General features: G+C 49.1%; 10 protein-coding genes and 2 long non-coding RNA genes across 18 annotated transcripts in view; 1 reads left to right on the top strand and 11 right to left on the bottom strand.

Annotated features, from left to right (window-relative positions):
• Positions 1 to 3802, bottom strand: part of ANKRD35 (ankyrin repeat domain 35) — a 21019-nt gene extending 17217 nt beyond the window's left edge. The window contains exon 1 of one of the 2 annotated variants that reach the window (XM_008153187.3): positions 3474 to 3802. In XM_008153187.3, the coding sequence (XP_008151409.3) occupies positions 3474 to 3512 (39 nt within the window). In that variant the 5' untranslated portion in view covers positions 3513 to 3802. The remainder of the gene's footprint in view (positions 1 to 3473) is intronic. The other variant, XM_054712029.1, reaches the window with a different exon arrangement.
• A 4595-nt stretch (positions 3803 to 8397) lies between these two features.
• ITGA10 (integrin subunit alpha 10) lies at positions 8398 to 25502 on the bottom strand. Of its 3 annotated transcripts, XM_054711777.1 has the most exons (30): positions 25451 to 25502; positions 23713 to 23824; positions 23370 to 23479; positions 23067 to 23158; positions 22747 to 22861; positions 21132 to 21259; positions 20545 to 20693; positions 19550 to 19700; positions 19110 to 19275; positions 18956 to 19029; positions 18567 to 18714; positions 18233 to 18381; positions 17878 to 18021; positions 17559 to 17762; positions 16183 to 16313; positions 15272 to 15438; positions 15044 to 15186; positions 14127 to 14240; positions 13842 to 13927; positions 13549 to 13687; positions 13073 to 13165; positions 12842 to 12918; positions 12598 to 12687; positions 12095 to 12179; positions 11826 to 11939; positions 11486 to 11566; positions 11236 to 11349; positions 9147 to 9242; positions 8738 to 8851; positions 8398 to 8463 (listed from the first exon to the last, which is right to left on the bottom strand). In XM_054711777.1, the coding sequence occupies exons 1-30, from the start codon at positions 25500 to 25502 to the stop codon at positions 8398 to 8400; spliced, it is 3504 nt and encodes a 1167-aa protein (XP_054567752.1). The 3 variants fall into 3 exon arrangements, with proteins under 3 accessions (XP_054567752.1, XP_054567754.1, XP_054567753.1); XM_054711779.1 differs by lacking the exons at positions 22747 to 22861; positions 23067 to 23158; positions 23370 to 23479; positions 23713 to 23824; XM_054711778.1 differs by lacking the exons at positions 22747 to 22861; positions 23067 to 23158; positions 23370 to 23479; positions 25451 to 25502 and having other exon boundaries at positions 23713 to 23800.
• An 821-nt stretch (positions 25503 to 26323) lies between these two features.
• PEX11B (peroxisomal biogenesis factor 11 beta) lies at positions 26324 to 35331 on the bottom strand. 2 transcript variants are annotated; one of them, XM_028127868.2, is made up of 5 exons: positions 35073 to 35331; positions 34193 to 34308; positions 33297 to 33498; positions 27291 to 27731; positions 26324 to 26698 (listed from the first exon to the last, which is right to left on the bottom strand). In XM_028127868.2, exons 1-4 carry the CDS (start codon positions 35126 to 35128, stop codon positions 27326 to 27328), a joined length of 780 nt encoding a protein of 259 aa, XP_027983669.2. In that variant the 5' UTR covers positions 35129 to 35331; the 3' UTR covers positions 26324 to 26698; positions 27291 to 27325. The 2 variants fall into 2 exon arrangements, with proteins under 2 accessions (XP_027983669.2, XP_054567854.1); XM_054711879.1 differs by lacking the exon at positions 35073 to 35331 and adding an exon at positions 34900 to 34986.
• Positions 35332 to 41303: 5972 nt separating this feature from the next.
• Positions 41304 to 43126, bottom strand: RBM8A (RNA binding motif protein 8A). Of its 2 annotated transcripts, none has more exons than XM_008153138.3 (6): positions 42767 to 43126; positions 42441 to 42500; positions 42279 to 42356; positions 41982 to 42118; positions 41591 to 41727; positions 41304 to 41436 (listed from the first exon to the last, which is right to left on the bottom strand). In XM_008153138.3, exons 1-6 carry the CDS (start codon positions 42831 to 42833, stop codon positions 41391 to 41393), a joined length of 525 nt encoding a protein of 174 aa, XP_008151360.1. In that variant the 5' UTR covers positions 42834 to 43126; the 3' UTR covers positions 41304 to 41390. The 2 variants fall into 2 exon arrangements, with proteins under 2 accessions (XP_008151360.1, XP_027983672.1); XM_028127871.2 differs by having other exon boundaries at positions 42279 to 42353; positions 42767 to 43125.
• An 8987-nt stretch (positions 43127 to 52113) lies between these two features.
• LIX1L (limb and CNS expressed 1 like) lies at positions 52114 to 75426 on the bottom strand. The gene is made up of 6 exons (XM_028127867.2): positions 75061 to 75426; positions 62950 to 63113; positions 59325 to 59465; positions 54402 to 54497; positions 52823 to 52900; positions 52114 to 52491 (listed from the first exon to the last, which is right to left on the bottom strand). The coding sequence occupies exons 1-6, from the start codon at positions 75350 to 75352 to the stop codon at positions 52249 to 52251; spliced, it is 1014 nt and encodes a 337-aa protein (XP_027983668.2). The 5' UTR covers positions 75353 to 75426; the 3' UTR covers positions 52114 to 52248.
• A 2321-nt stretch (positions 75427 to 77747) lies between these two features.
• ANKRD34A (ankyrin repeat domain 34A) lies at positions 77748 to 79235 on the bottom strand. The gene has a single exon (XM_028127874.2). It carries the CDS (start codon positions 79232 to 79234, stop codon positions 77765 to 77767), a length of 1470 nt encoding a protein of 489 aa, XP_027983675.1. The 5' UTR covers position 79235; the 3' UTR covers positions 77748 to 77764.
• Positions 79236 to 80048: 813 nt separating this feature from the next.
• On the bottom strand, positions 80049 to 80850 carry LOC129147864 (uncharacterized). The gene is made up of 3 exons (XR_008555083.1): positions 80780 to 80850; positions 80432 to 80506; positions 80049 to 80109 (listed from the first exon to the last, which is right to left on the bottom strand). It is a non-coding gene; the product is annotated as an uncharacterized LOC129147864 (long non-coding RNA).
• Positions 80851 to 82736: 1886 nt separating this feature from the next.
• POLR3GL (RNA polymerase III subunit GL) lies at positions 82737 to 94331 on the top strand. 2 transcript variants are annotated; one of them, XM_008153140.3, is made up of 8 exons: positions 82737 to 82910; positions 90432 to 90593; positions 90925 to 91054; positions 91856 to 91924; positions 92278 to 92334; positions 93003 to 93076; positions 93429 to 93536; positions 93832 to 94331. In XM_008153140.3, exons 2-8 carry the CDS (start codon positions 90474 to 90476, stop codon positions 93916 to 93918), a joined length of 645 nt encoding a protein of 214 aa, XP_008151362.2. In that variant the 5' UTR covers positions 82737 to 82910; positions 90432 to 90473; the 3' UTR covers positions 93919 to 94331. The 2 variants fall into 2 exon arrangements, with proteins under 2 accessions (XP_008151362.2, XP_054567556.1); XM_054711581.1 differs by lacking the exons at positions 82737 to 82910; positions 90432 to 90593 and adding an exon at positions 90623 to 90736.
• Positions 94332 to 97126: 2795 nt separating this feature from the next.
• On the bottom strand, positions 97127 to 98021 carry LOC103296585 (nucleoside diphosphate kinase, mitochondrial-like). The gene is made up of 2 exons (XM_028127877.2): positions 98012 to 98021; positions 97127 to 97719 (listed from the first exon to the last, which is right to left on the bottom strand). Exons 1-2 carry the CDS (start codon positions 98019 to 98021, stop codon positions 97127 to 97129), a joined length of 603 nt encoding a protein of 200 aa, XP_027983678.2.
• Positions 98022 to 110587: 12566 nt separating this feature from the next.
• TXNIP (thioredoxin interacting protein) lies at positions 110588 to 114801 on the bottom strand. Its single transcript, XM_008153142.3, has 8 exons — positions 114300 to 114801; positions 113760 to 113832; positions 113509 to 113656; positions 112972 to 113074; positions 112597 to 112853; positions 112335 to 112491; positions 112076 to 112227; positions 110588 to 111946 (listed from the first exon to the last, which is right to left on the bottom strand). The coding sequence occupies exons 1-8, from the start codon at positions 114547 to 114549 to the stop codon at positions 111911 to 111913; spliced, it is 1176 nt and encodes a 391-aa protein (XP_008151364.2). The 5' UTR covers positions 114550 to 114801; the 3' UTR covers positions 110588 to 111910.
• Positions 114802 to 115816: 1015 nt separating this feature from the next.
• On the bottom strand, positions 115817 to 124487 carry LOC129148034 (uncharacterized). The gene is made up of 3 exons (XR_008555223.1): positions 124338 to 124487; positions 116708 to 116779; positions 115817 to 115950 (listed from the first exon to the last, which is right to left on the bottom strand). It is a non-coding gene; the product is annotated as an uncharacterized LOC129148034 (long non-coding RNA).
• Positions 124488 to 133142: 8655 nt separating this feature from the next.
• Positions 133143 to 136860, bottom strand: HJV (hemojuvelin BMP co-receptor). Its single transcript, XM_054711969.1, has 3 exons — positions 136764 to 136860; positions 135825 to 136393; positions 133143 to 134376 (listed from the first exon to the last, which is right to left on the bottom strand). Exons 1-3 carry the CDS (start codon positions 136858 to 136860, stop codon positions 133753 to 133755), a joined length of 1290 nt encoding a protein of 429 aa, XP_054567944.1. The 3' UTR covers positions 133143 to 133752.
• Between the last annotated feature and the right edge of the window lie 751 nt (positions 136861 to 137611).

The following is a 137611-nucleotide window of genomic DNA, read 5'->3' as shown; positions in this document are numbered from 1 at the left end:
CCCCGCTGAGCACAGGCGGATGGAAGTGGAAAGGCCGTTGTGAAGGAACCAGGAGCTGACTCTCCATTTTTAAAATGCAACTGACATTTCTCTAAACTGACTCAGTCCCAGCTGTTTAAAGCTATTTTCTGGCCTACTTCCTGCAAAGGCAGAGGAAGCTAATATGTAAGACACTCTCCTCAAAGCCTTCCTCTACTTGACTAAAATAAGATTATAAAAGCTGAGTTTTGTCTGTTTGCTGAATTTCCTATATTCTGGATAACTTAGATTAGTTTTGTTTTTGTTTTTGTCCAAAATGTATTTTATTGAATTTTTACAGAGAGAAAGGGAGAGGGATAGAGAGTTAGAAACATCAATGAGAAAGAAACATCGGATCAACTGCCTCCTGCACACCCCCTACTGGGGATGTGCCTGAAACCAAGGTACATGCCCTTGACCTGGGACCCTTCAGTCCATGGGCCGACGCTCTATCCACTGAGCTAAACCGGTTAGGCAACTTAGATTAGTTTTAAAATGATCAGGCCACCGAAACCGGTTTTGCTCAGTGGATAGAGCGTCAGCCTGCGGACTGAAAGGTCCCAGGTTCGACTCCGGTCAAGGGCATGTACCTTGGTTGCGGGCACATCCCCAGTGTGGGGTGTGCAGGAGGCAGCTGATTGATGTTTCTGACTCTCTATCCCTCTCCCTTCCTCTCTGTAAAAAATCAATAAAATATATTTTTAAAAAAAAAATAAAAATAAAATGATCAGGCCCCAGCCAGTGTGGCTCAGTTGCTTGAGCGTCATCCCATGCACCCAGAGGAAGCTGGGGGTTCTAGTCCCGGTTTGAGGCTCCATTCCCAGTAGGGGGCGTGCACGAAGGCAGCTGATGATGCTCTCACATCGATGTTTCTCTCTTTCCTTGTCCTTCCCTCTCTCCCTCCCTCTTTAAAAAAAATCAATAAGCCCTAGCTGTTTTGGCTCAGTGGACAGAGTGTCAGCCTGCAGACTGAAGGGTTCCAGGTTCAATTCCGGTCAAGGGCACATGCTTGGGTTGCAGGTTCAATCCCCAGTAGGGGGCGTGCAGGAGGCAGCCGATCAATGATTCTGTCTCATCATTAATGTTTCTCTCTCCCTTCTCCTTTCCTCTCTGAAATCAATAAAAATTTATATTTTAAAAATCAATAAAAACATCTTAAAGAAAAAAAAGATGATCAGTGATTTTTCAGTCCTTATCTCTATTTGAGAGTGAAGGGCTCTGGCCCTGGACCCAGAGGCGGGGTGCGGATGGGTGGCCAATCCGGAGTGACTGGGAAGCCAGGCTTAGGAGTGGCCAGGAGGGTTGTCACACTGTTTTATTCTCTGACGAGCAGGTCCAGAGTGGTTAGCGACTCAGGGAGTGGAGGAATTTCTCTTAAGAGGTATGAGGAAGTTTTATGAGGAAACAATTTGCCACTGAAACTGGCCTATTAGCGAGCTTTCAGGGATCCCATCCCGCCTGAGGTAAGTGTTCTCCCAGTTAGACAGTTCTAAATCCACCTAACTGACTTCCTATAACCTTGTTACACTAAGAAGAGGTTAGCCCTAACTGGTTTGGCTCAGTGGCTAGAGCGGTTTGGCTCAGTGGATAGAGCGTCGGCCTGCGGACTCAAGGGTCCCAGGTTCGATTCCGGTCAAGGGCATGTACCTTGGTTGCGGGCACATCCCCAGTAGGAGGTGTGCAGGAGGCAGCTGATCGATGTTTCTCTCCCATCGATGTTTCTAACTCTCTATCCCTCTCCCTACCTCTCTGTAAAAAATCAATAAAATTATATATTTTAGAATGGGTAGAAACCCTTCATGGCCTAAACTTTGTAGAGCTGAATGAAGGACAGAGGAATACTTCCAAATGCCAACGTGCAGCCCGTTGCTCACCCAGCATCTTGGAAAGGAGGCACTGACCGAGGACTGGAAAATCAGGTAGAATGAAATCGTGTCCCCGTTCCCAAGGCACAAGCAGACTCCACAGACCTGAGAGGGAGGGGCACCGTGGTGGACTTTCAGGGAAGAGTCCATGTGAGTAAGAAAACCATTACGAGTTAGCACAGTCTGGGTAGCCTCCGTTTCCGGCACCCACAATAGTCACTCAGTGAATGCCTTGTGGTTGGTTGGTCTATGTGGAGAAGCGAATGTAAGTGGGACAAGGACAGGCCTCAACAGAGTCCCTGCTGTTGCCTCAGAGCTCGCTTCCAGTGCCGAGCGCACTCAACGTTTCTCACGTTTGCTCATGAGTGACATCACTAAGTCAGGCTGGGCTAAGCCCTATTACTACAGGTACTTGGCATCCTCAATGCATAATTCCAATCTCCACAGACAATGTGGTCCCCAGTTGGGGGGTCTCTCTGTAAGAGATCTTCAGAGAAGAAAGGATACACTTCCTAAGCCACCCCCTTCTGTAAGCTTCTTCCTTGTGTTTTGTTCTGGGAGTGACTTCTGCTGGGAACTCTGAGTGAATCCACTCTCTTCTCACCGCCACCTTTCCCCGACTCAGTCAGAGGAAGCAGTATAAGCCCTAAACCACTGGGTGAAGGTGTAGAGTGAAGGAAGATTCCGGGGAGAAGCCGGCGGACGGCCCTGGCTGGCCCAAGAACCAGTCTGATGACCAGGCACTGCAGTGACCTGGTCAGGGTGAATTCTGCAGGCAGCTTCCCCGGATCTGTGTGGAGAGGCCAGGCACAGTGCCTTCTCTGGCAGAGCCTGCTGGGCCGGCCAGACTGTAAGATTAACCCACAGAGAGCAGGGGGTCAGGCAAAGGGGGGGACAGTGGGGTTGAACAACCATCGGGCAGAGAGGGGCAGAAGCTGAAGGGGAGAACAGGAGAAGGCAGCTGGTGGGGAGCACCAATTAGAAAGAGGCGTGGAGTGATGTCTGAGAGCCAGCGGTAATGGTGAGAGGATGGGAGTGGAAGAGGCCTGGGTGCAAGGATGGAGACGACCCTATGAAGAAGGGCTAGGGAAGGCACGGGGCTGGGAGTACTTGCTGGGCTGAGAGAAAACAGCAAGAATAGGACCATAGGGGAGGGGAGGGCTGTGAGGACAGCACAGGACTGGATTGGGGGACAGAGTGGAACTTAGGCTGAGCTGGGGCTGTGGACAGGACAGAAGCTGGAGGACGGTTCAGAACTGAGAGACGGAGCCAAAGTAGAGGACAGGCCTTCCGAAGGGGACAAGGGCTGCAGGGAACACACTAGAAGCTGGGATTGTAGGTGACAGGAGGACAAGAAAGGGCCAAGGGAAAGAACCTTGGGGAGGTCAGAGGTTAGCAGAGGCTGGGGGACAGGGTCTTGAGGGAGGCAGGAATGGCGGGCTGCATTCTGCATTTCGGGAAGGAAGACCTGGAAAGACCGGTAAAGGGAAAAGGCAAATGGTGCCCCGGGGTGGGACACAGGACTCCTGTCACCACAGGGCTCTGTCACCACAGCCCCGTTCCCATACTCCCAGACATTTTGGCACCTACCGCCACCTTTGAGCTGGAGCAGGAGAAGAAGCGCTTCATGGCCAGTGCCAGGGCCAGGGCCAGGGCCACGGGGGGACGGGGACGCGCGGAGAAAGGGGCCACAGGATCCCGAACCCACCGAACTCAGTCGCGGCTGTGCCAGGGCAAGCTGTCAAAAGCGGAGCCGTCCCGCCCCCAGGCCGCCCCGCTCAATCAGAGACCAGACCCGCGGGCTGCGCTTAAAGCTCCGCCCCTGGCCCTGCCCCTCCGCCGCAGCGGAGGCAAAAAGCCTGCAGTCTTGGGCGGCGACCTGGGCTTGGTCTCAACCCCCGCCCTCCAAACCGAACCCGTCCTCCAAACCGAACCCGCCCCAGCTCCGACCGGTTAACCGTACGCAGAACCGCGCGGGCTGGGCTAAAACTCCTCCCCGGCCCCGCCCCCCGCAGTTCCAGGAGGAAGCTCCGCCCCAAGCCCCGCCCCCGCTGCAACCGCCAGCCCTAGCCCCGCCCAAAGCCCCGCCCCGCCCCGCTGCAACCGCCAGCCCTAGCCCCGCCCCAAGCCCCGCCCCCGCCGCAACCGCCAGCCCAAGCCCCGCCCCCCCGCCGCCAAGCCCCCCCGCCCCGCCCCGCCGCAACCGCCAGCCCTAGCCCCGCCCCAAGCCCCGCCCCGCCGCAACCGCCAGCCCTAGCCCTGCCCCAAGCCCCGCCCCGCCGCAACCGCCACGCCCTAGCACCGCCCCGCCCAGCTCCCCGAGCGCCGCAGGAGACGGGCATCCCCGCCTCTGCCTGCGCTCTGCTCTACCAGTGTCGCATTAACCTCTACGGACGCTTTCGTTCCATCCAGAAACCTCCTGCCAACTTAGCTACCTCTGCCTCCTCCCCATTCCCCGGCCAAAACCAGGCGCGAGGAGGAGCCGAAGGAACAGTTTGGAAATGGGGGGAGACTGTGGTGTGGATGGTGCATGACTCGCCGCAACCTGGGGAACAAAACTTGAGGAAAAGGGGGACGGGTTTAACCTCCTAAAAAGCACCTGTAAGTTAGAAAAGGGCAGAGGGAGAAGAGAGAATTTTTGTTTTAAGCATAGGCCACCCTCCTTCGCATTCTTTAGGGGGGGAAAATGTGCTTTTTAAATTCAAACTCAGCAATTCTGGCTCGAACAGTCAGTCCCAGCCAACTGGTGTACCCTGCGGCCGGAGCTAGCCCACCCAAACCCTAACAGAACCTAAAGGTCACAGCGCGACGTCTTCACGTGGCTTAGAAGGCTCCTAGGAGCTGCACCCTGCTTCTCCAGCCTCACCTCCCACTACGTGCACAGCGGTGAGCCGGGTGTTCTAATCACTGCAGGTTCCTTCCCGACTGGTCACTACTCCTCCCTGGATGCCTCCTCTCACACTTGGTGGTCACTCAAGCTAATTTTTTTTTCCTGTAAAGCTTTCCCTTATAACCCTGCCACCACCACCCCCTAAACACACACACACACGGTGCCAAACTGTGTGAGATGCAATTCTAATTCTGCTATGTCATGTAGCAACCACCTCTGAGTATTTGTATTTGTTTACATATCTGTTTTCCCTATCAGACTGGGTTCTTTGATGGTAGCAGTTGTATTTTGCATTATTCTCATTGCCTGGCGCACATTAGGTGCTTCATGTCTGATGAGAGAATGAAAGAATGAAGAAATAAAGGCACAACAATGAGAAAAGAAGGAACACACATGTCTGAAGAGAGCCTGTTGTTTCTACAGTTCTCAAACTTTCTCTGCTCCAAAGGAAGAGGTAACAGACTGATTGAAGAACTAGAGGCCCAGTGCACCAAATTGTGCAAAGGTAGGGTCTTTAGCAGCTGCCAGCTGGGGCCTCCCTTCCTTGGCTACTGGCTGCTGCCGGGGCTTTCCTTCATTCCACGCTGCCCCCCTGGTGGTCAGCACACGTCATAGCAAGCGATCGAATGCCCAGTTGGTCGAACTCCTGAGGGGACACTTTGCATATTAGGCTTTTATATATATGGAAGATAGGTTAGAGTTAGAGAAAGTCCCATTCTGAGAAAAAAAAAAAAAAGAAAAAAAGAAGTCCCATTCTGGAACTGAGAGACAGAGAGGGATCCCTAGATGGATAAGAATACCAAAAATGCTCTTTTAATCATATGGAAAAAGAATCAGATGAGCTCGGCCTGTGTGGCTCAGTGGTTGAGCATCGACCCATGTACCAAGAGGTCACTGGTTTGATTCCCCATCAGGGCACATTCCTCGGTTTTGGGCTTGATCCCCAGTAGGGGTTGTGCAGGAGGCAGCCAAGAGATGATGTTTCTTTCACTTTCACAGATGCTTTTATCTCTCTATTCCTCTTCCTCTAAGAATTCAATAAAAACATATCTTTTTAAAAAAGAATTAGATGAACCAGTCCTCAAGGAAATCCATCTCCCTTTGGGGGTTGGCTGAGATAAAAAGGGGAAATCTGTCATAACCATGGCCTCCGTCCCAGCCCCATAAACAGCATGTTCCATACAGGCTGATTAAGCTATTGCCTATATGAAGTACGTTGATGGCCACCGGGGACTCCTAATGCCACAAAATAACTCACCAGCTTGCCACAGAACAGTTGTCCCTGCCTCGTAGGCCAGACGCCACCATTCTCAGGTCAGGTAACAGAGGCAGGGACAGTCTCTAGGCCATTGCTGAGGTGCAAATGTCCCTTGAGGGTAAGACAAGAACTTTGGGTGCCTGAGGAAATAAAATAGATGTGATTTCTACCATTACAACCTAAGTTCATTACCTACTTATCACCTTCGTGGGCATGAGGGCTTATTTCAAAGGGGATGAGGCGCAGGGTAAGAGTTCGTAGGAGGAGACAATAGCATACAGAAGAAACAGACCTTCAGGTCTGTGAAGGAAGGGAGTCAGGAGCATGGCCTGGTGCTTCACTATACCCCTCCTTCTATCTTCACAACACACGGTAGGGTAGGTTGCTTAATAACAAAATATTTTATAACAATAGTGACCATTTATGAAGACTTACCATATGCTCACTTACATTATCTCATTTAGGCCTCACAACCCTAGTAAGTTTAAAGATAAGAAAGCCAAGACTTAGAGAAGTCAAATCTGTTCAAGGTCAAACAAGTTATAAGTCATAGAGTTTAGATTTAAAGCCCAGTCTGTTTTCATTCTTAACCGCTGTAGCACACAGATTATTGTTGTTATGTGAGCCTCGGGGTGGGTATGACTTGCCCCAGGCCACTAGCTAATAAATGGCAGACCTGGGGCTTCAATCTAGGCCTATGTGCGTCCCAAACCCACACATTTTACTCAGGAGGTTAGAGCACATTGCAGGGGGAGAGGCACAGAAAACACTTCAAATGCTTCATAACTTTGCCTTTGAGGGGCTCAGTCGTTTAAGGTCTCACCTCAGGGGAACCAAGGATAACCTCTATATCCTAGGGGACTCAAAAAGAACGGAAGTCACTTGACACGGAACTTTATTTGTTCTGGCCATCTGCTATGCTGTCCGCCATGCTGGACAACAGAGACAATGCCCTCTGCAAACAGCTCGAGACATGCCAAAGTCAATACTGTGGGCCTCCAGGACAGCCCTGAAGGACAGGTTCAGTGTCTGCTAGTCAGATGGCCGATCGCAGCTCTAAAGGGGTGCTGCACCCCGGAGACCAATAACTGACTTTGGCATCCGAAGTCTTGATTACAAAGAAATATAAGTTACCCAGTTGTTGATGAGAATCAAATTCTCTTAACCGGCCATGACCAAAAAATGGGATGGGGTGGGAGGGGTGGGGGTCCAGAGATGGAAATGAACTTGAGAATTTCTAGTCAACATCAGGCAGGGGCTGGCAACGTGCTTCCACCAGAGAATCCCTGCAAAGGAGGAGTTGCCCCAGAAACATGTTCCTAGGAGCTGTTTGTGCTAAACAACCGGTGCTGAGCAAGGAAGGGCTTGCTCCTCAGAGGCCTCGTGCCACTCACTTTGGCTTCCTCCTCAATGCAGACCCCACTCATTCAGACTCCACGGGGCTGCTGCTCCCCAGAGCTGGGAAGGCGGAAGGGTTTCCCACCGTCAGGCAGCAATCCTTGCCCTTCTCTGCAGTTTATAGAGGGCTCAAAAGTTTGTGAGGCCTGAGCGAGGAGAAAAATGCTGCCTGGGGTATCCAGGCTGCTCTGCTATTCCACCTCTAGCCACCTGGGGGCCCCTGGCTCCAGAGATTCGGGGACCTGGCTTTGCTCCCAGGGAATGGTGGGAGCTGGGAAAGCCATACCCAGCAGGCCAGGAGCAGCTCCGTTTCCCCAGCACCTGAGGGCGGGCCAGTCACCGCCACGTCTCAGGTTTCAGGGGGATGGCAGTTGCCTGTCTAAAGGCTTCTCTGTTCCTTGGAATTGTACAGAATGTCTCTTGTGGCTTCTCCTCCTCCCTCTTTTTTCCTGTTGACTCTCCCCAGTTGGCTTTCTGAATCACCAGGCTCCAGAGGGAAGCAGCAGATGTTGACTTTACTTCGTTCAAGCCAACGTCAGCTCCCTCCCGTGGAGCGGGGAGCAAGCAGGAAGATGAGAGGCAGGGGACAGCGGAAGACAACCTCACCCTTCCCAAACTGTGCAGGAGGCCCGAGAGGGAATCTGAAAGGGGGCAGGGACCTAGGCAAAAAATTCCTGACTCCTGAGGCTAGAGAAAAAGGCCCCCGTGTTGGCCGTGGAACCATGAGCATGAGGAGGAAAGCAGACAGTGGGAGTGCTCCTAGTCTGGGTGCCAGCCCTTCTGGTCTGAGGTAAGACCTCATCTCTTGCCAGCAGCTTCCTCATGACTCCAAAGTCAAGTCAGGGTTCAGGTGAGGGGAGGCCGTCCAGGGGCGCGTTCTTGTCCCCTCGGAGCCCCAGCCTCCGTTCGGTTGCACGTCTTTTGGAGAAGCTCCCAGGGAGGGCTTTCTAGGACTCTATATTCTACAGTCATTGCTCCAGTTTCTCTTCTCTTTTTTCTTCCTCGGGGGTCTTCTTACGGGCAAAGAAGCCAAGCTGTCCAGGAAGAGATGAGCGTTATTGTCGAATGGCCTGCCAGCAGCCCTCAGACTGATCTGAAGTTTTCACTTTGGTTCTGCTCCCAAACATGAGGTTCACATTTATTTTATCTGGCTTAGTTTAATCCAACCGATGTTTGCGGAGTTCAGGGAAGGAGGCTGGGCAGGATACCCACCGCCTGCCCGGCACAAACCCGGCTTTCCCTGCTCCCGTCAAGGACCCCTCAACGCGTGGGCACCATGCCCATGCTTCCAGCCAAAGCCGTGCTTACCTTCCAAAGGCAGAAGACAAGGAAAGCCAGCAGCAGCAGCCCTCCCAGGACGCTGCCAATGAGGACCCACAGGGAGATGAGCACAGGGCGAGTCTGGATCACCTCCAGGAGGCTCTGTGTGTGTGGGGGGGAGAGAGGTCTTTTACCTGCACCCTCTCACCCAGCTAGCCTCACCCCACATTCAAGCAAAGCCAGCCTCCAAATAGAAGACTAAAAGGAATGGAACTGAGGCAGGAGAGGGGGCAGTGGGACCCTAGCATCCTGGCCTGTCACTTCTGACTCCTCGATTGCTGCCTGGTGAAGACACTTCTGAAAAAGGCCCACACGTGTCCTCTCCCCACCCCCACCCTCAAACGGGAGGCATCCAACCAATGTTTCCACAGCCCTCACACTCGGCCTCCAGCCCCACCTCACTCCGGCGGGAAGCTTCGGGCAGCTGTAGCACACTGCCCTCCTCAGCTCCCAGCTCGAAGGTGCTGACCACTGTCAGAGACTTGAACTTGGCCTGCGGAACAAGTAGATGGGGAGACATTTAAAGTGAGCCATCATCAGGGAGTGTGGCAATTGGAACTCCAGGGACAAAGATGAGGCTGGAAGACACAACTCTCAGGACTCTGAAGACCAGAAGTAAAGGTTGGAGACCAATGGGGAAAGAGAAAAAGGGTTATAGATGGAGACATGAGAGAAATCTAAATTATGAAAGTTCTCTAAAGCTAGAGTCCTTCGTTATGCTGTCTGCTCTACCTGAAACACGTTCAACTTCCCTTTCTTTGGCTAAGTGCTACCCCTCTTTTAGGTTGAAGTTTAGACATCATCTCCTCTGGGATTTCAGAAAGTATTTCCTTCTAAACCCCACCACCCCTGATAAGGTTATAATATTCTGTTTCCTTTTCTGTCTTTCACCACTGAATTATAAGATCCTTGAGGACAAGGGCTTTGTCTTATTAATTATGTGTCCCTATCCCTGCCAGTGTGGCTAAGTTGGTTGAGCGTTGTCCTGTGCACTGAAAGGTTGCTGGTGCGATTCCTGGTCAGGGCACATGCCCAGGTTGTTGTGGGTTCAATACTCAGGTGGGGTGCATATGGGAGGCATCCAGTCAATGTTTCTCTCTCTCTCTTTCTCACACTTCCTCTCCCTCTCCCTTCCTCTCTCTCTAAAATCAATAAAAACATATTTTTAAAAAAATATTTAATTATGTGTTCCTAGTGTCTAGTACCTAGCATAGTGCCAAATACCTAGTGGTTTCATAATAAATCTTTGTTAACAGAATGGCTGAATGCCCTGGCCAGGCAGCTCAGTTGGTTAGAGTGTCATCCTGCTATGCCAAGGTTGTAGGTTTCATCCCCAGGCAGGGCACATACAAGAATCAACCAATGAATGCATAAATAAGTGAAACAACAAATAGATGCTTCTCTCTCTCCCTCTCTAAAATCAATTTAAAAATTTAAAAAGAATAATGAATTAATAAGAGGATACCAAAGCCCAGATGGTGTGGCTCAGTAGTTGAGCACTGACCATGTACCAAGAAGTCACCAATCGGTTCCCAGTCAGGGTACATGACCCAGTTGTGGGCTCGATACCCAGTAGGGGGCGTGCAGAAGACAGCTGATCAATGTTGATGTTTCTCACCGATGTTTCTATCTCTCTCTCCCTCTCCCTTCCTCTTTCTCTAAAATCAATAAATATTATTTTTAAAATAGAGGATACCAAAGAGAGATAAAGAGAGGACCAGACTTAGAGAGAAATGGTCTGTCAGAGTTAACTTCCCTTAAGACATATGCCTACATCCCAGGAGTGTTGTGTTATTCAAAGCAGATGGCATATGGGGAGGCACAGTAAATAACCCTAGTACTGAATAGCTGTTATAATTAAGATGTCATTTCCTTGCTCAGGAATTCACACTGACTCCTAACTGCCAATCATATTAAGTTCCATTTTATCTCCCTAGCTTTAGAGAACTTTCATAATTTAGATTTCTCTCAACTATATAATCTTACTTCTGAGTACTTTATAATACATATCCTGCATGTAAGTCTACTATTTGTTCATTTATTTAACAGAAATGTATTAGGTCACTACAATGATGTAAACATGGTGCTAAACATTGGGGCTATTCCCCTCAGAGTCTCCTAGTACAGGACCTTTTATATAGTAGGCACTTGATGGATTATTAATTTGACTGGATTTTAGGTATCCTATCAATGTTGGTTGATTATTAGTGTAGTACTAAGGGATGATAAATGGAGGATAATAACTAGCTTTTAATGAGTCCACCTCATTATTCAATTATTCTTTACAACAAGCCCTTAAGTAGGTGTTATCACCCCCACTTTAGAGATGAGAGGAAAGAAGCTTAGCGAGAGGAAATAACTCGCTCAACATCCAACAGCCAGTAAGAGGCAAAGTGGGACACGAACACAGGTCTGTTTCCTTCCAAAGCCTGTGCTCAGGTTCCAGGGTGGCACAGAGGGCAGAGCAGTGGGAAGTAAAGGCTTACCCTCCGGAAGAACTCATTGTGAACCAGTCTCAGCAGTCCGACAGAGGCCTCGGCCCCCTTAGCCAGCCGCCCAAGGCGACACCGCACGACCTGACACCGGGTGTTGCTCCCATTCTATCACGAGAGAGAGACAGATCAGGCCCGGTGGGAAGACCTCCCACTTCCCGCTCCAGGCTCTGCCCCCAACCCTAAGGCTCCAGACCCCACTGTTCCCACTCTGGACCCACTGCTCCATCCTGGTGACGCATACCAGCCTGCCGGTGTGCCGAAGCTCCTCCGGGTGCGCGTGGGGCCCTGGGGGCTCAGTCAGATTCTGCACCGCGCAGCTCGCCTGGGGAAAGAGGGACCTTGAGGGATGCTCTTGATGGTGAGAGGCCGGCCACGTCAAGCTGAGCAGCAACTGCCCACACTCTTAGAGTGGGGCAATCCCTTCCTTCCTTCTCAAAGAAGCCACATCCGGAAGGGAAGGTCCCCCAGGGGTAGGAGCCCTGAGGGCAGCGACCCAGCAGATAAGGGGCTGGTGAGTCCACCAGATCCAGGCGGAGGGCTCCACATCGCCCCCCCCCCCCCCCCCCCGAGCCCAGACTCACATTGTGAGTGATGACTTGAGACAGTGACAGGAAGTAATTGCCCCCATGGGCCACGGCTGGAAGGAAAGCGGAGATGACGAGGCCACTGACCACATAGCAGCCAAGGTTCTGAACCTGAGAGGAGAATTGAAAACGGGAAGAGGCAGGAGACAGAAGATCCTTCGTCATCTGCTCCCCTTTATCCTTGATCCCGTTGACATCTAAGAGAGGCTTTTCCCCGGGACGCCTCCCCCTTCCCCTGCTCATTCCAAGGCCCTCCAGCTTCTCACCCTAAGAGTGGTTTTAAATTCAGGGCCAGGACCCACTGGGAGAGTCCCGTATGGATGAACCTCATAGCGGTGCATAGTGGACTCACTGCGTGGACACCAGGTCAGGAAGGACATGGCCATAGCCATGACACAGACACAGGCACATGGTCAATACACATATGGAGTCAGGGAAGGCCGAGCCAGCACATAAATAAAGAGGTGGGGGTACACAGAGAAGATAGACATGAGACACGGCAGACTAACCATGTTTATGGCCACATCCCATATCCCCCCACCCTCGCTCCAATCCCCAGGCCCAGCAAAGCCCCATACCCAGGAAGAAAGTAAGATGCTTAAAAGAGAAGATTTTGCATGAGTGGGAATGGGGGGCGAAACGATGGAGCAGCCCCCAGGGTTTGGGCTTTGGGGAACACTGAAGCACGTGAAGGGAGAGGTGGAAACATAACGACTCTGAGTCTGAGGTCAGAACGGGGTGGGGGGTCCCAGAGGGGACCAAGCCGTACCTAGAGAAGAGAAGGTGAGGTTCATACTGGATGTAGGCTGAGGTCTGGGCTGTGTTATCGTGAAGGGTCCCATTTCTCTCCAGGCTATTGCTGTAGGGCAAGGGGAGAGGCTGGCATCCTGTCTCAGATACCCGCTCAGGAGGAGAGAGGTCAAGGCTATTTATCCCCCTCTTCCAACACACATTCCACCCCAACCACCCAGACCCACTAGGAGGGGGCGGGAGGAGGTTCCCTGTGCTCTCACCTGGTGGCACTCAGCCTCACAAGGACCTGGCTCAGGAGGGAGGAGCAGCTAAACTCAAACTCGAGCAGAAAGGTCACCTGGAGGCAGGAGACATGGGTCACGGTAGATTCCTAGTCACGGGGCAACTACAGAGGAGCAGGCGCCCTGTGCCTCCTTCTCCAAGCCCCCAGGCCCCACCCAGTCCAGCCCCTGCTCTCTCAGCGCCCCTTTCTCATCCTGAGCCCCTCTTACCTTGGCTCCAGTCTGAAAGACGGGATGTCCCACACTGCAGAGCCGGGCGTGAGGGGAAGGCGTGGCACACTCCACCTTCACCGACCTGTCCCTCTGAGAGCAGAGACGCGGGGGTGGAGCAGAGCCGGGGTTGCGACTGCTCTCCTGCCCGCAGCCCCTAAACCAGGCGTCCTCAAACTCCCCTAAACCAGGCGTCCTCAAACTACGGCCCGTGGGCCACATGCGGGTGTTTTTGCCGTTTTGTTTTTTTACTTCAAAATAAGATATGTGCAGTGTGCATAGGAATTTGTTCATAGTTTTTTTTAAACTATAGTCCGGCCCTCCAACGGTCTGAGGGACAGTGAACTGGCCCCCTGTTTAAGAAGTTTGAGGACCTCTGCCTGAGCCTTTCTCTAGAGTCCCTCGCAGCTGAGGACAATACCCACTCTTCTCCCTCCTTCTTCTCCGCCTCCTCCCCAAACCCCTCCCCCAGGCACCTGAGGAGTGAAACTGGCCAGGTGGAGGTTTCTAGAGAAGCTGAGGCTCAGACTGGTGTTGTAGGCATTCTCCTTCCTGTTCTCCAGGGTGGCTGTCACCAGCACTTTCCGCCGACCTTGAACCACGAATGGGTCCTTCCTAGGAGAGATGTATAAGGCAGACTCAGGAGTTGAAGGAATGCCAAAAGCCTCACTTCAGTTTTGCTGGGCAAAGAACCACCCTCCAGTTCCCTTCTAGGCCCTTCCAGCCTGGCTCAGGTCACCCTGGTTTGGCCAGTTCCTGTCCATCCCACCTGGAGCCTCTGATGTCCATATTCGCTCGGAGCACCAGGTCTGTGACACATTCATTGTCTTGGCCACAGTCCTTTGAGAAGGGCACCTAGAGGAGAGGGGGGGGCCCAGGGCTGAGAAAAGGCAAGGAGAATGGAATGGCATTGGGAGGAAGGTGAAGAGAGAAGAGCGGGTGCCCAGGTCAGATGCACTGTGATCTCATGCCCCCCCTCCTCCTTCTTTCTCTTGAATTCACGGAGAAGGGCAGTGTTGGGGCCCAGGACAGGGCAGGGCGTGGAACTGCTGACCAGCTTCCGTATAGAGGTGAGTGAGCCTTCATCCAGCACAGGGCCTGGCTTTGTGGTGTTGTCCAAAGCAAAGGTCACCGTCAAGGCCACCGGCCGGAGGTAGTCTGATGTATCCTGAGGGAAACCAGAGGCAAGGTCAGGGGGAGCCAGGGTTAGGGGACAACCCAGGCCCTGCAGGATGTAGTCATTCCAGTGATCATTTACTGAGCACTGTCTGTGTTGGAAGGTTTTCGCAATTCTATCACATTTACTTCTTTCTTTAAAAAATTATTTCCTGATGGATTTGAGAGATAGAGGGAGAGAGGAAAAACATCAATTTGTTGTTCCACTCATTCATGCATTCATTGGTTGATTCCTGTATGTGCTCTGATCGGGGAACAAACCCGCAACCTTGGCACATGGGAGGATGCTCTAACCCAGTGGTTGGCAAACCGCGGCTCGCGAGCCTCATGCGGCTCTTTGGCCCCTTGAGTGTTCTAACGCCACTTCTTCAAAATAGACACCCCCAGGCCGAAAACCGACTTCTGTGCATGGGCCACGAAGTTTCAATCGCACTTTACGTGCACGCCTGCACGTGGTATTTTGTGGAAGAGCCACACTCAAGGGGCCAAAGAGCCACATGTGGCTCGCGAGTCGCGGTTTGCCGACCACTGCTCTAACCAACTGAGCTGCCCGGCCAGGGCCACATTTGCTTCTAATACAACTCCTGTGATGCAGTTATTATCATCATCTCCACCCACCCCCCGCTTTGCAGGCAAGGAAACCCGCTTTCCAGATTGCACAGATGGTAAACGGCAGTTAGAATTCAAACCCAGATCAGCCCAACTCCAAAGTCTGAATTGCTGGAATTCCTCCTCTGATCCAGCCTTCCCCTCACTCCCAGGCCCTGAGGCAGAGCAGTTCCTACCCCTCCTCACCAGCACGTGGAAGTGCAGCTGCTCACAAGTGACATTCCCCACAGTGAGCCGGAGCCGCCGAGGGGCCAGCCTCTGGCCAGCGCCGTCAAAAGCTGCCCGGGCTCCCGCCGTCCACTCATCCAGTGATGCTGTGAACTGCAAGTCTGCATGGGGCAGGCGAGAGTGAGGGTCAAGAGGGTCCAGGGGCCGAGGCAGGCACGGGGTCGAGAGGTGCCGGGATGCACTCACAGAGCCGGCGATCCCAGCGGCCAGGCGTGCGGGAGGTCACTCGGAAGCAAAGGACCGCAGAGAGGCAGGCTGCCTCCTGGCCTCGCCTCACGCAGTCTCTCTGGACCACACTGATGGCCGGCGGGCTCACAACCAAGGAAGGGGCCAGGCGGACAATGGGCCGGGAGCTAGGCACAGGGTGGGAAAGAAATTCTAGTCGGAGGAAAGACCTTGAGAAAATCCACTCCCAGAGTTTGCTTCCTGAGGTCAAAGGAAAGAATGAGGGGCTAGGTGTACAGGCCACCCTCCCCTAAACCTTCCAACAGAAGTAAAATAATAGCTAACATTAAAAAAATATATATATATGTATTCATATATATATTAAAATATATATCTTTTTATTGATTTCAGAGAGGAAGGGGAGAGAGAGAGAGAGAGAGAGAGAGAGAGAGAGAGAGAGAGAGAAACATCAATGATGAGAGAAAATCATTGACTGGCTGCCTCCTGCATGCCCCACACTGGGGATCGAACCTACAACTCGGGGATATACCCTGACCAGGAATCGAACTGTGACCTCCTGGTTCATAGGTCGAACCCACAACTCGGGGATATACCCTGACCAGGAATCGAACTGTGATCTTCTGGTTCATAGGTCAATGCTCAACCACTGGGCCATGCTGGCCGGGTGATAGCAGCTAACATTTAAGAAGTACTTGCTCTGTGCTAGGCACTGTGTTAAGATCTTTACATGGATTACCTCCTTTAATCCTCACAATAAGCCTATTAGGTAGGATTGTTCCCATTTTAAAAACTAGGAAATGGAGGCCCAGAGTAAGTTGACTAAGAAATCTAAATCTAAGCCTGTGACTCCAAATCCCTTGCTTTGAACAGCCATGCTGAGCTGTCCACTTACCTGAAATGGGACCACTCACCTGAGCAGAATGGCCGCCCCTTGGGCACCCACAGCCACATCCACCAGGTCATCTCCATCCAGATCTAACCGGCCATCTACACTTCGGCCAAAGTAGCTGAGGGCCTGTGGCATGGAGATAGCAGCAATCCGCTGAGGGGAAGAGGGGGTGTTTGAGCAGGGACTCCCACACCTGGTTTCCAGGCCTCCCACCTGGCTCCTAATTCTCTCATCAGAACAAGAGAAACTTGCCTGTGTTCAGGATTCCCTCGTATAGCAACCTGTATGCCCCTCCACCTCACCATTTTTACCACAGTAGTCCCCCCTTATCCACGGTTTCACTTTCTGCTGTTAATATTTAATAAAAAATTCCAGAAATAAATGATTCCTAAGTTTTAAACTGTGTGTCATTCTGGGACAGACTCTTAAGCTGCCCCACTCTGTCCCGCCTGGGGTGTGAGTCATCCCTTTGTCCAATGCAGCCACACTGACTATGCTACCCACTGTGAGTCACTTAGTAGCTGTCTTAGCTATTGGATCAACTTGAAGGAATCACACTGCTTTGTTCAAGTAACCCTTATTTTATTTAATAATGTCACATTCATATGAGTTTTATTATAGCATACTATAGGCCCGGTGGATGAAATTCGTGCATTGGTGGTGGTGGGGGGGGTCCCCTCAGCCCAGCCTGCACCCTCTCCAATCCGGGACCCCTTGGGCGATGTCCGACTGCCGGTTTAGGCCCAATCCCTGGGATTGGGCCTAAACGGGCAGTCGGACATCCCTCTCACAATCCTGGACTGCTGGCTCCTAATCACTCACCTGCCTGCCTGCCTGGTCGCCCCTAACTGCCCCCTCTGCTGGCCTGGTCACCCCTTACTGCCCACCCCTGCTGGCCTGGTCGCCCCACGCAGCCTGCTGTTCAGTCATTTGGTCGTCCCTCACTAACCCCCCTGCCAGCCTGGTTGCCCACACAGCCTGCTTCTTCAGTCGTTTGGTTGTCCCTCACCAACCCCCCTGCCGGCCTGGTTGTAGGCAGCCATCTTGTAAGGGTGTGACAGTCAATTTGCATATTACCTCTTTATTATAAAGGATTGTTATAATTGTTCTGTTTCTGTTAATCTCTCACTGTGGGCAATTCATAAATTACATGTAACTATAGGTATGTATGTATAGGAACAGGCCTATAACAGTATATGTACAGTCTGGTACTAGCTGCAGTTTCGGGCATCCTCTGGAGGTCTCAGAGCATATCCCTGTGGGGGAGGGGGGCTCCTGTACTAATGGAAAAGCATTTGTTCAGTTTGGGTCCCAAGCCCAGGGGAGCACTGATAAGCAGAGACCACGTCCCCATTCCCCTTGCTCCCACATGCCCCTGCTTTACTTGGCACTCCTGACCTGGGCAGGGCGGGGCCTGACTCCACTCCGAGTCCCGTGGTAGAGGTACAGCGCTCCATGGTGCCCATCCTCCAGCGGTGCCCCCACCGCCACGTCGGCAAAGCCGTCATGGTTCAGGTCAGGAAGGGCAGCCATGGCAAACCCAAGCCGAGCATCCTGGGGAGGTTCCGGATGAAGTGTTCCCTGGAGTGTGAGCAAGGACTGCTGGTGGAGGCGAGGAGAAGAGAGGTGTCGATCTGATCGTCCCAACCTCTCAGCCAGCCCTCAAATACATGTGCCTTCCCTTCTCCCTCCTTCATCACCGGCAAGCAAGTCTCACCTGACCCACCAGGTACACATACACACGTCCTGTCTCCTTGTTCTGGGGTCCCAGAAACATGGGGGCAGCCACAAGTAAGACATCAGTTGTTCCATCGCCATCTGTATCCAATGGGCAGAGCTCACTGCCAAAGTATGAGCCAATCTGGGGAGTGGGGGGGAGTGAGGGGAGTGGTGAACCCACAGAAAAAGGAAGGTGATTGTGAACAAGTGGGAGCCCCCCCCCCCCCCAACCTGTCGCTCTGGTCCTCACGGCCCTGGCAGACTCTGCCAAGCAGAACTCAGCACAGACTTCTCAGGCCCCTCTCCCGCCCGTCACTGTCTCCCTACAGGCTGATTCCCCGTGGATGCCCTACCTGCTCCCCCTGGAGGCTCTGGGCGACCCTCACAGCCCCATCTTTCTTAAGCTGGAAGGCGATGACCTTTCCTCGATGTCTAAACCGAGGAGCCCCTGAGAGAAACAGGCGTTGTCCACCGCGCAAAAGCATGGAGGAAACAGAGTAACCTGGAAGTGGGCACAGAATCGGGGGCGGAAGGAAAAGAAGATGGGGTGAGAATGGGCGGGATCCCTAAGGCCTAGGAGGGTCCCAAGGGGAGGAGCAGAGGTCAGTGCAGAGGCAGTGCCTCCTCCCCCACACGGGACGCGTCCCCCCCCCCCCTCCCAGGCCTCTGCAAACCCCTGCTGCTCACCCAGGTAGGCCGCATGGTTCTGCAGTGCAGGGGGGAACTCATCTTCCAGGGCCGTCCGTGGGGGGGAAAGGTGGTGACCTTCTTTAAGCCATAATAACACGGAGCCCCCCCAGTCATAGGCCCCCACCATCCCAAAGAGAATCCCATCCTGTGGGGCAGAACAGACAGGGTCACCGCGAAGGAAGGCAGTGGGGAGTCAGAGCAAAGCTCTCCGGGAGGGCGGGGCCCCTGAACACAGGCCAGGGTCAGTGTGAAAGCCGGAGCCGTCAGAACGGACGCCGGTTAAAGGGGGAACATAGAAGAACCCTGGGGTTGAAGGGTGGGAGTCAGAGGCTGGAAGGAGTCAGAGGTCGAGAGGGGTCATGCATGGAGGGGTCAGGCTGGCCAACCTTCAGCCGATGAGCAGAGAAACCGATCTGAGACATTTCCAGACCAAAGGAGCTTTCGTTTTCTCCATGGGACCCTTGGGCATGAGACAATATTGAGGCACCCGTACTCCAGAACCCCCTCCCCCCACTTCACTTCTTCAAGGGGAATCCTTACCCTCAAGGCCAAAAATCCGGTCTCCCAGCGCGTCCACAATGTCCGTCAGCGCGGCTTCATCGGTGACATTGAAAAAGAATCTCTCGTCTGGGTCGCTGGCGATAGCTCTGATTTCCCGCACGAAAGAGCTGGGGTCTCGCTGCCGCCGGAGGTAGTGGCCGAGGACCTGGGGTCAGAGCGCAGAGTGGGTCTGTGGGCTGTGTGGATTGGGATATCAGAGCTGGTATGGAGCACAGCCGACCAAAGTGAAGGGAGGGGAAGCTGGCTGGGGTCTGGGAAGTGGTTTTTCTCAAGTCCCAGTCCTGATGTCACCATCCCCACCCCACCCCGTCCTTCCAGGCCCAGAGCGGAGTCTCACAGCAATGCCATAGCGGGTCACTCGTCCTGATGTCACCATCCCCACCCCACCCCGTCCTTCCAGGCCCAGAGCGGAGTCTCACGGCAATGCCGTAGCGGGTCACTCGTCCAGCCTCACAGGCCTTCAGTGCTGCGGGAAGCTCCTCTCCGTCATGTGATTCTCCATCGGTGACAACCACCAGCAGCCTGGCAGCCTCTGGGCGGCCCCCACGGGACTGACTGAATCCTTCTGTGCTGAGAAGAGAGAGAAAAGAGGTGTGATCAGACACACACACACACACACACACACACACACACACAACAGCGTCACCAGTTCACTGAGGTCCAGCATCTTGCCTTTTAGACCATCTCCCCCACAGTGTCTAGCATGCAGACTGACACACAGTAAGAGCTCAAATGCTTGAATATCATAGAACATATAGATTAGCATATCATCAATGCAAGTCAATATAAAATTCCTTTATTTGTTTTCAAATGGATTTGAGAGAGAGGGAAAGAGAGAAAGATTTTTGCTGTTCTATGTATTTCTGCATATATTATTGGTTGATTCTTGTATGTGCCCTGACTGGAGATCGAACCCACAACCTTGGTGTATTGGGTTGATGCTCTAACCAACTGAGCTACCCGGCCAGAACAGTAAGTATAAAATTCATTCATTCCTACATTAATTTAGCAAAGAGTGCATCTGGGAGGACAGGTATTAAGGGAATGTAGAATAAAGAAGAATGGTCAGGTCAGGCTAGTCTTCCCAGAAGGAGTTTGAATCGTGTTTGGAAAGTGAGTGATAGAGAACCTGAGGGTCAAGATCAAAGTGGGAGGGACAGGATGGAGAGAGAGAGTTCTGTGTGCAGAGATCAACAAAGCAGAAACAGGGAGCGATACAGACAGATATTTTGTAGAAATGTGACGAGAGGGAGTGCACTGACAGTCAACTTCGTTTTCCCCCACCCACCATTAGTGTTCACATAAAGATAAGCATGCAAGGCATCCTGGGATGTACACACTGCACTCCAAACCTCCCCTAACCCGTCTAGGCCCTCCTCACTCTGCTCCCACACTCCCCTTCCCAGTGCCTCACCAGGCCACCATTATTGCTTGGGCAGTCTTTGTTTCTCGTCCCTCCCGCCGACTCAGGTTCCTTGCTGCTCTCACCACTTCTTCCTTGGTTCGGAAATCTCCCAGGGACCACTCGTGTACAGGGCTCTCACCATACTGTACCAGCCCCACCTGAGAATAAAGGGCACAGTCAAGTGAATGTGTGTAGCCCAACTGTTGTGGCTCAGTGGTTGAGTGTCCACCTATGAATCAGGAGGTCATGGTTTGATTCCTGGTCAGGGCTCTTGCCCGGGTTGTGGGCTCCATCCCCAGTGTGTGTGTGTGGGGGGTACCTCCATCCATCAGTGACAAATATCTGTGCAGGAGACAGTCAATTAATGATTCTATTTCATCATTGATGTTTCTACCTCTCTTTTCCTCTCCCTTCCTCTCTGAAATCAATAAAATATATATTTTTTATTTGAAATGTGTGTATGAAAGTAGGGAGGGAGAAGGAAGTGTGTAAGGGAGGGAAGGTGAGCGCCTGGATACTCCTGAAGACACTATCTACATTTATCACCTCTCTCCCTGTCTCTCCCCTCCAAGCCCATCCTTATTGACCTCTCTTACCTGTATCTGCTCTGGGTCAATGAACAGTCTTCCCACCAGTCTTCGTAGGAAAGTCTGAACTTCAGACCAGGGGTAGATGCTGTTGGAGCCATCCAAGACGATGACAACATCCATGTATGTGGGGCAGCCTAGGAGGAGGGGTGTGGTGATAGAGAGCAGAGGGATATTGGGCATGAGGGCAACAAGGGAAGAGGTCATAGGGCACATTCAATTTAAACATTTATTAGGCACTTCTGTCATGCAAGGAAGGTAGTATGTCAGGCCCTGGGTAAATGTAGAAATGAGTAAAAGGAGAGATGGGCATACATGCAATATGCTAAAAAAAAAAAAAAAAAAAGGCTGGCCAGTGTGGCTCAGTGGATGAACATTGACTCATGAACCAAGAGGTCATGGTTCAGTTTGATTTCTAGTCAGGGCACATGCCCCGGTTGTGGGCTCGATCCCCACGTGCATGCAGGAGGTGGCCATGATGATTTTCTTTCATCATCTATCTCTCCCTCTCCCTTCCTCTCTCTGAAATCAATCTCTCTATATAAAACCCTAATATGCAAATAGATTGAACGGTGAAACAACTGAACAACCGAAAAACCGGTCGCTATGGCGTGCGCTGACCACCAGGGGGCGCGTGCGGAACATGGTGGGCGTTGGCCATGGCAGGATGGTGGAGCAGGTGAGCGGGGGCACCAGACCAAGGCAGGGTGCTGGTCGTTGTCATCGGGGCAAGCCTCTGGTGGTTACTGAAAATTCTTTGCTCCCATGCACCACAGTCCCGCCCACTGCTTGCACCTGCTGCTGGTGCCAGGCGCCACTCCGATCACCCTTGAGGGCTTCTCCACCTCCCCCTGCTCCTGAGGGGTGATCAGGGCAGCAGCTGCCGCACACACCCGCTGATGGCACCGGCCCCACTCGCACCCGCTGCAGGTCTCAATCGCTCCATGCTGTCAGCAGGTGCGAGCGGGGCCAGTGCTGTCAGTGCGTGGGAGAGCAGCGGCGGAGCAGGGCTGCTGGCAGACAAGGGGCTGGGGCTGCAGTGGGAGGGGCCGGGCAGGGGCATGGAGGATGGGCCGAGACCCGCTCCTGTGCCCACCACAGCCTCAGGACCCACAGTTCCTTTCAAGGTGCACGAATTTGTGCACTGGGCCCCTAGTATAAACATATTACCAAAAAAAGAAAAAATAATTGAATGCCAGGTAGGAACATAGCACTGATGGTGGGGAATCAAAGGAGGCAGCCGCTGAGCCGATACTGAAGACTGAAGATGTTTGAGGAGAGGAGAATACAAGAAAAGGCATTTGGGTGGAGAACTCTTTAAACAAAAGGAGATGGAGGTATAAAAATAGATGACACATTGGAGAACGGTGAGGTAAATGCTGTCGCCAAGGGTGTGGAGGGATACAGTGAGAGTTGAGTTTTTGAAGTTGTTTTGATCAGTTCATGGAGTCTTAGTGCCCTGGTTGCGTCTGAATTCTAACCTGTTAGGAAGCATGGAACTTGTGCAGACACATTAGGTAGCAGTGAGGACAGCCATGCAGGCCCATCAGATCCTGACGCCCCACCCTTTTCCCACCCTTCGCCCCGTGCTGAGGACTGAACCTCAGCCCTCTTTCTGGCTTACGCTGTGCAGTGGGTGCCAGGCTTGCCCGGGGCCGGAATGAAGCATCTACATGGGCACATATTCCAGAACTGAAGACAGAGGAACCGCAAGCACGAGACCAGAGAGGGGCACAGGCCTGGGGGTAGGTGGGAGACACAGTTACTCCCAGGTTGGGAGGCACCCTCAGAACATGCGCCTAGGAGGAGGCACTGAGATTTCCCTCCTTACTTTCTAGGGTTTTTAACTCCTTGACCCTCTGCACAGACCAGCTTCCCTCACCATACTGCTCTTTCTCCGCCACAAACCTTCAGAGACCCAGCCACACCCTTTCCTTAGCTCACCATGAACCCCCCATCACCATCTGTCTCCAGTAGAGACATCCCCAAGTGCATGTTCACAGCAGGACGAGATGAATTTCCCAGTGGGTAGTCACCTGGTGGGAGGGGGGTGGAAGAGAATGAGATCATGGGGTCACAGATGGGTTGCTTGAATTCAGGGTGATTTTGGAAGAGTTTGAGAAGAGATCAGGGTCAAGTCGGGGACAGGGAGTATGTGGGATATGGGGGTGAAGATGAGGTAGAAGGGGTCAAAGTTACTAGCGTATGAAGGTTAGGGGTTAGGAGTAGAAGAGTGAGGCATCTTACCCAAGTGGCCCTTGGCACATGAGGCATTGTGGGAGCTCCCTACGGGGCAGCGGTAAATGTCTCCCCTTCGGTCACCTGAAGGCCCATCCCAGGGGGCACCCACCAGCATCCTGGGGGAGGGCATGAATATAAGCACAGTGTGACCATGACCTTTGAGATAGGCCATACAAAAAAAAAAAAAAAAAAAGAGGGGGAGAGATAGTCCAGAGGGTAAGTGAATGGGCTGGCAAATCTAGAGCCAGCCACTTCCACAGACCCGGTTCCTTTAGATTCCCATCTGCCTCGCCCCCTTTACGGCTCCATCACAGCCCCCCGTCTCATGCCCCGCTGGCTTCCTCCTCACCATCGCTGTCCACCCCCAACATGTTGTAAGACTCTGTATCCAAATTCAGCCTCAGGTGGCCCTGGGAATAGACGTGGGTGATGCACATCCAGGTTGAAGGGGGAGCAGAGACCTGGGGGGCCGGGATCATAAGGTTAGCAGGCAGCAGGCAGAGAGGCTAGGGAATGCCCAGAGAGAGGCTGTGAAGGACATGTTTTGCTATACATCTATTTCTCTGCTTATCTATAATAAGAAAAGCGTAATATGCTAATTAGACAGGACGACCTTCGGATGAAGCCGGGGCTGCAAGGGAAGCCCCGGTCCTGGGTGCCAGAGGGAAGCCGATGCTGGTGCCAGCAGCCGGGGGAAGGAAGACCTACTCTTGCACGAATTTTGTGCATCGGCCTCTGGTTACTCATAAGCTGCCTGGCCTCTGTCAATGTCATGGACTCAGAGCTCCAGGCAAGGATGATCTCCTTCCTGTATCTGTGTCCAGCTGCCTAACCTGTGGCCCTCTGCCATGCTAGTGCACAGCTGTATTTCCATCCAACCCCTGAAATCTAATTTACAGACAAGCCTGGGTCAAGTTCTTCTTTTCCACATCATTCCTCCTACACATCCTCCTCCCCAAGCTGAGGGTTAAAAGAGGGAGAGAGACGGTCTGTAGCCCCAGAACAACCATGCCTTTCAAATCCTCCCCAAAACCAGGACCATGGGGGGAACAGGAGACGAAGGAACACTGAATGCCTGGGTCTCTCCTATTTCCCTCTTGACTCCCAGTGTCATTGTTACACGCTCACTCTCATTCTCCAGCGTCTAGGTCTCTGGGTGATCCCAGCCCTGAAAACCTCAGTGGCAATTAACTGGGTGGGGCCCCTCGCCTGCCCACACACATGGTTTGCCATTCATCCTAGCAAGGGTCCCTTCGCCCTAAAGTTTCCCACAACCACCAGCTTCCTTTCTAAATGTACCCACCCTCCTCACTGCCCTCCGCATTTCCTCCTTAGCTGTCGACCCACTCTAAAGATGCCACCCCCCACCTCCCATCCTGTTCTGGCTGATTCTTCCCTCCCACCCCTTTAAAATCAGAGCTGGTATTTTAGGAAACGAAGATTACAGGGCACTGGTAAGGAAACATTCCAGCTTCTGGTCTCTCCCAAGGTTCTTGCTCCTTCCTTTCAAGCCACCCTCTCTTAGACCACCCCACTCCCGCCAATGGCGATAGCTCTGCCTCAAACCGTGCTCATTTTCAAAAAGGTGTTTTGTATGTGAACCTTTCTGCACCCAGGAAAATGCCAGGGCTGTATGACTAGGAACTGTAGCTCATCGGTTAGATAAACCCAGAGTTCTGACTACACGGTTAGTCAGCTATGCCTCAGGTTCCAGAGACCACCAAGGGTCTGGAGGGGAAGGGAGGGGGGAATAGGAATCAGAGTGGCCACGTGGAAGGTCCCATCCTGTTTCTTTGTGGTCCCCTAACTTCTCCAGAGCTTAGGACACAGGTTTTAGATAACTGGATCACAAATCTTACACAGGCTCTGACAATCTCAATACTTAAGTGGTCATACGCTGTGGGCATAAGAATACAAACGTGCAAACACACACACGCGCACACACAGACAGACAGACACACTAGCAATGGAGACTCAGCATTAATCTTTCACCCTGACTCCCAAATAATTTTAACCCTGGAATCCCAGCGCCCAACAATCCACTATCCTCATTTCCCATCAGAAACCAAGAAGTTAACCTCCCTCACCTGTCAGGACCATCAGGGACAAGAACAGGTGAGGGGTGAGAGGCAGCTCCATGCCTGGCTGTTCTGGCCGCGGGAGAAGTCCTCTGTGCCTCTGTCCCTCTCCCTTTCTGTTTTCGTTAGTTTCCCTCCCATCCTGCCCCCTCCCACTGCCAGCTAAAAATAAAGTTGGAAGGAATGGGAGGAGTGATGGTGGGGACCTGTGGGGAGCCCCAGACAGAGGACAGGACTGAGGGATCTTAGTCTAGTTCTCTGCCTTGGTGCTGCCCCCTGGAGGCGTCATCTCAAAATCCAAAGGGAACACAACTCTGGACTCTTTCTGCTGTTTCCTTCTCCCTTTTCCTGTCCTTTGTTGTTTCCAGACAAGAATGCTTTCTTTGGGTTTGGAATAAAGAGTGGGAGATAGACACTTTTTACTTCCTAACTGTATTCATCTCAACCTGAGATCTAAACAATAAAGAGCTGATAACTGGTTTCATTTACCTAACCACCCAGGGGAGTCCCAACATGTGAGGTACAAGCCCACAGACCAAGCCAATCCACTTAGTTTTGTTTGGACTCAGCCTCTGCTGCCTGTGGCACTACAGTTTTTGGAGGGACTATAAACTGAACTGGGATGGCATGTGCCTTGTGGAACTTGTATAATTACTTTAACATTAGATTCTCATCTTCCCAAGTAGGCTACAAACATCTGACGCTGGGACTGAGGAGTTAAGCTTTTTGTATCACTACCACCTAGTAGGATGCCCTGTAGAGCTTAGGTGTCAATAAAAGTCTGTGAGTCATGATGCAGTGGCTAATGCCATGAAAAATCCAAACCTTAGTGACAGAAATAGGGGCTTTAGATGATAAAAACACACAGGACCAGACCACACATCAATGAGCAAACTGATCTTTATTGGCTGGCCTAGAAGGCTTGCTCTCCACTGGGAGCAGGGGCCTATCTATTTACACAGAATCATTGTACAATATTTACAGCAAGATGTTAGGCATGGCATCATTCTGGGTAGGCAATGGGCTAAGAACAGGCTACAGATGAAGCCCTGAAGTCGAAGTGTAAGCCGAAATCTGCAGATGTGAGTAGAGGGAAGGGTAAGGGCCAAGTCATGAGCGAGGGTGGTGAGGTAGCTAGGAGGGAGGAAGAGGAAGCAGCGAACCACTTCCGGGGCATGAAGGAAGAGTCCCCTGGGACTAAGTCTTTAAAATTATAATCTGGAATCTGAAGGGGGTAAAATCTGCCACAAGCCACCTCTGTGAGGAAAAAGAAGGCAATTAGAATCTTACAGAACACACCTTCTCCCCTATCAAAAAGGCATTTTGCTGCTGATTAAATTCCTAGGACAGGTGACTGAGAAGGGGAAAAAAACAAACCCAGAGACAGAATCTAAGACTTAAGAGACAAAATCAAAAGAGTCAAGAGAGACACAGACAATGCAATGAAGGAGGAAAAGAACAAAAGCTCCAGCAGATCTGAACATCAGAATCATCCTAACTACACAAGTCACCTTTCCTCACTTCATCTTCCCCAAAGCTCCTCCCTCTGGCCCGGGGATGGGGAACCATTTTTCTGGCAAGGGCCATTTGGACATTTATAACATCTTTCATGGGTCATACAAAATTATCAACTTAAAAGTTAGCCTGATATATTGGGCCAAACATTTAATTAACTCACCCCCAATGCCTTGGCAGGGCAGACCGAATGATTTTGTGCGCCTTATACGGCCCCTGGGCCAGACATACCCCACCCCTGGTGTACCCCTAAATCTCTGGATTTTAACTTTAACCAAGGAGTAGAATTGGGATGGGGCTGGGACATTGGGGACAATCTAAAATTCCATCTTACCAATTCAGGTCCCCTCCTTATCCTGTGCCAGTGTATCAGGGCTTGAGTCGTAGCCAAGGGCAGATGAGGGTGAGAATAGACAGGATGGAGGACACGAGGCCACAAAGCCCCACAATGCCGGGGCCACAGCGCCAGAGGCCTAGTTTGTCCAGTGGAATGAAGAGGTCACAGGCATTCCTGACTACGTCCAGCAGAAGCGGGGGATTACCCCGAAGGACCCGAGCCAGGAGCAGGACGCGGAGCTGAAGCTTCAGGGCTATTTGGGGTAGGCCTCCTCCTGGAGTCCCTGGATCCCCAGGTCCCCCAGTTTCAATTCCTCCTGGGGCTCCTCCTCCAGAACCCTTCTGTCGCCGGCTACAAACTGAAGACTCTTGTTCCATCAGTAGGCGAATCTCATAAGCATCACGACTCAAATTCATGATGAGAGAAAACAGATAGTACCTGAGATACACAGGACGGAAGGGTCAGTAAGGGCACGGGTACCCACTTAGCATATCCAACAGAACACTCAAACAGTTTTTTCCCGCCAAAATGCAAAGGATCACACATTAGAACCCAGAAGTGGATGTGTACTAGTGCCCACTATTAGAAATGTCCTCCCACCTTTCTGTAAGTAATATGTTTACAATTCCCTTAAGATCCTGGGCTAACGTTCATGAGCATCATTAAATCTTCCAAGATCAACCTCAAATTTCATTTTTCCACTTGGCAACACATACACACATTCAACTTGAACTACAGTAATACAATTTTTTTTATTTTTATTTTATAAATATGTTTTTTATTTCAGAGAAAGGAAGGGAGAGGGAAGAAGAATAGAAACATCAATGATGACAGAGAATCACTGATTGGCTGCCTCCTGCATGTCCCCTACTGGGGATCGAGCCCACAACCGGTCATGTGCCCTGACCAGGAATCAAACCGTGACCTCCTGGTTCATAGATCAATGGTCAACCACTGAGCCACACCGGCCGGGCACAAATTTGTTTTAAAAGAATAAGCTTCAGCCCGATGCCAGGGCCGGTGGGAAGGAAGCCCAGGCTTCGTTTTCCCTGTTGAAAATCAGCCTGCGGCCTGAAGGGTCCCAGGTTCGATTCCGGTCAAAGGCATGTACCTTGGTTGCGGGCACATCCCCAGTAGGGAGTGTGCAGGAGGCAGCTGATCGATGATTCTCTCTCATCGATGTTTCTAACTCTCTATCCCTCTCCCGTCCTCTCTGTAAAAAATCAATAAAATATATATTTAAAAAAAAAAAAAAAGAATAAGCTTCAGTTGTTTCAGAGTCAAATTATAAATAATTTAAATCCAATCCTTTTATTTAACAAAACAAACAAAAAAGAAGTGTGCTGACCAGCTGGTTAAAGTGTCAGCCTGAATGAGGGAGGAACCAAGATGGCGGCATAGTTAAACAACTAATCTGCTGCCTCACACAACAATTTCAAAAATACAACTAAAAGACAAAAACGTCTACCACCCAGAACCACGGGAAAGCTGGCTGAGTGGAAGATTTACAACTAAGAAGAGAAAGAAGCACAATCGCTGAAAAGCTGAGGTACGGAGGCACGCAAATCGGGCTGGCGGCAGGCGGCTGGGTGCGCGGCTTTTCTTCAACCCGCAGGGAGACAAGCTCCCAATCACTCTGAAATCCAGTTTCTGGGGACACTCGGGGGACCCAGACACCTACGGGGAGAAGCTGGACTCTCGGCCATCGGGTCGGAAAGTGAGAGTGACTTTTGCAGTGGTGCGCCCAGCAATCATTGTTTACTGCGCTGGAGCGCGGGGCGCAGGGACTTGGAAACGTGGAAAGGCGGCAGCCATCGCCGTTGGCCACGCCCCAGCCTAGTGACGCCCTGAGACCCCGCCCCGCCCTGAGACCCCGCCCTGAGGCCCCGCCCCGCACATTCTACAAACCCGCCCAGGCTCCACACAGCGGCTTTTGCATATAAATGGCCTGTTCTGGAGCAGCTTAACCAACTGCAGCTCCAGTCAGACTGCTCCAAAACCGCCCAAGCAAAGGAGGAGAAAACTAGCCCTTGCTGTAGCTCCTGCTGGGGGACACACAGTACACAAGGGTACACCAAGAGTGTCCACCTCAAGTAACTGGGAGGCTGACCCGTTGAACCAATAGGACACCTAGTACACAAAACTACCCTACCAACTTAGGGAAGCAGAGAATATGAGAAGGCAAGGAAACAGATCACAAACCAAAGAAATGGAGGAGAACAAGCGACTGGACATAGAGTTCAAAACCACGGTTATAAGGTTTTTCAAGAATTTCATGGAAAAGGCCGATAAATTCAATGAGGACCAACTAGAAATTAAACATACACTGACTGAGATAAAAAATATTATACAGAGACCCAAAAGCAGACTAGAGGATTGCAAGAATCAACTCAAAGATTTGGAATACAAAGAGGCCAAGGACACTCATCCAGAGAAGCATGAAGAGAAGAGAATTCAGAAAGCTGAAGATAGTGTAAGAAGCCTCTGGGACAACTTCAAGCGAACCAACATCAGAATTATGGGGGTACCAGAAGAAGAGAGAGAGCAAGACGCTGAAAACCTATTTGAAGAAATAATGAACGAAAACTTCCCCCACCTGATGAAAGAAATAGACTTACAAGTCCAGGAAGCACACAGAACCCCAAACAAAAGGAATCCAAAGAGGACCACACCAAGGCACATCATAATTAAAATGCCAAGAGCAAAAGACAAAGAGAGAATCTTACAAGCAGCAAGAGAAAAACAGTTAGTTACCTACAAGGGAGCTCCCATACGATTATCAGCTAATTTCTCAACAGAAACCATGCAGGCCAGACGGGAGTGGCAAGAAATATTCAAAGTGATGAATAGCAGGAACCTACAACCAAGACTACTCTACCCAGCAAAGTTATCATTCAGAATTGAAGGGCAGATAAAGAGCTTCACAGATAAGAAAAAGCTAAAGGAGTTCATCACCACCAAACCAGCATTATATGAAATGCTGAAAGGTATTCTTTAAAAAGAGGAAAAAGAAGAAGAAAGATAAAAATTATGAACAACAAATACATATCTATCAACAAGTGAATCTAAAAGTCAAGTGAATTAAAAATCTGAGGAACAGAATAAACTGGTGAACTTAATAGAATCAGGCATAGAATGGGAGTGGATTGATAATTCTCAGGGGGAAAGGGGTGTCTGTGTGGGGAGTATGGGAAGAGACTGGACAAAAATCATACACCTATGGATAAGGACAGTGGGGGGGGGGGAGGTAAGGAAAGAGGGGGGGGTAGGAACTGGGTGGTGGGGAGATATGTGGGGAAAAAGGAGAAACAATTGTAATCTGAACAATAAAGATTCATTAAAAAAATAAATAAATAAAGTGTCAGCCTGTGTGCCGCCTCCTGCACACCCCCCACTGGGGATGTGCCCATAACCAAGGTACATGCCTTTGACCGGAATCGAACCTGGGACCCTTCAGTCTGCAGGCCGACGTTCTATCCACTGAGCCAAACCGGTTAGGGCTTCATTTAATCTTTATGTGTGTCTCCTCCCATTACAATGTGAGCGCCATAGGAGCAGGGGCCTTGTTTGTCTTTACCACTGGGTCCCTATACCTAGACCAGTGACTGCTTATAGTAAGAGCTTGATAAATATTTGTTGAATGAAATGAATAAACATGGCATATAAACTGTTCTAGATAAGTGCTTTTCCATACTACTTCAATCATGCCTCTGTCCACAGCCCTCATACATCACATGCCATGTAGAAAAACAACACAGAAATGGAGATAGAAAGATGCTACCTAATATAATCTAAAAGAACAGAGAATCATAGCATAACAAGAAACAAATACAGATGATATGTGTACAGATAATTTTATTCTCAAATCGTATTTCTCTGCACCTTCATTACTTGCCAGCTCTTTAGTTCAAGGCATATCTCTTGGCCATATCACGGCCTCTCTTCCTCTTTTGCCCTACTGCAATCCATTCTCCACACTGCAGCAAGAGCAATCTTCTTTAAACACAATTTAAATCATGTCATATCCCTAGTTAGAACCCACTGTACTCAGGATTTTTATTTTTTTATTTTTAAAAATTGATTTTAGAGAGAGGAAGGGAGGGCAGAGAGAGAGAGAGAGAGAGAGAGAGAGAGACAGAGAGACAGAGAGACAGAGAGACAGAGAGACAGAGACATTGATCACTGACTCTGCCACACACCCTGACCAGGGATCAAACCCACAACCTGGGTATGTGCCCTGACCAGGAATCGAACCCGCCATCTTCTGGTGTACAGGACAGGATGACACTCCAACCAACTGTGCCACACCAGCCAGGGCTAGGATAAAAATTTTCTAAAAACTAAGCAAAAAATCTCATTATTGTCTTTCATGAGTGATCTGACCCATCTACCCCTCCAGTTTGAAAGTATGCCTTTTACTCAATGCTATCCATTCTGCTGGCTTTCTTTCTATTTTTTTAATTCCCCAAAGTCTTTCTTGGTTCAAAGCCTTAGAAAATGCTATTTTCTGTTTGAAAAGGTGTTCTCTGCTACTGTTTGCTTTGTCTACTCAAACTTCAAGTCTTACCTAAAATATTATTTTTCTCAAAGAGTTCTTTCCTGATCTTATTTATTTATTTATTTATATTGATTTCAGAGAGGGAGGGAGGGTGAGAGATAGAAACAGCAATGATGAGAAAGAATCATTGAGCCGAAACCGGTTTGGCTCAATGGATAGAGCGTCGGCCTGCGGACTCAAGGGTCCCAGGTTCGATTCCGGTCAAGGGCATGTACCTTGGTTGCGGGCACATCCCCAGTGGGGGGTGTGCAAGAGGCAGCTGGTCGATGTTTCTCTCTCATCGATGTTTCTAACTCTCTATCCCTCTCTCTTCCTCTCTGTAAAAAATCAATAAAATATATTTAAAAAAAAAAAAAGAAAGAATCATTGATCAGCTGCCTCCTACACACTCCCCACTGGGGATCAAGCCCACAACCCTGGCAATGTGCCCTCGACCAGAATCAAACCCAGGACCCTTCAGTCCTCAGGCTGATGATACTCTATCCCCTGAGTCAAACCAGCGAGGGCTCTTTCCTGATCTTTCAATCTTAGTGTTATTTATTTCACAACATCCTGTACTTTTCCTCATATACCTGGTTTGGTGTTTACTTATTCTATATAATAATCCTATATAATAAAAGGGTAATATGAAAATTGTCCCCTTGACCAGGAGTTGGACTGGCGTTAGACCAGGGGGCGGGGCCAGTCCGCCCACTGCCCTCGGCCCCTCCCCTCAGCTGGCCCAGGCCTCCGGACCCCACCTGTGCATGAATTTGTGCACCAGACCTCTAGTTTTAACATATGATTATCCCACTAGACCAGAAGCTTCATGAGAACAGGAATCATATCTGTTGGGCTCTCTGCTTTATTCCCTGGACCACAGTAAGCACTTACTAAATATTTATAGAATGACTGATGAGCAGGTAGTGAGGAGAGTAACCTATGGCAGCGATTTTCAACTGGTGTGCCACAAGAATTTTTAAAACATGCAATACCTGACTATTTAGCCAGGGGCACTGACCTCTTTTCCCTTGGTTTGTCAAGTAAAAAAAAAAAAAAAATGACAATAGCCAACACAATAGCAATCCGGTGTGAATGAATCAAAATTAAACCTACTTTTTTGTCACGTTGGCAAAAAATGTGTTTTTGGTGTGCCGTAGAATTTTAGTAATTAGTTTATGAGATGAACAAGGTTGAAAATCGCTGACCTATGGTATAGATAGAAGCAGAATTAAAGTAACATAACGTCTTTCCCAATCTGAGTCATTCATTATGGAAGAGCATTGTCTTCCACCTCCTCCATTCCTTGTCCTCTGACAGTTTAAGATGTAAGTGGAGATTAGAAGCAGGCGAGTGATTAAGACGTGCACATTCTGGGAAGGCCCTGAGAGGTCTTTCTCTCATGAAAGGCAAGCTGTGTGGTATGAGGAATACAGACGGTCTTGTAGAGTAAAAGGCTGTCAAACCTGAATGAACGCTGGGCCCACTTCTCCTGATCCACACGGGGGGCTAGTCCAGACTTTCCAGCCCACAGGACATTGTCACAGGCGAAGTACAAGGCTCGATTGAGGTGACTAACAGTGATGCAGAATCTCAGGACAACATCTGACAGGTGCACAGCGCGTTTGGCTGACTCGAGGGCATCTGCTGAGTTGCCCAGGCGGAGAACTTGTGGGGATCCGCAGGAAAAAGCAGAGATTTGGAAGTAGCGAGGCGGAGAGCAAAACAGAGAAAGAGAAAAAGCAAGAGGGTGAAAGTTGAGCAAGTGATAGAAACAAAAACAAATAATTTATTTTTTATTTTTATTTATTTTTTATAAATTTCTTTATTAAGGTGTTACAAATAATTTTTATTTTTTATTTATTTTTAAAAATATATTTTATTGATTATTTTATAGAGAGAAAGGGAGAGGGATAGAGAGTTAGAAACATCGATGAGAGAGAAACATCGATCAGCTGCCTCCTGCACACCCCTTACTGGGGATGTGCCTGTAACCAAGGTACATGCCCTTGACCGGAATCGAACCCGGGACCCTTCAGTCCACAGGCCGACGCTCTATCCAGTGAGCCAAACCAGTTAGGGCCAAATAATATTTAAAAAGAGCAGAAACAGTTCATTCTTTTTTACTTCAAATTTTAAATAATTTGTGTCCCGGTTTAGTGTTCTCAAACTTGCCCGTTTCTCCAGTCCTTCATTACTCACGCTCCTGTTGTCTTACCTCAATTGGGGGGCGTGTAGGGGGTGAATGCAAAGCCGAATGAGGGAGCAGAACTGGCAGAGAAGGTAAAAACAGGAAGCGGGGACGGAGAGAGAATAGCGGGGGTGGAGGGAGTGTTGGGGTATAAAGCCTACAGTTACTTACGCTTTCTTCCTAGGCTCAGGTGACCCTCCAGCTGTCGAATCTGTTTCTGCAGCTCAGGACTGGCCCCACGTTTCTGCAGCGCGTGGCCAAGAAGGGAGCAGGCGTACTGGGCGGCCCTGCGGGAGACAGGCAAGCAAAGGCGGGACCTCCCGCACCTCCCCGCCGAAGTGTCCTTCAAAGGCAAGGACGGGCTCCCTTTCCCAGGTTGCGGCCACTCCCTTTCCTGCTCTTCAGGTCCCTAACTCAGTGCTTCTCCTTCAGGCCAGGCCAGGGGAAAGCCCGGGGGTAAGAGGAGCCCGGGGGGGGGGGGGGGGGTAACTACTCAGAGCTGAGACATCAGACTTGCCGGGCTGAGCGCTGGAGGACAGCGGCGCGGGGCCCTGGCCAGCACCAGCGGGCGGTCCGTGAGGGGTGAGGCTGGGGACCCTGGGGGCCCTGGGGGCACACTATTCCTCATAGGGGCGAACTAGGAGCTCCCCAGGCCCTGGAGCGGAACTGAGCGGAAGGCAGGACGGAGGCGGAGTTCGCGGTGACAGCAGGGAAGGGGACAGGGACACTTGGAACCGGTCCTCGGCTCGGGGCAGAGTCCGGTCGCTCGCCACCGCGCTCCGGGGCCAGCGCGCCCGCTGCCCCGCCGCCCAGCGAGGGCCGTGCGGGTCTCCCGCGGACGCGGCAGCCCTGAGCGCCTCCCGCTGGCCCTCTCGTGCCTCAGTTTCACCATCTTTCCCGGGGGCAGAAACGAATCAGCGCACGGCCGGCTCCCGCAGCGCCTCACGCCCGCGCGGCCCCCGAAGCCCGAGTTGACCCTTCCTGACCCCCGTAGCTGAACTGACTTCGCCGCACGAGGGTCTGCGGGTCCCGCCCCGCCCCCCGCCCGCACCTGCACAGCCGATCCCGGGCCTGGCTCTGGGCGCTGAAGCGGACCCAGGCGTCCATGGCGGCGCCGCTCCCGGCCCCGCGCGCCCCGCCCCGCCTCCCGGTCGCTCAACGGGGCCTCGCGAGGGACAAACGTCGTCAGAAAAGAAAGCGGTGGAGCCCGCCCCGGAGGCGGCCTTTCCGAGAAGTGCTCGCCTCCGGGTCTCCGTAAGCGCGACTCGATTCGAGTGCCGCCACTTCCGAGGGTCAGTTTCCCCGCTCGCACATTCCGCTTTAAATATTCGGGCGGGGGCGGGGCCTGCGGGGCGGGGCGGGGCCTGCGGGGAGGGGAGGGGTGGGGCCTGCGGGGCGGGGCGGGCGAGAGGCGCGGCGGCGGTCCGGGGCGGCCGCTGGATTAGGGTGGGAACACCCGACGGGCACACGCGCTCTGGCCCATGCAGGGCTCCAGGGACTAAGTCTCCGGAAGCAGAAGCCAGCGCCAGACCCCCGTTCCCTACAGGATCCAGACAGGTGCCTCCAGCACAGCAGTCGCCGAAGTTAACCCCTTCAAACCACACCTCACCTCCGCCCCTTTCCCTTCCAAGTCACCATGTCTGCAGGCAAGGCACCCCTTGGGGGTCGGCGGAGGGGAGACCTGGGCCGGATTAGGAGTGAGATGAAGGCTCAGAGCTGCCCGTCTCGGCGGCAGCCAAGGTCCGAGTGGGAGTGACCACTGTGCCGTTTCTTTCTTCCGCTGGAGGGAACCTGGCGCTGCTGCGGTGCCACAGCCGCCACCCAGTCAGCTCCGCCCGTCAGGTCCGGCGCCTCTTTGCCCACTGAGCAGCCCTAGATTTACTGGCCGCTTTTGTGGTTATGCCCCTAGATGCCACCTGGACTATCCCTGCTCAATGGCTGGCCAGGGACATCGCATATCGGACACTCATTCCCGAAACTAATGGCCATGTAGGCTACAGCTTTCTTGCCTGTGGTCATTGAGTTCGACCGCCACCCGCTAGACTGGACAAGAATTTGGGTCCGTAACATGAGCCTTCAGCGTCATGTCATGTGGTTGGTGGTGGTCAGCCATCAATCCTCAGGGGGCAGTGTCTGATATTCTTTCCCATGCTAAGATCAATGCATGCTAATTGGTATCTCTGTTCTTAAAAGCAGTACTTTTATCTGCGCCTCTTCCTTCAGCTTTGTTTTACTACACTGTTTCCCCATTTGTATCATCCCAGTCCTACCTTGCTTCAGGAGATTGCTGCAGAAACTCTAGGGCAGGGAGGAAACATATGGAAGGGTCTATTAGGAAGAGAAGCCAGGGGTTTTGGCTAAACCTTTGTGGACCATGTTTTCTCATATGTGGAATCTAATCAACAAAATAAACTGATGAACAAAGTGGATCCAGAGACATGGAAGCATGGAACAGAGTGCAGAATCACAGAGGAAAGGCAGGGGAGGGTGGGAGGTAATCAACCAAAGACCTTGTATGCAAATATGCACAGCCCCTGGACACAGACAGTGGGGGGTGGTGAGGGCCTGGGGCAGGGGTGAATGGGGGGGGGGGGCGGCGCATATGTAATACTTTCAACAATAAAGATTTTTTTAAACTATAGTCCGGCCCTCCAACGGTCTGAGGGAGAGTGAACTGGCCCCCTGTTTAAAAAGTTTGAGGACCCCTGGTGTAGAGTCAAATGTTATGGTAAAGATAAGCATAAAGCCCTAGCTGGTTTGGCCCAGTGGATAGAGCATAAGCCTGCAGACTGAAGGGTCCCAGATTCAATTCCCATCAAGGGCACATGCCTGGGTTTGTGGGCTCCATCCCCAATGGGGGGCATGCAGGAGGCAGCCAATCAAGGATTCTCTCTCATTATTGATGTTTCTCTCTCTCTCCCTCTTTTTCTCTCTGAAATCAATAAAAGTATACTTTAAACACACAAAAAACTGGAAAGATCTCTCTCCCCATTTTTTTTTTGGGGGGGAAGCAACCAAAATATTTTTTAAAAATATATTTTATTGATTTTTTTACAGAGAGGAAGAGAGAGGGATAGAGTTAGAAACATCAATGATAGAGAAACATCAATCAGCTGCCTCCTGCACACCCCCTACTGGGGATATGCCTGCAACCAAGGTACATGCCCTTGACCGAAATCGAACCTGGGACCTTTCAGTCCGCAGGCCGACGCTCTATCCACTGAGCCAAACCGGTTTCGGAAGCAACCAAAATTTTTGGTGGCCTTGAGAAAAAAAAAAAGAAACTGGAAAAGAAAGCATCTGAACTTGAGTACCAGGTAATCTAATCTCAATAGGAAAATGAACTAGAATCTAGGGAAAAAGTTAAACATGAAGCAATTTTGTTCACAACAAAAACAAAACCCACTACCACAGGGGATGGAGGGAAGATAGGTAGAGCATCTCTGAGACTAGGATTAGGATTACATCTAGAAGGGGGCTAACATTTTAATCTCTTGGATGACAATGCATTAGAATCAAAGATTTCATCCTTAAACCCTCAAATATTAAAAATATAACTACCAAAAAAGAAAAAAAATTATAATCAAAATCTAGTCTGACTATACACTGGCCAGATTATTATTATGATCTCTGAACGCATAATAATCTGTATATGTATGAGGCCCAGTGCATGAATTCGTGCATGGGTGGGGTCCGGCCAGCCTGGCCAAGGGGAGGGTACATGGGTGGTTGGCCAGCCTGCCTGCTGGTCGAACTCCTGGTTGAGGGGACAATTTGCATATTAGCCTTTTATTATATAGGATGTACACTGAATGGCCAGATTATGCGTTCAGAGATCATAATAATCTGGCCACTCAGTGTAGTTCATATATACATATATATATATGCATATATGTATACATATATAAAATCTTCCAATAGTATGTTGTAAATAGGACCTTCTTAAACCCAAGATTTAAAAAGAACTTGTTGCCTCCGTGTAAAAGGAATTACAGTTGGGTTTGTTCATATGAAGTAAATTTTAGGTGTGGACTTGGGGGTTAGAAGCCTGTTTTTGTTGCATTGCTTGCTTGTTTTATTTTGCTTTTTTCCTGAGTCTAGGTTCTACCACTACTAGCTATATGACTTTGGCTAAATCATTTGAAACCCATGGGCCACAAGATGAATTTCATTATTTCTTACAGCCTGACCCGATTAATAGTTTCAATCTCCATTTGTTTCAATGGCAAACTGGTGGTAACATGATACATGTGCAAAAAGTGAGATATTTTTTGTTCCAAAATAGTCTCCTCTTGTGTAATTCTGCACAACATATTCTGCATGTTGTTAAAATATCAGTGTTAAAAATATGTTTAAAACAAATTTTTTATTATTGATTTGAGAAGAGAGGAAACATCGATTTTGTTGTTCCACTTATTTGTGCATTCATTGGTTGACTCCTGCAGGTGCCCTGACTGGTGATTGAACCTGCAACCCTGGTGTGCATATTGGGATGACACTCTAACCAACTGAGCTACCCAGCCAGGGGGAAAAAAACAACATTTTTTTTTTAAAAAAAAGGTGGTGTTAGTGTGATGGAGTATGGGGTAGTTAGAAATTAGTCTGTAACCGAAAGTTTCCAGTAGTTAAAAGAAAGGTTTTAGGTAAACTGCATATAAAGTAACGAGAGGAGGCAGAAGTAAGGCTATGGATCAAATGTAAGTCCAGGAGCCTGACCTTTTTTCCAACCCCTTCTCACAATGTCAAGTATTTCTAGGCATAGTGCAAAGAAAACACACCCCAAAACTCCAAATCCCCAGAATGTATGGACGCAAGATAGGGGAAGAGGAAAGACCAATGTCCAACTAGCTCATGTAACTCCAAGCAGTTCATGCCATTGTATGTCTATGGCTGATACTATCTACCTTTCCTAAAAGCCCCTCCACCTGCAAAATCACTTTTCCAAATGTCTTATATTTAGGAATCTGACACCTACAAAGCTTGCCTTTTACCAAACTAATAGTGACTCAAATCTACCTTACCTGAACCAAGGTACTAACTTACCTGAAAGCTCAAACCTGAAAAATACTCTACTGATTCAAACAAAAAACTCAGCAATTTACCAAAAAGGGGGAGGGGCGGCCAAGAGCATTTGGAAAATGTTAAGTTTTATTATTTAACATTGTTTCACTATTATAGTTACTGTACAAAAGTCTATTACTAAAGGTCACCTCAGAGTGGTTGCACAATGGCCTGAAATTTTAGCAACACCCATTTTATACAAGATTTTTCCCCCACAGAATTAATCAGACACATCAGGAAAATCATTTCAGCTAAAAATATTGGTGAGGCGATAGAGATATCCTTTTATAAAGTGCAATGTTTAGCATAGTAATTTAAAAAAAAAGAAAAAAGACAGGATTCTTTCCGTTGCAGGATTTAACAAACTTAATGGTTAGCTCCATAGCCTAAGGGGACATAGGGATTTTCAAGATACATTTCTAAACCTTTTAAATATTGGCACCGTGGATGAAACATCAATTCAGCACTGTAGTGTTTTGCATAGATTCAAGTGTGACAATGGTGGGTAGGTTGGGGGGAGGTGGAAGGGGATCAGTGATAATGGTCCTCAACCCCACTCCAGCTGTTGCTATTCCATACCATCCGCCAAGCTGGCCCAGGCCCCTTCACTCAGTGTGTTACCAAAGGCAGCTTCAAGGCTCAATGGCAAGGGAGTACCTATAACCTCTTCCTCTGCTGCCCCGTCTATGCCCCTGACTGCCATGACCATCTGCTATCGCCGCATTGTCTTCAGTGTCTAGTTCCCCAATAAGGAAGGTGAGACTTCGATCCCCAGGCTCTCATCCATACCCTCAAACAACTGCCTCTGGCCTCATTTATCTGGTAGCTATTTACCAAACCAAAAGTGAGATTCTAACTGTATTTCTAGTACCTGATGCTGCACATAATTTTCTTGAATGCCTCCAATTCTAACCAACCTCTAGCCATCATCTGAACTTGAGTTAGGTGGAGAAGGATTAAGGAGAAACGTGATCAGTATTCTCCTTTACTCTTGGGACACCATGAAGTCTTAAAGTAAACTTAGTAGCTTCATACAGCACAGCACCTCAAGCAAACCTTGCCCGCTGGCGTGGCTCAGTGGTTGAGCGTTACCTATGAACCAGGTCACAGTTTGATTCCCGGTCAGGGCACATGCCCGGGTGGAGGGCTCAATTCCCAGTAAGGGGGATGTGCAGGAGGCAGCCAATCAATGATGTTTCTATCTCTCCCCCACTACCTTTCTCTCTGAAATCAATAAAATTAAGAAAAAAAACCCACATCAAAACTGTTTGCCAGCATGTCTGTCATAATCCCTGGGGGAAAAGGAGCATAGTCCCAAGTTTCGAAGGAGAAGAGGGTGTGCAGCATTCTCTTCCTTGCAGTGGGGAGCTCCATCTCACTGCCCACCCATCAGTTCACCCCATACTCAGGTCCGCAGCTGAATGGTTCAGAATTTCAGTATATTTTCTAAATCCCAAACCTACCAGTGACTTTGCCCTCCGCCGCTCCTTGGACAACCACCCCGTGTTTGTCTCTGGACCTGCGACTAGCCCTGCTTATGTAGCTGACCTCTGTCCTCGGCCGGACACCTTACTACTCGCTGGGTCTCCGGTACTGGTTCTCTCTCACAGTGCTAACTGGAGTTCCTCCCAGCCTCCTCCTCTTCTCTTTGGCCTCATCAATGCTCCTCTGGATCACCTCCAAGGGGCCTTCACCTTGGCTGCCAAAGTGGGCACCAAGAACTCTGCATAGACTCCTTTAGGGAAAGAGAATCTGGGAGAATGCTCCATTGGAGATTCAGCCCTTAAACAGCTGGAGGTACAAACACATGTGGCAGTAAGGGCAGGAGGAACAAAAAGAAAACATTCCTATAACATCCATTTGCTCAGGACAGAGTATATAGGAACAGAATAATTATTCGTTAATATCCTGAAAACATCTCACTTCTACCCCTGCTCTCTTAGCTTCCAAGAAAAATAAATACCTTAAGCAGTGTTTCTACTTTGACTCTTTGAGACTTGAGACTATGTCTAATGTAGAAACTCACTGAATTCAGTTACTGGGAAAAGTACCTTCACAGTGTCCCACACTGCCTACTGTAAATAGCACTTCAGAGCTTGCAAGGTTAGAGCAAGAAAATAATTTTAAATGTAGAAAACAAAAATGGGACATTTATTTATAATTCACCCCTCCCCCCCAAAAAAAACCCCCACAAACGTCCAAAACACTAAGCAACAGGGTAAAGGATTAAATATAAACAGCGAGTTCCACCCCGGCCCCGTGGTCACATGGAATCTCTGGAGCGAACACCTGGCCAGCAGAGGACCTGTCAGCGACGCCTCCGGTCTGGACTCCTGCTGCGCCGGCGGCCACCTCTAGGAAAAAGGAAAGGAAGGGGGGGGGAGGGGTGTCCATCAGAGGGACCTAGCAATGTCCTTTCTCTGTTTTGCTCATATTCCCTTCACCAAGGTAGTGTCTCACATCAATCTGTGATGTGAGCATTAAAAAATAGTACCCACTCCACCTTACCTCCTCTTGCCCTTGGGTGGACCCCGAACAAAACACCAGTCCACACTGATCGGCTGTCCCATCAAATCCTGGCCATTGAGTCCCTCCATCGCAGCCTGGGCCTCCTTGTATGTTTCATACTCAACTAGAGTATACCCCTAGGGCAAGCGGAAGACGGCTATCAAAACCCTGTTCCACCAAGCCATGTTCTATTAACTTTAAACAATGTACATCACATATCCCTACTGTACACACAACAGGTCTGTCAGTTCCTGTCTCTGCTGTGTCTAACAAAACCAATTTCCAATGTCATTTAATTTCAACTTTGCTCTTGGCTGACCAGGGCGACCAGGGGAGATCTGCCCTGCTGTCTAAGGGTGATGGGGGAGAGGCAAGGAGTAGAACTCAGTACCTTCAGGTAGCCTGTGCGCCGGTCCAGGTTGAGGTGGATGTTTTTTATTTCCCCATACTCTGCAAATTTGTCATGGATGTCTTCTTCCGTGGCTTCCTCATGGACCCCAGTGACAAAGAGAATCCAGCCTTCGACAGCTGTTGGGGAAGGGAGGGAGGTGAGCACACAGAGAAAAGCTCAAGAGGGTCCCAGCAGCAGGGTGAGCGCGACTCCAGACCCCGCACCCCTTTCCGACGGGTTTCACTTCACTGCCTCCCACTCCCCGCAGACACACGCCCACCGGCTCCGGCTACTCACAGCGCTGCGGTCCGGGCTCGTCGCCGTCCTGCTCCACGCTGTCATAATCCTCCCGCATCCGCGCTCGAGACCCCTCTTCTAGGAAACACGCACGCGATCACCGGAAAAGCCCCCTTTCCCACGGTTCCCCAGGACAACGGACCCCATTTTCTTCACACTCACCGGAGCCAAAGCCGCGGCCCTTCCGTTTCTTCGCCTTTTCTTTCAGTTTGTGGATGCTCTCTGTAACCCCATAAGTGGAAGAATAAGTGCCAAAGGTAACATGCAGAACAACAGTCTCTTTCCCCAGACATTCCGAGAGCGGACCCCACCACCTCCAGTCCCTTCTAGCCCCGCCCCCAAGCCGCCGCCGGGGGCGGAGTCTGCAGGCCGCGGAACCCCGTTCCCCCGCTCCCCACCTCCCCGCCGGGAGGAAGGGGCACTGTTGCCCTATCACGTCCCTCTCTCGCACCTTCCCCGCTTCCCGCAGCCGCCTCCACTGTCCTCACCGTCCCCATCCTCATCCATGGCGAAATCCTCGCCGCCGGCCTCATGAAGATCCAGCACGTCCGCCATCTTGCCTCCCTGTAACCCGCGTCCGAGCCGCTCCGGATCTAAGCAGCCCCGGGAAACTGTCGCGGAGGGGAAAGGTCACCTGTCCCGTTGACCAATCAAAAGCTTACTCTAAGTCCTGCCCTCGACGCGGTGAAAATGCGCACGTGGAGGCGGGCCCCGTCCGGGAAGAGCCGGACGTACCCCGGTAGCCATCTTGAGCAGGTCGGAAGCCGGAAGTGCTCTGTAGTCCTGAGCGGGCCGTGAGCTGAAAGCCGCCCCTGGGCGGGGCACGCGCCGACAGCGAACCAATGGCTTCCTCTGTCCTCGGCAACCTGGAGAAATACTGCTGGCAGGAAAGCCCAGCATAATTTCTTTAGTGGAGGGCTGCCTTCTGTCTCTCACTCACACTAGGAAGTGGAAGTTGAAGAAAGTTTCTTTCTTTCAAAACTTCCAGGCCTTTACCCTGTTCCGAGGAGCTGCAGGATCTGTGATGTGAGCATTAAAAAACAAAAATAAAGAGTTCAATCTGCAATGCTGGCTCATACTGCGCACCGAATTTCTATCTCTGTCTCTCTCTCTCTCTTTCTTTTTAAATATATTTTATTGATTTTTTTACAGAGAAGAAGGGAGGAGGAGAGAGGGTTAGAAACATTGAGAGAGAGAAACATCGATCAGCTGCCTCCTGCACACCCCCTACTGGGGATGTGCCCGCAACCAAGGTACATGCCCTTGATCAGAGTCGAACCTGGGACCCTTCAGTCCGCAGGCCAACGCTCTATCCACTGAGCCAAACCAGTTAGGGATTCTTACAATCTTTTGTATTTCTTTGGTGTCAGTTGTTACTTCCCTTCTTTCATTTCTTTATTTATTTGGGTCTTCTCGCTTTTCTTCTTGATGAATCTGGTTAAAGGTTTGCCAATCTATTTATCTTTTTTTAAAGAACCTGTTCTTGGCTTCATTGATCTTTTGTATTATTTATTTAGACTCTATTTTGTTTATTTCTGCTCTGATCTTTACTAATTCCTTCCTTCTACTCTTTTTGGGCTTTGTTGTTCTTTTTTCAAGCTCCTTTAAGTATAAAGTTAGATTGTTTATTTGAGCTTTTACTTGTTTCTTTGTTGTTAATCCTCACGTGAGGACATTCTTCAATTGATTTTCAGAGAGTTTGGAAGGGTGGGGAGAGACAGAAAAACATTGACATGAGATACATTGGTTGCTTCCCTTATAGAACCTGCAACCACCATATGTGCTCTTGACTAGAATCAAATCCATGACCCTTCAGTCCACAGCAGACGCTCTATCCACTGAGCCAAACCAGCTAGGACTTTTTTCTTATTTCTTTTTTTTTTTAACTTTTTTTTTTTTAATGAATCTTTATTGTTCAGATTACAATTGTTTCTCCTTTTTCCCCACATATCTCCCCACCACCCAGTTCCCACCCCCCTCTGCCCTTATCTCCCCCCTCCCCCCCACTGTCCTTATCCATAGGTGTATGATTTTTGTCCAGTCTCTTCCCATACTCCCCACACAGACACCCCTTTCCCCCTGAGAATTATCAATCCACTCCCATTCTATGCCTCTGATTCTATTAAGTTCACCAGTTTATTCTGTTCCTCAGATTTTTAATTCACTTGACTTTTAGATTCACTTGTTGATAGATATGTATTTGTTGTTCATAATTTTTATCTTTCTTCTTCTTTTTCCTCTTTTTAAAGAATACCTTTCAGCATTTCATATAATGCTGGTTTGGTGGTGATGAACTCCTTTAGCTTTTTCTTATCTGTGAAGCTCTTTATCTGCCCTTCAATTCTGAATGATAACTTTGCTGGGTAGAGTAGTCTTGGTTGTAGGTTCCTGCTATTCATCACTTTGAATATTTCTTGCCACTCCCGTCTGGCCTGCATGGTTTCTGTTGAGAAATTAGCTGATAATCGTATGGGAGCTCCCTTGTAGGTAACTAACTGTTTTTCTCTTGCTGCTTGTAAGATTCTCTCTTTGTCTTTTGCTCTTGGCATTTTAATTATGATGTGCCTTGGTGTGGTCCTCTTTGGATTCCTTTTGTTTGGGGTTCTGTGCGCTTCCTGGACTTGTAAGTCTATTTCTTTCATCAGGTGGGGGAAGTTTTCGTTCATTATTTCTTCAAATAGGTTTTCAGCATCTTGCTCTCTCTCTTCTTCTGGTACCCCCATAATTCTGATGTTGGTTCGCTTGAAGTTGTCCCAGAGGCTTCTTACACTGTCTTCAACTTTCTGAATTCTCTTCTCTTCATGCTTCTCTGGAGGAGTGTCCTTGGCCTCTTTGTATTCCAAATCTTTGAGTTGATTCTTGCAATCCTCTAGTCTGCTTTTGGGTCTCTGTATAATATTTTTTATCTCAGTCAGTGTATGTTTAATTTCTAGTTGGTCCTCATGGAATTTATCGGCCTTTTCCATGAAATTCTTGAAAAACCTTATAACCGTGGTTTTGAACTCTATGTCCAGTCGCTTGTTCTCCTCCATTTCTTTGGTTTGGGATCTGTTTCCTTGCCTTCTCATTTTCGCTGCTTCCCTAAGTTGGTAGGGTAGTTTTGTGTACTAGGTGTCCTATTGGTTCAACGGGTCAGCCTCCCAGTTACTTGAGGTGGACACTCTTGGTGTACCCTTGTGTACTGTGTGTCCCCCAGCAGGAGCTACAGCAAGGGCTAGTTTTCTCCTCCTTTGCTTGGGCGGATTTGGAGCAGTCTGACTAGAGCTACAGTTAATTTGGTTGAGCTGTCACAGAACAGGCCATTTATATGCAAAAGCCACTGTGTGGAGCCTGGGCGGGTTTGTAGAATGTGCGGGGCGGGGCCTCAGGGCTGGGCGGGGTCTCAGGGCGTCACTAGGCTGGGGCGTGGCCAACGGCGATGGCTGCCGTCAGCCCTCTCTGCCTTTCCACGTTTCCAAGTCCCTGCGCCCCGCACTCCAGCGCAGTAAACAATAATTGCTGGGCGCACCACTGCAAAAAAGTCACTCTCACTTTCCGACCCGATGGCCGAGAGTCCAGCTTCTCCCTGTAGGTGTCTGGGTCCCCCGAGTGTCCCCAGAAACTGGATTTCAGAGTGATCGGGAGCTTGTCTCCCTGCGGGTTGAAGAAAAGCCGCGCACCCAACCGCCCGCCGCCGGCCCGATTCGCGTGCCTCCGTACCTCAGCTTTTCAGCGTTTGTGCTCTTTTCTCTTCTTAGCTGTATATCTTCCACTTAGCCAGCTTTCCCGTGGTTCTGGGTGGTAGATGTTTTGTCTTTTAGTTGTATTTTTGAAATTGTTGTGTGAGGCAGCAGATTAGTTGTTTAACTATGCCGCCATCTTGGTTCCTCCTTTTTTCGTATTTCTTGAGATAGGCCTTAGGACTGCTTTCCCTGTGTCCCATAGATTTGGGTTGTTGTGTTCTAATTTTCATTTGTTTCAAGGCATCTATTGATTTCTTCCTTGATCTCATTGTTAACCCACTCATTATTTAATAACATGTTATTTAGCCTAAATGTCTTTGTGTGCTTTTTCAGTTTTCTTGTGATTGATTTCCAGTTTCACAGCAGAGAAGATGCTTGATATGATGTTAGTCTTCTTAAATTTATTGACACTTGTTTTGTGTCCTAACATGTGGTCTATCCTAGAAAATGTTCCAGATGCACTTGAAAAGAATGTACGTATATTCTGCTGTTTTGGGGTGAAGTGCTCTGTAGATACCAATTAAATCCATTTGATCAAGTGTGTCATTTAAGGCTGCCTTCTCCTTGTTGATTTTCTATCTGGATGATCTATCCATTGATGTGAATAGGATATTAACATTCCCTACTATGACTGTACTACTGTCAATATTTCTTTCCATGGCCATCAAGATTTGCTTTACATATTTAGGAACTCTTGTATTGAGTGCATAAATGTTTATAAGTGTTACATCCCCTTGTTGGATTGCTCCCTTTATCATTATGTAGTGTCCTTATTTGCCTCTTACTATAGCCTTTGTTTTTAAAGTCTATTTTGCCCTGGCCAGTGTGGCTCATTTGGTTGTGCAATGTCCCATGCACTGAAGGGCTGCCAATTCAATTCCTGGTCAGGGCACATGCCCAGGTGGCAGGCTCAATCCCTGGTGGAGGGCACGCAGGAGGCACCCATTGATGTTCCGTTCTCACATTGATGTTTCTCTCTCTCTCTCCCTTCCTTTCTCTCTGGAAGTCAATTAAAAATCTTTATTTAAAAAAGTCTATTTTGTCAGATATAAGTATTGCTACCCCAGCTTTTCTTTTCCTTTCCATGTGCATTAAATATCTTTTTCCATCCCTTTACTTTTAGTCTGTGTGTATCTTTCATTCTGAGGTGGGTCTCTTTAAAAAGACTCCAATACTTTAGATTAGAGTATTTAAGTCATTTATATTTAAAGTGATTATTGATAGGTATGTATTATTGCCATTTAATTTTTTAAAACTATGTTCTGTTGTTGTTTCTCCTCCTCCTCTCCTCCTCCTCTTCTTTCTCCTCTCCTCCTCCTCTTCTTCCTTTTCCTCTCCTCCTCCTTCTCCTCCCCCTTCTCCTCCTCCTCCTCTTCCTCCTTCTCTTCCTCCTTCTGGAAAGCCCTTAACATTTTTTGTAATGCTGGTTTGGTGGTAACAAACTCCTTTAGCTTTTCCTTCTCTGGAAAGCTCTTTATTCTCCTTCAGTTTTAAATGATAGTCTTACTGGGTATACTAGCCTTGGTTGTAGGTCCTTGCTTTTGATCACTTTGACTATTTCATGCCATTCCTTTCTGGCCTGAAATGTTTCTGTTGAGAAATCAACTAACAGTCTTATGGGAATTCCCTTGTAGGTAACTAACTGCCTTTCTCTTGCAGCTTTTAAGATTTTTTTTCTATCTTTAACTTTGCCATTTTAATTATGATGTGTCTTGGTGTGGGCTTCTTTGGGTTCATCTTATTTGGGACTCTTTGCACTTCCTGGACTTGTGTGTTTTTTCTTTTACCAGGTTAGGGAAGTTTTGGGTCATTATTTTTTCACATAGGTTCTCAATCCCTTGCTTACTTCCTTCTTCTGGTACCCATAGGATGCCGAATTTGTTATGCTTCATGTTGCCCCAAAGGTCACTTAAATTATCCTCACTTTTTAAATTTTTTTCTTTTTGCTGCTCTAATTAGGTGCTTTTTTTCTACCTTGTGTTCCAAATTACTCATTTGATCCTCTGCTTCATCTAACCTACTATTTTTTCCTTCCAGTGTGTTCTTTATTTCAGATATTACATTCTTCATTTCTCACAGGTCCTTTTTAATGGTTTCTATGTCCTTTTTCATGCTGTTGAGCATCCTTATGATCATGACTTTGAACTCTAAATCTGATAAATTGGTTGCCTCCATTTCATTTAGTTCCTCCTCTGGAGAATTCTCTTCTTTCATTTGGGGCCTGTTTTTTTTTTTTTTAATTACTTTATTGATTAAGGTATCACATATTTGTCATCAACCCCCTCCCCCCGATGTTTTTTTGTTTGTTTGTTTTTGTCTCCCCATTTTGGCTCTCTCTTTGTGTTTCTCTGTATGAGATAGATCTTCTATGACTTACAGTCTTGGTGGGGTGGACTTACACATTAGGTGTCCTGTGGGACCAGTGGCACAGCTCCCTGATCATCTGAGCTGGGTGCTCTAGGAATGTCCCTTGTGGGCATTAAGTGGGTCCTCCTATTGTAATTGAGTCTTTGTTGCTATTGGCTTCTTCATGCATGGGATCAACCTCAAGCTGGCTGACTATGAGGCTCAACCACCAACACAGTATGCAAGCTGCTATGCAGGTCCTGATCACATGAAGCAGAACTTGCCTCAGAACTATGGTGCCACTGGGTTCTCCCCATGGATATACTGCTTGAGAAGCTTATTGGATCTTTCTCTGTTGTTTTCTGAATCTGGCCACTGGGTACATTGGTTCTGGGCCTCTTCAGAGGGACTCTGGTGCAGGTCAATGTCAGACACTGCCTGTGACTGGCCCTGGGCAACTCGTTTGCAGCTATCAGTGATCCTAAACGTATGGCTCCCTTTGCTGGACCTGGGTGACTATGAAGAGGACCAAGCTGTGCACCCAGGCTGGCTTTTACCAGCACTTTACCTGGGACAGGTCAGCAAAAGTCTCAAAGCATCCAGAGGTCCACCTCCACCTGCAGTCCCCGTTAGGTTTAGTCACTGAAAGAGCCTCGGCTGTACTTCTCAGCAGGCATAAGCCCCACAGGATGGGACGAGAGGGATTCTAACAAGTGGGGCTATTACTTCTCCCCAGGCTGATGCCGCTTGGAGGGAAATGCTCTGCCTGAGAAAGATGACGTCTGCAGTATGGGGGAATGACTCAGCGCAGGGTTCCTGGTGGCTGATCCTTCAACTCTCCCCAGAACCACCAACCTGACTTTCTCCTCCCTCCACTGGAACCCAGGGGTAGTGGCTGCAAAGGAAATTTTGTGGTTTGGCCCTTTAAGAGGGTACTGCATCTCTAGTCTTCTCTTCCTGGTGGACAGTGACCCTGCTGCTTTTCACAGCTGGATGTTATGTGGGTTCCTTTCCTGGTTCTGGTGTTCTAGGCTAGGGAGCCCTGCTTGGGGTTCAGACCCCAGACTTCTTAGGGGAACCCCCAGAAGCTGAGATATCCCTCTGGAACTTCAGCTGCCACCTATAGGAGCCCAGCCAGCCCTCTCATGCCTCTGCACTTCCTACCAGTCTTGATGTGGCTCCTTCTGTAAATCCTTAGTTATAAGGCTTCTCTCCAGCTAGTCTTCAGTTGGTTATTCAGGATGATTTTTCTATAATTTAGTTGTAATTCCAGTTTGGTCCTGGGAAGAGGTTAGTGTAGCTTCCACCTCTAATGTTTTTAAGACACAATGCCAGTTGTTAGGGAAGATATAAGAGAGCTGTTTGACTTCATCTCTTTCCATGGGATTCTTCAGTGGCTTCCAGATGCCTCATAGGCCAAAGCAAACAAAGACATAACTGCTTCTCACATGTCCCAGGAAGAGAAGCACCGTCATTAAGGATTCTAGAAAGGAACATGACAGTAGCATGCAGGATGTCAAGAGTGAAGGCAGAGCCTGGCTGGGTAGCTCAGTTGGTTAGAGTGTCATCTTGATCTGGGGCCTCAGAGAGGAGCATGTATGGAAAATGGGTTTTAAAGAACTTGTGTCATATTCAGGAGGTGATGCCCAACATATGGAAACATAGATATAAGAGCTCAAAACAGGTTGCGGTAGAAGAAACAGATTTGAGAATTGTGTGTATGATAGAGTTTAGACCACCATAGGGGGTGAGGTTGCAAGTGGAACTGGGTAGAACTTAAGGAGAAAAACTAAGAACAAAATCCAGGCTTCTCAAATTTCTGGAGAAGGGGAGGCAGGATGCTTCCCCCCAGCAGTATAATCTTATCTCTACCACCCCAAAAATAGCATTAAAAGTTATGTTTTCATATATATGTAAAAGAAAGGGTCATTTTATAATTCCTCTGATACAAAAGTCTTGGAGAGTCAATCTGGCACACTAGACAAAAAACTATTTTAATTGTATAAAATTATACATATAAAATACATAGAAAGTACTAAAAAGATAAGTAAAATCTTTAACACCAAAAGTGTACAGATCAGGGAACAATTTTTCTCAAGTTCTTCGGGATCATACTGGCTGGTATTTGAGGAAAATAGTAAATCCAGGAGGTGCAAAGATAAGTTCTTCCCACAACTCACACCCCTTAACACTTCCCAGAGAAAGGAGCGTAGAAATGAAGGTTTATGATTTCTGGATTATAAATATCAGTAAAAACGGAATAGACACACCTGTTGCTGAACGCAGGAGTGTCTGCATCAACCCTACATGTATTTCATGGAACACAGAGAAGGGGCTTGGAGAATTCAAGGAAGTCCCTTTCAAGCACTGGAACATTTGTTGCTAGATACCTTACCTTTGATCCCATAAATGATTTCAAAAGAGAGAAAGCTCACTTTCATCTTGTCCCCATTTGATCCAAAAGAGAATATCTGTGGCCTATTTCCTAACCTATTTCTGAAAGCAAAGTGTATAATCATTAAATGGAAAGTCAAATTGTAGAAACATTAAACTTCCCAAGCTCACTTTAGAAAGTGCACCGAGCTATAATATTGGATTAAGGAGACTACAGAAACAAGGGGGGAATGTATCGTAGAGAGATCTACAAAACATTCTCCCAAAGGTGAGTGTTTTACTTGTACTCCAGGTCATTCCCCTCCTGTTCCACCCAGGAGAGTGGTGGGGACGAGAACAGTATTAAAAACACAAATAGCAGATCATTGATTCTCTTCCCCTTCCTGCAGTCTCCCAACATTCCATTTAGGAAGTGCCATAATGCTAAAGTGTCATCTAATTTACCTGATCAGTTCATGCTCTAATAATCAATGTGGAGAAAGAGAAAAGAAAACAAAACCAATGTGAATCTAAGGCATGAACATCTAAGGTAGCAGACAGCAGCAATTGGTGGCAGTGAGAGGAACTTGGCCCTCATCAAATAGGACAGATAATCCTTCCAAAGAGCAACATGATGGCAGGAGAGCGAGGAGGGAAATATGTTCTGCCTTCTACCAATCTCTGCAGGCAGGAAGGTCTAAATACAGGGCTTAACTACGCTAGGGGAGCAGGGGAGCAGGAGTGAAAGGGAATATTGAAAGATAAGCAACTTCAACCCTGATTCCTTCTGTAATGTAGACTACATCCAGAAATCCGGACTATGGTATGGTCTCTATGGCCCAGAAGCAATTTAGGTGACAAACCCTTATGAATTGTGTTTATAATTCCTTTCTCGTTCCTTGGAACTTTCTCAGGAATGACTTTAAAAACGAGAAGCCAGATCTCCAGTTCCTACCTCGTACCAACTGGAATCAGAGGGGGAGTAAGGTAGTGGTGAAGAGGCGTGGTGTAGGTTAGGGGATATCATTACTGGAGGAACAACTTGGTACCGAGTAGGCCCAGCTCAAGATAAACCAAAGCTGCAGGCTTCATATTCATAACCTATTTGAGTCTAAGAGAAAGCAGGAATGGGATGGGGGGACAGAGTCCTTATTCAAGCTCCCCGTTATTTTAAAAGAAGGAGACCTGAACAGTTCACCTGGTGCTACTGAAATGATGACACAGAATTTCTGGGAGTGTCAAAGCCAGCAAAGCTCCAATGGCAGCCTGCTCTTCTTGTAAAGTGGAGTGGAGATGTTTCAAAGGAAGTACATCAAAAAACTAGAAGAAAAGGGATCTCTTAGCAAAAAGGAATCCAGGTGTAGGATGTATACATACATATGTATATACATATATACATACATATGTATATATATCTGTATATGTATATTTTTAAAGTATAAAATTGGGCAAGTATGTACAGGAATCATAGGAAATCTTCGGAAGGACATCCAAAAGGGCCCGGGGAGGACGGGAACTGTGTGGGACGCCTAGCAGTTGGAAGGGTGCATGTTGCCCAGCTGCCCGGCCGCCAGCATGAGGATATCTTTCTTCTCCTTGTGGAAGCGCAGTTCCTTGCCTGCCAGCCGGGCTTCGTCCAGCTCCCGCTCCGTGGAGGCCAGCTCTCTAGACAGCGCCCCTGGCACACCCTGCTCCCGGCTCACCCAGTCCAGTGCCATTTGGTGACGAATGTCATCGTCCAGGGCCCGGTGTGAATAGTGAGCCAACACTTCCTAGAGAGGGGAAGGAAGTGGGAAGGTCACGGACAAGGTGAAGGTTCATACCACACTGACCCAGCTGGGACGAGGAACGCAGCCTTGGAGTCCTAAGTGGAGTCAGCACGTAAGCCCGCTAAGAAGATGGTCAAGAGAAATGTCCTTGTTGGGGAAGCAAAAGAATCACAGCGGAGATTTAAACAGGCGAGATAACAGGGGCGAAGAGGGCACTTGAAGTGGGGCTCTCAATACCCACAGCCTGGTGTCCACAGGCCTGATTATTTCTAACACAACAGCCATCTCAAAATAGTTCCTCTGCCTGGCTCCCCTCCCCCATAGGATCTCTTACCTGCCGAGAGCACTGTCTTTCCCTCATGGCCTTAAGGCTGCCATTCCAGTGCAGCAGCTGAAAAACTGTCATTAGCTCCTGGGGGAAGAAAACATGAAGTGATTTAATACTGGGAGGTTGCATCAGAATTACATGGGTAACCATTCACAACATGTATTTGCGGAAGCATCTCCTACACCATCTCTCATCTGCCCTCAGGGGAAGGAAGGTATTTCTATTCTGAAAAATATTTTAGCCCTGGCCACTGTGGCTCAGTTGGTTGGGCATTGTCCTATGCACTAAAAGGTTGCTGGTTCAATTCCAGGTCAGGACACTTTACTCAAGTTGCAGGTTTGATCCCTGGTCAGGGTATCTATGAGAGGCAAACGGTCAATGTTCTCTCTCACATAGATGTTTTTCTCTCTTTCTCCCTCTCCCTTTCTCTCTCTCTGAAGATCAATAAAGCCCTAGCTGGTTTGGCTCAGTGGATAGAGTGTCAGCCCTTGGACTGAAAGGTCCCAGGTTGGATTCCGGTCAAGGACAAGTACCTCGGTTGCCGGGTCAATTCTAGGTCATGGTTGGGTCATGTGTGGGAGGCAACCAATCAATGTGTTTCTCTCACATCTCTCTGTCTCTTCCCCACCCTTCCACTTTCTCTAAAAAATAAATTAAAAAAAATAAAAGCAGTGTTTCAAAAAATATTTTTAGAGCACTTTATTGTTTATTTGTAGGTTAGAACTCATATTGAAACTGTTGGTTTGAATGATCTAATTATATATTGACTTCTGATCAGTAAATGCTTTGAGTATTAAAGGAAAAGTACTATACACAGAGTGCTTCAACAAAGCACCTTAATTTTAATTGTCAGTTTATGACAGGATCTTCCAAAATATTGCATGAAGGAAAGAAAATGTTTATCATCTACTATGTATTCCTTTTTAAAATTTTTTATTATTATTGAGTATTACAGATGTCCCCATTTTTCCCCCCATTGCCCTCTTCCACCCAGTTCCTGCCCTGCCCCAGGCCTTCTGCACCCTATTGTCTATGTCCATAGGTAATGCATATCTACACTATTAAAAGAGTAAGAATGCAAATTGACTGTACCTTCGTGACGCCCACCAGCCAATCAGGAGTGAGTATGCAAATTAATCCAACAAAATTGTGGGTTAATTTGCATATGCAGGCACCGAGCAGCCGGGGGTGGGGTGGGACGCTTGTGTCATCACCATGGCGACGACGCAGGCGTTCCACACTGCCCCAGCCACTTCGGGCCTCTGGGCAGTGTGGGAAGGCCGAAAGGCGGCTCCGGCCAGAGTGAAGGCGGTGCTGGCGGCCAGGGGAAGGAAGGCCCATTCTTGCACGAATCTTCGTGCATCAGGCCTCTAGTATGCAAATAAGTTCTTTAGTTATTCTTTTCCTGCCACCCACCTCCCTCCCTTTGAGATTTGTCAGTCTGTTCCATGTTTCCATGTCTCTCCCTTCCTTCCCAGTTGAGTATCAATGTGTTAGTGATTAGGAGGTACACACACACACACACACACACACACACACACACACACACACACTATTAGAGCCAGGGAAGTAGATTGAAGAGTACCTGGAATTCCAACATTGACTTGCCCTTGTTGGATTCCAACATGAATCGGAAGGCACCAATCCCAGTATTTGGGTTGTCAGCTTCCTCCCTGTTGCCCTGTAACAGAGGAATAGATGAAGATTTTCAATTAGAATTATCCCCTCACACAGTACAGTCTGATAGAAACATAATTAGTATAAAATACATCAATTTTAATAGCATATTTTATTTAGCCTAATATATGCAAAATATTATTTCAACTGTAATTAGTATAAAAATTATTAATGACATATTTTTCTTTTTCTTGTATTAAGTTTTCAAAATCTGGTGTCTCATGCTTACAGCACATCTCAATGCAAAGGAGCCACATTTCAAGTGTTGATTAACTATATGTGGCTAGTGGCTATTCTGCTGGTCATCACCTTAGAGGATTCCAACGTTGTCTCACATTTTAACTCAGGTGACAGGAAAGGTCAATCTGATCATCCCTATCTTACAAGGGAGAACACTGAGGCAGAGAAGAGCCCTGATTTAGCCAAAATAACAGAGAGTTCAGCATGTGGGATTGGACTAGACTAGAGAGCAACTGGGCAAATGCATTTTATTTTTAAATATACTTTTTAAAAATTGATTTCAGAGAGGAAGGGAGAGAGAGAGATAGAAACATCAGTGATGAGAGAGAATCATTGATCGGCTGCCTCCTGCACACCCCCTATGGGTGGCAGAGCCCACAAGTGGGGCATGTGCCCTTACTGGGAATTGAACTGTGACCTCCTGGTTCATAGGTCGACACTTAACCACTGAGCCATGCTGGTCAGGCTGGGTAAATGCATTTTAAAGGGAGAGAGTAGGAGCCATAAGCATGGCAAATTCTGGGTAGCAGTTTGGCCTTCTGAACATTTACCTCATGTGTCTTCTACTGGTGAATGAAGCTGCAGGGCTAGAACAAATACATCATCCTACCTGTAAGCATAGTGTGTGCAAAAAAAACACACACAACAAAACAATATAGAAGTTAAGAGCATGGACTGAAACTCCTAATAGTCTTGTGGCCTTGGTGAAGTCATTTAACCTTCTGTTTCTCAGTTTTCTCATCTGTAAAATGGGAATAATCATAGCTCTACCTCATAGGATAGTTTTGAGAATTAAGTTAAAACATTTTTAATTTAAAAAGTAATAAATCTCGTTTAAAACTCCAATCATATACAACGTGGGTGCATAATTGTACTGGACCTGGTGTTCAGTTACACAATCTAAATCCACACTGGTATTTGCTGTGGTTTGGTGCTAGTTGGTGATAATTTAATATTATTTAGTGAGCCCTGGACAGGCAGCTCAGTTGGTTAGAGTGTCATCCCGATATGCCAAGGTTGCGGGTTCAATACCCAGTCAGGGCACATATAAGAATCAACCAATGAATGCATAAATAAGTAGAACAATAAATTAATGTTTCTCTCTCCCCTCCTCTTTCCTCCTTCCTCTCTCTCTCTCTCAAAAAAAAAAATTAATGCAAAAATATTATTGTGGATAATTCCAGGTCCTGGCGCTGGCTGGAACTTCTAAAATAAAGATGTTGGTGGTGACTAATAAGAGTATTGGTTTATTGGTGATCTTTTTGTCAATCTGATCCAGGAAAACAAGGCCAGGAGACTACTGGGAACACAGGGACCCAGCTTTCTCCTCCTGCTTCCTGTGAAGTTGCTTGTTCTTTCTAGCCAGTGCCACACCATACACCTCAACTTTCAACATAAGAACTTTTATTCTGCTCTCTTGGAGGAAGGGAACAGGGTAGAGGTCGGGGGCCAATCAAGTTATACCCAAATTCAGTTTATTGTGGGGCACTTTACTATGGGGTTTTTCTGTATTTATATCACACCTAAAATAATGCAGACACTTAGTAAGAACACCATAAGGGCTAGCAAACTATTGTTATCTGTTTGCATTGTGTTAGAATCAATAAGTCAGAAGTACTCAAGGTCATCCCATATTGTTTTGTGGCTCATGAGAAACAATCATGCCACATGTAGCTACTCTTTGTGGTGAAGAAAAGATCACAACATTTGGATTTAGAAGTGAAAAGCTAGAAGAAGGAAGGAAACAGGTAACCTTCACTGTTAGGATTTAGGGCTCTGAAGCAAGCAACCATTTTCATTTTTGCCTATAATTGTTCAATATGATACGTTACTCAGTACTCTCAACGTTTTCCATGATGTGGCCCCTAGACAGTAATGATTTCTGTACAGCTGGCTGGGGCGTACAGAGGAGACTGCTGGCAGAGCATCCTGCCAGCAGAGGCTGTGGGGCGGAGGAACCCATCTGCCCAGGCCCTGCTGAGAGAGCAATAGCATGGCACGCCTGTAACCTACCTGGAGCACACCAGAGTGAGATGGCACACCAGTTGGGAAGTTCTACCTCAAAGGACACTTACACACTTCACATGGCTAGAAATGAACTCCATGTATTCAATCAATATTAAACCACAGAATGCTTGGTAAGGGGTAGGAAAGGTCTCTTTCTGTCTCTGAATGTAATTGTCTCTGAATGTCTGGAATTTCGTGGCCATCTTGAACCCTGAGGGGAGACTGCCCAAGGACAAAGCCAACCTCTAGACGGCTGAGTGGAGATGGAAAGAGTTTGGGCCAGATGATGACATTCTTGATCCACAGAATCAACCAGACCTGAAATCTGCTCTACCTCTGAACTTCCTGTCTGTCATGTTAGATAATAAATTTCCTTCCATTACTTATTTCCTTAAGTCAATTTGAAGTGATATTTTCTATTAATTGCATCCAAAGGTATCTAAAGAGATAATGTGTGCTAAGTGCTTGAATATACACTGAGTGGCCAGATTATTATGATCTCTGAACGCATAATAATCTGGCCACTCAGTGTATATCCTATATAATTAAAGGCTAATATGCATAGCCCTAACTGGTTTGGCTCAGTGGATAGAGCATCGGCCTGAGTACTGAAAGGTCCCAGGTTCGATTCCAGTCAAGGGCATGTACCTTGGTTGCGGGCACATCCCCAGTAGGGGGTGTACAGGAGGCAGCTGATCGATGTTTCTAACTCTCTATCCCTCTCCCTTCCTCTCTGCAAAAAAATCAATAATAAAAAAAAAAGGCTAATATGCAAATTGTCCCCTCGACCAGGAGTTCGACCAGCAGGCAGGCCGGCCAACCGCCCATGTCCCAGCATCCCTCCTGGCCAGGCTGGCTGGACCCCACCCATGCATGAATTCATGCACTGGGCCTCTAATCCTGTAAAATATATATATATATATATATATATATATATATATATATATATACACACACACACACACACACACACACACACACACACACACACATATACACTGAGTAGCCAATTATTATGCGTTCAGAGATCATAATAATCTGGCAACTTAGTGTATTCTCTTTTATCCAATAATCCCATGTGATAGGCATAATTGTTATCCTATTTTACAGATGAGGAAACTGAGACTTAGATTAAATAATTTGCTCAAAGTCACATAGCTAGTAGAATCATAATTTCAAAACAAGAATCAGAGCCCCTGGTCACAACCCCTCTTTCTATAATCCAAATTAACGTTTTGTTTTATTAGGCAATGAGTGAAAAATATGCTTTCTTAATTTTAATTGGCTTTGATTAATATAAAAATGTTTTTCTTCCCTGCAGATGCTGCTGACTGGGGTAAAGAGTAATGGGAGAAGAACAGATGGAGCCTAGGTAACAAAGAGAAGCCAACTTCTGATTTAAAGTGCTCAACACTGCCCTAGCTGGTTTGGCTCAGTGGATAGAGCATCGGCCTGTGGACTGAAGGGTCCTGGGTTTGATTCTGGTCAAGGGCACATGCCTGGGTTGTGGGCTCGGTCCCCAGTAGGGGGTGTGCAGGAGGCAGCCAATCAATGATTTCCTCTCATCATTGATGTTTCTATCTCTCTCTTCCTCTGTGAAATTAATGAAAATATATTTTTTAAAATTTAATAAAGGAAGTGCTCAACACTACTCGACAAAACAGATAACTGAAGCAGTTTAGTATATATAATTACACCTTAAATGCAAAGAGGATAAAAACAGAAAATTGATCTGACTTTATCAGCCTGTCAGTGAACTTGTGGGAGGGAGGGAGAAGGTAGTGTTAACTTCTAAGATGCACCGTAAGCTAGAAAAGTCTATAAGTTGGCTTGGGTTCCAGTCTTGGCTCTACTACTTACTAGCACTATCACTTTAGGCAAAACTTCACTCCTGTGTTTTTAGTTTCTTCATCTGTAAAACAGGGGCAATAATAGTACTTACACATCACAGGATTGTTGTTAAGATCAAATGAGATGTAATACATATAAATCCCTAGAACAATCCCTGACACAAAGTAAATAATTAGGATTAGCTATGGTTAGTCGTCATCATCATTTGAAAGAACAAATGTTCTTTTTAAAGAGAATAAAATAACTTATCCTCCCCATTCCTAGAAAGGAAAAAAGCCAAGATACTGTATTATAAAGTATCCTTTATATTATTTATTAAAAGAATAAAATAATGGAGGCAGGAGACAAGTGACAATAAAAACAGTCATATAAAAAGAAAGAACAGTGAAGGAAGAAGGAGCTACGGTCTAAAACCAAAACTGGGAAAAACAAAATTCTAGCTCAACTTTTGTTTTGTGATACCTCTAAAATGGCAAAACTCTTGAATTAAAGGTTTCTAGATACCAAATATTAAAGAAGTGAAATAGCAACAAAGACATAAACACACACATATAGAATTAGAGACTGAGACATGTGGAGCATGTAATACGAAAGAGTGCCAGAGAAAAAACAGAACAGAGATGTAGACAGGAAATAAAACAAGAACCCAAGCCCTGTTTCCAATCGGCAAGACTTCCCAACCAGCCAGTTCTCCCATCTCCCATCTCCTTCCTTCCAACTCCAAGTAACTTACATTGAAGGATGCCAGGGCCTCAGAGACACTCTTCTCAATGAACTCATCCGTGATTCTTCGGGAAGGGTGTTCGTTAAACACAGAGTTCATCAGTGCAATCTTCGCAGCGCTCCGCCGGGCCTCAGCTTTAGTGGGGCAGAACTAGGCAGGGGAGAGAGAGCATGTGTGTATGTGTGCGTCTGAGAGAGAGGAGGCGCAATGGGAGGGAAACGCTTGGGGTAGAAGACACTTGGACACTCTGGACAAATCATTGGTTCAACACGCCCTCCAACGTTTTTATTGTAAATGGTGGGGGCATTTGGAAACGTAATTTTGACTCGGCATCCTGAAGTTATTAAAGAACTGAGATGGCTAAAGCTCATACCCAAATTGAAAGCAGAAAGAGGAAGGCTGCTGAAGTCAGCATATAATCACTGGATATGAAAAATAGCACTGCTTAAACTGTCAACAGAATTAATTACTCAAAAGCCAGATTCTGGCCAGCCGGTTAGAAATCTGTCTTGTTCTCTTGTTCTGTGGACAGGCGAGACTTTTCATCCCTCTGGATAACCCAAGGTTAGGACAGAATGTGTCTAGGCTGCTTCTGCAGTGGGGGCGCTAGTCTCATCCGGGAATCCTGGCCTTCCCTTTTAGCTTGAGCAGTTCCCCCAATAATGTAATGAACCCAGGAGCTATCCCTGAGCAGAGCCCAAGGTCTGAAGAAGGAATCTGTAGTCTTCTTTATCCCCCCCGGGACACAGGAGAAGAGGGGTGTCTAGGGAAAGGAAGGCTGACCTAATGAAAGCAAGAAGAATTAAAAATTCATATTTTCACATTGTATCCAACATAGGTGTCCTGGGACAGTCTGATTTCATCATTCAACTTCAGACCCCTAGGCACCAGAGTAATCCTTTATAATTCATCATCACTGGCTGCTTCAAAGGCCTCCGAACCCTTTGTCATCTTTAAATATATATATATTTTCATTGATTTGAGAGAGGAAGGGAGAGGGAGAGGGAGATAGAAACATCAATGATGAATGAGAATCATTGATCGGGGCATGTGCCCTGACCGGGAATCAAACCTGTGACCTCGGTTCCTGGGTCGACGCTCAACCTCTGAGCCACACCCAGCTGCGCCCCTTTGTCATTTATGACTAGGATTAGAGGAAAGGAGGTAAGTGATGTCACAGTTTTTAAAAGTAGCCCGGGGGGGGGGGGGGTGGCAATGGTAAGATATGTACACATATAATACCTTAATAAAAAAAATTGGGAAAAAAATAAGTAGCCCAGGATATGTTTGCTACTTAACCATCCTTCATTATCAATAATTCCCAGTTTCCTTTAGCTGACAGGTCTCTCTGAGACGGCATATGGGGCTTGGTACATTAACCCTAAATCTTGCTTCTTCAATTTCTCTGTTTCTGCTTTTCTATTTATTAGCCTGCTGTCCACTCTACTGTCTAATGCTGTTTCTGAGAGGTCATCGATGAAAAAAAACCAATGGAAGAAATTTCAGCTGCCAAAGTGAATATAAAACAGACCATTCAGAGGGGGCCACAATAGATAATCCTACTCTTTCAGGAAATAAGAGAAATCGAATTACTACAATGGTTCAGCTTTGGGCATCACCATAGAATAACCAAGTCCTTATTCAGCAATATGATGAAGTGTGAGAAGGGAAGGAAAGAAGAGGAAGCATAAACATTAGTCATTCTGGGCACATACTTATTTCTCTGAAATGGCTTGAGGCTCTCAGGGGAAAATGTAGCTATCTGATTTTAAATGAAGCTTCCTGAGGGCCTTTTCTATTTGGGGCAGGAACTGAGCTTCAATGGCACTCATTCATGCAACAGATTTATTAAGTGCCTACTTAAGTGCTGAGTTTCATGGTAGGGATTCAAACCTGAACAAGGGTCCTGGCCAGTATGGCTCAGTTGGTTGGAGCACCGTCCCATACACCAAAAGGTGGCGGGTTGGCCCTAGCTGGTTTGGCTCAGTGGATAGAACATCAGCCCATGGACAGAAGGGTCCTGGGTTCGATTCTGGTCAAGAGCATGTACCTCGGTTGCAGACTTGATCTGGCCTGTGCAGGAGGCAACCAATCAATGTCTCTCTCTCTCACATCCATGTTTCTCTCTATCTCTCCCACTCCCTTCCACTCTCTCTAAAAATCAGTGGAAAAATATACTGTCTTTGTGTCTTTCTCTCCTTCCCTCTTTCCCTTGCTCTCTCTCTCTTAAAAAAAATCAATAGCCAAAACCGGTTTGGCTCAGTGGATAGAGCGTCGGTCTGCGGACTGAAAGGTCCCAGGTTCGATTCCGGTCAAGGGCACGTACATTGGTTGCGGGCACATCCCCGGTAGCGGGTGTGCAGGAGGCAGCTGGTCGATGTTTCTCTCTCATCGATGTTTTTAGCTCTCTATCCCTCTTTCTTCCTCTCTGTAAAAAATCAATAAAATATATTTAAAAAGTCAATAAAATTCAATAAATAAATTAATTTTAAAAAACTGAACAAGGAAGAAAACAGATGCTATCTCTGCCTCCATGGAGTGTTATCCCCCAGGAGAGATAAACAATTACGATATATTAGGAGAAGTTCAAGGTGTATGGAAGCACACAGCAGGGCTTATAACTTTGTCTAAGGGCTATACAAACCATATGGAAAACAGAACAAAGTATCTATTCTCTTTTCTAAATTCCTATTCAGACTCTAAGTTAACATTTCAGAGGGCTGCCTTCCTATCTGTAATGTAAAGAATCCATCTTTAATGATAATATTTACGCTACTCAAATTTCTCATTACCCTGTAATAGCAACCACTCTTCATCATCATATATTACAGGTCTTTCATATAATTGTAGAATGCTAGTACTAGAAAGACTTTAGAAATAATCGAACCTCTCTCCTTCATATGACAGATGGGAAAACTGAGGCCCTGAGAAGTTACCTGACTTGCCTGCTGGCAGTCAAGGGAATGAGAATGTGAACCTCCTAACTCTTAGCTGAGTAATGTTTCCACCATTTATGGTCCCTCCCTTTTGATCTCTTAGAGAACCCAAACATTGCTCTCCTCAGTAAATGCCTATGGAAACATACTTGGGGCAGAGTATTATTCTACGTTCTCAAAAAGAGATGGCAGGACGTTGCAAAGCCAGATCAGAACATGGGTTTGGTGCTGAGAGTCTGATATACTGAATAAGGGCATTATTAATCACTGTTCAAATTCAAAGTGGGTTTGCCTTTTTGCAGGCTAAAAAGAAAAGCATGTGACTGAGGCTCTTTTGTGGTCAAATGAGCCTGAGATGCTTACCAGAATGACTTGCCCAGAACTGGTTCAGGTCTTCAAATATGTGATTTCAAACAGAGATTTAATGTCCAAAGTGATAGAGAAAGCCATTACTAGCACCTAAGCAATTATCTTTTTTCTTTTATTAAATTTATTAGGGTTAATAAATGTTTAAATGTGTTTAAAATGGTGATATGTAGGGAGCTAAGGAGAGTAGACTAATACATTTATGAGGGTAAATAGGGTCATATGGGTTTCAAGTGCACATTTCTATGATACGTGATCTGTATATGGCATTGTATGCCCACCACCCAAAGTCAAAGCAATTACATTTGCTACTGCTGCTTTACAACTCTTACCTGGAAACTCCCAAAGCAACTTCCCCCAGGCAGGGTGACATAGCAGACATAGGGAGGGGTGTTGGAGGGAACCATCTCATAAACCACGAGAGCCCCGTTCTTCAAGTCAGCCCCACGGGACTGCTTCATCTGCCAGAATTCCTGAAGCGCCTCCACCACGTTCACTACAAAAGGGAGGTAGTTAGTACAGCAAAGAGAACAATGCCAAGTGGTGCTCTGCTTGAATAGAGGATCTGTAACCTGTGCCTACATTAAGAGTCTACCCTCCTAAGTCTCTTTAAAAGCATTTAAAAACTAATAAACTAATAAACAGTGATGGGCAACCTTTTGAGCTTGGTATGTCAAACTTCGCCAAAAAACTGAGCATAACTCGGGTAGTGTGTCACTTTGAGGAAAAAACATTATTTCGCAAATGTTTCATCCTCAGGAGCAGCAAATGTTTCATCCTCGGCATGCGGCCTTAGCGGCCGCGTGTCATCAGAAATGGCTACGCGTGTCAGTGCTGACACGCGTGTCATAGGTTCGCCATCACTGACTTAGACTGTGATTAAGTCCATTTGCATGCCTGCCCTCCTCCCCCACCTTTCTAGTTCACATTTTGATTAGCTCAAAGGGAAGGTAACTTAAACATTAAAGGCAGCATTTCCAAGGTTAGCAGACCATTATCACTGCCTGATGAAGTGCAAGTAGATTATTCCACAATTGGTCAGCTGCCTTAGAATAATAATAGTCACCACAATAGTAAGTGTTAACATGTACTGAACACTTACTGTATATCACCCGTTTCACCACCTTATGAGGCAGATACTTTAAAAAATATATTTTTAAAATTGATTTCAGAGAGGAAGGGAGAGGGAGAGAGAGACAGAAACATCAATGATGAGAGAGAATCATTGATCTATTGCCTCCTGCACACACCCCACTGGAGATCGAGCCTGCAACCTGAGCATGTGCCCTGACCGGGATTGAACTGTGACCTCCCGGTTCATAGGTTGATGCTCAACCTGGAGGATTTCACAGATTAGGGAAATGAGGCATAGAGAAGTTAAATAACTTGTCCAAGGATGTAATAGCTAGAAAGCATCAGAGCAAGAATTCAAACCCAGGAAGTCTTGGTTGTAGTCAATGTTGTTAACCATTATATAATATTGCCATTCAAAGAAATATGGTCATATTAGCCATTCTCAAGCATATGCTTCTGGCAAGCAAACTCATGGCCAGATTCCTTTTACCTCCTGGAATACTATGTGTATATTATCTATATACTAGTGGTCCAGTGCACGAAATTCGTACACGGAGAGGGGGCGTTCCCTCAGCCCAGCCTGCACCCTCTCCAATTGGGGACCCTTTGGGAGATGTCTGACTGTGGGATTGGGCCTGAACTGGCAGTCGGACATCCCTCTCACAATCTGGGACCGCTGGCTCCTAACCGCTCACCTGCCTGCCTGCCTGATTGTCCCTAACTACTCTCCCCTGCTGGCCTGATCTCGCCCCCAACAGCCCTTCCCTGCCGGCCTCGTTATTTCCAACTGTCCTCCCCTGCTGGCCTGATCTCACCTCCAACAGCTCTCCCCTGCTGGCCTGATCTCGCCCCTAATTGCTTTCCCTTGCCGGCCTGATCGCCCCTAACTGCCTCTGCCTGCCTGATCGCCCCTAACTGCCCTCCCCTGCTGGACTGATCTTGCCCCCAACTGCCCTCCCCTGCAGGCCTGATCTCATCCCTAACTGCCCTCCTCTGCCTGCCAATTTGGTTCTGGTTGGTCAGTTTCTATGCCAGTCAGCGTCAAAAGCTCCGCCTCCTAGGCAGCCATTGGCTCCTCACAGTTCACCCAGATTTAGTTCTGATTGGTTGGTTTCTATGCCAGTCAGCATCTCTGGGCCTGATCAGAGAGGCGGGGCTGATCAGCAGCCCCTGCAGAGGCCTGGAAAGAAACAGAGACGCAGCTGCTGGCGAAGCCCAGAGAGAGAGAGAGAGGCAACAGCTGATCAACAGCTGCCACGGAGGCTGTGGATCAGACCTTGCCTCTCTCTTCCGGCCTCTCTCCGGGCCTGATCTGCAGCCCCCTCGGCAGTCAGTGCTGGGTCGCGGCACCCACACCGGCGGCGGCAGGACTGACTTCTGGTGTTTGGTCGAGCCTTCAGTCAGTAGTTACGGACCCTGGGTTTTTATATATTAGGATATAAAAGCCTAAGCAACTGGCTGACTGGCCGGTAGCTCTGATACGCACTGATCACCAGGGGGCAGACGCTCAATGCAGGAGTGGAAACCACAGGCATGGAAACATGGAACAGACTGATGAATCTCAGAGGGAAGGGGGAGGGGGAAGGAAGAGATTTAACCAAAGCTCTTATATGCATACTAGAGGCCTGGTGCATGGATTCATGCCCTGGTGAGGTCCCTTGGCCTGGCCTGCGGGGATTGGGCTGAAACCGGCTCTCTGACATTCCCCGAGGGGTCCTGGATTGTGAGAGGGTGCAGGGCAGGCCGAGGGACCCCACCGGTGCACGAATCCGTACAATGGGCCTCTAGTGTATATATAATTTATATTATATATATGTAGATGTAATCTATATATATAAAAGCCAAGCAACTGGAATGACCAGTTGCTATGACGTGCACTGCGGCGGCCAACTGGCCTGATCGGGGCCCCAGTCACCCCCTCCCAACCTCCTGTGACCCCTCCCTCCAGCCTGCCCCACCCCGATTGGCCCACCCCCCAATTGGGAGGGTTCTGGCCAGCCAACCATTCGTGGCCCCTCTCCACCCCCCTGATGTCCCAGCCCCGATCGGCCCCCATTGGGGTGGGCCGGCCAGACCCCACCCTTGCACAAATTCGTGCACCAGGCCTCTAGTCTGTATATATAAAAGCCTAAGTGACTGGACGACCGGACGACCAGATGACCAGACAACTGGCCAGTAGCTAGACATGCACTGACCACCAGGGGGCAGATGATCAGCAGGAGTTGCCCCCTGGTGGTCAGTGTGTTCCCACAGCAGGAGCACTGCTTAGCTGACAGATGGGCACCAGATGCTGGGCTGAGGGCTGGCAAGCGCAGCTGCAACGGCCTCTCATGGACACTCCCCCTGAGCACCCAGGTGGTGCAGCGGAGCCAACCTCTCCCGAGCCACTTGCCACTTTGCGCACTACTTTGTGTTATGAGGGATCAAAGGGGACAGCAGGCTGGAGCCCGACGAGCTGGCGGACCAGGCCGGGCTTCAGTGGCGTGGAGGTCCACTGATCCCCGCAGGCCAGGCTGAGGGACCCCACTGGTGCACGAATCAGTGCACTGGGCCTCTAGTATATTATCTATGTATATATATGAGAGAGAGAAAGAAAGAAAGAAAGAAAGAAAGAAAGAAAGAAAGAGAGAGAGAGAGAGAGAGATAGAGAGAAAGAAAGAAAGAAAGAAAGAAAGAAAGAAAGAAAGAAAGAAAGAGAGAAATGAATTTCTCTTCTGAGGCTTTCTTTAGGAGAAACTGTATATTGGGAGATATTCCTCCACAGGTCTGCTGCAATCTCCTTGAAATCTTGCTGGGTATGGCAAGATTTCAAGGCTGTGTCTGCTGTGTACTTAGGCCATTTCTCAGGATTGTGTTTGCAGCAAGAAACCTTGACAGATGAGATAATATCTTTCTATGAGACAAAGAACAAACCTTCAATGTCAGCCTTGGGAGGCAAAGGGAATTGGTGCAAACAAACATGATGCTCATGCTACTTGCTGTGCTGTGAGTAATAAAGCCCTTTGTTTTTGAACCAGAATTTCTTGACTTCTGCCAGCATCCATGAAGCAGTAACCGGCTAACTATTAGCTATAAATAGGGTAAAATCAAACTCCAGACCCAACACTGTATTCCAGAACAGTGGCCCTCAGCCCCCTAATACTTGGGCCCAATTATTCCACAAAAATGTATTGAGTACCTACTCTGTGCTAGACTCTGTGCTGGATGCTAGGCTATAAGAGTGAGCATAAACCATAGACTGCTCCTTTTCCGTATGGAGCTTACAGCCTAAAGACGAAGAGAGATATTAAAATAGCCAGTGTGATATGTGCTATAAAGAAGGGGTAGATGGCAAGAAATGTTACAGGAACATCTGACCTACTTAAGAAGTCACCCTGAGGAGGAGATACTTAAGCTCAGATATCCATATAAATCCACTAGGCAAAAAGGTAAGAGACTAGTGCTCTGAACCAAAGGAATGGCATGTACAAAGGGTCTGTAGCAGCCGGGAATATGGTGAATAAAGGGACGAGTGTGTCTGGAAAAGAGAGAGTGAGGGGAAGTAGAATACAAGATGAGGTTGCAAAAGGATGCAGGGACCAGACCAGGTTGGATCTTCAGGCCATGATGGAGTGCTGGCTCTATCCTAAGAGCAATGGGAAGCCACTGAGGGTTTTATATGGAAGGAGGGATGAGATCAGTTTGCCTTTGGAAAGGATCACTTTGACTCTAGGGTTCAAACATTTTAAATGGCTTTAACTAAAGCCTCATAATCATAAACCATCACAAATATTCTCCAATATCTTGCAACATGGCCACTTTCTACTCTCAGTTATAAGGACTCATTCATCCTTTTTTAAATATTGAACTTATTGCGGTAACATTGTTAAATAAAATTATATAAGTTTCAGGGGTACAATTCTATGGTACATCATCTGTCATTCATCCTATATAATAAAAGCATAATATGCTAATTAGACTGGACATCCTTCCGGAGGACATTCCCGATGAAGCCGGGGCTGCGAGGGAAGCCCGGGTCCTGGGTGCCAGAGGGAAGGGGAAGGAAGGCCTACTCTTGCACAATTTTTGTGCATCAGGCCTCTAGTTCTTTTATACTAGAGGCCTGGTGTACGGACTCATGCACCAGTGGGGTCCCTCGGCCTGGCCTGCAAGGATCAGGCTGAAACTGGCTCTCCGACATCCCCCAAAGGGTCCCGGATTGTGAGAGAGCACAGGCCAGGCCGAGGGACCCCACCGGTGCAAGATCGGGCCAGGGAGGGACTGCAGGAGGGCTCCAGGGCGTGTCCAGCCCGTCTTGCCCAGTCCTGATCAGCCGGACCCCAACAGCAAGCTAACCTACTGGTCGGAGTGTCTGCCCCCTGGTGGTCAGTGCACATCCTAGCGACTGGTCCAAGGGTCAGACACTTAGCATATTAGGCTTTTGTTGTATAGGATTGTGTTAGTTTAAGTCTGTCTTTAAGAAGACAGTAAGATGGGTAGATATGCAGGACATTTATTGGGGAGGAAGTGGGAGAAGGGAGAGCATTTAGACCATGCTGAAGGTCTGACACCTGTGGAAGGAGAGAGCGAAGGAAGGAGGTTTGGAGACGAGAGACTGCGGCACAGTTCTCAGAAAGGTTTGGCTAGGCCAGTGGGAAGTCTTCCTGCCAAAGGAGTCCCACGTCTCACTAGGCCGCGCCTGAGTTAGTAGCCCTGCTGCGCTCAGTCCCTGGCTGGGAATTGCCTACAGGATATGTAGACTCCGTGCAAATGTGGGGATGGACCTAGAGGGGACAGCAGGGTAAGGCTGTCAGTCAATTATGCTCCCTGCAGCAGGGGACATGGACAGCACATTTTCTTTCTTTTTAAAAATTCTTATTGATGCCGAAACTGGTTTGGCTCAGTGGATAGAGCGTCCGCCTGCGGACTGAGAGGTCCCAGGTTCAATTCCGGTCAAGGACATGTACCTTGGTTGTGGGCACATCCCCAGTAGGGGGTGTGCAGGAGGCAGCTGATCGATGTTTCTCTCTCATCAATGTTTCTAACTCTACCCTCTCCCTTCCTCTCTGTAAAAAATCAATAAAATATATTTTTTAAAAAATTCTTATTGATGAGAGAGAGAGAGAGAGAGAGAGAGAGAGAGAGAGAGAGAGAGAGAGATTTGTTCATGCATTCATTGGTTGATTCTTATATGTGCCCTGACCTGGGATTGAACCCACAACCTTGGTGTAGCAGGATGATGCTATAACCAACTAAGCTACCAGCCAGGGTGTGAAGAGCACATTTTCATGGCTGCCACACACACACTAAGCAAACATGTGAGCGTGTGATAGGTGCATCACTCTATTTTAGGCGTTAGGGATGCAAATATAAACAACATACATTCCCTGCCAGCAAGGCGTTAAAAAGCTAGTGGCCAACGGCAACTGTTCTCTCACCTGCTCTACAGCTGAAGCAAGCACTCCACGTAGCAGCCAGAGTCTGAAAAGCAGCATAAGCTCTTTTCTAATACCCTATATTTAACCGACTTTTTAGAACGCGCATTCTTCCATGAAAGGACAGCATGAAAAGGAAACTCTTTCCCACCCTTCCTTTTGGCAGGGCCTCTTCAAAGGTCACTGCTGCCCAGAAAGCTTAGCCATCTTTGTTCTTTCCATTGAGATCTTTTCAGGCCCGGCTCCCCCTTTGAGACAGTTTAACACAATGCGCTGGATGACAGCTCTCCTTACATGCAAACCGCAGGGCGAGTGTGGAGATAAAGGAAGGAGAAGAGAGACGAGAACGGGGAAGGTCCTGTCAGAAAGCATGTGTCCATTTGATATCCAGTTAAACCCCTCTTGGGACAGAGCACAGGACTATTTTTTAATGATTTCTCAAAGCCAGAGGAAATAGGAGGCCTGGTTTCAGAAACGGGAATATGAAATGGGAAATTGGGCAAGTGCTCAGGAAAAAAAGCAACGAACTGTGATCTGCATTTGAAAATGCTCATAGACTCGCTTATTCTTAGAGCTGAAAGGGACTTCAGGGATGATCTAGTCCAGCTCGGGCTAAGGCCGGGGAAGTGACTGGCCGCGCCTCACACAGCTGTGGCAGAGCTGGCGGTGTGAATGTAGACATCCCGATGCCATTTCAATTTGGCAATCTTCACCCAGCGGCTAAGGCCCAGTCCGTGGTTAAGCTTTATGGGGGCTCAAAATCCCCCTAAAGCTATAGGAGAATTATGTGTGTGCACATATCAGTATTTATGTGTGTGTGTGTGTGGGGGGGGGGGTGTTGCTCATAGTTTTATAAGATTTTCAGTGAGTAACCATGGATATAAATAATGGGTTACATAAGAATGGTTAAAGAACGGTGAGATGGGGGGAGGGGGTAGCGAGGACTGAGACCTGCACAGCTGACAGCTACACTTGCGTTTTGGAAGCCACTGATGGATGCTGGGCTGAAAGGGAGAAGAAAGACCAAGATACAGGAATATTTAATTACTTGTACCATGATGTTAAATAGCAACAAAAAAAGAGAGAAATTTTGGTTTTGCTTTAGGAGATAAAATGTTCTGTGAATGTCTAAGTGGAATGAGAGGTTTAGATTGCACAGCCACCAGAGTAAAAACATTAAAACAACACAGGAAATGACCGTCAACATTTTATATCATAAATAAACACAGTTCTGTGGTGGGAGCATGGATAAATAGATAATGAAATTGAAAGGTGAGTGAGAAGGTACTCCCTGATCAAGGAGGGCGGAGTAGGCTGACCTGACTGAACTCACATTGTTTTGAAGACAGGGAAGCTGGTGAGCAGTATTTTACCTGACATTTCCTGTTTCCCTTTGTAGGGCTACTCCTGAATGGGCCACAGTGCACAGACTCTCTGGAAGGAAGGGACTGCAAAGTGACAGTGACTTTGGGAGAGGGCTGTGGTAGGCTGAATGATGCCCCTCCCACGAGGTCCACATCCTAATCCTTGCAGCCTGTGCAGGTGACCTCAGGAGACAAAGACTTCGTAGGTGTGATTAAGTTAATGATCTTAAGATGGGGAGATTATTTGGGTGGGCTCTCAATACAACAACAAACGCCCTTAGGGAAGGATATTTTATGAAACACAGAAGAGGAAAAGGCGGTGAGAGCATGGAGGCAGGGATGGGAGTGATGCAGCCACAAGCCAAGGAATGCTGGCAGCCACCAGCAGCTAGCAGAGACAAACAGAGGGTCCAAGAGAGCCTCTCTGGAGGGAGCACAGACCTGCTGACACCTTGATCTGGGCCCACTGGTACTGATTTTGGACTTCTGGTCTCCAGAACTGTGAGGGAGTAAATTTCTGTTGTTTTAAACGACCAATTTTGGGATAATTTATTAGAGCAAGCACAGAAAACTGATACAGGGTCTAATCCAACACTCCAAAAATTGGAAATATTCAACCAAGCAATATAACTCCATGGTAACTTACAGGCTAAGAAGCTGTCTGAACTCTGAGGAAAAGAAACAACTCAATGGAAAATACCACACAAGATTCACTTGTTCAACCTAGTAGAAAGCTGGGCAGAATTTCAATCATGGAACCATACGGTGATGTAAAGGGAGAACAATAATTTAAAAAAAAAATAGGTATGAAGAGAGCAATGCAGAAGTTGCCTAGCAAGGGAAGTCATTCAGTCAATCATGCCAATTTAGAGATTTCCAGCTGTCAAACATTAGAAGGAAACTCTATGTATTCAATGCGGGGAAAAGGGGGGGGGAGCAAAGGAAATGGTAATGCTAACATACCTATCATATGCACAGTTTTTAAAGCATTTCCAAATGCATAACAATAGCAATCACTCATTAGTACTATGTATTGCACACCTTACATTCACCAGGAATCAAACTTGAAACCTTAGCGTATCAGGACGATGCTCTAACCCAGTGGTCGGCAAACTCATTAGTCCACAGAGCCAAATATCAACAGTACAATGATTGAAATTTCTTTTGAGAGCCAAATTTTTTAAACTTAAACTTCTAATGCCACTTCGTCAAAATAGATTCGCCCAGGCCGTGGTATTTTGTGGAAGAGCCTCACTCAAGGGGCCAAAGAGCCGCATGTGGCTCGCGAGCCACAGTTTGCCGACCACGGCTCTAACCTACTGAGCTACCCGGCCAGGGCCATTATCTCATTTAATCAAGACAGGTATTGTAATATTCATTTTATAAAAAGTGAACAAGCTAAAAAACAGGCCACAGGGGCCAAACCAGGATTTAGAACCAAGGTTTGTTTGCCTCCAAAGCCAATTCTCTATTGTACGGTCTGCTTTATTTCACCATTAATCCTCACACATGCTCTGTAAAGTGGACTTGGAGTTCCGTGAAGATAGGAACTGAGTATCTGTCTTGTTCACCGCTGCATCTAGTTAGTGATCAATAAATATTTGTTAGATGAATGAATGGAACAGATGAGGCCTAGAGAGATTAAATAATTTACCCGAGATCACACAGCCACTATTTCAGAGGGCCAGGCTCTCCGATTCTAAGTCCTATGCAGTACAAATTACGATCCTTCAGCAGCCCTTGCCGGTTTGGCTCCATGGATAGAGCACTGGCCTATGGACTGGAGGGTCCCGGGTTCGATTCTGCTCCAGGGCACATGCCCGGGTTGTGGGCTCCATCCTCAGTAAGGGGGCGTGCAGGGGGCAGCCAATCAATGATTCTCTCTCATCACTGATGTTTCTCTCTCTCTCCCTCACCCTTCTTCTCTGAAATTAATAAAAAATATATATTAAAAAAGCAAAGATCCTACAGCATATGGAGCTATGTGTGTATCTTGGGCAGGGATTTGGTGGTGAGGGGGATATAGACAAACAGGTGAAATACAAAGAGTTCGGTTTGTCTGTCTTGTATAAGTGCTGAGATCCTACCCGAGTGAAGATAAAGCTGAAGACCATGACTGGAAAAGGTGAATCGGGAGCAGCCAGAAGATGAAGGATGTGAATTGAAGATGATTCGGTCAGGGAACGGTCTGGGCAAAGACCAAGGTAAATTCTATTCAGGGGAACGGAGCCAGCCCCCAAATACCATGCCATCAGTCACAAGGGTATGGGGGTACATGCCAAGGGCAGCTTTGCCTATTAATCGAAGCAGAGTAAGTGATTCCATGTGGTGAAGGACTTCGGAGCCAAATCGGCGGAGATTCTGCTTGCCTGAAGCTGAACTATCTGCCAAACTCCCCCAAAGTACTGGCTGGACACCCAGACTGGAAATGAGAAACTCAAAAATAATGAGGAGTGTGGTGGGAGGCAGGGAGGCTGGAAGAGGGAATTGCCGCAGAATCTGCAGCCTGCCTGATTGCTCTTTGTCAGTCCTATCCCCTTGTTCCCTCAGCCTTCCTAAGGAAATGAAAAGGTTTTTACAGGACACTCAGTTTAGCCAAATCAGAGGCTCTCCAGGTAGCACGGACAAGAAAAAGGATACACTCCTCTGCAATGTTAGCAATCGCCTGGAAGTTCCCGAGAGGACGATTGAGATTGAGAGTGAGGGGGCCTGGCTCCTGTGCTCGGGGGCAGACCCTCCCTTGGTCTCATCTCAGAGACCTGAAGCAGCAGGACAGTCGCGGGGGCAGTTCCCTCGCGTAGGCCTGCTACATGGGAGGAGTTAAGCTAGAAAAGCAACTGCATGCCCTCCTGGTGAATTTCAGAATTATGTGCATCTGTATTCCCAGCACCTAGCGGAGTGCCTGCTCCATGGTGGAAACTGAAAATGTTGGAGAACAAAGGGAAACCGCGGGTAAATATAACATTAGGCACATCTAACGAAGTGGATTTAAGAATCTGTTTTCCTAGGAATCTTTAAGTATACCCTGTCAGGATTTCGTTTGCTTAAAAATATTCTTTTATTGATTTCAAAGAGGAAGGGGGAGGGAGAGAGACAGAAACATCAGTGATGAGAGAGACTGCTACCTGTGCATGTGCTGACCGGGACTGAACCAGGACCTCCTGGTTCACAGGTTGGTGCTCAACCACTGAGCTACACGGTCAGGATTTAAGAGTGGGAGAAAATGAGATGTGTCCTTCCCAAGGAAATAGGAACCAATACGTTTTGAGATAATACACATCACTTTGAAGTGCCGTTATGTGTTAGGAGCAGTATCTCATTTAATCCACATAATTAACCCTGGAGGAAGGGGAAGCTCAGTTAGGTGAAGTCACTTCCCCAAAGACAGAGTGGCAAGTGGCAGAGATTTAATCCGGGATCTAATCCAGATTTGTCTGACTCCAAACCCTGTTTATGCTCTTGTCATTACGCTTTCTTAGGGAGAAAAAAAACAACCTCATTCCTGTCCATAGAGAAAGCCCTGCTCCCTTTCTCTGCGTTATTATTACACTAGAAAGTCACAGATGTAGTCACTCCGTGTCCGACAGGACTGACCAGACAGCGAGAAGCGATGTCTCAGAAATTCCAGACCTCAGTTCGGTACCCCACACCCTCACTCTGTATTCCTTGCTACGTTAGAAACCTGGAGCTCACACCCAGGAAGTTCTGCACTGGCTGACCACCACAACAAAGAAAGCCTTCACATCCCTTCTCAGGAGCCCTAGAAGTTAGGCATCTTTAAGATGAAGATTTCTAATGGAAATCGGATTTCTGCCTGGCCCATTTCCACAGAATTTAACATGCACAGAGCCAAGGCCTAGGATTTATCCTGAGTTCTTGGGCAAAAGCCAGGAAAACAGAGCCAGGCAGATAGGCCGGAGTTGAGAGGCTTCAGACTAAAAAAAGACACGAAAGCGAGGTACCCAGTCCCAGAACGCTGGTGCGCGCTCGATGGGATGGCCCCAGATTTAAAAGCACAGCTGTTAGGGGCAGCTCGTGAAGGCACTGCGGAATTCCCCAGCAAATCCGAAGTTGCACTGGACATTTCGGAGTGACAATAAGAAAAGAATGAAGAAGGCAAGGAGATGGAGGAAATTCACAGGGAGCCCAGGAATGGCTGGGGTCACAGAAGAAAGACTGGGAGTCACAGAAGAAAGACTGGGAGTCTATGGGTGAAAACGTCTGGGATCTGAGATAAAGGCTGGGATCCCACACAATGGGGACCGGTCCTCGAAGGCAGAGAGATGGGAAGGCGTTCAGCTACAGAAGGAATTCCCTTTGGGAAGGAGAAAAGGTTGGGAAGAAAAGAGGGTTTTATCTGTACCAGGGGGTCCCTGAGAATATAGTAGTAACTCAGTGAAGGGGAGGGGTGTGTGTGTGTGTGTGTGTGCGTGTGTGTGTGTGTGTGTGTGTGTGAGCGTGTAGCGCAGAAGGAAACTCCCCAAAAGGAAATGCATGTGAGGCTCTGCGCCAGGAAAGCGGTCCAGAGGACTGTGGGAGCGGGGCTCCCGTGCAGAGGGTGTCCCGCAGGAGGCCAGACCCGCAGACTCACCTCGGCCATAGCCCTGCGTGTGCTTGGCAAAGCTCCTCACCACGGCCTCCACTGCCTCCCGCAGCACCGCCGGGCTGCCCGCGGCGCCGGGGGGCAGGGGCAGCCCGGGGGCCCCGGACAGGAGCAGGGGCGGCGGGGGCGGTGCGGGGGGCGGGGGGGCCGGCGGGGAGCCCACTGCGGGTGTGGCGGGGGCAGCCGCAGCCCCGGTCACTCCGGGGCGCAGCGCTCGCAGCGTGCCCCTCCCGTTGGTGCCCACTCCCGGCTGCAGACGCTGCGCTCGCATCGTCTCCATCCCTGCCGCCCCGGGAGCCGCGGCCCGAGCCTGCCAGCCTGGCGAGCTAACGGTCCCAACACCCCGGCCAGCGAGCGCCCGGGACTGAGGGCGGTGCCAGGCCCAGCCGCCCGTCAAGCGGGGGCGGGGACCAGCCCGGTCCTATGCCAATCACCGGCGAGGGGCGGGAGCTGGCGGGCTCCGGCGCCGCCATTGGCACATTGGTGAGGAGGTGGCGGTTCCGAGCACCCAATTGCAAAGGGAAAAGGCGAACGCCTCTACGGGAGCGCCCCTGAGCTCGGGGCGTCCACGGGAGAACTGAAAAGCCGCCCAGACCCCGGGCGAGGCTTGGGGGGCGGGGGCGGGGGCGGGGGCGGGGGCGGGGGTTGGCCTGGAAGCAAGGCCGGGAAGAACTGTGGACGGAGGGACGGGATACTTCGAGGCCATTTGTCTATTTTATAGATGCAGATGCGGAAACTGGCCCAGAGAAGTGATTGATGTGACTTTGCCAAGATCACATGCAATTGAGGGAGGAGCTAAAAAGCAAGGGAGGATGCTGACATTTCATGAGAAAATATTTACTATATGCCAGACACTACGCAATGGACTTAGAGCATTGTTTTATTTGATAATCACAATCACTAACTAGATTTTATTGTCTTATGAATACGGAAGTACGCTCAGAGAGGCTAAATGGCCCAAACTAAATAGCTAGAATGTGGCAAGGAGTGGGGGTTCAGACATAGGTCTTCTGACTCCCAATATTTTGGTCTTTTCATTATACCACGTTGTGGGGTAATTTTCTGATTTCACATATTCTACGTTGGGGGAGTAAGAAAGAGTAGAATGGGCTGCTCCCTCACCTCCTATTGGACTGAGGGAGAGTTAGAACATATGCAGAAAACTAGCAAACTGAGAGGCCAGAGAGCAGACTAAGACACATACCCTTGTTCACAGAATCTGTCAATCAGTCTGGATTCTTTTGAGTATTCCCTCTCCCCCCCCCCCCTCTCTCTCTCTCTCTCTCTCACACACACACACACACACACACTCACACACACACACTCACTACACCCCTTTGTCAGCTAACCATTATGCCATTTTTACCTAGGTAAGTTTATGCCTCTCTCTCTCTCTCTCTCTCTCTCTCTATCTCTCCCTCCCTCCCTCTCCTGAAATCAAGGATGGGGAAATAGAACCCAGATGAATGAAATGCACCTGGTGAGATGAAAGTTAGAACCCAGAGGAAAAGCTGTGAGTGGTCAACAAATAGGAAGCTTGAAAAGGGAAAGTTAATCTCCTGGGATATATGTCTGCTGATGGTGGAGGGAGGAACTCTTTGTAGGAGTCTTAAGTTAAAGACTCTGAGGATGGACTGAGAGGAGACGGGGAAATGGAAGCATGCCTAATGCCTTCAGCCCTGGAGGACACAGGACACTGGCCTTTTCTTCTCCAACCTCAGTTGGTCAGTTGGACTCCTGGGAGGAAGATGGGTGGCACATCTGCGTATCCCTAGATCATCCTAGTGTAGTGAGCATCCCCTCCCTCCACACTCCTCATCCCCCACGCCTCACACCCCTAGGTCCAAGAGACAAAACAGAGACTTCTGAACACATTTATTTGATATGTCAAGTGGAGAGAGGAGTGATCTCGGGCTGCTCCCCACTTCTCGCCGAGAGTGTTCATAAGCTCAGACAGAAGAGCGGTGAGAGCCCATGGCCCAGCCCGGGGAGATGAGGCGGCGAATGGTAAGGTATGGGCTGGGGGAACCGGGTGGGAATAAGAAGCAGGAAGTAGAGGAGTAAAGCTGAGAGCAGGAAGGGCAGCAGCAGAATGAGGCTGGGGTTGCTGCCGGAACCCCCCGGGAAAGAAGGTGTCCTGAACAATGGTGAGGACGGGGGGCCAGGCCTGGAGAGAGAAGCGAGACCCGCAGAACGGGGTGGCACGGTCGCGAAGAGGGCAGAGTGTGCACAGTCATGAGCGGGCTGTGTTTCAGGGCACACACGGAAAGCAGGGGGCTGCTTCTGTGGGAGGGCGGAGACTGGAGACTACCTATAAGTGGGGGTTCCCTACTGCTTCTCAACAGATGCAAGTGAAGTTGGGACCCACTTGGGGCTCCTGGCACAAGTGGCCTGTGCGCCTTGCTTGTGGGTAATTCTCATGAGCATGTGAAGTAACCAGGGCATGAGTGCGTGTGTCTGTGAGCCCAGCAAAGAGGACTTACCCTTCCCTGCGAATAAGAGTAACTGTGCTTGTGGACACGCTTGCCCATGTGTGCGTGCACCGTGCCCAGGAGCACATGCAAAGGACCCCCAGTCTGGTGTGTGTGTGTGTGTGAGAGAGAGAGAGAGAGAGAGAGAGAGAGAGAGAGAGAGAGCTGGTTCTCCCTCTGTCCCGTCAAGGTCTGATCCCGCCCTGGCTCTGTCCCTCCGCTCAGCGCCCCGGCTCCCCGGGCCCCCCTAGACTCTGGAAGCCCCCCAGCAGGCGGATCTGCTCGTTCTGCATGGAGTGGCGCCTCACCAGTTTGCGCTTGGTCCTAGGAGAGCCTGGCGCCCCCGCCTGGGGAGGGGCGGGCAGCGAGGGCGCCCGACCTCCGGGCTGCGGGCGAATGTCGGGGATGGGAGGGTGCGGGTTGACGTTGAGCGGGGGCAGGAAGCCCGGCCGCGTCTGCGAGATGTGGTCCAAGAGCAGCGTGCCCGAGCCCCTCCGCTCCAGCAGCCCCGGGCTCCGCCGGCGCCCGCTCAGCGGGGACACCGCCCCGGGCAGGCTCTCCTGGGACTGCCGCGGGGAGGGCGCCGAGCCCGCCAGGGGCAGAGTCAGCGGGGAGGCGCTGTAGCGGCGGCGCTCCAGCGACGGGCGGCCGCCCTCCGGCGAGTCGGGGAAGTCGAGCTCCACCGGCTCCATGCGGCTCAGTTTCTGCCGCAGCCCAGCAGGGGGACCGGCCTCCGGAGCCTCCGGCGCGGTGTTCCGGCGAGAGAGGGCGCCCCCGCTCGTCCCTTTCTCCACCCACGGGGGCGGGCCCTCGGGGCCCTCGGTGCTGTGACGTCGGGAGAGCCGGGGTCGGCCGCCCAGGGTCAGGCCGTTGAAGTCGGCGGTCAGGCGCTCCATCCCCAGCCTCCCCTCCGCGGGCGGGGCCGGCTGGGGAGCCACCAGGCCCCAGGGCTCGGAATTCAGCCTTTTGAGCGGCTTCGGAGGGTGGCGGGGTGGTTTGGGGAGCGGCTCGGAAGGGGAAGGGTCCTCGGGGGGCTTGGGAAGAGGGAATTCAAACACGTCCCGCCTCTCCTCTTCTTCCTGCGTGCGAGGGGACGGCAGCCCTCGCGCCCCCCCTGCAGTCTGCAGCTGGATTTCCGACGGCGACGCGCACACCCCCGGGCTCGGCGGGGCGGGGGCGGGGTCCTCCACCCCCGGGGACGGCGGGGAGTTGAGATACTGCCGCGTCTTCTTGGTGCCCGAGGGCGAGGTGTCGGTGGTGATGATGATGACCTCCGTGCCCTTGGCCTTGCAGGCGTCCAGCAGCGTGGCCAGCGTCTCGCGGTCCCCGCGGTCCAGGGCGTGGACGAGCGCCGAGGCGCCCGTGTGGTCTCGGACCGAGGGGTCTGCGCCGTGGGCGAGGAGCAGCGAGGCCACCGCGGCGCCCCCGCCCCCGGCGCAGGCGTGCATGAGCGCCGTGCGCCCCAGGCGGTCTGCGATGTTGGGGTCCGCGCCGTGCTCCAGGAGGTAGCGCACCATGCGCGCCTTGTTCTGGGGGTCGTCGTAGCGGGCCCGACAGGCTGCCATCAGCGCGGTCTCCCCCTGGGCGTCGCCCTCGTTCACGTAAGCGCCGCCCTCCAGGAGCAGGCGGGCCAGGCGCAGTTTCCCCTGACCCACGGCCCGCAGGAGCGCGTGGCCCTCCGTGTGCAGCATCGCTGCGGCTGGGGCGAGAGCGCGGGTGGAGCCGGGGCTGGCGCCTGCCCGGGAAGGCTAGGGGTGTGGGGGTGATGGCTGGAAGAGGCCTGAGGGCTCAGTGGCGAAGCCAATCCCTGCAAGAAAGAGATGAACCTTACTGATGGATTCAGGCAGGGAAACTGAGGCACCGGCGGAAGGACCCGGCGTGGGGTGGGAGGGATCTCCAGTGCACGGCACACAGCCCTGCCTCTAATTCCTCTAACTCGGGCCTGGAGCCGCCGCCTCCCCCCAGAGCATGCCTGAGGAGGTGGGAAGGGTGCACCCGCCTTAAAGACCAGCGCGCGTGCAAATGCGTACGTGCACGCTCAGAGATACCCCCCCCACACACACACACACACACCGCACCCCCCGGCTCATCAGACCTTTCCAGCATCCCCCTTTTCTTATCTGCACTTGGAATCCCCCTTTCTCAGATGCTGAATGCCACCCACCCACGCACATGCACCCATACATTCACACACACATTCCCACTCCTAACCTCTTTTAGGTTGCCACAGCCCCATAAATTGAGTGGGGGGAGGGAAGCAGCTTGCATTGGGGACCTAAAACGGGTGGGGGAGAATGGGGGGGTTTCTTTTGCCCCTGCTAGGTTCCCCATCACGCCTTGCCCTTGCCCCTCCCAGGCTTTGCGCCCAGATAGATACCTGAATGCCTGCAGAATCTCCGCCCGGCCGGAACGGAGGCCCGGACCACCAGGCAGCCGGGGCGGTGGGGCCGGGTTCCCGGGGGCCCACATGGCGTGGGGGGGCATCTGGATTCCCTTGGTGTCAGTATCTGCGCCCGGGCATCGGATGCTGGTCCCTCCTCCCGGTGCGCCCCGGGCACAGCGCCGGCTGGGGAGGAGAGAAGCTGGGGGGGGGGGGGTGCGAAAGGCGGAGCTCTGCCTGGCTATTTATAGCCTCGTCTCCGCGGGTGGGGGCGTCCGGCACCGAACCGTTCCCCCACCCATGCACCCATAAACCCTCTAAACCTAGAGCTCCAATCCTGACTCTCCTTGCTTCGCCGACCTCCCTCCGGTCCCGACAAACCTAAAGGATTCTGAGAAGATTCCTCTGTCGCCCAGACTGAGACCAACTAAATTCCTTCTTGAGCTCCAGCAGGTGCCCCTTCTCGCTCGGCGGGTGTCTGTGCGCTGGTGCGCCAGACCTGACCTACCTACCACGGGCGGCACGGGGCACCCTGTGCAGAGGGGCGGAGGGAGGCGCCTGGGATCCGCAGCCGGAGTCCATGCTGGGCGGAGAGAGGCAAGAGATCTGGCTGGCGTCTCTCAGTGTAAATGTCAGGGCGAGCTGGAGTCAGAGCATCCTCACTCCCCCCCCCCCCACCCCCCCGGAACGGAGCACCCAGCGCAGATACACTTGGACCCCGGCTCCCTGTACAGACCTCTTAAATAAGTATGAGGAGGGTGGGGATCTTGGGTGATTTTGAGGAAAGGCAAGGGGCATTCCCGGATGCCTCCTCCCGTATTCTTGGGGGCGAGGGTGCGGGGAGACAGGAGCGAACCTTGTGACACATCCTCTCTCGTTGCACCTCTTCACTCGGTCTCGCTCGGGTTATTTTTTCATCCTGCTCGGAAGTCTCTGTCCAAATCGCTCCTCACGTCTCTCTCCCCTGTGGTCGCAATTGGTTCCTCTCACTGCCTCTGCCTCTCCTTGCCACCTGCCCTGTCTCCATGGTTACCATAGCTTCCATCTGCATATTTTAGGAATGAGTTTGTGTCCAGCTGGAAGGCATCGGAGGAAGTGGGGGGTGAGGAACAATAATTTCCCAAGGATCTGGAAAACTCACCTGAGATAATGCAGAGGCCGGAGGCCACCAGACCCAAGTACTAAACGTAAGAGGGGAGAGAGAAATACTGCAGGGAAGCCCCCCATTTTTACAGCCACCTCTTACTGGACACCACCCATGGGCCAAGCACTTCCCACACGTATCTCCGGTCCTCACACAGCTCTGCGAGGAAGGAGCTCTTCCCGGTGTGAGACACAGGGGCTTGGTAACGTTCACCAGTTCTCCAAGCCTCACAGCCCGTCCCGTCTCATCCAAAGCCTGGGCCCGGGCCGCGCCCTGCAGCCTTCTGGCGGCCCGGCCATGGCCCTGGCGCCGGGGAGACTCTGACGCCTGTACTGTGTCCCCACTCCGAACGCTCCCTGTTTCTGGGCCGCGAGTGTGTGTGTGTGTGTGTGTGTGTGTGTATGTATGTGTGTGTGTGGTGTGTGTGTGTGTGTGTGTGTGTGTGTGTGTGTGGTGTGTATGGTGTGTATGTGTGTGTGTGTATGGTGTGTGGTGTGTGTGGTGTGTGTGTGTGTGTGGTGTGTATGGTGTGTATGTGTGTGTGTGTATGGTGTGTGGTGTGTGTGGTGTGTGTGTGTGTGTGGTGTGTATGGTGTGTATGTGTGTGTGTGTATGGTGTGTGGTGTGTGTGGTGTGTGTGTGTGTGTGGTGTGTATGGTGTGTATGTGTGTGTGTGTATGGTGTGTGGTGTGTGTGGTGTGTGTGTGTGTGGTGTGTATGGTGTGTATGTGTGTGTGTGTATGGTGTGTGGTGTGTGTGGTGTGTGTGTGTGTGTGGTGTGTATGGTGTGTGTGGTGTGTGTGTGTGTGTGGTGTGTGTGTGTGTGTGTGGTGTGTGTGTATGTATGTGTGTGTGTGGTGTGTGTGGTGTGTGTGTGTGTGGTGTGTATGGTGTGTATGTGTGTGTGTGTATGGTGTGTGGGTGTGTGTGTGTGTGTGTGTGTGGTGTGTATGGTGTGTATGTGTGTGTGTGTATGGTGTGTGGTGTGTGTGGTGTGTGTGTGTGTGTGGTGTGTATGGTGTGTATGTGTGTGTGTGTATGGTGTGTGGTGTGTGTGGTGTGTGTGTGTGTGTGGTGTGTATGGTGTGTATGTGTGTGTGTGTATGGTGTGTGGTGTGTGTGGTGTGTGTGTGTGTGGTGTGTATGGTGTGTATGTGTGTGTGTGTATGGTGTGTGGTGTGTGTGGTGTGTGTGTGTGTGTGGTGTGTATGGTGTGTGTGGTGTGTATGTGTGTATGGTGTGTGGTGTGTGTGGTGTGTGTGTGTCCCCTTTACCAAGGGCGAAGAGGATCTGGGAGGCAATGGGACAGCAGGACACACTGGGCTCCCTAACTCTCCTTCTCTGCGTCCTCACCCTTCCTCCCCAAACCTCTTCCCGTCTCCTTTCAGACATGGCAGTAACCCACAGAGAGAGCCTTCACTGGTGGAGCTGGGGAGCAGCTAGAGGAGAAGGGGCGGGTGGAGCCTGGGGTAGAGGCCGGGCCGTCCGCAGACAGCTCTCACTTGCACAGGGCTCACTTCCCCGCGGGGCCCGCTCAGAGCCCGCCGGGGAGACCGGTGTCAGGCCGCTCGGGGCGCTCCCCCGGCCGCCGGCTCCTCCTTCCGAGAGGAGGTCGGCAATAACGGAGCCAGGCGGAGGCTGCAACCCCGGCTCCCTCCGCCGGCGGCGCCCACGCCCGGGTTCCGGCCGCCGCCCGCCCGCCGCCTCCGCGGCTTCGCCGAGATTGGCGGGAGAACCCACCAATGGGGAGCTCGGGAGGCGGGCCCAGAGCGCAGCCCGCCCGAGGAGGACAGCAGATCCCAGGCGGGCCGCGGCCTGGCTCCGCGCGGGGGAGGGGCGGCAGGTAAGGCTCCCACCGGGAGGCCCGGACCTTCCTCCGTCCCGCAGTCCCCGAGCCGCTCCACCTGGGCCCGCTGCGGGACCGGCCGACAGAGCTTTCGGGCAGCGGGCGGCTCAGCCCCTTCTGCCGCCCGCCCCCCTCTCCCTCTGGGTCCCCGTGGCTGCGCTGATCGATACCGTGGTTTCCTTGTGCGCATCTATGAAAGCAGAACGACAGGTGTGAGGGCAGAACGTGGACAGACTCACTCTGCAATGGCATCAGCTTTCCTCGAACCCATTAGCAGTATCTCCCTGGGGGCCTGACAGACTTCTGTTGTGTGTCCAGACTCAGGTGAAAGGTTGCCCATTCCCTACCTGTAGCTTTCTTGCACCACCTCCCCCCGCCCCCCAGAATTAACTGTTTCCCAGTCTGATGATAGCATTTTATGTGTTCCTCTGTTAGAGTACTTAGTGCGCCCTCTCTCTTTGATGTTTCTAGTCTTCTCAGAACATAATGTTTGTAGGGCAGGTTTAATACTAAATACACCGTGCCCAATAAAGGCTGATTGAATGGAATTGATTGGGGATTCAGAATTTAAATTCCTAATGTAGTTAGGGAACAATTCATAAAAGACAAACAGTACAATACAGTATATAATTAAGGTCTCTTAAAAGTAGTGGTTCATTTTATAGTTGCTCCCACAGTTCAGAGAAGGGAGAAAGCTAGGAAGACTGGGATAGTGGGGGGGGGGGGGGGCACGTTTTGAATCACAAGGTCTCAAGTTTGGAAGAATGTTTAGATATCATTCATTCATTCAACAAATATTTATTGAGCATAAATAAATATGCCAGACTGTGCTAGACAAGGGGGACCATAATGAATCTTCTACTCTAGACATGCATCCTTCCTCGGGTAAACCATGTTTAGTAAATTGTTATCCAGCTTCTATTTAATCGTCTTTAGTCAAATGACCCTATCTCACTTTTCGGGTCATTCCATTTTTGGATATTTGTTCTTCAATTGATATCCAACAAATATCCTAAACAAATACATAGCTTGACAAACTGCATCCCACACTTACATTGTGAAAGGGGAGAGAAGTCCTAGTGATAGCATTCTTAAAAATAAAGAGCACCTTCCTTTTTGTTTTCTGATTACAGAAGTAATATACATTTATTCTAGAAAATTTGGAAACACATAAAGATATAAAGAAAAATACCTATTATTTCATAACCATGATGTAGTGATAACCATTATTACCATTTTTAATATGGATCCTTTCTATTTTCTGCATGTATACATATATGTGTGTGTATATTGCATAAATAGGGTCATACAATAAATGCAATTTTTATTATGTTCCCCCTTAGTTCACATTATATTGTGAATTTTTTTGTTTGTAAATATTATTTAAAGTCATTTTTTATGGCCTAGGTGGCAGGTGCAGTGGTTTAGCATAGACCTATGAACCAGGAGGGCACGATTCAATTCCTGGTCAGGGCACATGCCCAGGTTGTGGGCTCAATCCCCAGTGTGGGGCATGCAGGAGGCAGCTGATCAATGATTCTCTCTCATCACGGATGTTTCTATCTATCTCTCCCCCTCTTTCTTCCTCTCTGAGATCAATAAAAAATATTTTAAAAGTCATTTTTATGGCTATAATAGTCTAAAATAAATCTTTTGAATTTTTTGATCATTCTTCTTTTTGTTGGACCATTTAAGTTATTTCAGGATTTTTGCTACTATGAATAACTCTTTGATGAACATCCTTGAACTTATATCTCTGACTATATATCTGATGATTTCTGTAGGATAAATTTTTAATAGGATTAGTGGATTAAATATATGAACGTTAGAAAAGGCTGTTGAACGCTGGCCTGTTTGGCTCAGTTAGTTGGAGCATCTTCGTGTACACCAGAGGTGGCTGGTTCGATTCCTGGTCAGGGCATATACCCAGGTTCCAGGTTTCATCCGATCATAAGTGTGTTTTTTTTTTTTTCTCTCTCTCTCTCCCTTCCTCTCTCTCTCCAAAAGTATAAAAATAAAAAAGGCTGTTGATTCAAGTGGTCAAATTGTTCCCTCAAACGATTGTGTTCTAGTGAATTATGAGTGTCCATCTCAACAAAATTCATGACAGCCTGATTAGTATTTAAATCTCTGTCCGTTTGACAGGCAAAAGTCTTTTATTGGTCAGACTTTTGTCAATTGTCTGTTCAGATCTTTTGCACATTTATTCCTTTGGGATGATTTTTTCACAACAAATATAGGAAAGTCTAAACTTAGAGTGCCCTAGGCCTCAGTCCCTGGATCTCTTAGAACAGTGCCTGGCACATAGTAAGCACTCAGTAAATATTTGTTAAATGAATGAAGATGATTTTGTTTTTATTCCCCTTTTAAGGATGAAGGAAACAGTTTTAGAGATAGTTTAAAAATTGCTGAAGGTTATGTAGCTAAGAAATGACAGAACTGGGATTCAAATCCATTTCTTAACCACCACATGCACTGCCTTCCTTAAATTCCATGTAACGGTTTTTCTCTCTGTTTTGTGGCAACCTGTTCTCAAGAACTTGTACCATAACACACAGTTATACATCATGGGGGTGAGCATAATGTATATGAGATGTTGTTGTTCTACGGGAGGGGGAAGGCAGGGGTGAACACTGGGACAGTTGATTTTAAAGAAGAGTAGTTTGGAACCAGATTGTAAGAGACTTTATTGTCAAGAATGGAGACACAGTCACAATCTTAAGTATAAGAGACTCATTGTAATTACTGAGCTGAGTGGGGTGGAGGTGGGTGGTTTAGTTTATTGCCTGAATTAGATAAGATTTTGTCTTATTTTACCCCACTTGGTTGGGAGCCACTTGATACCTATGTGGAAATGGAGTTAGATTTGTCTAACCTCAAACGCATGGCCTTTTCCTGACTCCTGGCTGCTTTGCAGTCAAAACAAGCCCCCCTGCCCTCCTCCCACCCCAGCCCTAGCCAGTTTAGCTCAGTGGATAGAGCGTTGGCCAGAGGACTGAAGGGTTCCGGGTTCGATTCCGGTCAAGGGCACATGCCCAGGTTGTGGGCTCAATCCCCAGTAGGGGACATGCAGGAGGCAGCTGATCAATGGTTCTCATCATTGATGTTTCAATCTCTCTCTTCCTCTCTTCCTCTCTGAAGTCAATAAAAATATATTAACAAACAAACAGCTCCCCTCTCCACTGTCGACATCACGTGGAAAGAGCCCGGACCCAGCAGTTGGAGTCTTCTTTCCCTGGAAAGGGCCTGAAGACACGGTGATGGATTCTTACTCCAGTGTCCACCCGTCCCCCTCTCTTCCCTCGTATGCTCTGTCAATCAGATCAAATGCAATCTGTTAACTAACAGCCAGTTTTTTCTTCGCATTTTTTCGTGGAAGTTGGACTTGAAACTTTCCAAGTTTCTCAGACACATATTCTTTTACCCTCTCCTTCCTGCTACATATTACTAGTCTCATCTATTATTGTTGGTATATATTTTAAAATTTAAATCAACATTTTTTTCTCATTACAAAACCTTAAATTACAAATAACAGCCACCCCCCCCCAAAGAAAACCCACCTTAAGTTAATCAATGTTAATTTTTGGTATATATCCTTTAAGAACATTTTTATTCATAAATGTGTGTGTATGTTTGCAACATAGATTACAGTACTTTATAACTATTTTAAAATATTTTTAATAAGTAACCTTTTATAAAATGCCCTTTATTTAGCCATATATTTTTTGTCTAGAGTGTTTGTTGAATATTAATTGAAGAACAAATATCCAAAAATGAAAGGACTTACAAAGTGAGATAGGGTGTTCTCTCATTAAATATGTTTAAATGAAGATGAATAACAATTTACTAAATATGGTTTATCAGAGGAAGGATGCAAGTCTAGAGGATTCACTATGATCCCCATTATCTAGCATTATATCTGGCATGTAGTAGATGCTCAATAAATATTTGTTACATGAATGAATGCATGACGTCTAAGTGCTCTTCCAAACTTGAGACTTTGTTATTTATAAATCCTCCCCTCACCATCCCAGACCTCCTAGTTTTCTCCCTTCTCTGGACTGTGGGAACAATTACATTATGAATCACTAATTTAAGAGATCTTAATTATATACTGTATTATTTCTTATTGTTCTCTAACAAGTTGTTACTATGTACCCTTAATATGATGTGATGAGATGGTACTTTACCTCTGTGATTCTCCTCCCCCAAACCCAGTCTAATCAGGAGAAAAACATGAGACAAATTCTAGCAGAGGAGCGTCCTATCATATACCTGACCAGTTCTCTTCAAAACGGCCAAGCTCATCAAAAATAAGGAAGGTCTGAGAAACTGGATTTAAAGTGCTACTCGAGGTTTTTTTAAAATAGATTTTATTTTTTGAAACAAACTGAAGAGATAGTACAGAAAGTTTCTCTAGGCCTGGGACACAGTTTCCCGTATTATTAGCATCATCTACTAGTATGGTACATAAGTTACAATTATGAAACCATATTGATACATTATAATTATTTAAAGTCATACTTGTTTCACACTTCCTCAGTTTTACCTGCTGCTCTTTTTCTGTTCCGGGATTCCATCCAGTATACTACATGACATGTAGTTGTCATGGTCCGTGTGTGTGTGTGTGTGTGTGTGTGTGTGTGTGTACACGTATATGTATTTATACACATGGAAATGAAATTAAAAGGATACATGTTAAAATATTAATAATGGTTATTACTAGATAGTGGTCATCATGAAATAGTATTTTTTTCTTTATTCCTTTATGTGTTCCAAGTGTTGAAGATTACATGTATATTACTTCTCTAATCAGAAAACAAAAGGGATGGTTCTTCACTTTTAAGAATGCTACCCTGCCGAGACTGGTTTGGCTCAGTGGATAGAGCATCGGTCTGCGGACTGGAGGGTCCCGAGTTCGATTCCGGTCAAAGGGCATGTGCATTGGTTGCGGGCACGTCCCCCGGTGGGTGGTGTGCAGGAGGCAGCTGGTCGATGTCTCTCTCTCATCGATGTTTCTGGCTCTCTGTCCCTCTCCCTTCCTCTCTGTGAAAAATCGATGAAATATATTTAAAAAAAAAAAAAAAAAAAAGAATGCTACCCTAGGACTGCTCTCCCCTTTCACAACGGAAGGATGGGCCTTCCTTGCTTTGGGTGACTGGCAGCGTTAGAGAGTACTGGTCGGGCCTGTAGGATGCTATTCGGCTGGAATTTGTCCGATGTTTTTCTCCTGAGTAGATTGGGGTTGTGGATTTGGGTGAGGGGGGGTCGCAGAGGTAAAGTGGTGAAGTGCCATTTCATCACTTCAATCTTAAGGGTCCCTATTCATGACATGATTTAAGATTGTTGATATTGACCTTGGTCACCTGACTGAAGTAGTTAGTGTTCGTCCACTTTCTCCACTGTAAAGTCACTACCCTACCCTTTCTAAAACTGTACGTTTTGGACAAAATTCCCCATACAGAGCCAGCACTTAAGGAGAGGGGAGTTCTACCCTCTGTCTTTAGGGGAGTCTACATAATGGATTTGGAATTCTGCATGAGAGATTTTTTTTCTCCCCCATGAATTGATTTATTCAGTCATTTATTTATACTAGTATGAACTCCCGGATATTTAGTTTATGCTTTTGGGTAATAATCCTATACTACTCTGTTATTGTTCCAATTGTTCCAGCTTTGGCCATTGGAAGTGCATTCATTTGACTCGTATGCTCGTTTGACGTAGCCCCATCCATGTGTGTTTGTTGTTGTCTTAGCACTAACTGGCACTAGAAGATACTTCAGGCTCATTGTATATTTCCTGCCCCAGTCCTAGAATTAGCCATTTCTTCAAGAAGCCGTGGTTCCTTTTATTAGAAAACTAGTAGCCCGTTTGCACGAAGATTCGTGCAATAGACCTTCATTCACCTGGCTGCCGGCACCAGTTTTCTGCTGGCACTGGGGACCCAGGCGTTGGCTGTGGCCACCGCCTTCTGCCTTCTTTCAGGGTCGGGGCTTGGCCCTGGGCGGTGGCCTTGGGCTCGGCCGCACCCAACATCCCTGCTAAGGATCGCAGGAGCCGACCCCCAGTGGTTTCCTGCGATCAGTGCAGGCTCCCCGCTGGTGCCCAAGGCCGGGAAAGCCTCCACCCGAGGCTTTCCTGGCCTTGGGCTCAGCCGCACCCAGCGTCCCTGCTACCGATCGCAGGAGCCGACCCCCAGTGGTTTCCTGCGATCGGTGCAGGCTCCCCGCTGGTGCCCAAGGCCGGGCGGCTTTCCCGGCCTTGGGCTCCGCCACACCCCAACGTCCCTGCAACGGTTTCCTGGTGGGCGTGGTTGGTGGGCGTGGCTTGGTTGGTGGGCGTGGCTTGGGTGTAGCGAAGGTGCGGTCAATTTGCATATTTGTCTATTATAAGGTAAGATAGTATTAGAAACCAAGATCTTGGTGCTAGGTATGTTCCTTGCTACTGGGGTATCATTTTTTTTCAAGTTTCATTTTCTTTTTAAATATATTTTTATTGATTTTAGAGAGGAAGGGAGAGAGAGAGCAAGATAGAAACATCAATGATGAGAGAGAATCATTCATCGGCTGCCTCCTGCATGCCCCACAATGGGGATCCAGCCCACAGCCCGAGCATATGTCCGTGCTCAGCCACTGAACCATGCCAGGCCGGGCAGGTTTCATTTTCTTTGGGTGACTTTATCCCCCATGCCAGCTGCATCTGACTGTCCCCGCAAGTCTGACGATGACAAGAGGCAGAGTTCAGTTCAGTAGCAAGAAGAGCTTTCCGATTCATCCGAGTCAATCCCAGTGGAATGGGCCACCGTGGGGGAGAATGGACGCCATCTCTTTAGGAAAATACCACCAGACACAGAATGACTGACAACTCACCGAGGGGAGTACTGCACTTGGTGGGGGTTTGGACTAGATAACTCTGTGGGTCCTTCCAATTCTAAGTTCTATGCTTCCAAGTGGTGTTTTAAAAGATCAATTTGATTGTAACAGTTCTCCCCTCTGCCCACCTGTCCCCCCCCCCCGCCAACCCACACACACACACACGCCCACCACTGACAGAGACTGATGAGTTATCCCTGTGCCCCCACAGTGCCTGTCATACTACCTTTTTCGTGGTACATTCTGAATAAATGTTTTGTTGAAATGCATTGAACTGGGTTGAATTGGGGCTTGTTTGGGTGTGGAAAGCCAGGGAGAGAGAGAATTAAAAGGTCATATGTAGATATGCAGATGGTGATAAACATCAAATTATCTTAGGGATGCAGGGACGTTTTATCCAAGGGTCTAATCCCCTTCCCCTCTGTGCTGCAGTCACACTACATTGCAATTATCTGTCCTGCTGAGACCATGTCTCATCCATGCTTGTATTTCCCGAAGAACTCTGCCTGGCCTATGCCTTCTCCGTCAAAGCCTATTGAATTACACTGGCGTTTCGGGTCCCAGGAAAAAAGATTGCGTGTCTTACACCTCCCAGGTTTCCTACCCATTCTACTGCACTTTTTCCCTTTGTTTTTATCTTCATCAGGTGTTTCTCACCGGATCCCTGAACACCCAGGCCTCTTCCACCATGGCCGGCCGGGGCCGGGGCCGGGGCCGCGGCCAGCTGACCTTCAACATGGAGGCCGTGGGCATTGGGAAGGGGGATGCTCTGCCCCCACCCACACTGCAGCCTTCACCACTCTTCCCCGTGAGTGTCTGCCCTGCCTTCCAGGCCTCCCAGTGCCCCGGCTGGCTGGGTCTGACCCTGGATGTCTCCTGGGCCATCATGAAACCATCCTCCTCTTGCTCCTCCCTGTCTCTGTGCACCCGGCTCACATGGATGTTCTCCAGGCAAGGAGGTGCCTACCCTGGCTTCTCACAGTCCTGGCGCCCCAGCTTTCAAAAGGCCGTGTTGCTCCCCTTTTCTCTTCTGGCCCTTCGCTCAGCAGGAGCATGGGACTGAGCTGGGGGGAGACACCCTCCTGCATTTGTACCCCAGCATTTGCTCCCCGGACCGACCACTGCCCCTGTCTCCTTAGCCCCTGGAGTTCCGCCCTGTGCCTCTGCCCTCCGGAGAGGAAGGGGAGTACGTCCTGGCGCTGAAGCAGGAGCTGCGAGGGGCCATGCGGCAGCTCCCCTACTTCATCCGGCCAGCCGTCCCCAAGAGAGGTCAGTCGGGTGCTAGTATCACGTCCTGGGTGCCTCCCAGGAGCAGTGCCCACTGGGGGCCAGAGATGCCAGAAGCGGCACAGGACGCTCACCGTCTGACCGGGGAGATCCTAATAACCACCCCGGAATTCGAAACACAGGACAGTGTCCATGATTTGTTTTGTGTTTCGCAATAGTCTTGGGACAGCAGGCGGTGAAGTATTGCACACGTAGAAATGGGGGGATGTATTATAATTTTTAACAATCTGGATGTTACAGGCACCAACCAATCAGAAGGGGGGCTGGTGTTAGGCCTCTGAGATACCCTGCTAACGAGAGGGTTACCTTTTTGGTTAGTGGATCGTGGAGAAGTCGGGGAGACCAAGAGGGACTGGAGGAGGGGGTGCACGTGGGAGGCCTGGGATAGTGGATGTTGGTTAACTGCGGTGGAAGTACAGTATGCCCTAGAAGTGGAAGCTCAGAGAGGAAAGACTCGTGGAAGTTAGCCCCATGAACAAGGAGCAAAGGGAATATGAGGACCCTGGTTCCTTGCTCTCTAGGATACTTTTTACTGTATCATTACCTCTTGGTAGACTCATGCCTTTGGGTAAGGGAGAGATAAAAAAAATTGTAATTTCCGGTGGCAAAGGGACATGTTACAAGACGGTTGAAGGTCCTCACTGAAGCTGACCCCCCGGGCTGTGGGTGTGGGCTGAGGGGACAGACAATCCCTGAGTATTGAGAGGGCTGGGCCCTCAGGAACAACCCTGGTCTAGGCCTCGGAAAGGATAAAACTTTGACCCTTGGCCTCTGACCCCTCAGATGTGGAGCGTTACTCAGACAAATATCAGATGTCAGGGCCGATTGACAGTGCCATCGACTGGAACCCTGGTAGGTGATGGGTCCTTTCATTGACTGCCCTTCTTTCAAATATCTCAACACTGTCGGCCACCCCATTCACCCTCTTCTATCCCCCCCCACCCCCGCCACCCCACTCAGTATTTACAAACTGGACCCTTACATATACTAGTAAACACTCTCAGGTTCTACCTAAAAACCCGTTGACTAGCCCTCACTCCCCTGGAGGCATCCAAGCCACAGTTTTGTTCCAAGCAACTTTGACCCAACCCCTTCCTTCCTCACCTTCATCCCAACCCTTATCTCTAAAACCAGTCATCATTCACAGAAGCCCCCCTCCACCCCAGGCAGGGTCGTACTGACTTTTACTTTCCCACTATTCCCAGATTGGCGACGTCTACCCCGGGAGCTAAGGATCCGAGTGCGGAAGCTACAGAAGGAGCGTGAGTGTATCTGGAAAAAGAGGGAAAAGAGCTTTCCGCCTGCCCTCCTAATCCTACTCAAAGCGCCCTCCTAATCCTACTCGAAGCGCCCAGTATTGTTGCTGGACACCTTGGTGGCCACATGAGGGCAGCAGAGTGACATGGTCTTTGCAGGAAGGTGGTAGAAATGTAGGAAGTTTGCTCTCTGATGGTTCACTTTAAAATATATATATATATTTTTTTATTGATTTCATAGAGGAAGAGAGCAATAGAAACATCAATGATGAGAGAAATTCATCACTCATCTGACTCCTGCATGCCTCCTACTAGGGATTGATCCCACATCCCGGGCATGTGCCCTGACCAAGAATTGAACTGTGACCTCCTGGTTGCCATTCAACCATTGAGCCACACCCGCCAGGCTGATGGTTCAATTTTTAAAAATATATATATTTTATTGAATTTTTACAGAGAGGAAGGGACAGGGATAGAGAGTTAGAAACATCGATGAGGGAGAAACATCTATCAGCTGCCTCCTGCACACCCCCCCCACTGGGGATGTGCCCGCAACCAAGGTACATGCCCTTGACCAGAACTGAACCTGGGACCCTTCAGTTCACAGGCCGATGCTCCATCCACTGAGCCAAACCGGTCAGGGCTGATGGTTCAATTTTTGATCTTCTCACCAGGGACCACCATTCTACTTCCCAAGAGACCCCCCAAGACCACAGAAGATAAAGAGGAAACAATACAGAAACTAGAGGTAGGAGGAGATGTGTACAGAGACCACCTGAGCCCCAGGCCCATGCCCTCCTCTTCGGCCCATGTGTGTCTCACTTTTTCCCTTCTGTGCGCAGCTGTGTCTGCGTTTGTCTTCCTATTCATCTTCACATAAGACCCTGGGGAAGGCCCTAGCCGGTGTGGCTCAGTTGGTTGGGCATTGACCTGTGCACTGAAAAGTTGCTAGTTCTATTCCCGGTCAGAGCACATGCCCCGGTTCTGGGCTCAATCCCTGGTTGGGGGGCATGTAGGAGGCAGCAGACGAATGATGTTTCTCTCTCCCTCTCCCTTACTCTCTCTCTAAAAATCAATACAAAATCTTAAATAAATAAAAGACTCTGGAGAAGAAGGAGGAAGAAGTAACTTCAGAGGAAGATGAGGAGAAAGAAGAAGAGAAGGAAGAGGAAGAAGAAGAGGAGTACGATGAAGAAGAACACGAAGAGGTGAGGAGACCTCTTTCCGCCCGCAGTTCCTCTCTCTTGCCCTCTTGTCCTCTTGCTCTCATTAGCTCTGGGGATCTCAACTCTGTTCACCGGGGATGTTCTCTTCAGAGGGCTGGAGGGCCCAAGGAGATAGTGCCCTCCACTGTCTCTGTCCGCAGGCTCTTCTGCAGAGCCAACCACAGCTGGAAGGGGTTTCCAGGCCTAGATGGTGTGGTTAGGAAGGAAGGGACCTGGTACAAAGGGAGGAAGGAGAACGCCAAAAGCATGCCTGACTTTTCTTCACTTTGTATTACAGGAAACTGATTACATCATGTCGTATTTCGACAACGGAGAGGACTTTGGGGTTGACAGTGATGACAATATGGATGAGGCTATCTACTGAATAAGGACCCTAAACAGCACCGGGGACCTTCGTATCTTTCTGATTTCGGGTACAGAGAGTCACTGTCCCTATTACTTGGTTTTGTGGACAAGGAAATCTTCTGCTCAGTGTCCAGATAACCTGTTTGGTCTGTGGAGATGGAAATAGAGAATGGCGACAGAGAGCTCTCTTTTCTACCCTTCCCCTCCCTCTACCCTGGTGTCACTTCTGAGATCTTGGGGAAAGGGCAGAGGACCGATGTCTACTTGTATGACAGGGAGAAAGGAGGTCGAAAGAAGAACTGGAACTGTTAGACTGAGACCGCTGTACACATGTCCTTCCCCACTTTTTATAGTTCTTTGTGGAGATAACTGGGGGTGGGAGCAGTTAGGAGGAGTAAGGCCTGTTTTATATTTTTAAATAAAAACATTGTTTAAAAATCTGTCTTTCTGTTCAGGGTGAGGCCTGGTGGGAGAGGGCTGGAGGAATGAAGGGGATGCCTCAGTGAGCCATTCTCTCCTGACCTGTCAGAGTCCGGGGGGCACCTGGGGGTTACAGCCTTCCTGTTCTTGTCCCTTCCCGCCCACCCCAGCGGTGGGACCCGTGCTCCCAATCTAGCCTTGCCAGGAACATTCAAGAAGCTCATCTGAGGGGCTGTGCAGAGCAGTAGAGAAGAACAGCGCTGGCCCTGAAGATCAGCTGAGGTCTGAGCCTCTGGCCATGGGACAGGATTGTGCCTGTCCTCGTGTGTTCACAGGGATGCAGGCCTTCTCTTTCCCACACTTGGCCTTGAGCTTGTCCTTGTTTACAGAAAATGATTGCAGCTATTTTTGTGGGGAGAGTCAAGAAAGCCAGGTGTGGAGAGGGAAGAGGGGGGAGGTGCTGAGTCTTCTTCAGCACACTCGCCGGCTTCCAGGCCCCGGAGACACCACTTTGAATAGTTTGTCTGTGTAAGCGAAGCCCACTGAGTATTCTGTTCTCCGCCTCTAGAAGCCACTGTGTGGCGAAGCTGCAGTTGTTTTGTTTTGTTCGTCCTATGTGGGATTTAGCTAGCCCTTCTCACTTCCTTCTTTGGGAGGAAGGGTAGGTGGTGTTGCTTTACAGGAACTAAGGAGGGTGGGGTGGAGTGGAGTGGAGTGACTTAGGGACACACAGCTCTGAGAGATGCTTCCTCGCCTACACAGCTCTCCCTTGGGTGAGGTCACTTTCCTCGGCTCTGATTGGCTCTGAGAAAGCCCTCATGAGCTGATTGGTCCCCGCCACTTGACATGCAGCAGTCACAAGCTAGCTGCGTGTGCAGAATAAGGACTGAATCAGGAGGCAAGCACAGATAGCAACCCAACTGCACATCTGAAAGCCATAAAGATAGGATGCAGGAGAACCTTCAGGAAATTCCCCGCCCTGGCCAGAGAGCGCAGTTGGTTAGACGTCGCCCCTGCTCTGCCAAGGTTGTGGGTTCAATCCCCAGTCAGGGCACATATAAGAATCAACCAAAGAATGCACAAATAAGTGGAACAACAAATCCATGCTTCTCTCTCTCTCTCTCTCTCTCTCTCTCTCTCTCTCAAATCAATCAATCAAAATAAAAAAGAAATTCCCAACCTTATTCGAGCTGGCACACTGAATTCCCTGCAGCTTCAAGTGACAGAGAGTGGCCACCTTCTATTAGATCTTTCTGACCCCGTTGCAAAGAATGGACAGGGGCTGTGACTCCATTGAGGGAAGGCCCGTAAAAGCCTGGTGTGGCTGCAGTAGTAGGTGTTACATAGAAGCAGCCAAGAGAACAGAGAAGGAGACTGGAATAGAAACAGAACATTCCAGTTATTGAGCAATTTGTGATGATTGATGTGTTTCTTTTTCTAGCTCGGTGAGGTGTTGTAAGTGGAGTCGGGGTAGGGAGAGGACCCGCCCTGGGGTTTCCCCGTCACACTATAGCCTGCGAGATGACTAGGGAGAAATCTGCAAGAAACAGAACCAAGACACTGAAAAATCTTCTGTACCCTTCCCCCTACCCCCCACACCGTTCCAAACCTGGCCAGCCATATCTGCGTCTTTGTTGGTGTCATAGCCAATACCCTATATCTCACCAATGCCTGCCTGGGAACTTAAAGAGTGAGAACAAAGAAGATTCTAGACACAAGACAGTCGAGGAGGAACACATCCCAGCCCTCCCTATCCTCCCACCCCCTGTACACACACCTCATACACACACACACACACACACACACACACACACACACACACACATCCTCTGTCCCTGAAACAGGGGAAAGAAGGACAAAGGTTAGAGTGACCACTTGGGATCAGTTGTCTTACCTCAAAGACAAAGTACCAGAAAGATCAGACCATTCTTTTTTTTTTTTTTTTTTAAAATATATTTTATTGATTTTTTTTACAGAGAGGAGGGGAGAGGGATAGAGAGTCAGAAACAGCGATGAGAAAGAAACATCGATCAGCTGCCTCCCGCACAGTCCCCAATGGGGATGTGCCCGCAACCAAGGTACATGCCCTTGACCAGAATCAAACCTGGGACCCTTCAGTCCACAGGCCAACGCTCCATCCACTGAGCCAAACCAGCCGGGGCAAGATCAGACCATTCTTGAACTCTTTCCTGTCTGGCTTCCTGGCTCTGCTGGCAGGTGACCTTGCAAAACGAAGCCAGAGGCATGGGACCCAGCAACTTCCCCAGATTCCAGAGCGGTTCCAGTCATGAGCTAGTCTGTTTCCAGTGACCTCTCCCCCACTTTCCACAGGCTCTGTCAGGCAGGCTGAGGTTGCTAAGGCACAGTAAACAGTCAGGGCTGCTATTCCTCTGGAGGACCAAGAGAAAGGTTAGAGGTCGAGGCCTTCTTATAAACATTTAGAGAGGACCCGTGTGGTGCTTGCTCAGCCCGGCGTGATGTGCCTGCTAGGGCCTCCTTTTTTTTTTTTTTGCACAGCACAAGGACTTTTAATGTCTCCCCTGTGGGGGAGGGGAGGTTAAGCCACTTTTGGAGACCCCCCAAAGGTGGTCTGGCATTTTGGTATGGAAAGGATTTGGTCCAATCTCTTGCTGGTTTAAGACACCAAAAGGCACATAAAGGTGGCTCAACTGCTCTGGGCTGAGGCAGAAGGGGAACAGGGAAGTGGTCTGGGACTGATGGGCAGAGCACAGTGTGGGCTCAAGTTCTGTGGACAGAGGTAGTTGGTCCTGGGTGGATGCTGGGGGCAGCCGAGGGCAGCCTGAGGTTCAGGCTGTGTAGAGGCTGCTCCGGTGGCCTCCGTCTGCCCAGTCAACCAGCTCATTGCTCTGGAACCACAGCTGGATCTCCCTCTGGGCCCCCTCCTCGGAGTCGCTGGCGTGGATGATGTTCCTGCTGATGTGGAAGCTGAAGTCGCCTCGAATGGGGCCGGGCGCAGCCTCAGCTGAGTCCGTGTGCCCTATCATGGCCCTTGAGGTGCAGACCACATTGGGGCCTTCCCAGACCGTGGCCACCACGGGGCCAGAGCTCAGGTAGCTGATGAGGGCTGGGCAGGAGGGCTTCCTCCGAAGGTCGTGGTAGTGCTCAGCAAGGGCGTTCTCTGGCGCCTGCAGCATCTTCACCCCCACCAGCTTGAAGCCCCTCCTCTCCAAACGCCGGATCACATCCCCAACAAGCCGCCGCTGCACCCCATCTGGCTTCACGGCCACCAGGGTCCGCTCCCGGGTCCAGGAGGGCCCTCCCGAGCAGGGGCGCACGAGCAGGCTGGGGACCCAGGCCCTCGAGCCGCACGGCACCTCCCTCAGCACCGCGCAACCTAAGAGGCCGCTCAGGCGCCCAGGCCTTGGGCGCTGGCTGAACACTGGAGGGGTGAGCGCTTGGGATTACAAAACTCCCAGCGAGGGAGGGGGCCTGCCTCTGTTGCTCCTATGCCCACAGCCTGGGCTGCACTGGCCTCAGGCAGGGTCGGTTCTCTGGCAAGAGTCCTATCTCTTCCCCCCATTTGTGACCAGCCTCCTGGTCCCCTCCCACCTTGGGCAGGAAGCGTGAGAATGGGGTCTGCAAACGTGACTGCAGGGTCTCAAGTGGTTTGAGGGAGAGCCGCGTGGGAGGCCTGGATGCCGCTTGACGCTGAGAAGACCGGGAGTGGAGACCAAAGGACATCGGAGGGTCAGATGTCAGGTGGGCAGGACACCCTTGGTTTGGTGAGGAAAAGACAATTATTTTCCTCGGTTCATTTTTACTGTCGCTTGGACTTTGAAAGGAAGGTAGGGTGAACTGCACCGAGGGGAAGGGCTGTCAGCTCAGCTGGGCAAAGCCTGGTGTGTGTCCTCGCTTCACCACTCCAGAGCTCTGTGTCCTTGGGAAAGTTATGTCCGGTCTCAAGCCTCAAATTCCTCATGAATGAAACAGAGTTCGGATTAGGAGTGTCCACCGGGAGTCCTCCACGCTGATGCTGCGCCACCTGCAAGAGCCCGCATGGTTCTGAGAACAAAGGTCAGGACGTGGCCAGCTTTTGCGGAACTCCTTCCATCTGCTGGACTTTCCCACCTTATTTTCGGCGTGGGCGAGCTAAAGATAACGCCGGCACCTGGCCAGTCCTTTCCAAGAACCTGTGCAGCTTCATGGTAGGAGAGTCAGCAATTCCATCAACTAGCAAGAAAGGAGATAACTCCTATAGCAGAGTTCAAGGTCACAAGCTAGTCCTCCTATAGGACTCAAATCAAGCAGGTCACCAAGACATTTCTGACTGAGGAAGAAGCCAATGGGGCAGGTCCTCTCTACCTCCCCTCATAGCTATGTGGCCAGAGGACAGAGAAGAGAAATGAGATGGAGAGGAACGCCGTAGCTCAGTTACCTAATCTGGTCAGGCCAGTGGTAACCTCTTCTCCATTAACCTTTCCCCTAGTGAGGCTCACTTAAAAAAAAAAAAAAATTATTGATTGATTTTTAGAGAGAGAAACATCAATTTGTTGTTCCACTTGTTTATGCATTCATTGGTTGGTTCTTTTTTTTTTTTAAAAAAAGTATAATTTTATTGCCCAGCCAGCATGGCTCAGTGGTTGAGTGTCAACCTATGAACCAGGAGGTCACGGTTCGATTCCTGGCCAGAGCACATGCCCAGCTTGCGTGCTTGGTCCACAGTAGGGGGTGTGCAGGAGGCAGCTGATCAATGATTCTCTCTCATCACTGATGTTTCTCTCTCTCCCTCTCCCTTCCTCTCTGAAATCAATAAAAATATATTAAAAATATACATATATAATTTTATTGATGATCTATAATAAAAGTATAATATGCTAATTAGACCGGACAGCCGAACGACCCTCCAGACATCCTTCCGGATGACCTTCTGGACGAAGCCAGGGCTGCGAGGGCTGAGCCCCTTGCACAAATTTCGTGCATCAGGCCTCTAGTATATATATAATTGATTGGTTCTTGAATCTGCCCTGACTGGGCATCCAACCTGCAACCTAGGTGTATTGGGACGATGCTCTAACCAACTAGATGATGAGCTACCTGGCCAGGGTGAGGCTCACTTTTATATTTTTTATTATATATATATATATATATATATTTTTTTTTTTTTCAGAGAGGAAGGGAGAGGGAGAGAGAGATAGAAACATCAATGATGAGAGAGAATCATCAATTGGTTGCAGATCAAGCCTGCAACCCGGGCATGTGCCCTGACCAGAAATTGAACTGTGACCTCCTGGTTCATAGGTTAATCCTCAAACACTGAGCCACACTGGCAGGGTTTATTTTTATTTTATCCTCACCTGAGGTTATGCTTTTATTGATTTGAGAGAGAGATAAATATGAGAGAGAAACATTGATTGGTTGTCTCCCATTCCCTCCCCGACCAAGGATCGAACCTGCAACCTAGGTATGTGCCCAACCCAAACTGAACCCGCAATCTTTGGGTGTACTGGATGATGCTCCAACCAACTGAGCCACCTGGCCAAGGCGAGGCTCATCCCCCCCACCCCCCGCCACAGGCCAGGTTGTTTGGGACCAGAAAGCTGGAAATAAGAAATTATAGCTTCCTCTATCACCTCAGAAACGCTTTTGCCTTATCCCCAACAGGATTTAATTTGCTATTTTGTACCCCAGAGGGAACGGAGGTTTTTCCTGTAACCCTACTGGGAGTCATTGCGAAGACAAGGATCCAACCCTAACTGAGAGGCTAAAGGCAATCGGTTTGGGGACCCAAGACTTGGGAGGACGGAATCCAGGGACTTCTCAGACCTGGTCTTGACCATTGCGGAGGCGCTGTCCCCATGACCTCTAACTCTGGGACTGTTCTCCACTCTCACACCTCCTCCCCTCCAGCATCCTCAGCTGTGGCTGGACTGCCCCAAACCGGGCCCCTTGCCTCCCTGAATCTTCCTCATCCTGTGGTTCCATTTCTCTTGGTGTACAACAGACAAAGGGAGAAAATACCCTAGTCTTGTCTCTAATGCTCTTTTTAAAAATATATATCTTTTTATTGCTTTCAGAGAGGAAGGGAGAGGAAGAGAGAGATAGAAACATCAACAATGAGAGAGAATCATTGATTGGCTGCCTCCTGCACACCCACACTGAGGATTAAGCCCACAACCTGGGCATGTGCCCTTGACCAGAATCAAACCTGGGGCCCTTTGGTCTGCAGGCCAACGCTCTATCCACTGAGCCAAACCGGCTAGGGCTCTAACATTCTTTTTTAATATATACATTTATTTCTTACTTATTTCAGAGAGAAAGGGAGAGGGAGAGAGAGATAAAAACATCAACGATGAGAGAGAATTATTGATTGGCTGCCTCCTGCATGCCCCGCATTGGAGATCGAGCCTACAACCCAGGCATGTGCCCTGACCCGGATCAAACCATGACCTCCTGGTTCATAGATCAACGCTCAACCACTGAGCCACGCTGGCCGGACATCTAACACTCTTTGTTACCCGCAGGGCAGCATGGACAGGGTTAGAACAGGAGGGAGGTTAGTTAGGCCTGTCTTGGCCTTATGGAAGGGGTGGAGGAAACGAATTCACCTGAGCCTGGGACACTGATCTGGGGTAGTTTCTATCGTGGAGAAAATAGATACGATCCCATTTGTACATAGAGGCAAGCCCTGGTGTAACTGGACAACCAATGGGTCTGGGCTGCCTGTTAAGCAGAGACAGGTTGAGCCAATTAAGCAGAGACAGGGTTGAACCAATTATGAGCCAATTAAGCAGAGACAGGGTTGAACCAATTATGAGCCAATTAAGCAGAGACAGGGTTGAACCAATTATGAGCCAATTAAGCAGAGATAGGGTTGAATCCTATGTGAGCCTTTATCCCAAAACTGCTGGTAGTACCGGAGAGCAGCAGGTCCTCCACAAAAATCTGCTCTGCCCTCCACCATAAGCCAGCTGCTTATATTGAGGTAGGACAAAGGTTACACGGGGAAACAGGAATCTGGGGGGAGTAGGCAACGTGGGCTGCGGGGAGGGAGGCACTGGGGTGGGACTCCATTGTTTGGGCAACAAGGTTGTTCATCTTTCCATATTAGGCAATTCTTGATGGGGGTGGGGAGGATGGACCACATTCCAAGGTTGACTCCCAGGTCCCGGAGGCGTACAGCTCCCAGACAGGTTAGAATGTGCTTTCTTTAACTAGAACAAGGCAATCATAGTTAACAGAGCATGATTAATATTTCCCATAACCAGAGCTAGCTCCCACTTTTCTATTTCTGCCCATAACCCTGATGCGTATCCTCCTATGCTCTGCTATGGCCAGAGATGCAGCCATTCTGGAAAAGAAATTCTCTCATCTAAGGTGATCAGAGTAACTCTACCCATTTTTCTCAAGCAGGGGTGGCAAGAGGAAGTGAAACAAAGATGGGCTCAGTGGGGGAAAGGGCAAATGCCCTCAGCTCCCTCTCCCCACGTGTCTCTCCTGGTCCCGAGACCTTTCTTCCTGTCTGACCACACTTGGCTGCTCTCAGTCCCTCACCTCTCCCTTACTTGGCCTGGCTCTTGTTTTGATACTTGCCTTTTACTCTGAGTCACCACTCTAACACCTGCCCAGAGTCATCAGGGTGTCTACAAACTCCTCAGGAGCTGACCTGCACCAGGGCAGGAGAGTTGACTTAGGGTCAGAGAGAGCTTGCCTCTCAGACTCAGTGTCTTTGAGATTCTTTTCCCCTTCTTGACTCTCCTCCCACCTCCATGTCTTTCTTTCCATTCCTCGCTTTGCCTGCTGTCGTTAGCATTGTGCTGCTTGAATTGGGCTATTCATGGGTGACATGGTGAGGCGTGTTTGGAGCCATAGAATACACATGGCACATCGTCCAGAGAGCCAATTTTGCTTTTCAGATTTGGTGGGGAGGTAAATTATTTTTATACTAAAACTATATAAATAGAGTATATAGCATAAATAAAAATGTTCACTTTTTAAACCTAAAACACATACTTCAAAGACATTTCTGGCTCGTAACAGACAGCTGTGGGCTGCTCTGGAAGTCCTGGGAAAACGGTTCACTCTCCCTCATCTTAAAGGTCCTTCAGAGGGAATAACCGAGAAGCTCCACTCAGCAGAGGTGACCACCAGACGGGGTCGGGCAGGCATCACGGAGCTGAAGCAGGTGGTTTAATGAATCGGGAACGGTGAGAACTGGCGGAGAAGAGCGGGCCTGCCCCCTTCAGCTCCAGCAGGTTGATGCCATGACACTGTGTGTGTGTTCAAATGTGACTGCTTTGATGTGCCTGCAACCAATGTACTTGCCCTTGACCGGAATCGAACCTGGGACCTTTCAGTCCGCAGGCCAACACTCTATCCACTGAGCCAAACTGGTTTCGGCTGTGACTGCTTTTTAAGAGACACTAGAGCAGTCGATTTCAGTGAAAAGTTGGTTTTTAAATGTTTATAACCAATTCCAAAAATTGTTAATGCTCAATCAATAATATATTTTTATTGATTTCAGAGAGAGGAAGAAAGAGGGAGAGAGAGAGATTGAAACATCCATGATGAGAAAGAATCATTGATTGGCTGCCTCTTGCATGCCCCCGACTGGGGATCGAACCCGAAACCCAGGCATATGCCCTTGGCTGGAATTGAACCTGGGACCCCCCCAGTCTGCAGGCCAATGCTCTATCCACTGAGCCAAACCAGCTAGGGCATAATTCAAATGTTTAGGAAGACACTGTACAGGTTTCTAAATGTCTGCAAGCTGTCTCCACCCACGGGCCCCTGGCTTGCTCCTCTGACCTCTAACCTTTCCTTTTTTAAAAAATATATATGTTTTTATTGATTTCAGAGAGAAAAGGAGAGCGGGTAGAGAGAAACATCCATGATGAGAGAAATCATTGATTGACAGCCTCCTGCATGCCCCCTGCTGGGGATTGAGCCTGCAAACCCAGGCATGTGCCCTTGACCAGAAATCAAACCTGTGACCTCCTGGTTCATAGGTTGACGCTCAACCAACTGAACCACACGGGCCAGGGCTGTAACATTTCCTTTACTTTCCAAAGGAATATGAGGTACAAATCTGGGCTCCCAAGTCCTCCAATTCTGTTCCCAAGAGTTGGGGGCAGAGAGGTGCATGGGGTTGCGGGAGAGTTTGGAGCTCCCCTACCGGACAGCTTGGGGAGGTAGAACTGAAGAGAAGCCTCCGGGTACCACTGGCAGGCTATGCCTTTCTCCCGGGAAGCAAAGCTCACTGCCCAGCCACCCTTTCCCTGATCCACGCTGATATGGAGCTAACATCTCGTGGTCTGGAACAGAAACCAAAGATTTCTCAGAGTTGGAAGGTGAGTCAAGCATGAAAGACCAGGAATAGAGACTAAACGGGAGAACAGGAGACAAAGAAAGGATTCGTTGTGCATGGATAGATGACAGAGGAAGTCAGGACTTAGGTGAAGAGGAGAAGGAGGGGTCTTTCACCACAGAACCATATAAGGGCAGCACAGTTCTCATGACCCCGCCTTCCCTGCCAGCGGTTGAAATCCTTCCTCTGTCCATCTGTCCAGGAGGTTAAAAATATTCAAACTGGGCACCCAGCCAGACATTTCCAAGAACCTGTTTACTAACGACTTGATTGACTTGGAGAAGTAGTTGGCAGCTCCGTCACCCAATCAGGAATGAGAATAGACCTGGCTTGACATTCCAGCCCTGAAAGCACATGGGATTCACAGTTTGTCCCCGTGTCCTTCCTGCTGCTCCCGTCCCTGGAGATGACCGATCACTTGGTAGTCAGAAAAACCCCAGCCTCAGGATCTGTCCATTCTTTGCTCCTTATATAACAAGCCCAGTGGAGAGTGCGGCAGGGTCAGCCAAGTGGAAGGTCAGGACAAAACAGGAATAACCTAAGTAGGCTCCATGGGGCCTCATCCATGGGCTCACCTCAGCTGGTTTTTGTGCTACTCAGTCTAGTCCACCTCAAGGGGGAAAATCAAAGGAGATGCAGTGCCTTTAAATAGGGAGCCTGAGAATTCTCTGTAGTTTTATTAGGGGCAGAAATAGCATATCGGGGACTAGCTATTAGTTATAAGAAATACTAACCGTGCTCTGCTAACTGTGATGGTTTTATTCTGGTTAAAGAAAGCTCATTCTAACCTGGCTGGGAGTTGTATGCCCCTGGATCTGGGAGTCAACCTTGGACCTGGGAGTCAATCTTGGAATGTGGTCCATTCTTATCCTACAACTGCCTATTATCATGGAAAGATTAACAACCTTGTTGCCCAAACAATGGAGTCCCACTCCAGCCCCAATGGCCTATTCCTTCTGCCTAATTTCCCATGTAATCTTTGTCCCACCCAATATAAGCAGCTGGCTTATGGAGGATTGCACAGCAGTTGTTTGTGGCTGACCTGCTGCTCTCCATGTTGCCGCCAGTATTGGAATAAACGCTCATATATGATTCACCCCTGCCTCTGCTGGATTGGCTCACGTAGTGACTGGCAGCCCGGACCCAGCGTTTCAGTGTCACCTTGTAGACCCAGCACCCTCTGTTCTTCAGCTTCTCTCTCCAAATGGTGGAAAGCTTCCAGCTGGAGTTGTGTACTAAAAAGTTAAGGAAGTTCAGTTAATTTCCAGATGGTTCTAGAGACCTGAGAAGCACACTGGGTGTATGAGAGAGAAAGCGCTTGTTCTCCCAGAATATACCGTGAGATGCTGAAGGTGTGTAGAGGGCTTGGCCTGGCCTGGGGTTGGGAGTCCCAACAGTGGTCTCCCTGTCCCCTACCACAATGACCTCCAGGCTGAATCAGCCTCTATACACTGACCTCTCCTCAGACTGTTGTTCCCCAAACACAGGAAGGGAATCGAGAGGAACCAAGAGAATGGCCTTACCTCCGATCGGTTAGAGAGGAAGAACAATTGTTGGGACAGGCCTGGTGGCGGTGGTGAAGGATGTGGCTCCTCTTTTATTTTAGGAAACAAGCACTTTTCTTGCTATTGTTCTAACACTTCACATGTATCTTTTAAATCCTCACAATAATCTTCTGAGACTTATTATCTCCCCTTTTACGGGTAAACAAACAGAGGCGAAACAAGTTGCTTGTTAAGTGCTGGAAGTAAGATTTGAACTTAGATAGTTTGGCTCAGGGTATATTGGCTTCACTACCACACTACACTCCTTTCTTTCTTTTTGATTTTTTTAAAGTTTATTCTCTCTTTTAAAAATATATATATTTTATTGATTTTTTTACAGAGAGGAAGAGAGAGGGATAGAGAGTTAGAAACATCGATGAGAGAGAAACATCGATCAGCTGCCTCCTGCACACCCCCTACTGGGGATGTGCCCGCAACCAAGGTACATGCCCTTGACCGGAATCGACACCTGGGACCCTTGAGTCCGCAGGCCGACGCTCTATCCACTGAGCCAAACCGGATTCGGCCTTTCTTTCTTTTTGATTCGAACTGGCCTCATCCAGCACCTTGACTCACTTACCTCCTACTCCCTTGCAGGAAGGACCACTCCCTTAATCACTAAGCCCTTGAGACAATGAGGTTCTGATCAGCATCAATTAATCTTAAGAACAAAGCCTGGGGTCTGCTCACCCAGAGTCAGAGTTTTGGTCTAACTAGAGATAGCATCTGGGCCTCAGTTACATTTCAGCTCCAGGCCCAGAAGAGACAAAGCGATGCCATGGCTGATTGGACCAGGTGATCTGATCGACTACCCTACCCAACACCCACCAGTTAGTAGAGACGAGACCCTGACCACAACCCTCCCTTAGCCTCCAAGATTGATGATTTCCCCCCTACATAGCTTCTCCCCTGGAAACCATAGAGAGCATTCTCTAACCTGTCTCTGGGTATGGGCCATTTCTAAAAATAGTCTGGTGCCTGGCCGGTATGGCTCAATGATTTGAGCATCAACCTATGAACCAGGAGGTCATGGTTCAATTCATAGTCAGGGCACATGCCTGGGTTGCAGGCTCGATCACCAGCAGGGAGCGTGCAGGAGGCAGCCGATCAATGATTCTCATCATTGATGTTTCTATTTCTCTCTCCCTCTCCTTTCTTCTCTGAAATTAATAAAAAATATATATATATATTTTTAAAAGTCAGGTAACACCATTTCTCCTTAATAGCACAGGAAGGCTGATCCTTGAACTTTTTTTAGGCTATAGACATATCTATTGGGCCAGGCCCTGAGGCCCTGGATCTGCAGCCATCTTGGAGAGGGAGCTTTATTTATTTAAATCCTCAGTGGAGGATATGTTTTTATGAGGAAGTGGGGGATGGGGAGAGAAACAGGGAAACATCAAAGAAACATCGATGTGAGAGAGAAATATTAATCAGTTGCCTCCCATACTCGCCCCAACCAGGGATCAATCATGCCACCTAGGTATGTGCCCTGACCCAGAATCGAGCCCACCACCTGTTATTGTGCAGGATAACACTCCAACCCACTGAGCCACCTGCCCAGGGCCCGAGAGGGAATTTTTTTAGCTTAGTAAGTGAAGGTGGACTTGGGGTCAGAACAGAGAACGGAACAAAAGTTTCTGCTCTCCCACTTCAGAACAATTGAGTCGGGGTACCCAACTGGGACAGGGACTAGGCCATTGATGGGGTAGTAAAATATTTTTCTTATCCACCTTATGCATTCTGTCACCTAGAGATGGCCCAAGAAAAGGACACTGGGACAAGGTCTGTATGCTGTTGAAGGAACTGGACAAAAGTCACTCCTTCACCCCACTTCACACCCTTCAGCGACCATGTGATTGCTTTTGGCTGGCCAGCTGCTTGGTCAGATCCTCCTCCCACACTTTCGCCTCCCCATGCCTCAATCCAAGTTAGCCCATCCTTGTGTTTTGCATCTGTTCAGAGGTATCAAGGCAGCCACGGACCCTTGTTGGGGAAGTTCCCGCCTTTTTTGGTTCATTTTACTTTCTTTAGCTTTTTTCTTTCTTTAGTTTTTTTTTTTTTTTCTGACTTTGCTCAAATCTTCCTGTACCACATTGGACCTAATGGATCTATGATACTAAGGACTGAATTTCCTCTAGTGGCTGTTCAGGGAAGCCACAGGGCTTTAAAAATGAAAAGGCATATGAGAAGAGCATGGGAAAGGAAGTCCCAAAATAACTGCCCACTTAAGTGGAGAAACAGCTGGGCCAGTACCTAGGGAAGTATCTTTTCGTGAACCTACTTACAGAGAATGTTCTGGGGGGGTCTAGAAGTTGTGTGTAGAAAGCAGAGGTCCAGTGGGCCCTCTGGTGCTCTCAGAGAGCGGTGAGTTTCCTCTGGGTGAACAGCCGTATCTGCTTGGCTGCTTCCTCAGATTTTGCTGTTCAATATGGTAATCGCTCAGCCCTTGGAGCTTGTCAACAAGGAACCTTCAGACCCGTGAAGCATTATTTTAGTTTATCTGAGCCCAAACAGTAGACAATTGCTGGGAAGCAAATTCTGAACGGATTGAGAGAATGAATGCTCCGGAGAATGGCCGTTTTGTGCTTTATTTTATACATTACAATCAAAAGAGGAGCGGTCAGTGGGCCACATGAAATCCATTGGTGGTAGATTATAGAGGCAGAGAAAGCAAAGTGGGGAAACCTCTGGGATTGCGTTGTACATCTTTAATAGGTGGGCACAGGATGTAAAAGACAGTCAACAATGAACTCAATTATAATGAGGGGATCTGTGGTCCCCGAAGAGCAGGGCCTGTGCTTTGAGGGGTCCGGAAAAAGGAAAATTACTTGGACATTCCAATGGGCTATCATAGATGCAAAAAGACAACAGACAGGCTCGGTTAAGGTAAAGATTTATCTATGCCAGGGAAGATCCCGGCCTAGGACATGACAAACTGCTTTTAGTTAAAAAAGTTTTCATTTCAGACCATCCTTTGTGGTTACTTTAGGCCTCTGAGTTTGCAAGGCTGCCTGCCTTGGGGGCCTCTCCTGAGGTTAGCACGTGGCCCCTTTTGGTCCACATGCTTATTACATTTAAAGCAAGTTCAAAAATAAAAACTCAGTTCTTCAGTCTCAGTAGCCACATCTCAGAGCTCAATAGCCACGTGGCTGTCATGTTAGCACAAATAGAACATCCTCCTCATCATAGAACATTCCCCACATACCTCAAATCCAATTGCTGGATTTGAGGTATGTGGGGAACAGGACAGGGATGCGTACGTTCTGGCTTCTCAAGGCTCAAATCTCCAGCAGACCCGGGTGTGTTATCTACTCTCTCCCCGTCATCCCCTCCTCAGACCAGGGGCAGCCGCCAGGTTGTGTACACCAACAAGAGAGCTCTGTGCTCCACGGCTTCTCCATCCCCGGCCCTCTGGCTTGCTCTTGTTCTCCGCCACCTCTCCGGTCCCTGGAAAACCAGCTGCAGAAAAAACTTTTCCATCAACTTTGACCTAGTTTCCTGGTCTCAGATTTGAAAAAGGGCAGAGCCATTAAATTCTTGAATAGGCAGGAAAAGGAGGAGGCCGGGATAAAAAGTAAAGGCTATAAAGAGCTAGAGACTCTGACACCTTGGGCAGGCAAAACAAAGAGAGCCGGGAAGGAGCTACCGATAATGAAAAACAGACACAAGCAAACACTGAAGCGGAAAAGAATCTTTTCAATTTCACTTTCTGTTCAATTCGCAGTGATTTTATGAACTCACAGTGATTTTATGCATTTCCAGGAATCCGAGGTTTGGAATTAGTATGTGCAAGCCCACAGAAAAGCCAAACCCCAAGTAACAGCCAGGACTAGATCTGCCTACAAAGGATAAAATGAGCCGGAAGTCAGAAGTACATTAAGGCCTGCCATGTCAGGGTTTCTCAGCCTAGTCACCCCTTTAGGAATAATAAAAATCATTTCAATTAGAGGTGGGATTACGTGGTGTCGATCTATTGTTATTACCCTACGAGGAAGAAATAGAAACTGCTGAAGCATAACATCTCCTAAGGGCTGAGGGTGGAGTTGAGTATTCAGCAAACATTTACCATGATGACTGTACGCCTGGAAAGGTACAGTGCTGTAAACCGCAGAGATAAAACACGGGAGCAGCCTTCAAAGAATTTAAGCCCTGGCCGGGTAGCTCAGTTGGTTAGAGCCCTGTCCCAAGGTTGCGGGTTCGAGCCCAGGTCAGGGCACATACAAGAATCAACCAATGAGCCCTGGCCAGTGTGGCTCAGGTGGTTGAGTGTTGTCCCATGCACCAAAAGGTCGTGGTTCGATTCCAGTCAGGGCACGTGCCTGGGTTTTGGGGGCTTGATTCCTCGTAGGGGACAAGCAGGAGGCAGCTGATTGATGCTTCTCTCTCACATTAATGTTTCTCTCTCCCTCTGCCTTCTGCTCTGTCTCTGAAATAAACTTAATACAGTAAGAGCCCTAGCCGGTTTGGTTCAGTGGATAGAGCATCGGCTTGCGGACTGGAGTCCTGGGTTTGATTCCAGTTAAGGGCACATGCCTGGGTTGCAAGCTCGATGCAGGAGGCAGTTGATGGGTGATTCTCTCTCATCATTGATGTTTCTATCTCCCTCTCCCTTCCTCTCTGAAATCAATAAAAATATATTTTTAAAAAGTACATTAACAACAAAAACCCCATTCAGTTAAAAAAAAAATCAACCAATGAGTGCATAAATGGAACAAATTGATGTTTCTCTCCTTTCCTCTAAAAATCAATTAAAAAAAAAAGAATACGCATAATTAAATCCTTAAGTCCTGAGTAATTATTTTGTCTTTTTTTTACATAAACCAGGTTTACACTGGGAGAAACCATGATGAAGCCAAATGATAAAATCTGGAACTGTAACCTTTCCTACCAAATCCCCTCAGAAACCTCATTTTCTTTTTAAAAGCTCATTAAAAAAAAAAAAAAAAAAAAAAAAACACAAAAAACTCATGCACTCCAAAATTGAAGGAATTTAGTAATGACTAACTATAAATGTTGGAAAGCTTAGATCACCAGAAGACCCCAGCTAGTTCCTTACTGAACTGGAAAAGACCAAATATAGCTCCAATGTCTTCCCTCTTCAGCTCTCCAACCCCCACTCTGACTATATTCACTAGGGTCAATAGGTGATACTCTTGAGGGGTACCAAGAATGGTGAAGCAGGAGAAACTCTCCTTCAGGCACACTTTTAAAAAATGTTTACTTAGTGTTGTTATTGAGACATGAATTTGTTGTTCCATTCATTTATGCGTTAATTGGTTGAATCTTGTACATGCCCTGACACTATGGCACAGCGGGATGACACTAACTGAGCTACCTGCCCAGGGCTAGGCACACTTTCTAATAACTTCTCCAATACCATCTCACAGACAAGAAAAGTTTTTGCCATTAAAAAACTTTATTTTTTATAAAGAATATCCCCTATTTGGGGTGAAAATATATCTGGTTAAGTACAAAATATAGTTTTTTTAATCATACAAAAGATACACAATTAAAAAAACATTAAACCACATACTTTCTCAGAAAAGGGTGGAGCTCAGTGCTGACACAGGAGGGGGGACAAAGTGCTAAAGGCTGCAGCGAGAGGGGCTGTCCACATCCCCCGCCTCCCAACACCGCAGAGAGGGGAGCCCGGGGCTCTTGGGGAGACCTGCCCTCTGGTTTCTCAGGGCAACGTCTGGCGGCTCTGACCACGGCTGGGCATCCTGACCTCGCTTCTCCTTGGTGTGGAGGTCACCGTGGGCAAGGCTGGTCGCGGCAACCCCTCTCATACAGTTGGGGTGTCAGAATTACAGAATTCTGTTCACTGGGACAAAGTCTCAACGATAATGAGCAACACTTATCTGTCCTTGTGCTTATCTCTAGACACATAGTAGACCAGTTTCAGCTTACGTTTTGAGATAGAAAAAAATAGAATACAGGAACTAAAGTGCTAAAAACATCACCTCAGAATCAATTCCAAGGAGTCACATGAAAAGAAAAACATGTTCTCCCACATAAAGACGTTTGCAACAGAACACAGTGCAACAGGCTCTAAACATGGCTTAGAAAGACCTTGGGTGGGGCATGGCTATTAATGCTTTATGCCAGATTGAAGTACAGTCTAAGCCAAGACCGCCTTAGAGCTTCTTCCCTTTAGGTCACACAAGCTCTCCCAAGTCCAGACCCAATCAGCTCTGGAGAGTTTTTATTTTTTTCTATACGTTTATAAAGGGTAAGGATGATTTTTAAGAACCTCCTTTTCCCCAAGTTTTGAAGATGATTTCTTCCCCCTTTCCATTTTCCCAGTTTGCTACAATTGACTCTGCTCCACGTGATATAGAAGTTCATGATCTGGTATCATTATAATGATCTATATATATTCCCCTGCAAAAAAATCTTGGGAAGACCATGCCAGGAGGCCATTCAAAACTACTGAATATGCCTCAATTTTCAAGGCGATCTCAGAAAATGGGATGGGCCTAGGTTTTTAAACCCATCTCGCAAACACCCCGATAACACATCATCTTGGCTGGCTGAGGATGAGTGCGCATCCTTTAAGGCCCAGGAGACTGCCTGCTGGTCCCCTCCTCCGCTGAGGAGTCAGAGGCTGGGGTGGACCAACCCCCACTGTAGAGACTGTTGAGTCTCTGAAAAAGTAAGAGTCCAGGAAGAGGTGGAAAGAAACACGTAGATACAGCTGCTTCTTCTCTCCCACGTGCTCACTGCACATTGTTGTTGAGGATGCAGGGATCCACCTGGGAGGAAGAACGAAAACACTTTAGTTCGGGTAAGAACAGGAAGAAAACCCCGCTTTAGGAATCCCTCCAAGTCAACTTCCTCTAGAAGGTTTGGAACAAATATAGTGGTCAAATGACAATTCTCACCTCAGTGTAAGTCGGTGGTGGGATGAACTTGAACTCGGGCGCGTACATAAAAATAGGGCTGTCTTGAGAGCCATCTGTGTCGTCTAGCAGAGGAGTGGTGGGGCTCTCCAAACGGTGATCTTCAGGAATGATATCCATGTAGCAAGGAGGAGCTGGACAGAGAGAGGTTGGGGATGAGAAACCTGGCCCGGAAATGCCTGACCGTCCCGATTTTACAAACCCAAGCAGGCCCTAGGGTAAGGCATGGGGTCTGGCTCACCTTCTGGGGTATCAGGGATGTTCAGGTCTACCCAACTCATCTCGGAGCTGGCCCGGCTGGCCATGCTGGACGTGCGGCTGCTCAGACCTGACCTGCTGCCAATCACGAGGGGCAGGTCCAGAATGACTTTCTTGGAGCCAGGGACGCTCACGTAGATCTAGAAAGGAAGTTGGCAGTTCGTTAGACTGGAGGTCTGGAGAAAACACCACTGCTGTTCTGACAGATGAACAATGTCTCTCTCCAGGCCCACCCCCCCACTTACCAGCAGGAAATATTCAACTCGGAGGATGTTGCAGCCCAAGATGGAAGGCCTGATCTTCTGCACCCGGAGGCTCTTGCCACGCCACGATGCACAGGTTCCCGAGATGATGTGATTGCCTCGGACAGACGACAGCTTCTGCGTCAGCACCTTGGTCTGGCCGTTGGCGAGGTAGGTGTGGCGGGCGACGATGGCAGCTTTGGGAACCACAATTCGGGAACAGGTGTTTTCAAAGTCGGCATGGATGGAAATCTCGTCACCTAGCAACAAGAAAGACAAAGCTGATGCTAAGTATAGTTGATGACTTTTCTTCGGTCCCTGCCCTGCCCTCACCCCCAAAATCCACAGTTTCTATTTTGTCAGGACTTAGGCTTTTACCTTCACAAAATCCTTTTCTGTCAATTCGGGCGGAGACAGACACCTGCCCGTCAGGAATGAACATGCAGGAAACTTTCTTCTCCTTTTTGGCAGACACCGGTGCCTGTGTAGAAGAGAGGGGGTGGATTTGAGACTTTCTGGAAATACTTTCTCAGCTTTTTTTTTTTTTTAAAGAGTATGTTTTTAGAAAGAGAGGAAGAGAAAGGGAAAGAGAAGCATGTATTGGTTGCCTCCCAAAGTCTCCCTGACCTCGCCCCGACTGGGGATCAAACCAGCAACCTGGGGATGTGCCCTGACTGGGAATCGAACCCGAGACCCTTGGGTGCACCGGCTGACCCTCCAAACAACTGAACCACATCTGCGCCAGGCTCTCTGCTTCTCTTTACTTTCCACCCCTTAACCTAGAGTAGGCAGCTTTCCCTCCCGCCTTGATGACTTAGAACTTGATTCCCCCTCAGGTGTTTCCATCGAATGCCCAAGACATGTGACTTATCATCCCTGAGACCCAAGAGAATAGAATCTTAAAATGAACCTCACCATCAGATCAGGGGTGTTGATATCCACCAGATCCACCACTTCAAAGTTTTTCTTTGTCTCTTGCGTTGGCTGGCTGGGGCGATCAAGGAAAGCCTTTACCCAGTAGTCCACACGCCCGTATTTTCCTTTGAAGGATGTTCCCAGAGGCCTGTGTCAAGAAAAAGGAAACAACTTAAAAATACTCTCCGAGAGCAAACGAGGAGAAGATGGTGAGATAGAGAAGTCCAAAGATGCCTTTAGCTGATACCTACCCCTGAGGAAGCTCAAAGCCAAACTTGTACTCGTATTTGTTTCCAGGTCTCATGATAACCATCTCGTTCTCACCTGCAGGGAGAAATGCGATAGCCATTAGGTTTCCGGTTACACTTAAAATGCACCTGTGTGATAAGCAATTCCTGGGCAGCATGCACGATGTATATAGTAGCACCCCGTTTCATCCCGTGTGTTCCTAACTGAGAAATTCTGATGCGTTTTGTTGGGCAAAAACTTGCAACGTTTAAAATTAAGCTGCTATCATCTCAAACAGCAAAGAGTAACTTAGGCATACAAAAAAAAAAATCTTTAAAATAGCTAAGGCCAAATCCCGCTGGATCAATGTAAGAAGTAGGACAAATTGACTTTTTTTTGGGGGGGGGGGGAAGGGGTTGCAAATTTAAAATGTAAAATATAGGGAACACAACACAAACCGCGCAACCCGAGCAACTTAAGAGTCTTGAGAAGCTCCCTGTATTCGTTTCAAACTCTCCCCAAACCAGCCCTCGCCCTCCCGCGGAGCGCCCCGCAGCGCTCACCTGTCGGCTGGTCCTCCAGCTGCAGCGTGTCTTCGTAGCGCAGGTACTCCAGGGTCTGCTTGCACTGCTGGGACCCGTGCAGCCACAGCACCTTGGCCACCCCGCAGGCCAGGACCCGGACGGCCTTGACCCGCGTCACCTCGCACACCTCCACCGTCACCCGGCCGGCCACCTTCTCGCCGCTGCAGTACACCTTCTCGGGGTCGGTGAAGACCACCTCGAAAGACTTGATCTTCTTGAACACCACCATGGTCAGGCTGGGTCGGCTCAGGGGGCACAAGGGCGGGTCGTGGGGGGGTAACAAAACCCTAAATCCACGGAGACTTTAAAACAACGGAAGAGTCTTTTCCTCTTCAACTCTGGACAACTTCGGGGAAGACGTCAAAGCAAGGTAAGCTGCTGGTCAAGCCAAGGGAGTCCAACGGGGGCACAGCTGGAGGGGCGCGGGGGCTCGGCGGCTGGTCAGCGATCAGTCCACGGAAACCTGGGCGCTGCCGCCGCTGCCGGAAACCGCGCTTTATACCGGCCGGGCCACGCCGCTCGGGCCCCGCGGCGCGTGCTGCCCTCGTGCACAGCCCTCCCATTGGCTGCCCGCCGCTTGTTTACCAGGGGCCTGGCCAATCAGCGACGCCGCCGCGGAGCGTGGACACCGTGTGCTCCTGGCGGGGAAAATGGTTGTTGTGCACTCCGGCCTCGGGGAGGGGGGGCCACAGGGCTGCCGCGGGGAGGGGGGTGCGGGGAGCTGCTCGGGAACGGGGTGCGGGGGCTGCGGGGAGGCGGTGGCGGGAGCTGCCTCGAGGAGGGGGTGCGGGGAGCGGCCTCAGGGAGGAGACTGCGGGGAGGGGGCTGCGGGGAGGGGTGTGTGGGGAGCTGCCTAGGGAGAGGGGTTCGGGGAGGGGTGTGCGAGGAACTGCCTTGGGGAGGGGGGTTCGGAGGGCTGCGGGGCGGCCTCCCTTAGGCTCCAGGAGAGAAGGACCTCGCTGACCCTCCAATGCATCCAGGGCCAGCGGCCTTCGGAGGGCGGGTGGGGCGCGTCTCGGCTGGGGGCGCGCCTGGAGCCAAGGAAATGTGCTCGGAGGGGATTCCGTGCTCGGAGGGGATTCCGTGCTCGGAGGGGATTCCGTGCTCGGAGGGGATGCCGTGCTCGGAGGGGATTCCGTGCTCGGAGGGGATGCCGTGCTCGGAGGGGATTCCGTGCTCGGAGGGGATTCCGTGCTCGCCTCGCCGGGGCGGTTAACAGGCGCCGCTCCTTCCCCCCTGCAGGTCGTGTGAAAACCTACCCGGAGCTCTAAGAACTCCGGAGCGTGGGGCTGGGGACGGGGTGTGGGTGTCACTGCTCAGGGTCGGGGAGACCTGTCTGTCTCCCGCCGCATCTCTATTAACAAGCAAAAACAAACTCGGAAGGCAAAGAGAACCGGTCGCCAGTTTTAAACCTCTTCAAGTCCTCCTTGGAAAGCGGGTGTGTGGGACTGATCCCCCCCCGCCCTAACCCCCACCCCGGGCTCCTGGCTCCGGGCTCCGGGCTCCGGGCTCCGGGCTCGAGGGCTGTGCTGTTCTTCACCCCTGTACCCTGCAGTCTGTTCTCTGGAACGGAAACAGTCAGGGCGTGTTCACATCCTGTTGCTTATCCCCTCATCGCTTCAGTTTCTACCTGCAAAGTTGGGGAACACAGTGTCTGTTTCCCCAGCTACCTCGTGACCTCTTCACTGAGGTGTGACCCTTAGGCTCTGATCATCTCCCTCGTTGCTTTTCCAGGAAAGCGGCAAAAGCGGATGCTTCACTCTTTTCCCTTTCTCCCGGAGTTGCTTTCACTTCTTCTTGGTATTCATCGCCTCTTCAAATCATTAATCAGAGGCCTGTTCCTAAACCTGTAGCCTCCACGGCTCCCAGCCTTGAGGTTAGTTAAAAGCAGGAAAGTTCTCAGTTCTCACCCTGGCCAGGTATGTCCCTTGGTTAGGGCATTGTCACAGTACACCAAGGTTGTGGGTTTGATCCCTAGTCAGGGCATGTACAAGAATTAACCAATGAGCGCATAAATAAGTGGAACAAGAACTCTCTCTCTCTCTCTCTCTAATTAATAAATACATGTTTTCAAACACAGGAAAGTTCTCTTGTTTATAACCAAAGTGTTAGTGGATGAGATGGTCACATTCCTATTTGAAGGAAGAATTTCTCCCTGTTAAAAGTGTTTTCCTAACCCATTTAAATTGGTGAAAAAGGAAATAGAAGACAGAAGGGTCATCAGAAGGTGTTATGTCAAACCAAAGGAGACCCTAACTCCTCACTCTGTGTTGTCCTTTGTCTGTCTGTCCCAGCTGGCCATGAAATACCTTAGGAGCTGACTCCTGAGAACTGACTCATAAATGTGGTAAGAAAAATGTGTATGCACAGTTGCTGGGATTCTTCACCTTTTCCTTGATTCTTGAGGCCCTCCAGTTCCTGTGTTGGGGCATCAGGCGATTATTACCTCATTTCTTGTCCTGGAAAGAGGAAGATAATGTCCCCAAGATTGAGATGAGGAAGTAAAAAGCATTAGAATATACAGAAATTCTACCCTATCAGCAAAAAAAAAAGGCTTTTCATTGCTGTTAAGAATCCTTCTTCCTCATACCCCCTAACTCGGTTGACATCCTAAGGCTAACAAGTGACACCTCAACCTCAGTATTAAGCAAGGCCGAGAATCAGGCATCAAGACTGTTGGAAACACACACACACATACATACATGCACACACACATACATACATGCACACACAGCATCAATTCCCACGAACAAAAAAGGGAACATGTCAATCCTTAGGGTGTATGAGTTAGAGGCAACACCCTGTTCTAGAAAAGTTAACCAATGAGGCCTGACTTGTTTTGGGCCAGTCACAATATTCACTGAATTATCTGGAGCAGCCAAAGTGGGACCTTCACTAAAAAATAATTTTTAAAATTCAAAATTGTGGCTTCTGGGAGAATTGTTAGTTTGATTGGGTTTGAAAGTATACATAAAATGAAACATCAAAATGATTACAAAGAAATACACAAGCCAGTGTTGTTAGACAATGTGTGATATGTAGGTAAATTTTGAGGGGGTGGAAGAAGTATTAGTAGATCAGGGTGGTGTTGAGTTGGGACATCTTAGAATAAGGGAATGCTGATGCTTCACGCCTATGAAGTACTGAATTTTTTAATTTTAAAAAATTTAATACGATTCTCTCTTGCTGTAAGTTCCTCTCTTGGGCTTCAGTTTCTTCTTTCTTTCAGAACAGACCTCTTGTTTGCTCTTTGCAATGCCTGCGTTTCCTTAAATGCCAACAACTATTTCGGTTTGGCAGCAGCTGCCACCCAGGCCTGCAGCCAAGGCATGTTCTGGAATGGAACCCTCCTGGACAGAGTTGTTTACGACCTTTCACCCAATAGCCTGGAATTCAGATAAAAGTCTGCCCCCAGATTCCTCTTTCTCAGTTCCTGGCTGGGAGGAAGAAAAAATCTTGCGAACTCCTGTCTTGAGAACAGGGTGCAAACACTTGTGGGGTGCAGGGGAGGAAAGGGGCAAGTCCCGGAGGAACAAACAGCGAAGTTAGGGCCGAGTCCAGCAGTTCTACAGGTTAGATCGACCTTACCTGTCCCCTCCCCACCCTCGCCTATCCCAGCGCCAATGGGAGACAAAGGGGTGACTTGTTTGCTGGGCTGGAGGTGGCAGAGGAGGGAGTGAAGCGCCGCAGCACTGGGTACCAGTCCGACAAGGGCCTGGGTGCATTTCCCTTCTCTGGAACCTCTGGCCCGACAAACTTTTAAGAACTCTAAAGACTCCTAGCTCCTAAGGGAGAACGAACCCCTTCTTTGTCGTTTTTATCACTCCTGTCACCTTCACAAAGAGTAAGCTTCCCTTTTACCCCCCCCCCCCTTTTTTTTTTAAATTGGATTTAGAGGGAGAAGAAGGGAGAGGAGAGAGAACCATCCATGTGAGGAGAAACATCAATTAGTTGCTTCCTGTTTTCGCCCAGGATCAACCTGGGTATGTGCTCTGACCAGGAATCGGGCCAGTGACCTTTCAGAGTTCAGGACACCGCTCAACCAACTGAGCCACACCAGCCAGGGCCCTTTTACTCTTAACTAACCATCCCATTTCCCCTAGGGCTGTGGTCGGCAAACTGCGGCTCCCGAGCCACATGCGACTCTTTGGCTCCTTGAGTGTGGCTCTTCCACAAAATACCACGGCCTGGGCGAGTCTATTTTGAAGTGGCGTTAGAAGAAGTTTAAGTTTAAAAAATTTGGCTCTCAAAAGAAATTTCAGTCGTTGTACTGTTGATATTTGGCTCTTATATTTGATATTTGACTAATGAGTTTGCCGACCACTGCCCTAGGGAATGTCATGTTAGATAGAGGCAACTAGAGGTTTGAAAGAGAGTGTGGGATTGAGACTGCCTCCAACTTCTAGATAAATAAGAATACATTAATAATTGTGCAGCATTTTGAGTTCAAAAATGACTTTTTTGGGGTCATTTATTGAGCACCTGTAAGGACCAAGTACTTTACGTAATTATTTCAATTATATTTTATTTAGAATGCAGATGAAAAGGGGCCACATACTGCGTAAACCTGACAAGCTCCGGGAAGGCCTGCATGGCAGCCTTACACACTCCAGACCTAAAGTAACCACAGAAGATGATGGTCTGAAATTAAATCTCTTTAAGCAGTTCATGGCAGGAGGTCATGTCCTAGGTTAGAATCTTCCCCGACAAAACTCAGACTTTTCCTTAACTGAGCCTGTCTGTTGTCTATTTGCATCTGCAATAACATTCCTGTGGAATGTCCAAGTAGCTCAGGGCCACAGATCCCCTCACTGTTAATGTTATCATGTTGTTGACTGTTAACTATCCTCTGCCCACCTATGTCCTCTGGGAAGTGTCTATCATTTTACTTTTTATCCAATCCCAGAGGTCTCCTCTGCCGCCAATTTGCTGTCTCCCACCTCCCTAAACTATCACTGATACATTTCATGTAATCCATTTACGCCTCCTCTTTTGACTGTAATTTATAAAATAAGGTGCAAAACTGTTTTCCAGAGCGTTTTCTCGATCCGTTGAGATTTTGCTTCCCAGCAACTGTCATCAGTTTGGCCACAGGTCTGAATGTTTCTTACCTTGGCAATAAATTCATCTGTCATCTTGTTCCAGAAAGGATTTAAGGTTAGATTATTTAATTTAATTCTTATAATAACCTTTTGAGTCAGGGTTGATTAAATCAGGCTCAAAGGGTTAACTAATTTGCCCGAGGTCACAGATTTTGTTTAGAGCAACAGCTTGAACCAGGTGTGTCTGACCTAGAGTACTGTGTGTACTCTTTCCAACTCTCTGCCTCAGGCTTTCACACACAGGATCTTGTTTGATGTTCACTGTAAAGGATTCAGACAAGACTTAGAACTTTAAGAATTAAAGGGGACTCTAAACCAGTTGCATTATTTTAATTAAATGACTTGCCCTAAGACATAAAGCTAGTAACTGGTGGAGCCACTCTCCAAAACCAGGATTCTTTTAAAAAATATATATATATATTTATTGATTTCAGAGAGGAAGAGAGAGGGAGAGAGAGATAGAAACATCAACAATGAGAGAGAATCAACTGTCAGCTGCCTCCTGCCACCCCACACTGGGGACCTAGCCTGCAACCTGGGCATGTGCCCTGACCAGGAATCGAACCATGACCTCCTGGTTCGATCAACCACTGAACCACGCAGGCCAGGCCCAAACCAGGATTTTTAACATTTAATCTAGAGTTGTCTCTAGGAGGCTTTGTGAGGGTGTTTTATATTTAAGTTTAGCTTTAAGAAATTGTTATTTATTGATCGATTGGAGAGAGAAATGTCATTCCACTTATTTATGCATTTATTGGTTGATTCTTGCATGTGCCCTGACCTAGATCAAACCCACAACCTTGGTGTATCAGGACAATGCTCTAACCAACCAGCTACCCAGCCAGGGCCTAGTTTAGCTTTAATTATTAAAAATACCTTATCTGAACAGATTGGTGGTTGCTGGAGGTGGGGGTTGGAGGTTGGGCAGATGGGTAAGGGAAGTCAGAAGGAATAAACTTCCAATTGTAAAACAAGTCATGGGGCTGTAAGGTACAGCATGGAGACTGTAGCTAAAAGTACTGTATCGCATATTTGAGAGTTACTGAGAGAATGGATTCTAAAAGTTCTCATCACAAGAAAAAACGCTCTAATTATGTACGGTGGGACAGACATTAACTAGACTTATTGTGGTGAGCATTTCACAGTATACACAAATATTGGGTCATTATGTTGTACACCTGAAACTAATATGATGTGTGTCAACTATACCTAAGTTAAAAACAAACTCACCTGGAAAACCACATTTCCTGTTTGGGGGATCCATTGTCCTACTAAGTTGAGGAAAGATTAGAGATCTAGGAGTCCCCCAACTTTAGGGAAAGCTGGGGAGAGGAGAGGAATTAATTTGTTCAGATCTATTGCTGACTCATTTAAGATATTTCTTCAAGTTGCCTTAATATATGAAAAAAAAGGTAATCCCTTCTCATGCTATCACCCCATCTGTTGTCTTTTCTTTACTATCAAACTCGTACCACTTTCTCTGTTGACTAAACTTGTCCCTTTTAGTGTGGTTTCTGCTGCCATTGGGACAGTTTTTTTTTCAAGGTTTCATGGGAAACTAGTGTGTTTTTTTAGGCCTTATTCCCCTTGACTACTATGTAATTTGAAAACTGCCATCTCTTCAAAATTTAAACATTCCTCTTGCTTTTGGACTTTATCCTTTGCTGGTAATTTCTTTTTTCTGTGTCCCTGAAAGCTTTCTTAAGGGCTTGTCTTTGGCCCCTTTTCCCCCCCCCCAACCCCCCTGGCCCCTATTTTTTCCCTTTAAGCTTTGTTCTTCAGTTCGCCCATCTGTACATCACTCATGTAAAAATACCTTTAGTCTGTCTCCAAAATTCCAGCTGGCATCTCAGATTTAACTTGTCCAGTATGGAATCTTGCCCCTGTGTTCAAATTCAGTTCTTCCCTGGTTTCTTTTTTTAATATGTTTTAATTTTTATTTTATTTTTAAAGGTGGTTTTGTAGAACTTTAAAAAATATATATATTTTATTTATTTATTTTTACAGAGAGGAAGGGAGAGGGATAGAGAGTTAGAAACATCAATGAGAGAGACACCAATTCAGCTGCCTCCTGCACACCTCCTACTGGGGATGTGCCCGCAACCAAGGTACATGCCCTTGACCGGAATCGAACCTGGGACCCTTCAGTCCGCAGGCCAACGCTCTATCCACTGAGCCAAACCGGGTAGGGCAATATGTTTTTATTGATTTCAGAGTTGAAGGGACAGGAGGGAGAGAGTGATAGAAACATCAATGATGAGAGAGAAGCATTGATCAGCTGCCTCCTGCACACTCCCCACTGGGGATTAAGCCCGCAACCCAGGCATGTGCCCTGACCAGGAACCGAACCGTGACCTCCTGGTTCATAGGTCGATGCTCAACCACTGAGCCACGCCAGCTGGGCTTCCCTGGTTTCTTTTAATGCAACCGTTATGCATTCCCTCTGCTATCAAGGCTTAGAATCCAGGAATGGCCTCTGATTCTTTCCTCTGACATTCCCACAGCCAGTCCACTGCCCCATTCTATGAAAGCTACCTTTCTAGTGATTCTAGAATTATCTCTTATCTCTTATTCCACCACTCTGATTCGTGTCCTTGTTACTTTTGCCTAGATTATTTTAATAGCTTTTAACTGATATTTAGGCTGTAATCTATAGACCATGACTAAATCTATCAGAGTTGAGTTTCCGTCTGTTCCTGTGAGGCTCCCAAACCCATTGTTTAACTGAATCGACTTCAAATGCTTTGACTTGGCATGAAAAGCCCTCACGAATTGGCCACAACCAAATGTCCAGTCTCATTTCTCTCTACTTCCTTCGCATGTACCCGATATCTCAGCCAAACCCGAGTACTCGCTGTCCCTCCAATATAATCTTCTCTGCCTTTGTTTATGCTTTCCTCTCTACCTGGAATGCTTGACCCTCCTCCCCTCTCTGCTTGTTGGTGGACAGCCAAAGGACTTTTCCTTTACGAAAATCTTGCTTGATTCCCAATCCCCTCATCTTTTGCTTTGCAACCAACAGGATTTCCTTCTCTTCTGAGGATTCCATAGCATATTGTTTATATTTCTCACATGGAACTTACACGTACATTTCATTTCTCTCAGATAACGAGTTCCTAGAGAGAAGGAACTATGACCTTTTAAAAAATCCTTGTCTCCTTCACAGCATCTAGCAGAGTGCATTTCACAGGGTACGTTTATTATTAAGTGTAAGTTGGGGGTACGTTTATTATTAAGTGTAAGTTGGATCGATGGGGGTATGGCCCTGGACTGGAATTGCTGTGGGTGGCGGGAAGGGCACCTGGTGTTAGACCCGGGGGGCAGACCGGGCCTGGGCTCAGCGACCTCGGTGCTTGGGTTCTGGCTAGGAAAGGATTCAGAGCCAAGACGCAAACTATAAGAGAGCATTTATTTATAAAATCACAGAGGCGGGAGAAGTAATTTGTAGAAGAAATGGGCTGAGTATACAAGTTGTAGAGGTAAAGGAAGGGCCCTTAGAGCTTGGGAGTGAGGAAGCTGATGGCTAATGGTAATGATCTGGGCAGGGCGGGGCGGGTGCAGGAGAAGGGAAGGCTCCCAGGAGGAAGAGTGCCCTGGGTCCTCTGTGCTAAGGGTTTAAAAATATATGTATAGCCCTAGCTGGCTTGGTTCAGTGGATAGAGTGTCAGCCTGCGGACTGAAGGGTCCCAGGTTCGATTCCAGCCAAGGGCACATGCCTGGGCTGCGGGCTTGATCCCCAGTAGGGGGCATGCGGGAGGCGACTGATCAATGATTTTCTCTCATCATTAATGTTTCTATCTCTCTCTCCTTCTCCCTTCCTCTCTGAAATCAATAAAGAAATATACTTTAAAAAATATATATATGTATATACTAGAGGCCCAATGCACGAAATTCGTGCAAGGGTAGGCCTTCGCAGCCCCAGCTACTGGGGCCCTTATGGCACCGGCTGCCTTGCAGCCCCTCAGCCCCACCTCCTGCCCGAACCTCCCTTGGCCTGGCTCTGCCCGAGTCTGCCCCCACACACCCCCGGTTCCCTGGTTCCATGGAGCCCCCCATTGATTGCCCCACAGAATGTGGCCTGGGCCTCCCTCTTTGGGGTGATCACACAGCCCCCCAATTGATCGCCCTGCTGGCCCTCTGTGGGGCAATCATGAGGTAATTGCTGGGCCCCCCGACCAATCGCATCACACACTCCTCAGCTGGCCTGGCGCCAGTGGGTGTCATAGCGTGGTCATCCATACAGTTGTTCCACTGTTGGGCCGTTCGGTCGATTTGCATATTATGCTTTTATTATTATAGATTTCAGAGAGGAAGAAAGAGAAACATCAACAATGAGAGAGAACCATCGATAAGGCTGCCTCTCTCACAGGGGATCAAGCCCACAACCTGGGCATGTGCCCTGAGTGGGAAGCGAACCACAACCTCTTGCTTCAAGGTCTACGCTCAACCACTGAGCCACACCAGCTGGGCTCCTAAGGGTTTTAAGGGTGGAAATCTTAGGGGCAGTCCCAGGGGAGGATCTCAATAGAATATCCGGCAGCTTTCCAGGTGTGTCCTTTCAGAGTCGGGCTGGATTGGTCATCGCCAGGGCACGGGGTCATTATCCAATGCAGCTGGTCCTGAGGTCAGCCGTGGGGTTGCTTCTCTGGTTTTGTGGCTTTTCTGGGCCTGGAGCTGGAATACAACTGAGACCTAAATGTTCCTCTAGGGAGGAAAGGTCAGGGGGTCCAAACCACAAGGCCAGCCATATGCTAGGGGAGGAAAGGTCACCCTGGAGGGGGCCCCACCCTGCAATTGTCCTCTGCTAGACACCCAGGGTTCTCTGCCCTGGCGACCTTCTGTGCCTGGCCCATCGTCTGTCTAACCGCCTCCCACACAGCGTGCCACTCATTCAGAACCTGGTGTTGTTGCTTACCAGTGTTAGATTTTAAACCTCAACCTCAGTTCCTTCTGTTATGCTGTAACATACAGAGGCTCCGGTCCAATTGTGCAGCAGAGCGAGGGTGGCCAGGCGGTGAGAGGTGATGGGTTGTTTTCCTGCGAGGGGAAAATTGGACTGTGTTGATGTTTATAAGCACGAGGGAGACAGGACATTGTGTGCTTAACCCAACTTCCCCTTTTCTGAGTAATTTTTTCTTTCTTACACAATTCAGTAATCCAGTTGGCTCAGCCCTGCCACCCAGTGGGTAAATGAGTGTACTGTGAAGATCCTTAGTCCAAGAATTGTCTCAAAAACACAGAAGCTTTTCTGAGACTTGAAACTTGACCCAAACGGCTCCCTCAGAGGCGAAGATGATTCGTTGATCGTGAGAAAAAGAAGCAGAGAAAGGAATATGGTGTTCATGACTGAGAGAAGAAGCCACACGCTAAAAGTTGTTTTGTTTTTGATCCAGACTGACCGTTAACAACGCTTTCTCTGCTAATAACATGTACAGTGAACGTAGAGACAACTATACAGTGTGTTAGAAAGAAGCTGCCCAGCCGAAACCGGTGTGGCTCAGTGGCTACAGCGTCGGTCTGCGGACTGGAGGGTCCCGGGTTCGATTCCGGTCAAGGGCTTGTACATTGGTTGCGGGCACATCCCCGGTGTGGGGTGTGCAGGAGGTGTGGGGTGTGCAGGAGGCAGCTGGTCGATGTAGCTCTCTCATCGATGTTTCTAGCTCTCTATCCCTCTCCCTTTCTCTCTCTGAAAAATCAATAAAATATATTAAAAAAAGAAAAGAAACTGCCCAGCCCTGCCAGTGAGGCTCAGTTGCCTGGAGCACCATCTGCTACATCTGAAGGTCGTGGGTTTGATCGCATGTACAGGAGGCAACCTATCAATGTCTCTCGCTCTCTCCCTCCTTCTCTAAAATCAATTAAAAAAGAAAGAAAGAAAGAAATTGCACAAACAATCGACTCTCACTAGATAGGCTGCAGATGTTTTGTAGCGTGTATATTGCGATTCGGAGGGTTCAAATGACTTGCCCAAGTTCATGCAACTAGGACAAAATGCATCTGATTTATGGTTCAAAGATCTTCCTACTAAGAGCAAGATCTTTCTTTTCTATTAGAGCAGTTCTGATTTTTTAAGCATCTTCTGTTTGTCACCTTTGTATTCCTACAGCATGTTGGAATGCTTCTATATGTTTTGCATATATGTGTATATATATATATTGTTAATCCTCACCTGAGGATGTTTTTAGGACATTTTCCCATTGATTTTTAGAGAGAGTGGAAGGGTGGGGGAGAGACAGAGAAACACTGATTGGTTGCCCTCTGGATTGAGCCTGCAACTTCGGTACCTGCTCTTGACCAGAATCGAACCCGGGACCCTTCAGTTTGCAGGCTGATGCTCTCTCTATCCACTGAGCCAAATCGGTAGGGCTGTATGTTATGCATATTGATCGTTTATCTTGTAATTATGTTTATCTGACTATTCCTTCCCACTACACTGAGCTCCCCAAAGATAACAACCACATTGTCTTACGGCCTGGCATAGTTTAGGCGCTTCGAAAATTCTACAGAAGGGCCAACAGTAGCCCATAGGACTATTCACACGGCCCAGGCCATGGCTCCTCCTCTGGTTTTGGTTTCTTCTCCTGTGCCGATGGTATTCCTCCCTGGCTGCAGGCTTGGTTTTGGTAGATGAAGGTCAGTGACCTTCACAAAGAGAAAATAAAATCATGGCAGAACATTTTCCGTTTTCAGATGCTATAGTTTTAGCAACGGGGTTTTCAGTTCTTGGCTGGGATGAGGTGGAGTAGGAGGGCAAAATGAAGAGGCTGATTAGTTTTTTAAAAATCTGATTTAACTAGTGTCTTAGAGGTATGAGTAGAGGAACAGTGCTGTTTCAAGACCGACTATACAAAACCCTTGATAGCCAGGCTGGGTATGGTACAGTGATTGAGTGTTGACCTATGAATAAGGTGACCAGATTTTAACATTGGTAAAGCGGGACACCATTGACCGGGGGCGGGGGAGGGAGGGGAGTTCTTTCTTTTTTTTTTTTCTTTTAATATATTTTATTGATTTTTTACAGAGAGGAAGAGAGAGAGATAGAGAGTTAGAAACATCGATGAGAGAGAAACATCGATCAGCTGCCTCTTGCACACGCCCTACTGGGGATGTGCCCGCAACCAAGGTACATGCCCTTGACCGGAATCAAACCTGGGACCCTTGAGTCTGAAGGCCGACGCTCTATCCACTGAGCCAAACCGGTTTCGGCCGGGGAGGGGGCGGTTCTTGATTAAAAATTTGGTCTGTATTGTAATCGCTTTTGGTTTTTTTAATAAAAGGAAATTCACTTCTTAGACCATCGTTGAATTTGCATCATCTTTTCTTACTCATTATGTTAAAAATCTAAAAAAAATAATTTAAAATTATATTATAAATTATTATATACATATTGCTAAAAACACAGTAAAGTAGGTACATAATTACATGAACATATTTTATTGTTAGTTTATAAATTAATTTGATTGTTATAAAGTAACTATATTTTAAAAATTATTTTAATCCTATATTTCTTTCTAAATAATAACAATACTAACTTGTATTATTTTTCCTCTGAATTTGCCGTAACGTAAGTCTTAAGTGTCACTTTCAAGGCCGGCGCTAAACTTTTTGCCGCCACTATAAAATATAAATAATACGAGTACTGTCTGCTAAATTCAAGAAAATTTATGTATTTATGAAATAAATAAATTACTTACCTAAATTATCTGAGTAGCTGATTTGTAATGACATCACTTGTTTAACTAGCTTACTAGCACGCAGTACGATGTGTATCGTCTGAGAGACAGTTACAAAATGTTTTCGTCGTTGCCAATCCCAAAAAATGCCATTGTTCATTAAGTCCAAACAATGGTGGTCGAATTCTAACAACTGATCAACAATGCGAACTTTGATAAGCAGTTCTCGATAATCAGTTCTCAACAATTATTTGTCATTATTAAAGTTTAACATTATAAAATTAACAAAACTCATATCCTGGCTAAATAGCCACATGGCTGCCGAAAACCGTATATTCCCTTCCCGTTCTCCCGCCGTTCCCTATCTTGTCGTGCATTCTTTCCAAAAATCGGGACTTTTTTAAAACGCCGCGGGACGTGGGACAAATTGTTAAAAATCGGGACTGTCTCGCCAAAAGTGGGACGTCTGGTCACCTTACCTATGAACCAGGAGGTCACAGTTAGATTCTGGTCAGGGCACAAGCCCTGGTTGTTGGCTGCATCCCCAGTTGGGGGCCTGCATCATTCTCTCTCTCTCTCTCTCTCTCTCTCTCTCTCTCTCTCTCTCTCTCTCTCTCTCTTTCCCTCTCCCCCTCTCCTTTTCTCTCTGAAATCAATAAAAATATATTTAAAAAACAAACAAAAACCCCTTGATATTAAAATTATTTGTTCTTTGAACCAATAGCAAAGAATGATTCCAAAATAGCTCATAGTGGCGGCAGAATCTAGCTTTCCTTTCTGATTTCTCTTTCTCTTTCTTAAAACCCACCCTCTATTCAAACACACATTTTATCTCAGGAAGCATATTTAACTTATTCCTTCCTATTAACGGTTGGGAGGGTGATGAATAATCTGGTTTGGGAGCGGCAGGAAAATGAAGGAAGGACTTTTATTTGCTAATGTCCTGTCTTCCTCCCCCCTCAGCGCTGGTGCAGTTCCTTCACACTGGCTTTGAGAGCTGTGCTTACCGGACCGTGGGAATTCTCTTTCCTTGAGAAAAACTGTGGGACGGAGCTTGCCATGAAGTACATGAGGAGGGTGGAGAGGAGTTGGGTGGATCTGGGAAGTGGTTGAGGTGCCCACAAGTTTGAGAAGTTAAGGGGGAAAGCTCAGGACTGGCTAAGGTGGAAATACCCTCCCTTTGAAAAATCAAAATAAGGAAACATAATGTAGTTGAAATCATATACAATTTAATACACAAAACTTAGCACATCTCAGGTCTCTCTGCTGAATTGTCTCTTTCAATAATTTCAGCTTTTTAATCTGCTATTTATATTTCTAAACTATATGTTTCTTCTTTTATTTCTTAATTTAGAAACATTAGACAGATCTACTCTATTTTTGTTACAGTAATTGAAATTTTAAGCATTTTACACCCCATTGTATCCCTACCTTCCCTTTTCTTTTACCTCATCCTTCCAATAGAGTGATATCACAATTTTGGCTACATCAATAGACGGTGTTACATTATTGTTATTTTTTAATATTTTTATTGATTTCAGAGAGGAAGGGAGAGGGAAAGAGAGATAGAAACATCAATGATGAGGGAGAATCATTGATTGTTTGCCTCCTGCATGCCCTCCACTGAGGATAGAGCCTACAACCCTGGGAACGTGCCTTTGACCAGAATGGAACCCAGGACCCTTCAGTCCCCAGGCCAACACTCTATCCACTGAGCAAAACTGGCTAGGGCTGTTTACATTATTATCACTGTGTAAATAATATCCATGTGGAGCCAAGTAGTGTATTTTGATTGTTTTATGTCTTGAACAACTCTATGTTTGTTGTGAAGTTATAATAATTTAAGCAATTTATCGAGGGTACTATTCACCTATCTTAAATTTATTTCTGAAATGACAATTCTGCCAAATGCTTATTAATGTTTTCTCTCAAATGGGCAACATGTCAGATAACTTAAGAAATGAATTTTCTTTTTCCTGGAGACCTTCCTCATCCCGAATACTTCTTTTTAGTCACCAACGCCACCTGCTGACTATAGGTGGAGTGGAAAGGCAGAATTAGGAGGCGCAGGGTAGTTTTTAAACCAGGAAATGTCCTTTCTCTGGTCTCTGACCTTGAGAGTGACAATCTGGAGGAAGGAATGTGGTCCTTGCGACAAGAGTTAGAAGAGAGAATGTAAAATCGTAAGCTGTTCTCTTCCCTTGCCCCATCATCTTTTTCTTTCTGTGTTTTCCCAGGAGGAGGGAAGGCTATTCTGTATTACTTTCTTCCCATGTTACGGTCATTCTAAGCTTTTGTCTGATCCGCTGGAGGAAGAGGGAAAGCTGGGGTACCCACTTGCAAACAAAAATTTACAGCTTTATTGGGTATAATTGATGTATGATAAACTACACCTAGTGAAAGTGTATAATTTCATGTCTTTTGACATGAAATTGTTGCTACACTCAAGATAATGAACATGTTACTCCCAAATGTTTCCTCATGCCCCCTGCCCCCGTTTTGTTGTTTTCTTTTATAAAGTGTCTTTATTGTTGGCATCTCCCCCCTGCACCCCAATTTTTAAAAAAATCTTTATTGTTGAAAGTATTACATAGGTCCTCCTTGCCACCGCCCCCCCCCCCCATATTAATCTCTTCTAGCCCGCTCCCATCCTCTCCCCCGACCCCATTTTTTAAAAATACTTTTGATTTCAGAGAGAAAAGGAGAGGGAAAGAGATATAGAAACATCAATGATGAGGGAGAATCATTGATCGGCTGCCTGTTGCACACCCCCCACTGGGGATCGAGCCTGCAACTTGGGCACGTGCCCAGACCAGGAATTGAACCGTGACCTCCTGGTTCATAGATTGCTGCTCAACCACTGAGCCACTGAGCCACCGGCCATTCCTCCTTCCCTCCCTCCCTCCACCCTTCCCCAGGCAACCATTGATCTCTGTTCTGTCATTATATTATTAGATTGCACTTTCTATAATTTTATATAAATGGAAGCATAATGTAAGTACTCCTTTTTGTTGTTGTTTGGCTTCTTTCGCTTGCGTTATTATTTTGAAATTCGCCGTGTTGCGTGGATCAGTAGTTTATTTCATCTTATTGCTGAGTGGTATTCGGTTGTATGGATTTACCAGAATTGGTGTACCCATTGACTTACTGAGGGACATTTGCCTCGTTTCCAGTTCTTGGTTATTTCAAACAAGACTGCTATGGACATTGCTATGCAAGGCTTTGCACAGGAACGTGTCATCATTTCTCTTGGGTCGATATTCAGGAGTGGAATGTTTCCATTGTATGGTAAGTGTATACTTAGCTTTTAAAAAAAACTGCCCAATGGTTATACTATTTGCATCCTCGCCAGCAGAGTCTGGGAGCGGCACACCTTGCCAACAGTAGATCTGGTCAATCTTTCACATTTTAACCATTCGGACTGGGTGTAGTAGTTTTTCTTTGTGGTTTTATTTTGATTTGCATTTCCCTAGTGACAAAGATGTGGAGCGTCTTTTCAAGTGCTTATTTTGAAGGATTCCCTTCCCCCACCCCCTTTTTTTGTTAATCCTCAGCCAAGGATATTTTTTCCATTGATTTTTAGAGAGAGTGGAAGGGAGGGGAAGAGACGGAGAAAAATCCATGTGCAAGAGTCACATCAATAGGTCATTTCCTGGACTGCGCTGACCAGCCAGGCCGGGGATTGAGCCTGAAACCCAGGTCCGTGCTCTTGACCAGAATCCAACCCGGGACTCTCAGTCCGCAGGCCGACCTGCCCCTTTTCAAGTCCTGCATTGGTAATAGGGATAATCCTAAATTTGGGCAAAGGAAGCAGTGTTACCTGACAGGTGTCATTAAACGATAGCTTTCACCAGTGGACTATAAAATTCTTAATTTACTAGCGATTCCCCAATCTGAGGGATAAAGTTACTCTGGTGAGTTAAGAGAACCAATATAAGGAGCAGTTTCTTAAAAAGATGCTGTGAGTGAAAATGCCTGTTATCTGAATGTGAAGGGTGAGCCCTAGATACTTTTCTTCCCATTTCCTTCCATTAGAACAGGTTGCTTTCAGATTAACTGAAGGTCATTTCAGAAATGAAATAGACTGTGCTTTGATGGAATGGCCGAGTGGCTGTGGTCCTCAGAGCAGGCGGAGAGGAGGAAATAGGGGATGGAGAATTGCAAAAGAAATTTTGAATGGCAGACCCGATAGGCCACCCTGCCTGGTAGGCACTGGCCAGTGTGTATATGTGTTCTGGGGGAGAACAGGCAGGTGGGGGAGGCTGAGAGAAGAGGGGCGACATAAGTGTCGACACCTGATTAGGTCAGGGACAGGCCCAGGAAAAGAGGGGGGACACACTGAATATAAAAGTCACCTCCTAAAAAAAAAAGTTACCTCCTAAGCAGTTTTGTTCAGAGCAGCTTTAGAACTGAGCTAGAACAGCTTTTATTCTCTAGTCTTCTACAAACTAGATTCCTTCAACTTCGGGCTCCCCCGACTCCTGCTCTTCTTTGGGGTTTCATGCTTTTGTGGTGGCAGCCCTGCCACAGCTCCCCTTTTCTGCCCGGCTCCCCAACCACAGGTAAACGGCTCTCCGATTCCTCTTCAATAGTCAGTGGTTACTAACTAGTTAAGGCTGGAGAGCTGAACTGCCTGGGTTTGGCTTCTGGCTCTGCCATTCACTAGGTGTGGGCGAGTTGCTAAATCTTCCTGTACCTCAGGTCCCTAATGTAAAAATAGAGATGAAAATATTACCTTCCTTAGAGAGTTGTGAGGATTAAATGAACTAATAATTTAAAAGTGTATAGAACAGCCCTGGCGGGGTGCTGCATGGTTAGTGTCAGCCCAGGCACTGAAGGGTGCTGGGTTCGATTCCTGGTTGGGTATGTGCAGGAGGCAACCAATTGTTGTGTCTTTCTCTCTTTCCCTCTCTCTCTCTCTTTCCCTCCTTCCCTTTCACCCTCTCTGAAAAGCAGTGGAAAAAATACCCTCAGATGAGGATTCACAAAACAACATGACTTCAGAACATTGCCCGACAGGCTTTAAGCTCTCCACAAATGAATTTATTTGAACTTAACTCCTTGGCTCCGCTTTCAAGGCGCTTCCCACTCTGTCCTCCGCCCTTCGTGCCCTGGTATGCCTTCACGTCTGGCCTAATTCACTGGACTTTTGCTGATTGCTTCATTGAATCGTGAATCTCTGCTTACCTCAGGTTGCCACTGTCTTGGAAGGCCCTTACCAATTCAAATCCTCCCCGATCTTCAAAGGTCACTTCCAATCCCATCTCCTCTGCTACCTCTTATTATTATTGTTTGTGGAGTCTCTCCAGCCCTCTTCCCACCAGAATTCACAGCACGGTGGAATGCAGTGAACATCACCCGCTCCTCAGTCCCTCCTGTCAATCAGTGCTGTCCCCCTCGTAGCCTGTGAACTCCGAGGGCAGAGCAGTGTCTGATGCTCCAGCGCCCTGTGGAGTGAGCACGCTCACTGCCTTGACTCACTCAGCGTCCGGGAAGCTCTTCAGCACAGGCACCGAGGCCATGACCTTCCACGGCTTCTTTCCTGCCTGTGCCATTCTCCAAGGGCGGAGGTGCCTTTCAACAAAGATCCAGACCTCCCCGCCCCCTTCACTTCTGAACCCAGAAAGCAAAACACATCACCCTCATATGTTCCTCAGAGAACCCCCTTTCCCTAACCATCTTTTCCTCAGAAGAAACCAGTGTGTTTTTATGGGTAACTAGCAGCCCATTTGCACGAAGATTCGTGCAATAGACCTTCATTCACCTGGCTGCCTGCACCAGTTTTCTGCCGGCACCAGGGACCCAGGCCTTGGCTGTAGCCACCGCCTTCTGCCTTCTTTCAGGGTCGGGGCTTGGCCCAGGGCGGCGGCCTTGGGCTCTGCTGCACACCAGCATCCCTGGATCGTAGGAGCCGACCCCCTGGTCATTGCCTGCGATCCATGCAGGCTCCCTGCTGGTGCCCAAGGCCGGGAAAGCCTCCACCTGAGGCTTTCCTGGCCTTGGGCTCCACCGCACCTCAACGTCCCTGCCACGGTTTCCTGGTGGGCGTGGCTTGTGGGTGTAGCGAAGGTACGGTCAATTTGCATATCACTCTGTTATTAGGTAGGATGACCTTTTAGTTCTTTCCTGTTAAAAGTCTCGTTTTCTACGATCCTCAGGGCCACTCTAACCTCTAAACTGGTAGGTAGGGGTGAGCTCAGGAGCAGATGGACTGGGCCAGTTCACTTACTGGAAAGGGGACCAGGGAAACTGGTGGAGTCCCTAAGGGGATGTGTGGAATGCAGAAACCTGATCCAGAATCCTTATTCTAGGATCATTTCCACCGCTGGACTGCAGCCTTGTCTCACTCTGGCTAAATGTCATTGTTGCACGTGTCTCCCAGTCCCCACCGTCTCCTTCAGTGATTCTTTTTCAGAGAGGGAGGGAGAGATAGAAACATCCATGATGACAGAGAATCATTGATTGGCTGCCTCCTGCACGCCCCACACTGGGGATCAAGTCCCGCAACCCGGGCATGTGCCCTTGACCGGAATCAAACCCTGGACCCTTCAGCCCGCAGGCCAAGGCCGGCCAGGGCCCTTCAGCGATTCTTTATGTTGCCCCGGCCCATCTCTGTCCCCAGACCATTTCCAACCCAATCCAGGGCCCAGGGCCTCGCTACTGAATGCCAAGCCACAGGACCCAGAGGCCGGGGAGCAGTGGGGCTGGGAGGGCCGCCGAGGAGAGGGGGACCCCGGCATCCGAGGGGAAGAGGTGCAGCTTTTCTAGGTCCGGCAGGAAGGCTCGGGCGTCCTCGAGCGCGGCCTGCGCGGCCACCGTCCAGTTGGGGTCCCCGGAGACAGAAACGTCGAAGACACAGGAATGGAAGTAAGCGTCTTCCACCGGCAGCCCGGCCTTGCACAGCCGCCGGGCGGCGTCCAGGCTCAGCGCCCCCCGGGGGCTGCGCTCGGCGCGGGAGAGCCGCTGGCTCGGGGGGCAGCCGCCCACGCACAGCTGCAGGTCCTGCTCGGCCGAGAAGGCCCGCGCCACGTCCTCCGCCACCCGGATGGCGAAGGAGAGCTGCCCGGCCGCCTGCCGGACGACCACCGTGGTGCCGATGTAGGCGGCTCGGATCTCCACGTGGCTGCCGGGGTTCGCCGTGCGGATGGACAGGCTGGAGCCCCCGGGGCGGTCCCCGCCATTGACGGAGCCATCTTCGAAGGCGGCGGGGAGGTTGTCCACCTCCGCCTGGTAGACCTTCTGATCGATGCACTCCTGCATGTTCTTAAAGATAATGGTGAGCTGGGAGGGCGAGAGGGAAGACGGTTCACTCGGGTGCCGGGCACTTAACCCTAACCCTTCCCCTTCCCCTTCCCCGGCCAGGCCTCCGGGGCTCTGAGGCGAGGCTGGGGGCCCTCCCCCGGATCCCCGCTCTCCTTGTGGCCTCCGTCGCAGCAGCTCCCACGGGGAAGGAAGAGTCCCCGCACCCCAGGGCTCTCAGCTCCCCTCTCCCCAACTTCCCCAGCGCCTTTTGAACTTGAGTGGAATCCCCACGGAGGGACAGCGATTACAGGAGCGGGTGTTCGCAGGACGCAGTGATGGCAGTGGGGGGAGTGGTTGGAGGGAATAGGAGCTTCGCCCAGGGCCAGTGACGGCCCAGGGGCAGTGATATCGCCCAGGGGCAGTGACGGCCCAGGGGCAGTGACATCGCCCAGGGGCAGTGACCGCCCAGGGGCAGTGATATCACCCAGGGGCAGTGATACCGCCCAGGGGCAGTGATATCGCCCAGGGGCAGTGACCGCCCAGGGGCAGTGACCGCAGTGACCGCCCAGGGGCAGTGATATCGCCCAGGGGCAGTGATATCGCCCAGGGGCAGTGATATCGCCCAGGGGCAGTGATATCGCCCAGGGGCAGTGATATCACCCAGGGGCAGTGACCGCCCAGGGGCAGCGACATCGCCCAGGGGCAGTGATATCGCCCAGGGGCAGTGACCGCCCAGGGGCAGTGATCGCCCAGGGGCAGTGATATCGCCCAGGGGCAGTGATATCGCCCAGGGGCAGTGATATCGCCCAGGGGCAGTGATATCGCCCAGGGGCAGTGATCGCCCAGGGGCAGTGATCGCCCAGGGGCAGTGATATCGCCCAGGGGCAGTGATATCGCCCAGGGGCAGTGATATCGCCCAGGGGCAGTGATATCGCCCAGGGGCAGTGACATCGCCCAGGGGCAGTGACCGGCCAGGGGCAGTGACCGGCCAGGGGCAGTGATCGCCCAGGGGCAGTGATCTCGCCCAGGGGCAGTGACATCGCCCAGGGGCAGTGACCGGCCAGGGGCAGTGACCGGCCAGGGGCAGTGATCGCCCAGGGGCAGTGATATCGCCCAGGGGCAGCCATATCGCCCAGGGGCAGTGATCTCGCCCAGGGGCAGTGATCGCCCAGGGGCAGTGATCGCCCAGGGGCAGTGACATCGCCCAGGGGCAGTGATATCGCCCAGGGGCAGTGACATCGCCCAGGGGCAGTGATATCGCCCAGGGCCAGTGACGGCCCAGGGGCAGTGATCGCCCAGGGGCAGTGACGGCCCAGGGGCAGTGATATCGCCCAGGGGCAGTGATATCGCCCAGGGGCAGTGACCGCCCAGGGTCAGCCATATCGCCCAGGGGCAGTGATATCGCCCAGGGCAGTGGGGCTGGCATGGGAGCGGCCCCGGCCCCGGGGTGACCGCCAGAGGGTCCGGAGGAGCAGCCGAGTCCTGACCTTCCGGGTGGCGGTGGCGTTGGCGCCGGGAGCCACGGGCGAGCTGGTGGCCTGGACGAAGAGGAAGTCGTTGTCCAGCAGCGGCCACGCGCCCCGCACTCGGCACGTGTGGAAGTGGTGGTGGAAGCTGCGCACGTGGGGGTCCCCGAAGGAGGCGCAGTGCAGGAAGCCCGGGGGGCGGCCGTGCAGGCGGGCGAACCGGCCCGCGTAGTCGCAGGGGTCGGGGGCGGCGGGGCCCGCGGGGTGCGCGGGGCCGGCGCCGGGCAGGGCGGGGCCGCGGGCCGGGGGCGGCGCCGTGGGGCCCTGGCGGGAGCAGTTGTGCTGGATCATCAGGTCCTCGATGCCGTGCACCGCCGAGTGGAAGGCCAGGTCCCCGCGGCAGGTGCGCGCCGTGCGCCGCGTGCACAGCGCGTAGGAGCGGAGCGCCCGGCAGAGGCCGCCGGAGCCCCCGCCGCCCCGGCCCCCGCCGCCCGCCCCTCGGAGCGCCCCCGGGGAGCCCCCGCCTCTGAGGCTCAAGGTGGACGACACGTACTCAGCATTGCAGCGGAGGATCTTGCACTGAGAGTGAGCTGGGGACAGAGCGGGGGGAGCGTGAGCTGGTCCCCAGAGCCCGCTCCACCGGAGTTGCACCCCCCCCAGCCCCCCCACATCTCACCCGGGGTGCCAGCCCTTCCTGAAACCACGGAAGGCTCCCAAGGCCCAGCCCCAGCTCCCTGGTCCTGTCCTCACGCGGTTTGGGATAAGCCCGCCGTGGCGCTTCCCTGTCCATCCAGGTCCTTCCCAGCGCCCTTCCCAAGCTGATGGGAACCAGTATGGACCTGCCTGAGGGCGGGGGTGACCCTCGGCACCCATTCTCCTCTCCCTCAAGCTCACACGCCCACCCCCTAGAGCAGCCTGCCCTCTAGGCCCCCCCCCAACCCTTCCCTCGCCCCTCCTTACCATATCCACAGAGGAGCAGCAGGAGAGTGAGAGTGCTTAGAGTTGGGGGACTGCCGTGGGGGGACCGGGGACTAGGGCGCTGGCCTGGATCCCCCATACCTATCCGGCCAGGTCCCCGCGGGCTCCGGCTCTCTCCAGCCGATGGCTGTCCTACCCAGTGGACGTTGACTGGCCGTCCTGGAAGAGACTGGGCACGGGGAGAGGGGCGAGTGGAAGGCTGTTCTGGACGATGTGAGGGGAAGGTGGGAAGGTCAAGAGAAGGATAAGCAGGCTGAAGTTGGGGAGAATTGGGGCTCCCGGAACTGTAAGTGTGGCTGTTAGACCTCTGGGCCCTGCTCTGTGGCCACTTTCAAGTCCCTTATGCAATACCCCTCGGTGGGGGTGGAAGGAACGTTGAGTGGCCCGGGGTGGGGGGCAGAGTCCACGGTGTTGCCCCATTCGGAGCTACCAAAACAGCAGAAATGTCCAAAAAGGAGGAATCATGGGGACAGATCAGATCCAACCATTCCAGTAGGTCCCCCAACAGACTTAGAGGTTCCCCAGCAGAATTGGGGTCTGAAAAGTGCTTCAGAAACGTGCCTCTGATTTGCCTCTCCCCATCAGGAGGGACCACCAGGGGTCATTCTTCCTTTTTTTACCCCCTTTGTGTCAGAATTTTCAGCAAGAAGGAGTAATGGTAGGACACCCATCCCTCAATCTTCAAATAAAAAGGGCACTGATTTCTTTCCGTCTATTCTAGAGAGCGGCAGTGATAACCCCTCTCTCATCGGATCCTGGAGTGCAACCCGAGCATGCACAGTAACGTTCGCTTGTTAGGAGTCCACAGTTTCTGAGTATCTCCAAACCCG

This window comes from Eptesicus fuscus, chromosome 22, assembly GCF_027574615.1.
Source record: "Eptesicus fuscus isolate TK198812 chromosome 22, DD_ASM_mEF_20220401, whole genome shotgun sequence".
Classification (NCBI taxonomy): domain Eukaryota; kingdom Metazoa; phylum Chordata; class Mammalia; order Chiroptera; family Vespertilionidae; genus Eptesicus; species Eptesicus fuscus.
Note: the sequence above shows the minus strand (reverse complement) of the source record. Positions and strands in the feature narration are given on the sequence as shown.

Excerpts from the sequence above, each read along its gene's own strand:
- ITGA10 (XM_054711777.1), bottom strand. The coding sequence starts at position 25,502 with ATGGAGCTGCCTCTCACCCCTCACCTGTTCTTGTCCCTGATGGTCCTG. Across the intron at positions 20,694-21,131 it reads TTGACCCAGAGCAGATACAG|GTGGGGCTGGTACAGTATGG; the intron begins GTAAGAGAGGTC and ends CTTTATTCTCAG. Across the intron at positions 11,567-11,825 it reads CTCAAGTCATCACTCACAAT|GCGAGCTGCGCGGTGCAGAA; the intron begins GTGAGTCTGGGC and ends CTCTTTCCCCAG.
- PEX11B (XM_028127868.2), bottom strand. The coding sequence starts at position 35,128 with ATGGACGCCTGGGTCCGCTTCAGCGCCCAGAGCCAGGCCCGGGATCGG. Across the intron at positions 33,499-34,192 it reads CCTGAGCCTAGGAAGAAAGC|TTCTCCGCCTGGGCAACTCA; the intron begins GTAAGTAACTGT and ends GATCCCCACAAG. Across the intron at positions 27,732-33,296 it reads TGGGCCCAGCGTTCATTCAG|GTACTATCTGTTTTCTCTCA; the intron begins GTTTGACAGCCT and ends TGTGTATCTCAG.
- RBM8A (XM_008153138.3), bottom strand. The coding sequence starts at position 42,833 with ATGGCGGACGTGCTGGATCTTCATGAGGCCGGCGGCGAGGATTTCGCC. Across the intron at positions 42,501-42,766 it reads CATGGATGAGGATGGGGACG|AGAGCATCCACAAACTGAAA; the intron begins GTGAGGACAGTG and ends ATGGGGTTACAG. Across the intron at positions 42,119-42,278 it reads CGAGCCCGGACCGCAGCGCT|CTGTCGAAGGCTGGATTCTC; the intron begins GTGAGTAGCCGG and ends CTTCCCCAACAG.
- LIX1L (XM_028127867.2), bottom strand. The coding sequence starts at position 75,352 with ATGGAGACGATGCGAGCGCAGCGTCTGCAGCCGGGAGTGGGCACCAAC. Across the intron at positions 63,114-75,060 it reads CACGCAGGGCTATGGCCGAG|TGAACGTGGTGGAGGCGCTT; the intron begins GTGAGTCTGCGG and ends TCCCTTTTGTAG. Across the intron at positions 59,466-62,949 it reads GTTGCTTTGGGAGTTTCCAG|TTCTGCCCCACTAAAGCTGA; the intron begins GTAAGAGTTGTA and ends TCCCCTGCCTAG.
- ANKRD34A (XM_028127874.2), bottom strand. The coding sequence starts at position 79,234 with ATGCTGCACACGGAGGGCCACGCGCTCCTGCGGGCCGTGGGTCAGGGG.
- POLR3GL (XM_008153140.3), top strand. The coding sequence starts at position 90,474 with ATGGCCGGCCGGGGCCGGGGCCGGGGCCGCGGCCAGCTGACCTTCAAC. Across the intron at positions 92,335-93,002 it reads GCGGAAGCTACAGAAGGAGC|GGACCACCATTCTACTTCCC; the intron begins GTGAGTGTATCT and ends TCTTCTCACCAG. Across the intron at positions 93,537-93,831 it reads ATGAAGAAGAACACGAAGAG|GAAACTGATTACATCATGTC; the intron begins GTGAGGAGACCT and ends TTTGTATTACAG.
- TXNIP (XM_008153142.3), bottom strand. The coding sequence starts at position 114,549 with ATGGTGGTGTTCAAGAAGATCAAGTCTTTCGAGGTGGTCTTCACCGAC. Across the intron at positions 113,657-113,759 it reads GGCTTTGAGCTTCCTCAGGG|GCCTCTGGGAACATCCTTCA; the intron begins GTAGGTATCAGC and ends TTCTTGACACAG. Across the intron at positions 113,075-113,508 it reads TCAACACCCCTGATCTGATG|GCACCGGTGTCTGCCAAAAA; the intron begins GTGAGGTTCATT and ends TCTTCTACACAG.
- HJV (XM_054711969.1), bottom strand. The coding sequence starts at position 136,860 with ATGGGGGATCCAGGCCAGCGCCCTAGTCCCCGGTCCCCCCACGGCAGT. Across the intron at positions 136,394-136,763 it reads GCTGCTCCTCTGTGGATATG|CTCACTCTCAGTGCAAGATC; the intron begins GTAAGGAGGGGC and ends CTCTGTCCCCAG. Across the intron at positions 134,377-135,824 it reads ACGCCACCGCCACCCGGAAG|CTCACCATTATCTTTAAGAA; the intron begins GTCAGGACTCGG and ends TCGCCCTCCCAG.